The sequence below is a fragment of the Capricornis sumatraensis genome, chromosome 2 (assembly GCF_032405125.1).
Source record: "Capricornis sumatraensis isolate serow.1 chromosome 2, serow.2, whole genome shotgun sequence".
Classification (NCBI taxonomy): Eukaryota; Metazoa; Chordata; class Mammalia; order Artiodactyla; family Bovidae; genus Capricornis; species Capricornis sumatraensis.
This window is the reverse complement of record NC_091070.1, coordinates 80,354,954-80,476,849: the sequence shown is the minus strand read 5'-3', so window position 1 is coordinate 80,476,849 and position 121,896 is coordinate 80,354,954. Positions and strand designations below refer to the sequence as shown.

At 50.0% G+C, this 121,896-nt stretch overlaps 2 protein-coding genes and 1 pseudogene across 4 annotated transcripts; 1 reads left to right on the top strand and 2 right to left on the bottom strand.

Moving 5' to 3' along the window:
* Positions 1-3,084: 3,084 nt before the first annotated feature.
* LOC138097129 (ribosomal protein eL22-like) lies at positions 3,085-12,158 on the bottom strand (annotated as a pseudogene).
* A 10,904-nt stretch (positions 12,159-23,062) lies between these two features.
* CD276 (CD276 molecule) lies at positions 23,063-57,750 on the top strand. 2 transcript variants are annotated; one of them, XM_068964704.1, is made up of 10 exons: positions 23,063-23,117; positions 44,151-44,277; positions 46,189-46,530; positions 46,712-47,026; positions 47,626-47,964; positions 48,146-48,442; positions 52,218-52,347; positions 53,045-53,086; positions 54,457-54,492; positions 56,387-57,750. In XM_068964704.1, exons 2-9 carry the CDS (start codon positions 44,205-44,207, stop codon positions 54,479-54,481), a joined length of 1,563 nt encoding a protein of 520 aa, XP_068820805.1. In that variant the 5' UTR covers positions 23,063-23,117; positions 44,151-44,204; the 3' UTR covers positions 54,482-54,492; positions 56,387-57,750. The 2 variants fall into 2 exon arrangements, with proteins under 2 accessions (XP_068820805.1, XP_068820804.1); XM_068964703.1 differs by having other exon boundaries at positions 52,213-52,347.
* A 24,938-nt stretch (positions 57,751-82,688) lies between these two features.
* Positions 82,689-95,185, bottom strand: INSYN1 (inhibitory synaptic factor 1). 2 transcript variants are annotated; one of them, XM_068965932.1, is made up of 3 exons: positions 94,735-95,185; positions 93,593-94,300; positions 82,689-83,411 (listed from the first exon to the last, which is right to left on the bottom strand). In XM_068965932.1, exons 2-3 carry the CDS (start codon positions 93,746-93,748, stop codon positions 82,689-82,691), a joined length of 879 nt encoding a protein of 292 aa, XP_068822033.1. In that variant the 5' UTR covers positions 93,749-94,300; positions 94,735-95,185. The 2 variants fall into 2 exon arrangements, with proteins under 2 accessions (XP_068822033.1, XP_068822035.1); XM_068965934.1 differs by having other exon boundaries at positions 94,754-95,185.
* Positions 95,186-121,896: the final 26,711 nt, after the last annotated feature.

Sequence of the window (121,896 nt, the reverse complement as noted above, 5' to 3'; positions counted from 1 at the left end):
TTTCCAAATTTGCTGGCATATTAAATGCAGCACTTTCACAGCATCATCTTTCAGGATTTGAAATAGCTCTACTGGAATTCCATCACCTCCACTAGTGATGGTTTTGTAGTGATGCTTTCTAAGGACCACTTGACTTCACATTCCAGGATATCTGGCTCTAGGTGAGTGATCACACCATCATGATTATCTGGGTCATGAAGATCTTTTTGTACAGTTCTTCTGTGTATTCTTGCCACCTCTTCTTAATATCTTCTGGTTCTGTTAGGTCCATACCATTTCTGCCCTTTATTGAGCCCGTCTTTGCATGAAATGTTCTGTTGGTATCTCTAATATTCTTGAAGAGATCTCTAGTCTTTCCCATTCTGTTCTTTTCCTCTATTTCTTTGCATTGATCGCTGAAGAAGGCTTTCTTATCTCTTCTTGCTATTCTTTGGAACTCTGCATTCAGATGCTTATATCTTTCCTTTTCTCCTTTACTTTTTGCTTCTCTTCTTTTCACAGCTATTGGTAAGGCCTCCCCAGACAGCCATTTTGCTTTTTTGCATTTCTTTTCCATGGGGATGGTCTTAATCCCTGTCTCCTGTACAATGTCACGAACCTCATTCCATAGTTCATCAGGCACTCTATCTATCAGATCTAGGCCCTTAAATCTATTTCTCACTTCCACTGTATAATCATAAGGGATTTGATTTAGGTCATACCTGAATGGTCTAGCAGTTTTCCCTACTTTCTTCAATTTAAGTCTGAATTTTGTAATAAGGAGTTCATTATCTGAGCCACAGTCAGCTCCTGGTCTTGTTTTTGTTGACTGTATAGAGGTTCTCCATCTTTGGCTGCAAAGAATATAATCAATCTGATTTCGGTGTTGACCATCTGGTGATGTCCATGTGTAGAGTCTTCTCTTGTGTTGTTGGAAGAGGGTGTTTGCTATGACCAGTGCGTTTTCTTGGCAAAACTCTATTAGTCTTTGCCCTGCTTCAGTCTGCATTCCAAGGCCAAATTTGCCTGTTACTCCAGGTGTTTCTTGACTTCCTACTTTTGCATTCCAGTCCCCTATAATAAAAACGACATCTTTTTTGGGTGTTAGTTCTAAAAGGTCTTGTAGGTCTTCATAGAACCATTCAACTTCAGCTTCTTCAGCGTTACTGGTTGGGGCATAGACTTGGATTACTGTGATATTGAATGGTTTGCCTTGGAAATGAACAGAGATCATTCTGTCGTTTTTGAGACTGCATCCAAGTACTGCATTTTGGACTCTTTTGTTGACCATGATGGCTACTCCATTTCTTCTGAGGGATTCCTGCCTACAGTAGTAGATATAATGGTCATCTGAGTTAAATTCACCCATTCCAGTCCATTTTAGTTTGCTGATTCCTAGAATGTCGAAGTTCACTCTTGCCATCTCTTGTTTGACCACTGCCAATTTGCCTTGATTCATGCACCTGACATTCCAGGAATAATAATAGAATGTATTTTTATGCACCTGGATTTTTTCAGTCAGAATAATATTTTTGAGATTCATCTGTGTTATCACTTGTATCCTTTTTAATGTTTAATAGTGTTTCATAGTATGACTATACCACAATTTGTTTATTCTCTTTTTGATGGGCATCTGGGTTATTTTCAGTTTGGGACTATTAATAAAACTGCTATGAACATTCTTACACTAGATTTTTTGTGGACACAGGCTTTTTTATTTTTCTAGGAGTAGAATTGTTAGTCATAAGGTAATTGTATCCTTAACTTTTTAGGAAACCATCAGTTTTCCAATGTTATTGCTACATTTTAGACTTCCAGCAGCAATGTGTGAGAGACCTAGTTGACCCACATCTTTTACAACATTTAGTATTGTAAACTATTGTAAATCTATTTCATTTCACCTATTATATCAGGTATATATGATTTCCCTTATTGTAGTGGTGCCTAATTGCTTTAATTAGCATTTCCATGATGACTAATGCTTTTGAGCACTTTTAAAATCTAAGTTGACTAGCTGTATTTCCCTATCTTTGGTGAAATGTTTTGAATTTTTTACCCATTAAAAAAAATGTGCTGCTGCTTTTATTTTTATCCTTGTGTTGTAAGAATTTTTTGTACACTGTGGATAAAAAAGCCCTTCATCATATATATGTATTGTGAATATTACTCCCAATTTGGCTTGCTTAGTTTTTCTTTAATTTTTGTTGTCCACCCCCCCAGCTTTTTTTTGAGACTGTCAAGATATTTAAATATTTCATTATACAAAGTTGTACCCAAAATTGTGCTTCATTTTTTCACTATATACTTTAACTTAAGGAAATCTGTAAAATCAGTACATTTCAGAAATCCTGAAAAATTCCAGTAGCTATAAGCTATTTAAATATTGCTTACAGAAAGTATTTAAACAGGGGTGGGGGTGCTACAAAAGTTTACAAAACAAAAGTAGAGTTATAGATGTGGAAAACAGACTTATGGTTACCAGGTGATAAGGGGGAAGGGATAAATTGGGAGGTTGGGACTGATATATACACGCTACTATATATAAAATAGATAAGTAATAAGAACCTGCTATATAGCACAGAGAACACCACTCAATACTCTGTAATGGCCTTTTGGGAAAAGAATCTTTAAAATTAAAAAAAGTGGACATATATATAACTGATTCACTTTGCTGTACATCTGAAGCTAACACAACATTGTAAATCAAATATACTCCAATAAAAATTTTAAAAGTATTAAAGGGGGACTTCCCTGGTGGCCCAGTGGCTGAGACTCCGCCCTCCCAATGCCAGGGGCCGGGGATTGATCCCTGGATGGGGAACTGGATCCCATATGCTGCCGCTATGGGTTTATGTGTCTCAACTAAAGATCCCGCGTGCTGCAACTAAGACCTAGTGCAACTAAATAAATAAATGTTGAAAAAAAAAAAAGTATTAAAGGAAAGCCAGCACCATATAAACAGCATACACTTAAGGAGCTGAATGCTTCACATACAGAGTCATGCTTTTTTATTCACTGATAAACTAAAGGTCCATTTCAAGATGCTTCTCTTGTATGCTTCATTTGTTTTTTTAGCAAGCGAAGTCCTATAAAGGATGGCTTTATCTATTCCTCATAGTCAGACTCAGCTTCATCTTGACTAATCTGGAAGTAACAAAGTTCATAAGTCTCCTTCTCAGATGCAACCACATGAAGCCAGTCACAAAGATTGTTCTTTTTAAGGTATTTCTTGGTAAAGTATTATAAATACCTTTTAGAGAACTGTTTCTGAGAAACAACTGTGATTTTATTCTTGAAGGATTCAATGTGAGTAACATTCCCAAGATCTCTAGTCTTTCCATTCACTTTAACCTTCTATAGAAACCACTCAAAATTTCCAGAGTCAAAAGTTCTATCTTTTGACTCTGTGAGTAAGGTTCAAATTAAATTTCCAGGTTGACTTTCTTGGGCTTCTTGTCTTTCTTCAGTACCATCTTAGAGACTGGCCTCTTGATCTCCCCTTGGCTTTTTTTCCCTAATATTTGTTTTATTTTATTTGGCTGGATCAGGTTTTAGTTGCAGCATGAAGGATCTTCAATCTTCACTGTGGCATGTGGACTCTTAGTTTCAGCATGTGCGACCCAGTTCCCTGTCCAGGGAATCGAACTCAGGCCCCCTGCATTGGGATCGTGGAGTCCTAGTCACTGCACCACCATGGAAGTCCCTTGCCTATTTTCTTGATGGTGCTTTCTGATGAAAAGAAATTTTAAATTTTGATGAAGTCCAATTAATCAATCTTTCATGGTTTATACTTTCTGGATCCTTCCTAAGAATTCTCTGCCTACCCAGAGGTCACAAAAATATTCCCCCAGCACCTCTAGTAGCTTTATTATTTATTATTTTAACTCTTATGTTTCAGCCTATAATCCGACTCAAATTGTTTTGTGTATAGGTTGAGGTCCTTTACTTCTCATATGGATATCCAGTTTTTCTAGCATCATTTATTAAGGATATTTTCCTTTCCCTATTGAATTTGCTTTGTCATTTTAATAAAAAATCATTTGTTTGTATGTATGTGGATCTATATCTGGACTCTCTTATTTGATTCCATTAGTTTATTTGACTGTCCATTCTCCAGTAGCATATTATTTTGGCCACACTTTGGGTTTTTCTTTTTTTCTTTTTTTGTCTGAAAAATGTCATTATTTTGCTTTCATATTTTTAAAAGTTTTTAGTGGGGTATAGTTGATTTACAATGTTGTGTTAGTTTTGGGTGTAGAGCAAAGTGAATCAGTTATACATATACATATATCCATTCATTTTAAGATTCTTTTCCCATATAGGCCATTACAAAGTTTTGAGTAGAGTTCCCTGTGTTATTCAGTAGGATCTCATTAATTATCTATTTTATATATAACAGTGTGTATACATCAATCCCAGTCTCCCAATTTACCCTCCCTGCTTTCATATTTTAAGTACTTTTGTTGGAGATAGAATTACATTTGCAGGTTTTCTTTTTCTTTCAGCACCTTAAGAAAGGTCATTCAATTTCTGCAGCTTCCAAAATTTTGATGCAAAATGATCAAATCTTACTGTTGTTCCTTTGAAAGTACATCAGTTCAGTTCAGTTCATTTCAGTTCAGTTGCTCAGTCATGTATGACTCTTTGCGACCCCATGAATCGCAGCACGCCAGGCCTCCCTATCCATTACCAACTCCCGGAGTTTACTCAAACTTATGTCCATCGAGTCAGTGATGCCATCCAGCCATCTCATCCTCTGTCGGCCCCTTCTCCTCCTGCCCCCAATCCCTCCCAGCATCAGAGTCTTTTCCAATGAGTCAACTCTTCACATGAGGTGGCCAAAGTACTGGAGTTTCAGCTTTAGGATCATTCCTTCCAAAGAAATCCCAGGGCTGATCTCCTTCAGAATGGACTGGTTGGATCTCCTTGGAGTCCAAGGGACTCTCAAGAGTCTTTTCCACACCACAGTTCAAAAGCATCAATTCTTCAGCACTCAGCTTTCTTCACAGTCCAACTCTCACATCCATACATGACCACTGGAAAAACCATAGCCTTGACTAGACGGACCTTAGTCGGCAAACGAATGTCTCTGCTTTTGAATATGCTATCTAGGTTGGTCATAACTTTCCTTCCAAGGAGTAAGCATCTTTTAATTTCATGGCTGCAATCACCATCTGCAGTGATTTTGGAGCCCCAAAAAATAAAGTCTGACACTGTTTCCACTATTTCCTCATCTATTTCCCATGAAGTGATGGGACCAGATGCCATGATCTTCGTTTTCTGAATGTTGAGCTTTAAGCCAACTTTTTCACTCTCCTCTTTCACTTTCATCAAGAGGCTTTTTAGTTCCTCTTCACTTTCTGCCATAAGGGTGGTGTCATCTGCATATCTGAGGTTATTGATATTTCTCCCAGCAATCTTGATTCCAGCTTGTGCTTCCTCCAGCCCAGCATTTCTCATGATGTACTCTGCATATAAGGTAAATATGCAGGGTGACAATATACAGCCTTGATGTATTCCTTTTCCTATTTGGAACCAGTCTGTTGTTCATATCCAGTTCTGTTGCTTCCTGACCTGCATACAGATTTCTCAAGAGGCAGGTCAGGTGGTCTGGTATTCCCATCTCTTTCAGAATTTTCCACAGTTTATTGTGATCCACACAGTCAAAGGCTTTGGCATAGTCAATAAAGCAGAAACAGATGTTTTTCTGGAACTCTCTTGCTTTTTTGATGATCCAGCGGATGTTGGCAATTTGATCTCTGGTTCCTCTGCCTTTTTCTAAAACCAGCTTGAACATCTGGAAGGTCACGGTTCACATATTGCTGAAGCCTGGCTTGGAGAATTTTGAACATTACTTTACTAGCGTGTGAGATGAGTGCATAACGCGTCTTTATTCTCTGGCTTCTTTTTACTTAGCTACGTGTTTACTTAGCTACTTGGCTACTTACTTATTCTCTGGCTACTGGTTACTTACTTTGGTTTTCAGCCATTTGACTAAGTATTTAGGCATTATTTTCTTTGTATCTGTCCTACTTGGGTTTTACCAAGTATCTTGAATCTATACATTAATATCTTTGATCAGTTTTGGAAAGTTCTTGATCTTTCTCTCTTCCAACTTTGCTTCTAACTCATTCTTTCCATCCTCTCTGCTTGGATTCCAGTTTCACTATGTGTAAACCTTTGATTGTGTCTTGCATGTCTCTTCTTTCCATTGTTTTTTCTCTGTGGGCTTCAGTTTGGATAATTCATGTTGACCTTTGGGCTTACCAATTCTGTTTGTTGCTGTTAAATCCATCAGTGAGTTTGTAATTTCAGAAATTATACTTTGCAGCTCCAGAAAAAGTCCATTTGATATTTTTACAGATTACAATTCTCTGCTAAAGTATTCTTTTTAACAATTTTGTCATACTTTCCATTTTCCCCTTCAACATATTTGAAATAGTTCTTGAAAAATGCCTTGTCTGAGGCAATTGAAATACATGCAAAAGTAAACAAATAGAACCTAATCAAACTTACACGCTTTTGTACAACAAAGGAAACCAGAAACAAAATGAAAAGATGATCTACAGACTGGGAGAAAATATTTGCTAATGATGAAACCAATAAATGCTTAATTTCCAAAACATACAAGCAGCTCATACATTTCAATAACAAACAAACAAAAAAAAACAAGCAAAAAATGGGCAGCAACTTCCCTGGTGGTCCAGTGGCTGGGACTCTGTATCCCAATGTCTGGCAAGGTGGTGGCAGCAGTGACCTTCCTCTGGCTGCTAGACCAGGGCAGCCTGGTGGCATGGAGCCTGCCCTGGGGCACCAGGTGCTTCAGTGTGCAGTCCTCACTAGCTGGTGAGGAGGTCACACACACTGGCCAGTTTTATGACCCTAACAACTATAGGCAACTTTCATTTGTAGGTTGTCAGAAAGAAGTAAATGAAAACTCTACCACTGATCTGATACAGAGCAGCCTGTGAGTGAAGTCAGAAGGCAGGTGGTATCTTGTGACAGGAATGAAGGGATCCAAGGCCAGCCACGGTGTATATAAACTTGGACAAAGAAACAAAGGTGGCAACATGTAGCTACTGTGGACTATGGTGCAGACAGCACCATCACTAGGGGGATACACGGGGGTACTTCAGTGCTGGAGTGAATCAGGAGACCCTTAGTGCTGTATGCATTGCCTCACTAGTGTTGAATAAAGGGCATTGTTCTCAAAGAAAAAAATCATAAAAATCTTGTGTAACTGGAAAATATGGGTCAGCTGCGGGTCTTCTTCTATTATCTTGTTTTCTCCTGAGCACATATGATCACTTTTTCCTGACTTTTCACATGCCTTATAATTCTTTATTGTACACTAGAGATCTGCCAGGTGGCACTAGTGGTAAAGAACCCACATGCCAATGCAGAAGACCTAAAAGACGTGGGTTCAGTTCCTGGATGGGGAAGATCCCCTGGAGGAGGGCATGGCAACCCACTCCAGTATTCTTGCCTGAAGAATCCCATGGACAGAAGAGCCTGGTGAGATACGGTCCATACAGTCGCAAAGAGTTGGACAGGACGGGAGCAACTTAGCATGCATGCAGAGATCTTACACATATGAACTAAGACGGAAGAATTTTCCCTGAATAGGTTTTACCCTTTCTGTATATTATGTAGATAAGATATGGTGCCAATCACAACAGTGTGATTAGAAAATAAACTAGATCGAGGTTGGGTTCTAGTTCTTTTTGACTCAGTCTCCCTCTGGTTTGATTGAGAACTAGTCACGTCTTTATTTCCATCGTCATAAGACACCGTGGGGAGTTTGTTTATGCCTTTAAGAGATTTGATTAGCCTCCAAATCAATACAGCTTCAAAATTTGGCAAATATCAAGACTAGCTGTGTGACACAACCACTGCCTTCCTCTAGCAGGACTTTGTCTCCCAAGCACTGTGAATCTGTGGGGAAATTTCACTTTCTTATTCTACACCCTTCCTGCTACACAGTCCCCCCAGCCTCCTGTGTCACTCATTGAAAAGTGAAAATGTTAGTTGCTCAGTCATGTCTGACTCTTTGCGACCCCATGGACTGTAGCCCGCAAGGCTCCTCTGTCCCTGGAGTTCTCCAGGCAAGAATACTGGCATGGATAGCCATTCCCTTCTCCAGGGGATCTTCCTGACCCAGGGATCTAGCCCGGGTCTCCTGCAGCAAATGTTCTGTGAAAAAAGACTGGCTATGCTGCAAAGGTGCATTTCAATCAAAGGCTCCATATTTTTAATTAAGGAAAATAATTTGACATTGTGTCTTAAAATACTTTATCTTGCTTCTTTTTCTGAGACTCCAGTTGAATGCATGTCATCCACTCCCCTTTTGGCATCCATACCTCTTAACTTCTCTGTATCCTCTGTGATATATTTTATGTTGACTTTTGCCATCTGCCTAATCTTGCAACACTCTCGTCTGTTCTTTGGCCAAATACATTCTGCTGGTTACCCCAGTTATTTCCTTCAATGATTACACTTGTCATTCCCAGTATTGCTAGTTCTTTTTTTAATAATTGCTCTTCTTGCTTTATATTTACAATGCTTCTCTTGTGCCTTGAAAGGATATATGTACTGTTCTTCATGTAAATTCTTCTTCTACCCAGTCTGTTCATTTCACTTCTGTGATAGTCATTCCTTTGTTGGTTGTTTTTGGCTCAGAGCTTTTGTCTCCTTGGAAGTGTCAGCTCTCTCAGCCAATAATGTGTACTTTGGAAGGAGGAGTGTGATTAAAGACCAGATTCCTGCTTCGACTCCTCCTTCTGAAGTTATGAGGGGAGCGCCTCAGGGTGCAGAGCCTCTGAGCATCTGTTTCCTGTTTGTCAATGACCAGAGAACCCTGCCTTTCAAAGAACGTGTTTGAACTCTGCCCTAATCACTCCTCTTTCCTAAGAGCTGCCTCTCTGTGTAGTCATTTTTCCCAATCAAGGTGTGGGGGAAGAAGGCGAGACGGTTCAGTGGCTGCCTGCCAGCCTTTGTTTGTTGAATCTGTTTCTCACCCCTGTTGTTGTTTAGGCACTAAGTTGTGTCCAACTCTTTGGAACCCCATTGACTGTAGCCTGCCAGGCTCCTCTGTCCATGGGATTTTCTAGGCAAGAGTACTGGAGTGGGTTGCCATTCTCTTCTCCAGGGGATCTTCCTGACCCAGACATGGAACCTCCATCCCTTGCGTTGGCAGGTGGATTCTTTACCACTGAGCTGCCAGGGAAGCCCATTTCTCACCCTAGCTGGCTCCAAAACTGCCTTTGAGGTTACCTTGCCATTTGCAGCTGGTGTTATATTGGTGTAATATTGGTGTTTTCTGCCCATAGAAGTGGAAAGGCAAATTATTGTGGAGGAGAAAAAATTCACAACTAGAAAGTCTTCCCCTAGATTCTCACATCCATGATATCTGACTTTCTCCACCTCTAATTTGCATATCCACGCAGACTGAGACCTGTCTTGACTTCTATTTCTCCAAGTTTGATTCTGGGATACATCACTCCTCTTTCATTAGACAGTGTCTTCAGGGCTGAATTCGGGGGAGGAAATCCTCAGTTTACTTAATTCAGCATCAAGATGGAAATCTGAAACCTCCTGCTTTCCATTTTCTAGAAATTTCCCAATAGTTTTGGTCTCCCAATGGCTCTTCATCTTATTTTCTATTTCTATTATATTAAAAGTTAATTGTAAATCTGCTCTGTCATTTCAAATGCAAGGCCATATTCTGAAAGTCTTCCTCCTCTTATTTTGAAGGATCTCCTACTTGTTAAGAAGCTGGGGTCTCATCTTCCCTCTCCCTAGCTTTCCCATCTGTAACATGGGAGCAAATGGACTAGGTGGTATTTGCGGGCCTTCCCCTTCTCTTGTGCTATGACTTCAAGGATTACGCCCAGCTATTGTTTGGCTTGTTTCCTTCTTTACACTCCACATTCATTTAGAAATGTGGGTGGGGGCACCGCATTCTCCCTGATCTCACTCTGGTCATGAGAAGTCAAAATGGAGAGCTGAGAAACGAAGGCAGTTTCCTCTTAGAAGAAAAGCATGAACCATCTACAAAAACAATTCCAAAATGAACCACCAGGCTAGATGAACAGAGGACTATCCTGAGAAATGGAAAACTGGTGGCAAGGAGATAATTTAAGGATTTATTATTCCCAAAGCAAAAGCAGACTTCCAAATTACCTTTTATCTTTTTTTCCAAAAGCCCCACTGACAGCCCCCAGGAGCTGCTAATAACTAATGTGAGATCATAACTCCCTAGGAGATAGATGTCTCTGTGTGACCTGTGATGTCAGAAACCAGGGTGGTAACTTGAATGACCTCCAAGTATCTCGCCTGTCAAATACGCAGTGGTGTTCCTTTGTAAGGGCAGAAACCATGAATATTGGGAAGAACTGAAATCCATTCTGGGAAGGTTTGGGGAGTTGGGAAGAGCTCACTGTCTCTTAGATCTAATTTTGACTTGTATTTGGTTATTCAACCTGTAGTCCCATGAGTCCCATACCCAGACTCATGCCCATTAAGACATGAGTCTGACAGTTCAAAAAGTGAGAGGGCTGGGGTGGTGGTGTGGGCTTTGAGGTCCAAGAATGAGGCACAGGCAGGCTTCACTCCTTGCCATCCATGATTTTAGGTATCATAAGGCCACAAACTATTGACCAAGGACCTCAGCTCAACCCTCATATACATATGGGGAAACTGAGGCTAAGAGAGGTCAGGGACTTGCCTGATGTCACAAAGAGAGTCAGTAGCTGACTTAGAACTCAAGGCCTCTTACTCCCATTCAGGAGTCTGATACCTGTACCTAGGTGCCTTAGGTAAGTTCCTGAAGTTTCTAAGACCCCATTGAGTTTGAGGGAGACCCTGAGTCAGGCCTAGAACAAGGGCTAATTAAACATGTATCACTATTACTACATGGATGCTGTGCTGGGCTGCAGGAATCCTCATTCATGACTGAAGAGCTTGTTCCCAACACTCATAGCATTTCTGCAGGAAGATAGCTCTCAGTTGTGTCTTCTTTGGGAATTGTTTTTGCCGAAGAGAGTAACCTGGATCAGGCCATTCCCCCTTCCCAGGAGACCCACATCCAATGGTTGAACAGTGCTTGGGTACAAAAGACCAGCCCTGGCCCTAACACAAGATAATGCTAAAGAGGTCATCCCAGCTTCAGAGTGCCCCTTGGGGCTGGCTGAGGCCATTCTTGAGCCTATATTGTGGCCCAACATCTCTCTCTGCCCAGTTCTTTTCTTCTTCAGGCGTTGAGCACAAAAGCATCCCTAAAGAACTTCCTGGGTGCTAATCTCCATATTAGAGTCTGCTTCCCAGGAATCTGTCCTGCCACACTTGTGTTGAATTACAATCATAATCAAGAAGCCAGATCTTGAGAAGGACTGAGGTCAGGTGGCTTCAGTCATGTCAGGGGAGCAGCTGAAACAAGATGGGTCAGGAGGTAAGGCACAGACTCTGAACCTGGAGATCTGGAGTCCTGCCTCCCCCTCGCAGCCATCTGCCCTGCTGTAATCTTGCCTGCAAACCCCTAAATAGATAAGAGAGGGGAAGAGTATATGTGATTATTGCTGTTCCAAACTTTCATCTTTCGTCCCTGTTTGAAAACCAGACTGGACTTCCTGGTGGCCCAGTGATTAGGAATCTGCCTGCCAATGCAGGGAACATGGGTTCGATCCAGGAAGAGTCCACATGCTGCAGGGAAGCAACTGAGCCCAAGTGTGCCACAACTGTTGAGCTGATGCACCCACAGCTTATGCTCCACAAGAGAAGCCACCACAGTGAGAAGCCCATGCACCACAACAGAGAACAGCCCCCCTCCCTGAAACTAGAGAGAGCCTAGTCAAAGACAGAAACCCCGGGTCAGACTCAGCTTTTACCCTGGAGGATTCTGAGCAGAGGAATGACTTAATTTGCCTGTGTTTAAAAGGATTACTCTGGACCCCTCCCTGACCTCCGCAGCCCCAGTCCGCACTGCTTTCCCCTCTTCTCTCCTCCCACTTCCTCCTCCAGCTCCAAGTATTGAGGAGTATCCTCGTGGACCTAGGGCGGGGGTTGGCGTGGGCGGGGCGGGGTGGGGGTGGAGCGGGGGCGGGGTGAGGGTGGGGGGTGCGTGTGATCTTTCCACGTACCACCAGAAGGGGGCGCAGGGTAGCAAACGCTATGTCAACCATGGAGGGAAAATCTTGGGGTTGAGGGGGGAAGCAGGGAATTTGGAGGCAAACTTTGTTCCTTCTTAGGGCTTCCCTCGAAGCTCTGTTGGTAAAGAATCTGCCTGCAATTCAGGAGACTGGGATTTGATTCCTGGATAGGGAAAATTTCCCTGAAGGAGGAAATGGTAACCCACTCCAGTATTCTCGCCTGGAGAATCCCATGGACAAAGCAACCTGCAGGCTACAGTCCATGGGGTTGCAAGGGTCTGACGCGACTTCACCACCACCACCATTAGCCCCTTCTTGGCTTTGCAGACCATTTGTTTGTGGCAATAGCGTCATTAGTCCTGCCTGCTACAGGGCTAAGGGGGATATTCTCCTGATGCTCTCTGGTGGCTGGCTGCAGGGGAGCCTGAGGTGGATTCTTCTGGAGGAAAAAGAGACAGAGACCCTGAACAGATGACCCACTGTTCCCCCACCCCCGCCACCACATGGCCAGTCCCTGGCAGGGCTGGGAGGTGAGCCTTGGTGTCCTGGCTTCCAGCCTATTGTACTGTCTACACCTCAGTCCTGCCAGCCAGGGTTGAGGCATTTGCTCCAGAGTTCAATTATTCTTTCAGCTACAAGATGTAGGGCGGGTACAGGAGGAGTAGGGGCGAGGAACCTGGAGGTGAATAAGCCTGGGTCCCTGCCCCGAGGGAGCTCTCAAATGCTTTTGGAGATAAAGCATGAGACAAGCAGAGAACACTGTGGGCAAGGCACGTCAGATCCAATCAGGGTTGAAGTTGGCACCTGCATCCTGAGGGCGACTTATGGAAGTAACCCGTCTGTCCACTTTGAGAGAACCTTTTCTGATAGACTTCCTTTCCCTGAGGGGAGGGAGTACTTAGGGTGGAGGGTGTGGAGTGATGGAGAGGAACACATTTTGACAACAATGCTGACCCCATCAGAATGATGAAGGGCTGGTGGGGAAACTTCTAGGGTGAGGGGAGGAACTTGTTGGCTGGTGTCATTCCTCAGAGGTATCACCCCTCTCCCTGAATGGACAGTCCTTGCCGCTGCTAAAGCTCCCTATTGAAAACCTGAGGCTGATCACCATTTGTCTGTGGAGGTGTCGGGTTTCCTCGAAAAGTCTGGTTGTAGAGATTTCTTTAGAAGTTGTGTTTGTGATGATCTCATCTTGGGAAATGAGGAAAGGAGAAGAGATGCCAAATACGTTATTGTGCTGAAAGTCCTGTTTTAAGCAAACAAATGCAAGATTGAATGCATTCGCCACTGCCAGCCACAAACGTGGAAAAAGCAGTTAAGCCAATGAGGAGTAATGCCCCACATTTGATGTGGGAATCTTGGGTGAGGCGGGAGGAAAGCCTGGTTTCCATCAGCGGTGTGAGTGGGGAGGGAGGGGCCCTGTACGAGGACTGAGCCTTGGTCACTGGCTGGAGCTGTTGCAGCTCACATAGTCTGTCTCAGTTGTTTTCCCAGGAGCAGGGACCCAATGGAGACCTAGCACTTCCCAAGACATGGTCCAAGAGTGGTCACTTCCATCACACACTGTATTTCTCCCAAAGAGAGGGCCACTGGGACTGAGAGAAGGCAGGGAGGGAAAGGGGGGCAATGGTGACCCAGAAACTAGGGATGGACATCAAGAACTGGCAGGTTAAGAATGACCCATCAGGGTGACTTTCCTGGTGGTCCAGGGAGTAAGCAGGGAGTTCCATCCACGGTCAGCGAACTAGATCCCACACACCAAAACTAGGAATCTCACATGCCGCATCCAAGATCCCATGTTGCCACAACTACGATCCAGTGCAGTCAAAATAAACAAACGGGACTTCCCTGGGGGTACAATGGATGGGACTCTGCTTGCCAATGCAGGGGACACGTTTCCATTCCTGATCTGGGAAGAGTCCATATGCCACAGAGCAACGAGGCCCACAAGCCACAACTATGGAAGCCCGTGCTCCTAGAGTCTACGCTCTGCAACCGGAGAGGCACCACAGTGGGAAACCCTGTGCACGGCAACCAGAGAGCAGCCCCTGCTCACCGCAACTAGAGAAAGCAACGAAGACCCACCACAACCAAAAATGAAATCAATTTAAAAAATTTTTTAAAGCAAGGACTCATCAAGGAGGATTGGATGAATCACTCTCATCACTGGGGCAGTGACACTTTTCCTTGTGTCCCCACCAGGACTGGGACTATGATAAGATGTCCTGAAGACGCCCAGGCACACTGTTTCAAGCCCAACTAAAACCAAACAGCAATGTTAATACCTACGATTTAACACCTGGATTGAGATAAGGACTACTGGATTTCTAGAGGTTTATCCACCGTCTTCCTTACAAGGATCTCCACTGCTGACTTTGGATGCTGGGCCCTTTGTTCTCTGTGCCTTATTCGTCCAGCTGGAAATCTTCCTCTTCCTCTTCTGTGCTCTCTTCTCTGAATGTCATAGGTCAAACCTAACAGCGGGGCCAGGGTGAGGGCGCCCTATATGAGGCACTTATGATGCAACTTGAAGGAGGTGCTGGCTCTCAGGGTCGTGCAAGGGCTAAGTGATTTGAAGTTATTAGAACAAAACAACTCCCAATGTGATGACAGATTTCCCCTGGCATTATGGTGCAGTTTTTAATGTTCTTGTTTTGTTCTTTAATTCTGGCCCAAACCTCCTGTTGGGAGGACAACCCTGACCCTCCAGCAGCAGGACACAGAATCTGAGATAGATTCCTAGGACTGGGAGCACTGTAAGCCTGGGCTACAGAGAAGGAAGGGGGAGCTGAATGGCTCCACCTAGGACAGATAATGAAGAAGGGATGGTGGGTTGGGTGAAGGCAGATGGTTATACAAGCCTGGTTAGGGTATGTGTGTGTGTGTGTGTGTGTGTGTGTGTGTGTGTGTGCGCGTGTGTGTGTTGGGGGAGAAGTGTTCCTGGATGATCCTCCAGCGAGGATCGGTTCCTCTGTTTTTTTAGGCTGTTCCTGTTACTTTGCTGGCCAGAAGCTTCCAGCTGGAAGTATTTGAATCTAGACACCCGAAAAGTGAAAGTGTTAGTAGCTCAGTTATGTCTGACTCTTTGCGACCCCATGGATTATAGCCCACCAGGTTCCCCAGTCCATGGCATTCTCCAGGCAAGAATACTGGAGTGGGTTGTCATTCCCTTCTCCAGGGGATTTTCCCAACCCAGGGATCTGACCCAGGTCTCCTGCATTGCCAGCAGATTCTTTACTGTCTGAGTCACCAGTGAAGCCCAGGCACCTGAAGTCTACTCTAATACCCAAGTGCCAGAAATAAGAAACTTTCTAGCAGGAACCTGCAGTGTACCATGTTCAGCCCCATACTGGATCTGCTCATTCAGGGAAATGGAGTTGACTTAGTCTGGGCTGGCTGGCCTGCTCCAGATGGCAGCCCTGGGAACCCTAAATGAGTGGGTAGGGCGGGTTGGGAGTTGTGGCCTTTGCCAAGATATCAAGGACTTGAGGCCTGAAAACACAGACAACTCAGGGGGCGATGTGCAACAATCAGCCAGAGTAAGCGAGGCCAATGCCAAGACACTGGTGTCACAGGGACCCTCAGGGAAAAAGTGCTAAATGGGGCCTTAAACCCCCACTTCAAAGCCAGGTTAAGGAATCCAACTGCTGAACTATCTGTCTGAGTATTCAGACAGATGCGGGAGACATCTGTCCTTTGGTATGTCAAAGGAGGCAAAAGGAAGTTGTCTTTGAGTTTCACCATGAACTCAGAATTTCTGTCCTGGGGACACTAATAAGAGGGTCAGAACACCCCCTCCCTTTGCCAAAATGGTGGTCTGATGTTCTTTACAGGTATCCTGGGGAGGACAAGATTATGGAAGGTCACCATTCCTCTGTTATGAGCATGGCCCCACCCATCAGAATAAGACCCAGTTTCTCCCTCGGTCAGTCTCTCCTATCAGGAAGCTTCCATAAGCCTCTTATCCTTATCCGTCAGAGGGCAGACAGAATGAAAACCACAGTCACAGAAAACTAACCAAACTGATCAACTCAGTGAAACTATGAGCCATGCCATGTATGGCCACCCAAGATGGACCAGTCATGGTGAAGAGTTGTGACAAACGTGGTCCCCTGGAGAAGGGTATGGCAAATCACTTCAGTATTCTTGCCTTGAGAACCCCAAGAACAGCATGAAAAGGCAAAAAGATAGGACACTGAAAGATTACCTCCCCAGGTCGGGAGGTGCCCAGTATGCTACGGGACATCAGTGGAGAAATAACCCCAGGAAGAATGAAGAGATGGAGCTAAAGCAAAAATAAAACCCAGTTGTGGATATGACTGCTGATGGAAGTAAAGTCTGATACTCTAAAGAGCAATATTGCATAGGAACATGGAATGTTAGGTCCATGAATCAAGGCAAATTGGAAGTAGTCAAACAAGAGATGGCAAGAGTGAATGTCAACATTTTAGGAATCAGTGATATAAAATGGACTGGAATGGGTGAATTTAACTCAGGTGACCATTATATCTACTACTGTGGGCAAGAATCCCTTAGAAGAAATAGAGTAGCCATCAGAGTAAACAAGAGTCCGAAATGCAGTACTTGGATGCAATCTCAAAAATGACAGAATGATCTCTGTTCGTCTCCAAAGCAAGCCATTCAATATCACAGTAATCCAAGTCTATGCCCTGACCAGTAATGCTGAAGAAGCTGAATTTGAAAGGTTCTATGAAGACCTACAAAACTTTTTAGAACTAATACCCAAAAAAGGTCCTTTTCATTATAGGGGACTGGAATGCAAAAGTAGGAAGTCAAGAGATACCTGGAGTAACAGGTAAATTTGGCCTTGGAGTACAAAACAAAGCAGGTCAAAGGCTAAAAGAGTTTTGCCAAGAGAATGCACTGGTCACAGGAAACACCCTCTTCCAACAACACAAGAGAAGACTCTACGCATGGACACCACCAGATGGTCAATACCGAAATCAGCTTGATTTTATTTGCAGCCAAAGATGGAGAAGCTCTATACAGTCAGCAAAAACAAGACCAGGAACTGACTGTGGCTCAGATCATGAACTCCTTATTGCAAAATTCAGACTGAAATTGAAATAAGTAGGGAAAACCACTGGACCATTCAGGCATGACCTAAATCAAATCCCTTATGATTATACAGTGGAAGTGACAAATAGATTAGATGTGATAGACAGAGTGCCTGAAGAACTATGGACAGAGGTTTCTGACATAGTGCAGGAGGCAGTGATCAAGACCATCTCCAAGAAAAAGAAATGCAAAAAGGCAAAATGGTTGTCTGAGGAGGCCTTACAAACAGATGAGAAAAGAAGAGAAATGAAAGGCAAAGGAGAAAAGGAAAGATATACCCATTTGAATGCAGAGTTCCAAAGAATAGCAAGGAGGGATAAGAAAGCCTTCCTCAGTGATCAATCAAAGAAATAGAGGAAAACAGTACAATGGGAAAGACTAGAGATCTCCTCAAGAAAATTAGAGATACCAAGGGAACATTTCATGCAAAGATGGGCACAGTAAAGGACAGAAACGGTATAACCTAACAAAAGCAGAAGATATTAAGAAGAGGTGGCAAGAATACACAGAACTATACAAAAAAAGATCTTCATGACCCAGATAACCATGATGGTGTGATCACTCACCTACAGCCAGACATCCTGGAATGCGAAGTCAAGTGGGCCTTAGAAAGCATCACTATGAACAAAGCTACTGGAGGTGATGGAATTCCAGTTGACCTATTTCAAATCCTAGAAGATGATGCTGTGAAAGTGCTGCACTCAATATGCCAACAAATTTGGAAAACTCAGCAATGGCCACAGGACTGGAAAAGGTCAGTTTTCATTCCAATCCCTAAGAAAGGCAATGCCAAAGAATGTTCAAACTACCACACAATTGCACTCATCTCACACGCTGTTAAAGTAATGCTCAAAATTCTTCAAGCCAGGCTTCAATAGTACGTGAACCATGAACTTGCAGATGTTCAAGCTGGATTTAGAAAAGGCAGAGAAACCAGAGATCAAATTGCCAACATCTGTTGGATCATTGAAAAAGAAACAGAGTTCCAGAAAAATATCTACTTATGCTTTCTTAACTATATCAAAGCCTTTGACTGTGTGGATCACAACAAACTGTGGAAAATTCTTCAAGAGATGGGAATACCAGATCACCTGACCTGCCTCCTGAGAAATCTGTAGGTCAAGAAGCAACAGTTAGAACTGGACATGGAAAAACAGACTGGTTCCAAATCAAGAAAGGAGTACGTCCAGGCTGTATATTGTCACCCTGCTTATTTAACTTATATACAGAGTACATCATGAGAAATGCTGGGCTGGAAGAAGCACAAGCTGGAATCAAGATTGCCACAGAAATATCAATAACCTCAGATTTGCAGGTGACACCACCTTTGTGGCAGAAAGTGAAGAAGAACTAAAGAGCCTCTTGATGAAAGTGAAAGAGGAGAGTGAAAAAGTTGGCTTAAAGCTCAACATTCAGAAAACTAAGATCATGGCATTCGGTCCCATAACCTCATGGCAAATAGATGGGGAAACAATGGAAACAGTGACAGTTTTATTTTAACTCCAAAATCACTGTAGAAGGTGACTGTAGCCACGGAATTAAAAGGCGCTTGCTCCTTGGAAGAAAAGTTATGAACAACCTAGACAGCATATTAAAAAACAGAGACATTGCTTTACCAACAAAGGTCCGTCTAGTCAAAGCTATGGTTTTTCCAGTAGTCGTGTATGGATGTGAGAGTTGGACTATCAAGAAAGCTGAGGGCCGAAGAAATGATGCTTTTGAACTGTGGTGTTGGAGAAGACTCTTGAGTCCCTTGGACTGCAAGGAGATCCAACCAGTCAATCCTAAAGGAAATCAATCCTGAAAATTCATTGAAAGAACTAATACTGAAGTTGAAACCCCAATACTTTGGCCACCTGATGCAAAGAACTGACTCCTTGGTAAAGACCCTGAAGCTGGGAAAGATTGAAGGCGGGAGGAGAAGGGGACGACAGAGATGAGATGGTTGGATGGCATCACTGACTCGACGGACATGAGTTTGAGTAAACTCCTGGAGGTGGTGATGGACAGGGAGGCCTAGCGTGCTGCAGTCCATAGAGTCGCAAAGAGTCGGACGTGACTGAACTGAACTGACTGACCATTCCTCCCTCATCATTGCTGAGTAAGCAGTGGCAACTCAAGGACCAGGCCAAGGGCTGGAGCAATCTGGGGTCAGGGTGGCTGCTCTGCAATGCCTTCAGGAGCTAGGCTCCTTCTGCCTTTCTCCTGTGCCTCCCTTATTTAGCTTCTGTCTGCATAGTTGCAAAATGGTTGCTTTACTGTTTTGGTTTTGTGTCTGCATTTCAGGCACAGGAGAGAAAGAAGAGTAATTAAAGGCAAAAGGCAAGGTCCATGCCAGCTAAAACTGCTCTTTTCTATTTTGTTAATTGTGGGAAAATATTCATAAAAATTATCTTAGCCACTCTTAAGTGTATAGTTCAGTAGTAAGTACATTCACATTGTTGTGCAGTCAATCTCCAGTCTCAGAACTTCCCTGGTGGCCCTGTGGCTAAGACTCTCCACTCCCAATGCAGGGAGTCAGAGTTTGATCCCTGGTCAGGGAACTAGATCCCATATGCAGCAACTAAGTTCGAATGCTATAACTAAAGATCCTGCATCCTGCGACTAAGACCTGATACAGTCAAATAAATAAATATTTTTTAAAATCTCCAGTCTTTTTTTGTCTTGGAAAACTGAAACTCTGTACCCATTAAACAATAACTCCCCATTTTCCCTTTCCCAGTCTCAACCACCATTCTGCTTTGTTTCTATGAATTGGACCACATTAATACCTCATATAAGCAGACTTATACAATATTTGTCTTTCTGTGCCTGGCCTTTTTCACTTAGCACAATATCCTCAAGGTTCATCCATGTTGTATCATATGTCAGAATTTCTTTCCTTTTTAAGGCTGAATAATATTCCATTATACACATTACCAGGCTCTCCTGGTAGCTCAGCTAGTAAAGAATCCACCTGCAATGCAGGAGACCTTGGTTCAATCCCTGGGTTGGGATGATCCCCTGGATGAAGGGAATGGCTACCCACTCCAGTATTCTGGCCTGGAGAATTCCATGAACAGAGGAGCCTGCCAGGCTACAGTCTATGGGGTCCCAAAGAGTTGAACACAACTCTGTGATTTTCACTTTAGTGTAATTTAGTGAAAGAGCAACTTTCACTAAATACACATTACCACGTTTTATTTATCCATTCATCTATCAAAGGACACTTGCATTGCTTCTACCCTTTGGCTATTATGAATAATGTTGCTATGAACATGGGGATGCAAATATCTCTGAGACTCTAATTTCAATTCTTTATGAATCTATACCCAGAATTAAAACTGTTGGCTTCTATGGTAATTCTATCTTTAGTTTTTTGAGGAACCACCATGCTGTCTTCCATAGTACCAGCCCTTTAACAAAGGGCTTTCCCTGAAGCTCCAACCAGTGAGTTTCACTTCCATCTCATTGGCCATCTTAGATCATGTGACCACCTCTGGCTGCAAGGGAGTCTGAGAAAGTATGTATTTTTAATTCGGCAGAGAACACACATTCCCTGACCTGAGGAGATTCCTGTGTGCTGGGATGGTCCAGGTGTTTATGTCCAGGAGCAAGTGTCTGAGTCACAGCTGAGCCTGTCCTAGAGACACTCCACCTATCTCCTGCCCACAGTGTTTGCCCTTTCTGGGGGAAATCAACACCCTCTTAAGGCACTGCTGCAGGAATGTCAGCTACTACTTGTTTCCGTCCCTCCTGAGCTGTTTTCTCAAGCAACAATTAAAGTCTTCCCACCAACCCCTACCAAGTGTAAACTGCCCTGAGCTGTTCCTTCACTGTCCATCACAGCTAAGTCGTGCCTTCCCTGCCGGACTATAAATCCTCTGGGACAGGACCGGTGTTACCACCTTGGGGCACAAAGCACAGGGCTGACTCCTGGTGGAGGGACACAGAGCGAATTCCTCTAGACCAGCTCTAAGTCCTGCAGCAGGGCTCCCGGATCTCGCAGCTCAGGGGCACCTCTCCATGGGATGCTTCTCCCCTAGATTTTGGGGCCTAATAAGGGCCACTCATCTTGAGAAGAACCATGAAGTCAGGCCCAGGCTATACAGGACCTGACAGGGCAGGGAGCAGCAGGGAAGGGAGGCTGATGACCTTCAAGCACTCTGGACCAGATGGCCTGCCTTGAACCCCCAATCTCTGCCCCATCCCTAGGAGCAATCACACAGACACCAACACAGACACAGCCACTCTCAAACTTACTTTCAGATCACATGTGCACTTAGATGCAGAGTTACACATGTTCACAAATAGACACACCCATGCATCACTCACACACACACACACACACACACACACACAACAATTAAGTTTGAATTCAACATTTAGATTCAAGGAGGGCAAATCTTAGTTTCTCCACTTAATGGTTGGATATCCTTAAGTAAGTTACTTCTCTCCTTGTGCCTTAATTTCCATATTTGTGAACATGAGGATAATATTAATAATAGCATTTACGTCGCTGAGTTGTGGGCTTTCCTGGTGGCTCAGATGGTAAAGATCTACCTGCAATGCTGGAGACCTGGGTTCGATTCCTGGGTTGGGAAGATCCCCTGGAGGAGGGCACGACAACCCACTCCATTATTCTTGCCTGAAGAATCCCATGGACAGAGGAGTCCGGCAGGCTACAGTCCTTGGGGTCACAAAGAGTCGGACATGACTGAGCGACTAAGCATAGCACTGGGTTGTGAAGATGAAATTAGATAATGTGGTAAAGTGCTTAAAACAGTGGCTGACAGAGATGCGTATGTATTCACACACATTTCCTAAGCCCTCTCCCATTTTGTGGCTGCCACTTGGTGGTGGACCTAGCTGTAAAACAACGCAGGGGTTCTTTTCTCTCTCTGAGGCTCAATTTTCCCACCTGTAAAACAGGAATAATATTACCTTCCTGGTCCAGCTGCTTTGAGGATCTAAACAGGCCCAACGTGGAAAACTCCTAGCCTCCTCTCTGGCCCACAGAAGTCTGCTGCACCTTAACTATTACTGTCTGTAACTGATGGAGAACAGGTCAGAGAACAGGTGCAGGGGCGGGATGTGCCAAGGCAAAGGCCTGACCCCCATCGCCCTGCAGGCTGGAGGTCCAAGCCTGATCCAGCCCTATCTCCTCCCAGGCTGGAGTTGAATCCTGGAAAGACAGAGCCTCAGATCAGGGTCAGAGGTGGTCAGAGCTGTTCCATCTTTGGGAGCCTGGGGTGGCCACTAGCCTGGCATGGGTCTGGGGGCAGGGCCAGCCTGGTGGCTGTGGGTGGAAGGAAAAAAGGAAAACCAGCTCAGTGGAAATTACCCTGCGGTTGGCTCAGGCGCCCACGACACACTGTATTTATAGAGAGCTCCCTGCCGCTCTTAATGCCTCACAGTCGAATTAACCCTTTCCAGGCCGCGGTACCAGCCTAGTGCCAGAGGAGAACACTGGACTGGGGAGTCAGCCAGCCAGATCCGAGCTCTGGCTCTGCTGCCAGCGGCCTGGAGCAGGACCCCAGGGGGCCGATGACCGTCCAGCTATCCCCTAGCAGAAAATAAACTCCGGATCTTGGGAGGGTGGGGCACGGTGGGGGGTGGGCGGGGATCAGACTAGCACCCCTTTACCAGCGCGCCCGCGTGGGTCTGGACCCGCGGCAGGGGCGGGTCCCGGCCGGTGCCCTGCCCAGCAGGCGGGCTCCGGCCTCGGCCCTAAACCGCGGCCGCGGGGCCAATCCGGCCTCTGGGGCGCACCCGGGCCGCCTTTCCGGGCCCGCGGCTTCCTCCAGCCCGCCCCGCCCCTCGGACTCCCGAGGCCGCCCCCGGCCCCCATTCGGGCCCGGCCTCGCGGCGGCGGCGGCGGCAACTCGGCAGCGCTCCGCCGCGTCCCCGAGTCCCGGGAGTCGGCGCGGCGCGGTGAGTGCTTGCGTGGCGGGCCCGGCGCTGGTCGGGGCGGCCTTTGTCTGCGGCCGAGCCCGGCCCCGGGCCGTCGGGCCGCGGGCCTGCTGCAGGACGGCTGGAGCGGGCGGTGAGCCCCCGCCCTCGCAGGGCGCCCCCGCCCCAGCCCTCTCCCCCTGTCGGGGCTGGCCGCGGCGCCGGGAGCACGGTGGACCCCGGATCTGGGGCCCGGAGGCGGCTGGGGCTGCCAGAATCCAATCCCGCCCCCAGCCCTGCCTCCCCTTCCCCTGGCCGGTGGGGCCTGAGCACTGTGGGACCTGCCCTCACCCGGGAATCCGCTCGAGGAGGAGGCTGGGCGGGTGATTGTGACCCGGAGGCCCTGGGTGTGCACGGGAACAGAGGCACAGCTGTCACTGTGTTGATGGTTCTGGAAAGCTTCACTATCTGGAAAGCCGCTATCTGGAGCTAGGAGTGAAGGGGCTCTCCCCGGGGCCCTGTACAGGAACACACCGTGACCTGATCACCAGCTCTGAGGAGGGGGAGCTACGAGGGAGAGGAGGGCCAAGGGTTGGATCGGGGAGGGGGGCCCCATTCTGCTTGGCCCAGAGAAATGGAGTGGGCGACTGGAGACTTCCATGGGTAGCAGTGGGCATGCGGGAGACAGATTCAGAGAAGGACAGACAGGGACGGCTGGCCTGGGTGAAGGGGTGAATAGGTGTGTGGGTAGGGGGCAGAGCACAGGGAGCAGGGATGGGGCATTTGGGGCTTGGGAAATCTCAGAGAGATGATGGGTGGGGTGGGATGGAGAGGAGGTGGAAGCCGTGGTGGAGGGAAGGTGGGGACCCAGGGTGGAGGCCCAAGTCCTCTTGCTGCTTAGCTAGCGAATTGGCAGGTTCGGGGGCCTAAGGCAGTGAACTGCCAGGAAAGGGGATTTATTTCTAAGCCAAACCTAGCCTAATGAGAAATGCGTGATGGATGACTCAGATATGGGATCTATCATTGAGGAGAACAGTAAGCAAATAGGAAAGCAAAACCCATTGGAGAGTTGAGAGGGTTTGTTTGACTTAATTGAGAAAAACTACTTAGGTTCAAATTGGATGTAGATAATTATAAATGAGTCTGATTTCATCATTAAATGAAGGCCCTAGGTCTTTTTCTTACATGCCTGTCTTTAGCAATTTGCTTCTATATTAGAAAGTAATGAAGCTGTTCTGTTTTTAAGAGAGTTCTTTATTTAGTTCAGCCTCTTCTGTGACTCCCTCTTGCCTCCCAGAAGTTCCTAGGAAATCTGAGGCTGTGCAGCCTTCTGTAATTTCGAGGTCTGCACACAGGTGGGTGCTTTTGGAGACTGAGGGAAACTGAAGTCTAAACTTGAAATTGAACTCTAAACATGTCCAGTTGGTTGGTCTGATCTGAGTGGCAGAGCTCTGAGGCTGTGGGTATGAGTGGTGGCTTATATTTCCAGCTCTTTTGGAAATGGGAATAATTTGGGTGAGTGTATTTTTCTGATATTTAGAGTTCCTGAGATTAAAATGAATACTTATGTTAATCATTGATCATGGAAATCTTTCTCCCCTGTATTATGCACATCACAGTCTGACCTCTTGATGTCAGTGACATTTTCCTTCATGACTTCAGATCAGCGCTGTGAACATCCATTTTTGCACTAAGGGGACTCTCAGGGGAGTGAGATTTGCATTAAGTGGCTTCAGAGATACTTGTATTGGTCCCATGACTGATCTTGGAGTTCTTTTCTCTCTTCCGTGACATCACTGGTGGTTTCTCCTGCCTGCTCTCAGTGAGCTTTCCAATGTATTCCAGACTCCTGTGTTGCAAGAAATTGGACCATCCAGCTTGTTAGAGATAGGAGTGTTAGTTGCTCAGTTGTGCCTGACTCTTTGCAACCCCATGGACCGCAGCCCACAAGGCTCCTCTGTCCATGGGATTTTCCAGGCAAGGATACTAGAATGGTTTGCCATTTCCTTCTTCAGGGAATCTTCCTCACCCAGAGATCGAAGTGGGGTCTCCTGCACTACAGGCAGATTCTTTACCAACTGAGCTACCAGGGAAGCCCAAGAGATGGGAAGCCTACCTTAAAACAAGACTGAGGATGAGAAGGGGTTTTGGGAATTGAGGACCGATTTTCCTCCCTGTCCTTGGCCCTCTGCACCTCTGCCCGGGCACCTGATGGAAGTAGGTTGACTGGCTGACTGAGATTCTCAGATAGCTGGGTCAGAAGCTGGAATGTCTGTGGAAAGGACAGTTATAGAAGTGTTGTCCCTTCTGTGGAGGCTGTGTCCTTACTCTTTTGAAGTTGATTTTTGAACTGTCCTGTGGGAATTCCTCTATCCTTAAACTTTAACCTGCTCTGGAGTCATCAGTCTTCATTCTTTGGTGTAGGATTTGGGCTTGATACTGAGATGAGCAATATAGTTCAGGATCAGAGACTGAGTATGATCATAGAGCCAGAAGCTGAGATGCCACAGCACTCAGAAAGTACTGTAGACAAGTGTCTGGCCTGTTGCTTGCCACTTCTTGGTTGGGTTTGTGCTATGTGAGGAAAAATGACCCAAGTCCAAGCGGCCCCTGAGATGAACACCACCCAGGGCCTGAGCAGTGGCCCTGAGTCATGGGGTCAGGGGAGGAGGAGGAAGGGCAGGCAGGATGATGTCACTGCCCATGAGCTTATCCTCTGAGTGGGTTGGCCATTTCCACTCCTGTCCATTTCCCACACCCCTAGGGCAGGAATGACAGGGAGGTCCACTGGCAAAAGAGGGAAGGCAAAGTCAGGGCCTAAAAGAGGACAAGAGTGTGGGAACTGGTGATCTTGGAGAAATTTCCTTTGGTCTCGTTGGTCAGAATGGATCACACATCTGTACATATCGCCTGACAGAGGAGGCTCAGTGCAGAGGATCCAGGAGGCCTTCTCCCCATGCCCATGGCAATAATAACAAAAGTAGTCATGATCCTTACCACTGTTGGCGTGCTTTAAACCCTTTCTGTATGTCCTCTTATGTTATCCTTACAGCAGCTCCGTGGGGTAGGCATTGCTTCCCCCCTTTTTATGTAACCCTCGCCTGCCACCCCCAATTCTGCCACCCCTGTGGGATAAGGTTCCAGATAGGAGCAGTGGGTTTTCAGGTTTTGGGGGGTAGGGGTGTGCTGGATGCTTAATAGAAATCATCTCGTTTCATCATCATAGCTGTCCTGTGAGGTAGGGAGTCGTTAGCTCCATTGTACATATGGGTAAACTGAAGCCCAGGAAAGGGAAATCACATGCCCCAAAACATGCAGCTGGCAAATGCTGAGGCTCGGTTGCTGTCTCCTCCAGGAGCTGGCTCTTTCTGCCACTCTGGAGGCACACTCAGCTGGAACCTGGTAAGATGTGCTAAGGGTCCCTAGTAAGATGTGCAAGGCAGAGAGGATTCATCTGCGGAACTGGGGAGATGACAGACCTGACCTGGGTGTCCCAGACTAGTGTACTTGCAGTGCAGTTGGAACCACTGTGACGAGTTCTTACTGTTCCAGAGGCCTGGTCCTCAGCACACTAGTGCCTTTCAGGAGCCCCTCTCAGTTCCGACCAGTGCTTCCGGCCAGCTGTCCCTGTTATCCCTCATTCTCCCAAGAATGGATGCTTCCTCCACACCCCTAATGCCTTTGGGCCTTTGGTCTTCCCAAGACTTAGGGAGGGCATGTTGGAGGGAACTGCTGGGAGTGGGGATTGAGAAACACTTTTTGGGAGAGCCTTGGAGCAGGCCTCTGGGAGGCAGGACTTCCAGGTAACCTAAAGTCACTGTAGGCTCCCCAGAACTGGATCTCTCATGGGAGAGATACTGAAATATGTGGAGGCCTTGTACAAAGGGGTATGTAGCAGCATGGGGGCTGTGTCCTGGAGGAGGAAGGGGGAGAGAACCAACAGGGATGAGCCAGACACAGAGATGGAGCCGAATTGTGATTTGCTGCTTTGGAGTTGGGGTGCTGGCGGAGTCCTAGGTGCAAAGAGGGGCCAGAGAAAGAATAATGTTCCCAGGGATCTGTACATATCGCCTGACAGAGGAGGCTCAGTGCAGAGGATCCAGGAGGCCTTCTCCCCATGCCCATGGCAATAATAACAAAAGTAGTCATGATCCTTACCACTGTTGGCGTGCTTTAAACCCTTTCTGTATGTCCTCTTATGTTATCCTTACAGCAGCTCTGTGGGGTAGGGATTGCTTCCCCTCTTTCAGTGATATGGAATCAGATCTCAAAGAGGTTAAGTCATTTATACTTGATCATATGTCTAGCCAGCCTTCGGAGTCAGAGTTTGAACCTAGGCTTGTCTGCTGTACCGGAGCCTAAGCTGTATGGTGAGGCAGGCAAGAGAGCCTGATGATGGTGTTTAACAGGTGAGGAATTCAAGCCCAGGGGCACCTAGCTGGCTCTTAGTCATCTCTGATGTGACTGATGACTGAGCATGGGCCCCTCGGCAGTCTGAACCCTGTTTCCTAGGCTCAGACGCCCCTTTGTATGGTGGGCATGGAAGTGGCCGCTGGACAGGTCAGCTCCAAGAGGGCTTCCAGCTCTGAGGCTAGGTGGAGCCTGCTACACTCCAGAGGAACCCCTGGAGATCCAGAGAGGCTGGTGCTTAGGTGGAGAGGGGTCTGCAACATTTTTCTGCCAGGGCAAACCTCTTTCAGGGTAGAAACCTGAAGAATGTCAGGGCAGGGAGTGTTTAGGTAGAACACATCTGGAGTAAGTGAGCCCTTCCATGAGTGAAGTCTAGAAAGGTTTCTGGGAGGGATTAAATTTCCAGACACATCTGGGTGGGCACTCAGCAGGATTCAGCAGAGGTTGGGTGAATGCAGATGTGTGTGGCACGGGCCTGCCAGGACATGACCTGGGATCCGCCCTGCAACTTGGTCTTATGTTCTCTCATGCCTTCCTGTCCTCTCTCCACTCTCCTTCTTCAACTCCTTCCTTCTGGCCAGACCTCTTCTGAGCTAAGTGCAGCCGTCACTTTATTCCAAGGTTCCATGTTTCTGATGGGGTGTGTGTGTGTGTGTATGTGTGTAGCCTCTGCTCACACTTCTAGTTCATGCTGCCTTGTCAAGTGGCTGTTGAACTCTGGAAGACGCAAACTCGTTTCGTGGTGGCTCCTTAACCAGAAGAGGGTGTGAGAAGCAGGCCAGCTGTTGTGGCAAAAGTCACCATATTCTTGAACCCACTGAGCCGTCTTCCTTCTCTCTGGTCTCGCCTCCTCCGGGTCTCAGGCCTTGACTTCAGTGTGGAGAGGGTGCCTTGATGGGGATGGTTTGGCTTGGGGAAGCTGGGGGCTCTGCTCTGTCCTGGTTTTCCTCTTCCTTGTTCTTCCTAAATCCATAAAGGAAGCAGATTGCCGATGCCAAGAAAAGCTTGGCCCCACTCTGCTGGGCTGGCGCTGATGACACACTGCTGTTTTGACTCACACAGAAATCACTTTGAGAGGAAGAATTGATTTCTTCTCTTGGGTAGGATCACGGGGATGGGGAGCACTGCCCAGCAGACAGCCTTGAACACCAAAGGCCCAAACTAACTCATTATCAGGAAAAAGGAAGGCCGTCAGGGTTCCTAGGCAACTCTGGAGACCCCCTAAACTCTTTCGCAGGCTCCCACCCTGCTGTGGAACACCTATACTATTAATATTAGGCCAGGTTTTTTTTTAGATAATTTTTCTCAGTGGAGTCGCATAACCATCTTATGAAGGCAGAGTTTAGATTCCTATTTCACACATGAGCCAGCTGAGGCTCAGAGAGGATGTTTTCCCAAAGTCACATGTCTAGGAAGTGGCAGAGTCTGGATTTGAAGTTGTGTCTCCAGTTCCAGAGACATCTTCTAAAATGGCAGGGCTCACTCTGTCCATGAGGCTTCTTGTGCTACAGCAGCCCAGCGTGTGATGGTGGTCATAGCACAGGAAGGGGGCCAGGACCTTCCTTTGAGGGTTAGGGAAATGAAGACCCTGAGAGGCAATGGGGCAGAGCAAGTGAGTGATAGAACCTGGTCTAAAGCCCGCATAAACATACATCTTCGATGTTGCTGTTTTCCTTTTTCATTTGTTAATGAACAAAAGAATTAGATGCTTGTTGTCAAAGCAGCAGAAGTGTATCAAAGTAACTAGAAGGTGGAAGTAGATGCTTACCTTCATTCCCATGCTCCAGGGTTGGGTTTACTATCACGCTTCCAGGCCGTTTTTCTAGACAAACATTCATCCGTGCATCTCTCTATCTATCTAAATACACAGGCATTCATTCATTCATTGAGCAGTGCTTTGAACACTCATTATGTGCCAAACCTTAGCTAAAACTAAGGATCCAATAGGAAAAAGGATCTAATAAATAAAGCAGACATGGTTCCTGCTCAGGGAGGTCTCAGTGTGACACAAGGTAAACAGCAATGCATAACAGGGACATCCATAGAGTGGCAGACCCCCAACCCAGCTTTCCTGCCAAGGTGAACCTCAAGCTGTCATCCAGGAAGAAGGAACTGTGCTTGCAGAGACCCTGTGAGGTAGGGAACAGGGTCTCGTCGTAAGAGCTCTGATGAGGGGCGAATGGGAGGAGGTGAGGCTGGGGAGGTGGACAGGGCTGAACCAGGCAAGACCCTGTAGGCTGATTAGATATTGAAAGTGATGACGTGATGCACTTTTGTTTTCATAGCTGTTTTTCTGGTTGCTGTGTAGAAGTCTGGATGGGCGTATAGAGCTGGGTTGGGGGACAAGAGAGAAAGTGGAGAGACTGGGGAGGAGCCTTTTGTAGTCATGCAGGCAAGAGATGATGGCAGCTTGGCAGACCAGAGAGAGAAGCCGAGGTAGAGGGGAATAGAGAGAGTAAAAATACATTGGGTTGACAAGCTTTTTCTCTAAAGGATCAGAAAGTAAATTGTTTAGGCTTTGTGATTATTGCAACTACTCAGTTCTACTGCTGTGATGGAAAAGTAGTCACAGGTAATGTGTAAATGAATGGAGGGTGGCTGTGTGCTGATGAAACTTGATTTCTGTTCAGTTCAGTTCAGTCGCTCAGTCATGTCTGACTCTTTGCGACCCCATGAATCGCAGCACGCCAGGCCTCCCTGTCCATCACCAACTCCCGGAGCTCACCCAGACTCACGTCCATCGAGTCAGTGATGCCATCCAGCCATCTCATTCTCTGTCGTCCCCTTCTCCTCCTGTCCCCAATCCCTCCTGGCATCAGAGTCTTTTCCAATCAGTCAACTCTTCCCATGAGGTGGCCAAAGTATTGGAGTTTCAGCTTTAGCATCATTCCTTCCAAAGAAATCCCAGGGCTGATCTCCTTCAGAATGGACTGGTTGGATCTCCTTGCAGTCCAAGGGACTCTCAAGCGTCTTCTCCAACACCACAGTTCAAAAGCATCAATTCTTCGGCGCTCATCCTTCACAGTCCAACACTCACATCCATACATGACCACTGGAAAAACCATAGCCTTGACTAGACGGACCTTAGTCGGCAAAGTAATGTCTCTGCTTTTGAATATGCTATCTAGGTTGGTCATAACTTTTCTTCCAAGGAGTAAGTGTCTTTTAATTTCATGGCTGCAATCACCATCTGCAGTGATTTTGGAGCCCAAAAAAATGAAGTCTCACACTGTTTCCACTGTTTCCTCACCTATTTCCCATGAAGTGATGGGACCGGATGCCATGAGCTTAGTTTTCTGAATGTTGAGCTTTAAGCCAACTTTTTCACTCTCCTCTTTCACTTTCATCAAGAGGCTTTTTAGTTCCTCTTCACTTTCTGCCATAAGGGTGGTGTCATCTGCATATCTGAGGTTATTGATATTTCTCCCGGCAATCTTAATTTCAGCTTGTGTTTCTTCCAGTCCAGCGTTTCTCATGATGTACTTTGCATATAAGGTAAATAAGCAGGGTGACAATATACAGTGTTGATGTACTCCTTTTCCTATTTGGAACCAGTCTGTTGTTCCATGTCCAGTTCTAACCGTTGCTTCCTGACCTGCATACAGATTTCTCAAGAGGCAGGTCAGGTGGTCTGGTATTCCCATCTCTTTCAGAATTTTCCACAGTTTATTGTGATCCACACAGTCAAAGGCTTTGGCATAGTCAATAAAGCAGAAATAAATATTTTTCTGGAACTCTCTTGCTTTTTCCATGGTCCAGTGGATGTTGGCAATTTGATCTCTGGCTCTTCTACCTTTTCTAAAACCAGCTTGAACATCACGAAGTTCATGGTTCACATATTGCTGAAGCCTGGCTTGGAGAATTTTGAGCATTACTTTACTAGCATGTGAGATGAGTGCAATTGTGCGGTAGTTTGAGCATTCTTTGGCATTGCCTTTCTTTGATTTACAGACACTGAAATTTGAATTTCATATGATTTTCATGTGTTATGAAGAATTCTTCTTTTAATTTTCTAACCATGTAAAAAGGTAAACCCTGTCTTAACTGGTGAACTGAACAAAAGCAGGTGGTGAGCGGAATTGGGGGTGAGGCTATAGTCTGCAGATCCCTGAGATATATTTGGGTGTTGGGGATGGCTGTTCTTGGTGATGAACTATAAGGATAAGAGAAATCAGGGTTCTGACTTGATCAGAGGTGGTGGAGGATGATGCCTTTACGAAGTGGGAAGGGCTGGGGAGGAACAAGTTTGGGAGAGGAATCAAGAGATTGAAGAGGGACGTGCTAAGAGAGATGTGCCTGTGAATCTTTGGAACAGAGATGTTTAGGAGACAGTTGGGCTTAAGTTTGGAGCTCGGATGAGAGGTGTGGACTTGGAGAAGTAAATTTGGAAGTTATCAGCATATAAATGATATTTAAAGCCACAGGAGTGGATGAAATCATCTAGGAAAAAAAATAGTAGAGAGAATTAAGGGGAGGGTCTAGGAGCAAGCCCCTGGGGGTTCAGTGCCAGAGATGGAAGGACCTGCACTGAAAAATATAGGAGATAGAGAGAGAGGTAGGTGACTAGATCTGGGACCATGGGGCCATGCATTAACACAGAAATTAGGTCACATAACTCCCAATATATAATATACTTTATTCAGTGACCCACATGGACTTATTTCCATGTTAGTACAAGTTCTTTTGAAAGGCTGTATGCTATTCCTTTATACAGATGTGCCATAATTAATGTACCCATTCCCAATTGTTTTCCATTTTTGCTGCTGATGTGTTTGAGAATGGAACTAGTGTTTCTGTAAACCAGTCCATACTGACTAGCCCCATACTGGGGCAAATCTTCTGCTGCTTTTTTTGTATTGTCTAAAAGCTAAGAATGATTGGCCAAAAAAATCATGTGATTCCTGAAAATTGTATTCGATTCAATTCCGAGTGTCCATAAATACACTTCTATTGGAACACAGCTCGCTCATTCATTTATATACTGTCCCTGGCTGCTTTCCTGGGGTAAAGGCAGAGCTGAGCCATTCGGACAGATATGGGAAGGCCTGCACAGCCTCAAATGTTCACTGTCTGGACCATCACAGAAGAAATCTACTGACCCCTGCCTGACTCGATTCTACATCCAGAACCAGCAGTAGGTCCACACACAGTCGGAGCAGGGTATTTTGAGCATCTCCAGGAGGACACAATCTAGCAAAAAAAAAAAAACTCTCTGATGCCTGAAATTCTACCATTAGCTCTTATTTTGAGTAAACCATTGCCCTTTTAAAATGTCATCCTTTAAAATTCAAACACCCTCAGCAAGGTTAACATTACATATGGATCAATTAATCAAAGGTTGGCCCACCTATGGCAACAATGTTACTTCTCTACTCAAAACCCTTTCTCATCATGTACAAAATCCAAACGTGACCTCCTGTTCTAGCCCTGACCACCGGGGAGCGTCAGGTCAGTGTTCAGGGTTCACTTTAGCGGGTTGTCGTGTCTCTAAGGTACCACCAGGTGGTCCTCACTGTATCTTAAAACAGTACTCTGTACTAAACTGTAGTGATTTCTATGCATTTCCCTACTGGAACTCAGGCTCCTGGAGCCAGACATAACTTAGTCCTCTCTCTGCCCCCAGTGCCTGCCTACCAGGCACTCCATGAATAGTTCAGTGAATCACTAAATACACACACCAATGTATAGTCAAGGACTCCTTCAGTTATAGATAGTAGAAACCTAGCTCAAACTGGCTTAAGAGGAAAAAAAGATTACTCATGTATCTGGGCAGTATAGGTGTGCAGCTTGCTTCAGGCCTAGGGACTTACATGTTGTGTTCAGGGCTCTGTATCCCTCCTGTGTTCACCTTTGCCTCTGTGTATTTGTTTGGATCAATTCTTTAGATTGTTGCTAGTTGACAGAGTCATTGCCAACAGCCCCAGACCACATCCTCCTTAGCAACCTCAGCAAGAAAGAGTGCTTTCTGAGAGTACCAGCAGCAAAGCCCTGGGAATTCTCTGATTGGGTGTGGCTTGGCTCACAGGCTCATTTCCAAGCCTGTCACTGAGTGGGGGCAGGGCAGGGGTTCTCCAAGAAGCCAGATCTGGTCCCCAGCTGAGGCCTGAGGCTGGGAGTCAGCCCTACCAGTACCATATGGAGTGGGTTCCCCGCAGGAAATTGGAGCCCTGTTATCAGAATGATCCAGCCTAGAATGAGAGAGGGGCACTCTAGAATAAAGGATGTGGAGCAAAATGTCTAGTGAAGGCAGAGAAGGTCTGCCCAGCATCTATTTTTCTTCTGTATCAAGGAAAGGAAGAGAAGCTGTTAGGAAGGAACCAGAGTTCAGGCCAGGAGGGGAGATGATAATCTGCTTTAATGGGTTTGTCTTCTGACTCCTGAGATTGCCTGTCCTGGTGCTGAGTGAACCTGGAGATGAGATCTCAGAGAAGCTATCAGGGATATTTCAGGGCAACTGGGAAAGACAGCAGAGATTGGATGGAGGTGGGGAAGGTGTGGGTTGCAGCATTTCACAGTTTCCTACTGTGTACAGAATCAATCCAGGACCCCTAACTGACCATAAAGAAGGCTGAGCACCCAAGAATTGATGCTTTTGAACTGTGGTGTTGGAGAAGACTCTTGAGAGTCCTTTGGATTGCAAGGAGATCAAACCAGTCAATCCTAAAGAAAATCAAGCCTGAATATTCATTGGAAGCACTGATGCTAATCCAATACTTTGGCCACCTGATATGAAGAGCTGACTCATTAGAAAAGACCCTGTTGCTGGAAAAGATTGAGGGCAGGAGGAGAAAGGGATGACAGAGGATGAGATGGTTGGATTTTGCAATCATTTAAGCTTCCAAAATGGTTTCCCGGCCCACTCACTGGTCTTTTCCCCCTCTTCCTTCCTTCAGAGATTGAGGGCAGGAGAAGAAGAGGGTGACAGAGGATGAGATGGTTGGATGGCATCATCAATTCAATGGAGATGAGTTTGAGCAAACTCTGGAACATAGTGAAGGGCAGGGAAGCCTGGGGTGCTGTAGTCCATGACTGAACAACAACCGACCCCTAGCCACCTCCCTTGCCTCATCTCTTGACAGCCTCTCCTCAGAGTCCCATCTTCCCAGAGTCTACGGGGGGTGCCTGCTCTTCCATGACTTTGCTGGTGCTGCCTCCTTCCCCAGATAGCTGGAATGTTTCCTCCTTTATGAGGTCTCAACTAAGCCTCCCCATTCCTCCATGAACTGCTTGGCCCTCCATTCCCCTAATACCTGCTATAAACCTGCATCTGTTTGTTGTATAAATGGATAGGCGACTGCTCAAAGACCTGCTGCTGCTGCTGCTGCTGCTGCTGCAAGTCACTTCAGTCGTGTCCAACTCTGTGTGACCCCATAGACGGCAGCCCACCAGGCTCCTCTGTCCCTGGGATTCTCCAGGCAAGAACACTGGAGTGGGTTGCCATTCCCTTCTCCAATGCATGAAAGTGAAAAGTGAAAGTGAAGTCTCTCAGTCGTGTTCAACTCTTAGCGACCCCATGGATTGCAGCCTACCAGGCTCCTCCATCCATGGGAGTTTCCAGGCAAGAGGACTGGAGTGGGTCGCCAGTGCCTTCTCTGACTCAAAGACCTACGACGGGCAAATAACCAGATTTATGGGGAATAAAGTAGATTACAGGAAGAACAGATTGGTGACTTAATCTTGACAAAACCCTGGAACTAATAATCAATTGAGCACTTGAGGAAGAGTCCACCTTCTTCAATTGAGACTTTTTTTTTCTGGTTTTTCTCCATGTGATTGGTCCCCCACCAGAAGCCGTGGTACTTTGGGGGTGAGATAAATGGGAAGCTGGGTGAGCGGCAGCACAAGTAGGAAGACTTGGGACCCCAAAACCTTGAATAGTGGACAGACATCCAGGGGCAGACCCTAGTGTTACAGGGCTCTCCTGATTCTGTCCTCTCCCAGAGGACCTTGATGACACAAAAAATAAGGTAAGGAGAAGAGGGTAACCTTTTTAGGTAACACCCATTTGTTCTTTTCTTCATCCACCAAAAAATTACTGAGCACCCCTGTGTACCAGGTACTGTCAAAACAGTAATTCAAAAGATCATGGCATGGTCACAAAACACTGTGTCTGCACTTAACACCACCAAACTGTACACTTAAAAATTAATAAAATGGGAATTCTCTGTAGGTCCAGTGGTTAGGACTATACGCTTTCACTCCTAAGGTCCCAGGTTCAATCCCTGGTTGGGGAACTAATCCTATGAGTTGAGGGGTGTGGCAAAATTTTTAAAAAATGACAAAATGGTAAACTTAATGTTATGTGTATTTTGCCATAATTAAAAAAAAAAAGATCATGGCAGTTGGATACTTAGCTTAACTGGATGAAATATAATAGTAACAAATGAAACATCCTATAAATCTCCACCCCTTCCCTAAATCTTTCAGAGGAGGATGGGAGAGACATGGACCCACAGTAATGTGAGCAAATGACTCTGGTCACTGGCCACAGATTTGACAGTCTGTTGTTTTGGGTTAGTGGCTGGCTGCCCAATATGACTTCTACCAGGGGGAGGAAGACCCAAGACTTGCAGGGCTGATATAAGGGAGGGGGCAGACATGTTCTCTGTGGTCCAAGGGGTCAAATGAGGAATTATGTAGGCTGACAGATTTTATCTCAATAAAAGGTAGAGCTTTACATCAATGAGAGCTGCCCAAAAGGTGGTGGACTTCTTGGGAGGTAGTGGGTACCCATCTCCGGGGGGAAGTTGTGGGAGTGGCCAGATAAAGCTTCCCTGTTCTGTTCTTAACTTCTGCAGCTTTTTCAGAATTTGTTCAGGGGGCCTCTTCTCATTCCATTATCTACTCAGTGATTCCCAACTCTGGCTTCCAAGAGTAGCTCCCACATCCTGTTAAGAGCTCTAGCTCTGTGTGTCTAGAAATCTATCATACATTTTCTCATGGATGATCCATCCATGGCTCAAGCCCAGTTGGAATTCTTCTCCCCCATCATTCCCAGGTCTCTCCATCTTCTGTGTGTGACACACACGCTCCTTGGTTGAAACCTTCAGTACATCCTTGGCTCTTTCACCCCCTACCATACGTACAATCACCACGACAAGTCATGACTACCCTTGAAATATCTCCTAAGCTGGGTCTGGGTATCATTACATGAATCTAATGAGAGAGTGTTCAGTTCACATTTTGAAACACCTATTTTAGATGTGGTTTCCTTTTGCTGTTCTGAGCAGTAGCAATTTTCATGGGGTGGGAAGCGGGAGAAGAGAAGGCGGGAGAGGAAGGAAGGGATGGGTCCCTAAATTAGTCACTTTAGATGCTGTGAGAAAGACCCAAAATAACGGTGTCGCTAGAAGAGATGCTTATTCTCAGCCGTGGGACAATCCGGGTATGTCCAGGGCTGATGCTGCAGCCCCCCAGGGGCCTTCTGTCTTGCTGCTCTGCAGTCCCCAGGGTGTTGCCTTTGGCAGCATGGTCCTCGATGGCTCACCACATCTGTGTTCTAGACAGTGGGAAGAGGGAGGAGAAGAGAGCAGGCATGCGCCTCTTTAAAGGCACGACCCAGAAGTTATACATCAGTTCCTCCTACATCCTATTAGCCAGAAAATGGTCACATGGCCATTCCCTGCTGCAAGGCAGGCTGGTATCTGTAGTCTTTAGCTAAGTGGCTCTGTGCCTAACAAAATATTAATATTCCACAGAAGAGGAGGAAAGTAGATGTAAGGGGAACACTAGTGGTTTCTGCCACAGTCATTTTATACATTTCAGTGTGACCTACATGGCAGCTAACTGGCTAGACCTTAAGGATATAGTACGTGAAGGCTTAACATACTAAAGAAGTTCCATCAGCATCCAATAAAGCTCTTCTTTCAGGCTTTCCTGGTAGCTCAGACTGTAAAGAAACTGCCTACAATGCAGGATACCCAGGTTTGATCCCTGGGTCAGGAAGATCCCCTGGAGAAGGGAATGACAACCCATTCTACTATTCTTGCCTGGAGAATTCCATGAACAGAGGAACCTGGTGGGCTATAGTCCATGGGGTGCCAAAGAGTTGGATATGACTGAGGGACTTTCACTTTTTTTCAAAGCCCTTTTTTCATAGATGGCAACACTGATCTCAGAGAGGGGAAGTCACCTATAAAGATTGCCCAGCAAAGTGCCAAGACTGGAACTAGAACCAAACTTTGGGCTCACTATTTACTATTTCAAAGAGATCTGGCTGACAGGCAGGAAAGCAGTGCCAGGAGGCCAGGACTCTTGGGGCTAGGGAGAGACCACCTTTCCTAGCCTGTCTACCTGGGGACAGGCTAGGACAGGCCAAATTCAGACTTAAATTGAAGAAAGTAGGGAAAACCACTAGACCATTCAGGTGTGACCTAAATCAAATCCCTAATGATTATGCAGTAAAAGTGAGAAATAAGATTTAATGGACTAGATCTGATAGACAGTACCTGATGAACTATGGACAGAGATTCATGACACTGTACAGGAGACAGGAAGCAAGACCATCCCCAAGAAAAAGAAATGCAAAAAAGCAAAATGGCTGTCTGAGGAGGCCTTATAAATAGCTGTGAAAAGAAGAGAAGCAAAAAGCAAAGGAGAAAAGGAAAGATATACCCATTTGAATGCAGAGTTCCAAAGGATAGCAAAGAAAGAAAAGAAAGCCTTTCTCAGTGATGTGCAAAGAAATAGAGGATGTGCAAAGAAATAGAGGATAACAATAGAATGAGAAAGACTAGAGGTCTCTTCAAGAAAATTAGAGATACCAAGGGAACATTTACCAATGCAAACATGGGCTCAAAAAGGACGAAATGGTATGGACCTAACAGAAGAAGATATCGTGGTAAGAATACACAGAAATATACAAAAAAGAGAAGGCAATGGCAACCCACTCCAGTAATCTTGCCTGGAGAATCCCAGGGACGGCGGAGCCTGGTGGGCTGCCGGCTGTGGGGTCGCACAGAGTCGAACACGACTGATGTGACTTAGCAGCAGCAGCATACAAAAAAGATCTTCATGACCCAGATAATCATGATGGTGTGATCACTCACCTAGGGCCAGACATCCTGGAATGTGAAGTCAAGTGGGCCTTAGGAAGCATCACTATGAACAAAGCTAGTGGAGGTGATGGAATTCCAGTTGAGCTATTTCAAATCCTAAAAGATGATGCTGTGAAAGTGCTGCACTCAATATGCCAACAAATTTGGAAAACTCAGCAGTGGCCACAGGACTGGAAAAGGCCAGTTTTCATTCCAATCCCTAAGAAAGGCAATGCCAAAGAATGCTCAACCTACCACACTATTGCACTCATCTCACTCGCTAGTAAAATAATGCTCAGAATTCTCCAAGCCAGGCTTCAACAATACGTGAACTGTAAACTTGTAGATATTCAAGCTGGATTTAGAAAAGACAGAGGAACCAGAGATCAAATTGCCAACATCCTCTAGATCATCGAAAAAGCAAGAGAGTTCCAGAAAAACATCTATTTCTGGTTTATTAATTATGCCAAAGCCTTTGTGTGGATCACAATAAACTCTGGAAAATTTTGAAAGAGATGGGAATACCAGATCACCTGACCTGCCTCCTGAGAAATCTGTATGCAGGTCAGGAAGCAACAGTTAGAACTGGACATGGAACAACAGACTGGTTCCAAACAGGAAAAGGAGTATGTCAAGTCGGTTTATTGTCACCCTGCTTATTTACCTTATATGCAGAGTACATCATGAGAAACGCTGGGCTGGAAGAAGCACAAGCTAGAATCAAGATTGCTGGGAGAAATATCAATAACCTCAGATATGCAGATGACACCACCCGCATGGCAGAAAGTGAAGAAGAACTAAAGAGCCTCTCGATGAAGTGAGAGTGAAAAAGTTGTCTTAAAGCTCAACATTCAGAAAACAAAGATCATGGCATCCGGTCCCATCACTTCATGGCAAATAGGTGAAGAAACAGTGGAAACAGTGGCAGACTTTATTTTTTGGGGTTCCCAAATCACTGCAGATGGTGATTGCAGCCATGAAATTAAAAGACACTTACTCCTTGGAAGAAAAGTTATGACCAACCTAGATAGAATATTAAAAAGCAGAGACATTACTTTGCCAAGAAAGATCCGTCTAGTCAAAGCTATGGAATTTCCAGTAGTCATGTATGGATGTTAGAGATGGACTAACATCCATACACGTTAGTATGGAGGAAAGCCTGAGAACCGAAGAATTGATGCTTTTGAACTGTGGTGTTGGAGAAGACTCTTGAGAGTCCCTTGGACTGCAAGGAGATCCAACCAGTCCACTCTGAAGGAGCTCAGCCCTGGGATTTCTTTTGAAGGAATGATGCTGAAGCTGAAACTCCAGGACTTTGGCCCCTGATGCTGGGAACGATTGAAGGCGGGAGGAGTAGGGGATGATGAGATGGTTGGATGACATCACTGACTCAAAGGACATGAGTTTGAGTAAAGTCTGGGAGTTGGTGATGCACAGGGAGGCCTGGTGTGCTGCAGTCCACGGAGTCTCAAAGAATCGGACATGACTGAGCAACTGAACTGAATTACCTGTGAAGCTGCTCATCACTTGTCAGGACTCACCCTTAGGGTTATCATGTGCCTCCAAATAGCTCTCAATTAACTTAAATAGTACTCTGTACTGAACTGCAGTAATTTCTATGCATTTAATTCAGGTTCCTTGAGGACAGACACAGCTTAGTCCTCTCTCTGTCCCCAGTGCCTGCCTACCAGGCACTCAGTGAATAGTTCAGCGAATAACTAAACACAGGAATATATATTCAAGGTGGGTCCCAGGTGGCTCAGTGGTAAAGGATCTGCCTGCCAAACAGAAGATATGCGTTCGACCCCTGGGTTGGGAAGGTCCCCTGGAGAAGGAAATGGCCACCCACTCTAGTATTCTTGACTGGAGAATCCCATGGACAGAGGAGCCTGGCCGGCTATAGTATGTAGGGTCACAAAGAGTTGGACACGGCTTAGTGGCTAAACAATGACAAGAACAACCTTCAGTTGCAGGTAAGAGAAATTTAGCTCAAACTAGCTTGAGGGAAAAAAAAAAAAAAGATTGGCATAAGTATCTGGGCAATCTAGGTATACAGCTTGCTTCAGGCAGAGCTGAATCCAGGGACTTAACTGCTGTTTTCAAAAGCTATGCTTCTATCCAGTGCTGGTTAGCAAAGATTGACACTAGTTCTGTGACTTGATCCTTCTTGCCTTCTGGGGCACATGTTGTCCAAGCAGCCCCTGCAGGGATTGGGGAAAGGCAGGAGGGTTAAGAGAAAATGGGGTGCTGCTGGTGGTCATGGTAGGGGCAAGGCATTCCCCTCAGACATCCCCAGATCCAGGGCATCATGGTATAGGGCCCACCTCAGCCCTTGATTTTTGGTTTTGGCTTTATGGAGGTCATCTCTGGGGAGGTTTCTTGTGGCTCCACCTCTTCTGGGGTTGGATGCCCTTACTGTACCTCAGGCCTCGGGTGGCCCTGGCCCCTCCCTCCTGCTTCTCTGTGAAAGCCAAGGCAGCCTGTGCTCTTTCCTGCCAGGGCCCCTTGGAATTCCCACATTTGGCTGGGACGGGGCTAGATGAGGATGGAGGAAGTGGAGGAGGGAAGACCGGCTGGTGACTCAGCGGGAGGGGTGGCACATGCTGACTCCAGGGCCATCCTGCCTAGGGGTGAGAATTCCCCTTTGTAGAAAAGGTGGGCAGGGCGGTGTGAATGCAGCTGGAGGCCTGTGCGTCTCCATGACGCTCTGTGTGCTGGGCAGCCGGTCTGTCCCAGTGGTCACAGGTCATGCTTCTGTTGCCTAGCAATAACCTCTCTGAGATGTGTTCTCCTCTCCTGCCCTCAGCTCTAGGAGCCCAGCTATCGGGGAGGGAACCTTTCCCCGTCCTCGGTTCTGGGCTCAGGGAATGCCTGAGACAGGAACTTCCCTGAGTCCAGAGTCTAGGAAAGGAGTTGAAGGGAGCAAATCTGGAAAGATTGAAGGCAGGAGGAGAAGGGGAGGACAGAGGATGAGATGGTTGGCTGGCATCACCGACTCGATGTGACAGGGAAGCCTGGTGTGCTGTAGTCCATGGAGTCACAAAGAGTCGGACATGACTGAGAGACTGAACTGATGACCAGCCTCCCTACCCCCCAGAATCCTCACCTTCCCTCAGGAGGGAAGGACAGCTCGGCCCTTGGGGAACCTGATTAGATCGGGAGACCGCCCCACATTCAGGGAGGTGGCAGCCAGTCCAAGCAACCCTGGCAAGTAAACCCAGCAGCAGCAGCAGGAATTAGCTTGATGAATGGAGGAAACAGTCATCAGAAAAGGCTTGAGAGCCAGGCAGAGTGGTGTGCGTTTATTCCGGTGGTAAATGGGGAACCCTGGGAGGGCCTTGTAGAGGAAAGATGTGAGCAGATTCCTGCATCAGGTCCTAAGAGGAGAGACGCAGAGTGTGGGGTGGGCAGGGGCGGAGTGGAGAGTCACGGGAGGATCACAGGAGTGCTGGCTTCCAAGGTCAGGATGGGAGATGGTAGGCATGGGCAGCAGTGGCAAGAGTGAGGGAGATCCAGGAAGGACAGGCCTTGGTTCTGTCTTGGGGTAAAGGAGAGCTCCTTAATCCTTAGTCTCCGTGATTCCTTCAGCAGACGGGCAGGCATGGCCGGCCACTGCCTGCCAGCATTTCCCTTTGGTCTGTGGTGGCCCTTGTAGGCATGATGTGGTGCCTGCCAAGGGTGCCTTTATGAATGGACCTTGAAGGCTGCTGACTCAGCAGGCGGAAAGGCTTTGAGGCCGCCAGGTTTGGACCGGAACTGTCTCGGAAGGAAGTGGCTGCTCAGGGCTTCCCCACTGTGGACAGCTGGGAGGTGGTAGTGGGGGGAGCGCAGGATGCACCCGGCTTGGCTAAAGGACTCCTTCAGCTCAGCTGCTGGGTGTACGGGACGGGGGAGAGGCGGGAGGGATGGGACTGAAACTGACGCTCATGACTCGCCATTCGCTCCCTGGAAGGGCAGAGAGGTGCGGCAGGAGGTGGAGAATACAAACCTTTCTCAACTTTGTGCAAAATATGAAGTCCTCTCACTTATCTGGGCTTTAATTTTTTTTGTTTTTCCTCTTGCAAAATGGGACCAAGTCAGGCAGCCTGGCTCCCTGGGTGGTCTGAGGAATGTGAAACCTTTTCTATTTTTGTCAAATTGTATTGAATAGCATAAAGCGACCCTGTTGACACATGGCTTGGTCAGGATGTGACAGTCAGCAGCTGTGAGACCTGGGGAAAAGGCAGATAGCAATGGGGGTGGGGTGGGAGGAAGCCAGAGACTGGGAGTAGGGCTGGACCCGCGAGGTTGCAGAAATACCCCACTCAATCCTGATTCCAGTCTGCGGGCGGGGGCCAGTCTCAGGACAGGCCACTTCCGCTTCCCACTGGTCTTGGGCACTCAGTATATGCATGTTAAACTAGCCCAAGTCCTTTCTCTTGACCCCACACTCATTCACCGGGTCGCCTTCAGAAGTCTCACCAAGAAGTTCCTGCACAAATACCTTTCACTGCATACAGCCTACACTAGACCCTTCCCTGCTCTCTGTCCCCACGAATGCTGCACCTGCGCCCTAGGCTCAGACCACGGCCACCCCGACTGCTCCCTCCCTCGCTGCCCTGTCCTCCAGGCTGTCGCTTTCCCCCAGACCTGCTTTGTCTCTTCTGTCCAGCTCTTCCCATTTATCCTGCAGATGCTGTCAGTGTAATCTTTATGAAGCACAGCTCTGACCATACCCATTCTTTTATTCCAGAACCTTCAGTGGCTCCCAGCTGCCTTCAGGATAAGCTTCTGACCTCTCGTCATGTTGTTCAGTCGCTAAGTTGTGTCCAACTCTTTGCGACCCTGTGGACTATAGCATGCCAGGCTTTCTTGTCTTTCACTATCTTCTGGAGTTTGCTCAAACTCACGTCCATTGAGTCAGTGATGCCATCCAACCATCTCATCCTCTGTCGCCCCCTTCTCCTCCTGCCCTCAATCTTTCCCAGTGTCAGGGTCTTTTCCAATGAGTCAGCTGTTCACATCAGGCGGCCAAAGTATTGGAGTTTGAGCATCAGTCCTTCCAATGAATATTTAGGACTAACTTCCTTTGGGATTGACTGGTTTGATCTCCTTGCAGTCCACGGGACTCTCAAGAGTCTTCTCCAGCACCATAATTCAAAAGCATCAATTCTTCGGTGCTCAGCCTTCTTTATAGTCCAACTCTCACATCTGTACATGACTACTAGAAAAACCATAGCTTTGACTATGCTTTGTCAGCAAAATAATGTCTTGGCTAATCTCTAAGCCTTGTTCTCCTCTACCAGCTGAGCCAAACTGATCTGTGTACCTACTTGCGTTGCCCTGAGCGGGCCAGGCTTGACTATTCTTGGCCTTGCCCCTCCTATCTTTTGTTTGCACATCAATATCTTAGAAGGGGTGGATCCTATCTGCCTGCTGCCCTGCCTCCCCTGATCCAGCCTCCCCAGTGACTCAATTTCCTCCTGCCAGCATCTCTCAAAATATCCCTCAGCCAGGAGCCTTGTAGGGTGTGGGAAGGAGGACCTCCCAGTGGGCTGTTGCAGCCTCCACCAGGCTGGTCCAGGGGAGATGAGGTGAGAGAGAGGGCTTGGTAAGGACCTTTTGAGACAGAAGCTTCACTTCCTCACAGGCAGAGGCAGCCTTCCATCACGGAGAGCCCAGTGGCCAGCTGCCTCGCGAGAAGATGCTGTGTGGACCGGGCAGCACGGGTGTGAGTGTGGCCCCCGCCCTGGGAGTGCTGTGGTTCTGCCTCACAGGTGAGGGGAGCAGTTTGGGGCCTTGAGGGGCCTTGGGGCCTTGAGGTGCATTGGGGCCTTGAGGTGCACTGGGGCCTTAAGGTGCCTTGGGGCCTTGAGGGGCCTTGGGGCCTTGAGGTGCATTGGGGCCTTGAGGTGCCTTGGGGCCTTGAGGGGCCTTGGGGCCTTGGGGCCTTGGGGCCTCTCTGTCTGGCAGGGCTGGGAAGGTTTTGGCTAACTGCCTCTGAATCTCCTCTGTGCCCTGTCCACCTCATTCCTACCTTGGGATCCACCTTACTTGACATTTCTTAGCCTCTGTTTTCTCTTCTGTAAAATGGTAATGTGAGCTCTAAATGCGATAAGGCTGTTTCCCAACCACACGTGTGCTCCCTCCCGAGGGCCTTTGCACACACTGTTGCATCTGCCTAAAACTTTCTGCCCCCACACATCTGCATGACTCAATCCCATATTTCATTCAAGCCATTGCTCAAATGTCACCTCGCCCAGGCTACTGGGTATAGAATAACACCTCTTCCCTCCCTTTCGCTGGCCTTACTTTATGCTTCTTCCCAACACTAATCTCCACCTGACATATTATATGTTTACTTGCTTATTCCCTGCTCTGCTCAAGGAGCAGAATGTATCCCCGGGGCCAGGATTAATGCCAGCCACATAGCAGGTGCTCAATAACCATCCTGAATAAAGGATATAAGTCTTCCCACACAGTTCTTGGCACAGAGTTGGCTTTCAATAATGGCACCTACTTTAATGACAACACCATCATATTTCAAATCTTAATCTGCTCAGAGGGAGACGTCCTCCTCCAAGGCGGAAGACAAAGCCGAATGTCTGGTGCCATCTGGTGGTCAAAAGAAGGAAGCACCACTTTACCCGGTGGTACATTGATTTCTCTAGAGAAATTGCTTTGGGTGACTCCTCAGGTTTCATCCCCCAAATGCCCCCATACGTGGCTGGGTCAGGTACACATGAGTGCTGTATTCAGCTAGCTTTGTTTCAAGACTGGTCTTCACACTTCTGAGTGTGCCTGCTTTGCTGGTGCCCAGAGCACACACTTAACGTAACCATTGCCCAAGAATGGCAGTGCCAGGCTAGGGGGCACATATCACTAAAAGAAAAGCTGTCAGGAACCCCTACCTAACTTCCCAGGGCTCTAAAAGAAGAGCTGGACTGGAGGCAGAGGTGACTGGGTGGGAAGCTGCAGAGTAAACCCACAGGAAAGAGGTCAGGGTGGGAACAGGGCAACCTGCCCTAGGGGGCTTTTCTCTGACTATATCAGACTCTTTTTTCATTCCCTTTCAATCTCAGCTTAATATCTCTTTATGGAGAATGTGGTTCACCCGATATTTAAATGCATGGGTAATCTTTCTTTCTTGCATAAAACTAATCATGTTTGTTGAGGAAAAGAAAAAGCACTTGTGATTCTTTCTCATCCAGAGAAAACCACTAATGACATTTTGATGCATATTATTGTTTAGATTTTCTTTTCACAATTTATAAAAATAGAGTATACTTGGGAAATGCAGCCAGCACAGACAGGTGTGATGCACCTGCCAGATTTTTTTTAAAACGGCTTCTTTACTTTCTATCCATTGGCTTCTTCTTCCTTCATACTCCTAATCACATGCTACCAAGAATTTGTGTGCCAGTTTGTCTCATCTCCCACTAAAATTTAAGCTCTTCAGAGCTGTGACCCTGGTGTTCTCTGTGGCATTCCTAACTCTTACCCTTGGCATAGTATGTACTTACTATATTCATGTTGGCTGAACTAGAACCACGAGTAATAAACTCTCCTCAGCCCTTAAAAAAGGAGTGGACAGGGCCTGAAGTTAACTTGGAAGAGGAGGGGAACTAGAGAGGTCACAAGTGTCTCACCCTCTTCTCACCGTTCCACCTCACCAACTCCACCCTCAGGGGCCGCGGTGGAAGTCCAGGTTCCGGAAGACCCCGTGGTGGCCCTCGTGGGCACCGACGCCACCCTGCGCTGCTCCTTCTCGACCGAGCCCGGCTTCAGCCTGGCACAGCTCAACCTCATCTGGCAGCTGACAGACACCAAACAGCTGGTGCACAGCTTCGCCGAGGGCAGAGACCAGGGCAGCGCCTATGCCAACCGCACAGCGCTCTTCCCAGACCTGCTGGCTCAGGGCAACGCGTCCCTGAGGCTACAGCGCGTGCGCGTGGCTGATGAGGGCAGCTTCACCTGCTTCGTGAGCATCCGGGACTTCGGCAGCGCCGCGGTCAGCCTGCAGGTGGCAGGTGAGAGGCGCGAAAGGGGGCGCCCTCCCCTTGGCACGCCCCTCCTACTTCCCGCAGCCCTTTACCCACTTGCCCCAGTGCTGACCCTTGTCCTCACAGCCCCGGGCGCTCTTTCCCTCCACTGTGTCCCACTGCCCTTGCCTTACCTGACCTCTGCCCTCTACCCTCTGCTCCCCTCCAGCCCCCTACTCAAAACCCAGCATGACCCTGGAGCCCAACAAGGACCTGAGGCCTGGGGACACAGTGACCATCACGTGCTCCAGCTACCAGGGCTACCCCAAAGCCGAAGTGTTGTGGCAGGATGGGCAGGGTGCGCCCTTGACCGGCAACGTGACCACGTCGCAGATGGCCAACGAACAGGGCTTGTTCGACGTGCACAGCGTTCTGAGGGTGGTGCTGGGCGCTAATGGTACCTACAGCTGCCTGGTGCGCAACCCCGTGCTGCAGCAGGACGCTCATGGCTCGGTCACCATCACGCCCCATAGAAACCCCACAGGTTTTTCTTTTGTTTTCTTAAATGTCCCTTGGGGTGGGGGACAGGGGCGGGGAGTTGGTCCAATCTCCAGCGGTCATGGTATCTGAATCTAGCTCCTTACCTTCAGTCTCCCAGAACAGTGAGACGCCTAATAATAATAAGAGAAATGAAACAGGTTGCATACAGGGAGAGCTTACTGTGGCAGGAGGTGAGGGTGATGGTCACAGGTCCTCTCAGCTCTCTAGGCCTCCTGACTCCAGGGCTCTGGAAACCTGTGGAAAGAGTGGAGAAGCATTCAGATCTCAGAAGAGAGTCGGAAGATAGGAGAGGGAAATGGGTCCTGGCGGAGAGGGGAGTTTTGCTAGGGCTGCAGGCTGCCCCAGGCCAGGTCCCCCAGCAAGATGGACCTTGTCAGGCCAAGGCCAAGCTGCTGTGATTCTTGTCAGACGATTAGGGACACGTCTGGAAGTGTTGAGACTCAATCTGTTTTTAGGTCTGGGGAGAAATGGGACGATGGCATGGGACTTGGGCATCGATGGAGGAGATACGGGAGGCAGTGTGGTGGTAGCCGAGTGTCCCTACCCCTCCTCACTGCCGTGCCGCTCCAACCTCGCCCTCAGGTGCAGTGGAAGTCCAGGTTCCGGAAGACCCCGTGGTGGCCCTCGTGGGCACCGACGCCACCCTGCGCTGCTCCTTCTCGACCGAGCCCGGCTTCAGCCTGGCACAGCTCAACCTCATCTGGCAGCTGACAGACACCAAACAGCTGGTGCACAGCTTCGCCGAGGGCAGAGACCAGGGCAGCGCCTATGCCAACCGCACAGCGCTCTTCCCAGACCTGCTGGCTCAGGGCAACGCGTCCCTGAGGCTACAGCGCGTGCGCGTGGCTGATGAGGGCAGCTTCACCTGCTTCGTGAGCATCCGGGACTTCGGCAGCGCCGCGGTCAGCCTGCAGGTGGCAGGTGAGAGGCGCGAAAGGGGGCGCCCTCCCCTTGGCACGCCCCTCCTACTTCCCGCAGCCCTTTACCCACTTGCCCCAGTGCTGACCCTTGTCCTCACAGCCCCGGGCGCTCTTTCCCTCCACTGTGTCCCACTGCCCTTGCCTTACCTGACCTCTGCCCTCTACCCTCTGCTCCCCTCCAGCCCCCTACTCAAAACCCAGCATGACCCTGGAGCCCAACAAGGACCTAAGGCCTGGGGACACGGTGACCATCACGTGCTCCAGCTACCGGGGCTACCCCGAGGCCGAAGTGTTGTGGCAGGATGGGCAGGGTGCGCCCTTGACCGGCAACGTGACCACGTCGCAGATGGCCAACGAACAGGGCTTGTTCGACGTGCACAGCGTTCTGAGGGTGGTGCTGGGCGCTAATGGTACCTACAGCTGCCTGGTGCGCAACCCCGTGCTGCAGCAGGACGCTCACGGCTCGGTCACCATCACAGGTAGGGGCCGACGAGCAGCAGGTGAAGGATAGAAGGAACTATGGCTTTTTACCTAGACTCTGAGTCAGAATTCAGATAGGCTTTGGTGGTCAGGAAACCTAACCAAAAAATTTTTTTTCTTACATTTCACGTGTCTCAAATTCTCCCCCAAGCAGTCCTTAAGGGACTTGCTATATTGCGCAATAAGAATCATTTGTAGTATCTGCCCTCCTAAGATAGTATCTTAGTTGGTACCTGGGGACTGAATACCTGCCTGGAATCTGGAGGCGTTCCAGGAGGGAATTCTGGAGCAGCCACAAGGCATAGCTCTGTCTGGAGTGCTTTCCTACGGGAACCTCTCCAAGTGCTGAGAAGGTGTTGCTACGTCACCATCTGCTGCTGGGCACCATCTGACTGTGAGCCCCTGCGAGACAGCTGGGCTGTCTCCAGGTGGTCAGACCCCTCACCCCGTCATTGTCAGTTCTCCTGATGGAATTAAATTGGACCCAGCCAGCCTTTGGACTTCCCTGGTACCTCAACTGGTAAAGAATCCACCTGCAAGGCAGGAGACCTGGGTTCGATTCCTGGGTTGAGAAGATCCCTTGGAGGAGGGCATGACAACCCACTCCAGTATTCCCTCCTGGAGAATCCCCATGAACAGAGGTGCCTGGCAGGCTACAGTCCCTGGGGCTGCCTCTAACCACAGCATACAGCACAGGCAGCCTTTGGAATGGCTGGGCTCTCTCTGCTGCCCCCATGTGGTCAAACACCAGATCAATGCTGCCCCTTTGGCAATTCCCTCAGTCTCTACAGTTTTGGGCTCCTAGCCCACACTTCCCTTCCTTTAGTGCCCGCTTCAGTGTGTACCCCTTGTGCCTGGAGGTGTGAAGAGGGCTCAGACCCACACTCAGGCCAGGGGGAGGCAGTCTTCATCCTTATTTGGATCTCATTCTGGCTCCTCTGTACCTCCCCTTGGGACAGCTAACCTTTCCTAGGGACCTCCCTGCATTCTCTGGGATCAGGACAGCAGGTTCTGTCCATCCAGTTCTCCTATTTCTTTCCCATGACTTCCACCTGACCTGCGGCCCTCAGAAGACCTGATCCCCCTGATAACCAGTTTCTGTGCAAGTCTCAGGTTTCACTGACTCACTCCTGTCTTCCTGCACCCCATCTGCATGGACCTTGAGTGGCCTTCACTTCTGCAAGTGTCCATCACATTTGCCTTCTAGGAATTGAGGCTCATTCCTCCTCCTTCTCTTTCACGGTTTTTCTTCTGGCAAGGCTTTGTTCCCTTTGCCCACCCCCTTCCCAAGAATGACTTCACCCTCTTTCTGGAGACCCCTAGGCCTATACTTTCTGTGGGGTAGTTACTGCTCTGGGCTGTTGGATGTCCCATGGGGTCTCCCTGACCTTTTAGATACATCAGCATATGGTCTGATGTAGCCACAGCAGAGAATCAGAAATATTAGCTACAGTAGGATTGACAGAGAATGTGAAGTTTTCAGAGGAGCGGGGAGTGATCAGAATGGGCTGCAGTTTCAGGAGAAGTCTCTAGGGACAGGTGGGGCTGAGGGGACCTTGAAGAATTGGTGATCTTCATGATAATTTGCACACTGAACTGAATTGGCTATTCGCCACCCTGTATAGAAAGGGCTTGTGAGTGTGCGATTATACTCGTATACCTGAAGATGCAGGTCTGAAACCCCACTCTGTCCATGACTGGCAGAATGAGGACAAGCCTGACAAGTGCTGCGGGCACCAACACCAGCCTAGGGGTGGGCACAGTGGGAGCCCCTCCGCCTGGGTGTTTCTGTGGCTCTGCTCCTTGCTTTTCTGCAGGAGCCCCACCCTGGGATCCCCAGGGGTTTCTTCCAGGTGCTTCCTGGTACTGTGCTCCTTTCCTGCTGCTGCTCAGTGGGGACATTTCTCCACCTGAGAGAAAAATATTAAAAATTGTAGTAGCTGGCATTTAAAGTGCCTTCATTTCACAGATGAGGAAGCTGAAGGCCAGAGAGGAGAGAGAACTTTCCCTAGGCCACAGCCTAGCACAGTGGCTCTGACTCTGGAGTTAGCCACCTCTCTGAAAACTGGATACATGATAAATGCAGTCATTTGCATGTCAGTTTTGAGGGCTTGTGGCCCCGCTGCACTCATCCATGGGGGTCTGTGGACCTTGGCTCCAGCATCCTGCAGTGAGCAGATGAACCAGAATCCAACTTTTAGCCTCTCAGCCTAATTTCCTCTCCTCCCCACCACCCAGCCTCCTGTTTTTCTGAGAGCAGGTCTGCCCTACTTTGGAGCCCTTGGCCTGTATTTCGCTTCGGGCAGCTTTGTGCCTTGGAAAACGTTCTGGGACTCAGACTTTGAGTCCTCCAGCCTGGTCCCTCTGCACCTGCTGGAGGTTAGTTGCATGTGCTGTATGTGGAGGGGACTTTGTGGAGCAAGCCCTGGATATGGAGTCTGAAGATGCAGGTCTGAGCCCCGCTCTGTCCTTGGCTGGTGGGATGAAGGCAAGTCAGACCTGTGCTCCAGGTACCAACACCAGCCCAGGGCTGGACAGGGCAGGAGCCCCACCTGCTGGGTGTTTCTGTGGTCTGCTCCATGCTTTCCTGCAGGAGCCTCCCCCGCTTTGGATTCCCAGGGGTCCCTTCCATGTGCTTCATGGACTGGCTGGCCTGTCCTCTTGTGTCAGCTGCTGTCTTTCTCTTCTGCTCCTGTTCCCCAGGGTGATGGGTCCCTTTGCTGCTGATATCCAGAGCAGCAGTGTAACCGGCTATGCCTGTTGGAAGTGACCCTGGCCCCATATCCGTGTTAAGGGTTCCACTGCCCGAGGGTTGAAGGCACTGCTCTCTGCTCTGATGGCATCTTCCGCAGGAGCTTTCGTTAGATTTGCTGTGGATCCTGGGGCTGGGCTGGAGGATAGTGCACTCGGCACAGCTGCGGGTCCTTACCCAGCCGAGGGCAGCTCAGCTCCTTCCCTCTGCCCTGAGACAGCCAACAGGAGGGCCCTCAGCGTTTCACACCACTATTCCCCTGGCAAGTCTCCTTCTCAGGGATAAACCTGTACTCAGGTGCCCTCTGTGTCCACCCTCATCTTTCTGCGGGAATCTGCAGCACACATTTTCTGTCAAAGGCTGGATGTATATGTATTTTAGGTTTTGTGGGCCACATACCATCTCTGTTGCTGCTGCTGCTGTCTTTCCTTTTTTTGGTAACCCTTTACAAATGTAAAACTATTATTAGCTCTTGGGTTGTACAAAAACAGGCCACAGGCCAGATTTGGCCCATGGACTGTGGTTTGCCAACTCCTGGTCTGTAAGATGGAGACTATCACCAGGTGGGGCTGGGGGAGAAAGGGGGCTTCCTGAGGAGGAATCATACGGAAGAGGAGAGTGAGGGAGCACTTTTCTGGTAGAGGAAACCGACAGCAGTGGTGCAGGGGCTGGGAGCAGTCAGTCATCTCTACAGAGAATGGAATTGCAAAGAGGCCTGAAGCACTATTTTCATGTCGGTAGGGAGCCATAGAAGGTTCCTGAGCATCGTGGGCCACAGATTCTTCAACCCTCCCAGGCTGAGGCCTGCCCATGGCAATCCCAGCTGTGTCAGGCTTTGGAGGGTTTGTGGATGTGGGGGGAAGGGGCACGGATCTTATGTAAGCTCAGTTCATGGTGTGGGGGCCCCATGAGGGTAGGAGCCCCCTGTTCACAGTCTGGTGTCAGGGGGGTTGTCCTCAGGGCCACTGGGGGTCAGGCATGTCAGTCTCTCCCCGTTCTCCCCACCTCCCCTCCCAGGACAGCCCATGACGTTCCCCGCCGAGGCCCTGTGGGTGACCGTGGGGCTCTCCATCTGCCTTGTTGCACTGCTGGTGGCCCTGGCCTTCGTGTGCTGGAGGAAGATCAAACAGAGCTGCGAGGAGGAGAACGCAGGTAAGTGAGAGAGGGGGTGTGCACGTGTCTCCGGGGATGTTGGTGTGCCCATGACATCAACAGGAGTGTCACTTTCCCGTGACAGAATGAATGTGTGTGCAAATGCAGCTACATCGTGTGTGTACGTTTGTGATCTGGAGGCTGAACAGACCTCGTGTGTTTAAACAAGTGAGAGCCTGCCCATGAGTGTGCAGAAATGCAGGGTGGATGTGAGTGTGACTAGGAGCGAGTGGTGGATGTGTAACAAAGGGATGAGTGTGTCTGTGTGTGACTGTGAGAGCGTAAGTCACATGAGTGTGTCTGTGAGTGAGAGCACGTGGAAACCGAGCCCCGCAGGCGTGACTGCTTTGTGGGTTTGTGTGTCACCGTGAGAGGATGCGTCACCCTTAGAGTGGACAGTGTCTGAAGCAGCTGCTGTTTGCTGGGGTCAGTGTGGGTGACTTGGTGATTGGCAGGTGGTAGGTTGACATTGATAGGTAGGTGGTTTGACCCCGGTAGGGAAGTCGACTCTGGTGAGTGGTGGGTGGGTGAGTGAGTGGATAGTCCTTGGCCAGGTGAGTGGTGGCCTCCTGCCTGGGCTCCCTCTCGTCCTGCCACAGGCCAGGCCTGCTCAGCCCCATCCACCTGCCTCCTGCACTCCCAGGAGCAGAAGGTCAGTGATGAAGGTGGGTAGGGCTGAGGAAGTTTCTGTTCCTAGGAGCCGAGGACCACGATGGGGATGGAGAAGGGTCCAAGACGGGTAAGTCTGAACCCAGAGGGACACTGTTGGCTGAGGACAGATGCAGGGACAGGGGCGGGGACCCAAGGGTCTGGAGGGGCCCCATTTACTTGAAGGTTTGAATGAAATGTGTCCTGTGGCTGAGCCTCCCAGCCTAGGTGAGTCTGGTCTTTGCTCAGCAGTAGACCTGGAGGCAGGTCTCCCAGCTGCTGCTTTGTTTCTCCTGTCAACCTTTACCACCTACCAGGGCCACTCCACCCTTGAAGGACCTGGCTCGGCAAGCAGGGCAGGCTGGATTCCAGCCCCAGCTCATATAAGCTGAGTGGCCTTGAGCAAGTCACTTCGCCTCTCTGGGCCTCAGTTTCCCCCTAGCTGCTCCTTCCATGGGTGGTGTGAGTTAAATTAAATGAGATCATGTATATTAAGGGCCTGTTTTGTGCCGGGGTCCTGCAAGGGCTCCGTGGTTTTCAGTCCTGTTACTAGCACTGTGTTCTCAGCCTGACACAGTTCCACTCTGCTAAGAGGCTGAAGGACTTTGGTCAGCATTTTGTTCCTCTGGGCTTCAGTTTCCCATCTGTAAAAACTGGCCTCCTGGCCTTCCCTGATGGCACCAGAGGGCCGTTTTGAACCTCTCTTGAGTGACTTTGCGAAGGGCCTGGCACTGTGGGGACACAAGCCTGGAGCCTGGAGAGGAGGCGCCAAGGCCCTGGTGCCCCGCGGCCAATGGAGGCCTCACTGCCTTCCCTCCCCAGGGCCCATGTGTTGGGGGAGCAGGTTCTTGCTGAGCCCTCTGTGATGGTGCCAGTTGACACAGGTTACCTCCCAACCCCTGAAGAAGGAGGGGCAGAAGATTGACCTCTGGGGACTGTTGTAAACTGTGCCAATTCATTCTCTGCCTTTGGTGTCCGGGCGTGGCAGGTGTAGACACAGCCTGGGATCAGGCCTCATTTTTCTTGTTCAGAGGCAGGTGCAGTTGGCAGAAGGGAGGGAGTAGGGAGAAGAGGGGTGCTTAGAGACATGCTTAGTCTCAGTTCTGCAAGATCCTGGGCCTCGCTGGCGACACCTGCAGCCTCTCTTAGCGCCTCTCTTAACCCTATTTGTAGAGCAGGCTCAGGGTACTCTTACATCCCTCACTCACAGGAGGGCTGGGAAGTTGTTCCCATTATAGAGGTACAAAAAACTGAGGCCTGGGGGAGGAGTGACAAGTCACAGCGCAGAATGGGAACTTGGGGGAGCAGCTGAGACCCTTTTCCAGTGCTGTGATGTTTCCCTCACCCTCTCAACTTCTCCCTCCTGCCTCCTCCTCCCAGTCCTTCTTCTAGACTTTACTTCTTCCTTACCACCACTTTCCACAGTTCCCCCTTCACTGTGTACTCCTTCCTTTTTTGCAGCCCTGAGGCCCCTGAAACACTCTGAAAACAAAGAAGGTAAAGACATGTGGTGTTTGTGCATCTGTGTATGTGTGTGCCCTTGTATGTAGGAGGCTAGGGGCTGGTCATTGGTGATGGGGTTGCTGCTGCCCCGAGGCTCCCTCCCTCAGAAGAACAGCCTCGACTCCTCCCTGTTGAAATGGCAGCAGGCGGAGAAATCAAGGTCCCCATTGCTCTTCAGTTCAGTTCAGTTGCTCAGTCGTGTCCAACTCTTTGTGACCCCATGAATCGCACCATGCCAGGCCTCCCTGTCCATCACCAACTCCTGGAGTTCACTCAGACTCAAGTCCATTGAGTCAGTGATGCCATCCAGCCATCTCATCCTCTGTCATCCCCTTCTCCTCCTGCCCCCAATCCCTCCCAGCATCAGGGTCTTTTCCAATGAGTCAACTCTTCCCATGAGGTGGCCAAAATACTGAAGTTTCAGCTTTAGCATCATTCCTTCCAAAGAAATCCCAGGGCTGATCTCCTTTAGAATGGACTGGTTGGATCTCCTTGCAGTCCAAGGGACTCTCAAGAGTCTTTTCCAACACCACAGTTCAAAAGCATCATTTCTTCGGCACTCAGCCTTCTTCACAGTCCAACTCTCACATCCACACATGACCACAGGAAAAACCATAGCCTTGACTAGACGGACCTTAGTTGGCAAAGTAATGTCTCTGCTTTTGAATATGCTAACTTTTCTTCCAAGGAGTAAGTGTCTTTTAATTTCATGGCTGCAATCACCATCTGCAGTGATTTTAGAGCCCCCCAAAATAAAGTCTGACACTGTTTCCAGTGTTTCCCCATCTATTTCCCATGAAGTGATAGGTAACAGGATGCAAATATGATAGAGGCTTAACCCGGACAGGAGTCGAGATTGTCTTACGGCCACTGGTACCCTGGAACCAGCTTCCTCCTACCTGGCTTCTGCCTTCTTCTACTCACAGCTTCCATTGCCGGGTCCAGGTGGCTGTGCCAGCTGCCACACCCCCTCCAGAACACGAGGGAAAGAGGAGAGGGAGGGGACATTTTTTTCTAGGGCTTGACTAGAAATAGCTCCTGTCACTCCTGTTTATATCCATTTGTCAGAACCTAGTCACATGACTGCAACTCAAGTGAGGCTAGGAAATGGGGTTTTCAGCTGGACAGGCACGCTCCTGGTACCTAGTCAGTGGTTAATAATTGTTAGTGATGGTTATTGGTCAGATTACCATAACATCAGCAGTTACATTAGGAAGTAGTTGGTTGGAGGTTAGTTTAGTTTGAGATTCTTCTTTATTAAAAGTGACCAGGTGCTACACCTCTCTGTGTGTATTTGTTTGTAAACATATGTATATCTCTCTGTGTGTCTGTGTATTTTGAACAACCTATTTCTTGATGCAGACTTATCACTAAATATGAGTGGCTTCCACTTAGAAGGTCAAAAGTTTGGGGACCTTAATTTTTGGCCAAAGGTTATGGAGCCTTAAGTAACTTTCAGGTTGCCTTGTTGTCCCTGTCAGGAAATAAACTCTCCATTCAGATCACAGCGGAGAGCGAGGCCATGGGTGTGAATGTATGGAGTGGAGAAGATGAAATGGGACAGACAGGGTGGGGGGCAGCATGGGGAAGGGAAGAGTGTGCCAGACCAAGGGAAGGGAAGGGTGCAAGGTGGCTGGACCCAGGGGGATTGAGAGACTGGGCAGTCTCCTCCAGGCACCCTCATAGTCAGTCTGATGCCCAGCTGCTGTACTTGTTTGTCTGAGCCTTGAGGGCAGTGAGTGCTTCGTGTGGGGGTTGCCAGTCACACTGCCGGCCCCCTCACACATACTCCCCCCACCCCCGAGTGTGTGCCCACATCCCTGGGGTTCTGGCACACTCCCGCGTTTAATGCTCCCCCCTCTTTCTTCCTTCCCGTCATGAAATGCAGATGATGGACCAGAAATAGTCTGACCATGAGGCTCAGGGGGCTGCTGCCCCTGCCGTGGGGCTCCCACCTCTGGCTGCACTGGAGTCTCAGTGTGAGCTCTGGGCTGGGGGCTTCCCTGCCTCCAACAGATGGCGTCCACTCTGGCGGATCTACTCATTCTGCAAAGGACACGATACACAGACCACCCTGCAGCCTTACTTCTCTGATGGACACAATTCCCAAGTCATCCTGCTGCCTTATTTCTCCAGTGACACGACAGCTAAATCACCTCGCTGCTTTATTCCTTACGGACGCAATGCACAATGCACAGACCTCCCTGCCGCCGTATTTCCCCAACGGATATGCGACACGGACCATCTGGCTGCCATTTTCCCCCAAAGATGTGGTACAGAGTCTCCCCTCGCCTTGTCTCCGGTGGTCCAGATACACGCGCTATCACTTCTCAGCCTCCTCCCCCATCTGTCCGTAACTCTGTCTCCTCAGCCGAGGCCATTGCAGCCTTGGTATTTCCTCCAGACTAGAGGCGTCGCCTCGGGCTCTGGCCCCAGCGTCAGCCTCTTCCCTCCTCCACTTAAGTGGATACAGGGCCCCTCCCCCAGGCATGCAAACAAGCAGGTGCACGTGCTGGAACACGTGAGGACCTCCCCCGGCCCTGCCTATTCCTGGCGCCCTGGGCTGTGCCCTGTGAGCCCCACCCTCCACCCGCCCTCCCCGTGGGAAGTACGTGCTGGTCACACCAGGTCTCTGGGCGGCTGCGTGGGCCCCCTTGTGATCTGCTGCTGTCCCTCTGCTTTTCCTTTCATTGATCCAAGTAACGTTCACTGAGCATCTCTGGGCGTCAGCACTGTGTTAGGTACTGGGGACCCTGCGCGAGAAGACAAGCCCCTCCCTAAGGAGCGCGCCCTTCAGCCGAGAAACCGTGAGGCAAGAGGGACTCGTGAGGGGCTCCTGCCTTGCTTCCTGCTGAACCCCTCTTCTGGACCACAGCTCCCAGGATACCTCACTCCCATTCCACCCCGAATCCTTGCCCAGAAACCTGGAAAGAGAGACAGAGCCTCTAGCCACAACTGGAGCATCTGATGGTTTCCAAAGTGTCTTTCCAGGCATGCACAGCAGGCAGCCTGGACCCGACAGACCCGGGGAGCTGAGAGCTGCAGCGCAGGGGAAGCCTGAGGGCAGGGACAGCCCCTCCCCCGCCATGGTGCTATTCAGAGCTGGGCAGACAATTTCTGGCATGTCTCCAGCCAGTCCCCAGTCTCCAGTGGAGTAAACTTCTGAGGACCTGATGTCCTCCTGTTGACATCCCTCCCTTCACCAGGAATGAAAGATGTGGGGGTTTCTAATTTAAATGTGGGACTCTGAGAAATTTTGTTACCCAGGGGTGCATTTTGGGAAAAATAAATGCCTTTGTAGAAAGCTTTTTCTCTGTAAATTGTGTGGCAGCAGGGTTCGACTGGAAGAATTTCCTCCTGGACATTTGAGGCCCGGGGTGCCTGGATTTCCTTACTCTCACCATCCTTAAGTCCCTGGGTTTCCATGGCCCCTTTTCTAACTTCAGTTACCCACTTGGTAAGGATGCTGGCTGTCCAGAAAGCCAGGCCCTTTGGTCACTGTATGGGGCTCCACCCACTCCTAGAAGTGTCACCTAATATGTTTATCTCAGAAGATTCAGACTCTAGGCTTGTTTAAGGCCTAATGCCCCCATTTCATGGATGGGGAAACTGAGACCCAAGAAGAAGCTAACACAGAAAAGGAACTCTACATGCTCTTTTTGGTTGACACACTGGAATGGGCATCGGGCCTGAGTCAGAGATCCAGGTCTAAGACCTCATTTAGCACTGCCCTGTGATCCTGAGCTGGGCATTTAACTTCTCTGGGCTTTAGATTTTTTATTTTTTTGGCCACACTGTGCAGCATACAGGATCTTAATTTCTCAATTAGGGATTGAACCTTTGCCCCCTGGATTTGGAATCTTAACCATTAGACCACCAGGGAAGTCCCAGGGCCTTAGTTTTCTTATATGGAAAACAGGCCTGAGATTTTTCACCACCTTCCAGTTTCAAAGACTAAGAAGAGGAGGTGAACATGGCAAGCAAACTATTTCCAGAGAACCAGGTTCAAGGATGTGGGAGCCTGCAGAGTGCATTGGGCTCCTTTACCCTTGGGGGCCAGGGTCTCAGAACTGGCCCGCCAGTCAGTCCCCAAACTCTCCAGGCCCTAGGGCAGCAGGAAGAGCTCGGGCTGGGGGTCAGGACGCTTGTTTTTTAATTTTTTTTCTTGTCTTCCTTTTTGACTTTTGTCCCTGGCTCTGCTACTGACCTGTGACTAAGTCCTTCATCCCTCTGAACCTTCATTTCCTTATCTGTTAAGAAGGGGTGAAGGGACTTCCCTGGTGGTCCAGTGGTTAAGATGCTGTGCTTTGAATGTAGGGGTCATGGGTTCAAACCCTGGTCAAGGAACTAAAATCCCACATGCCACGTGGCCAAATAAAAATTTTAAAAACAGCAAAATATTTTTAAAAAGAAGGGGTGATGAGTGCCCTTTGGAAAGGTATGTGGAATTCTTTCCAAAGGGTGCTTCTTCTAAAGTCAATGGCCCTAGGAGTGAGTCCAGTCACCTTACTAGAAGGCCCCTTCACTGGTGCTGTGGGTAGGTTTTAGATTCAAAAACCTTTGGCCGAGGCTCTGTCTTTTGCCCCTTGTCTCCCCCTGCACCCTTGCACGTGACCTCACCTCACCAGGCATCAACCACACCAGTACAGTAGGGACAATAGTAGTTCATGTTTCGCAGGATTGTTGTGAGGGCTGGACAATGTAGGAAGAAGACACTACAAACTATAAAGTGCTGGGCACATGTGATGGCTTATCTTCCCCTCCCTGCAGTCGGGTTGCACACACTGGCTCCCTCGGCGATTTTGTAGATGGAGCACAGTGACCCAGGGCAAGTGGGTGCTTTTTCTTTCGGAGAGGGCTGGGAGATGGCCCAAACACGACCCTGTATCAGATGCTTGAGGGAGGGACCCAGCAGGTGTGGGACTTCTCTAGGGGCTGCAGGGTGAGGAAGGTGGCCATTCACTGCCCACTCCCCCCCAGTAGCTGGTGCCCCCAGAGAGCAGTATTTTTAGCTGCTCTTCCTGGGCAAAACTCCAACTCCTGCATTTTAATGGAGAAATAATTCTCACAGTGCGACAAGCTGTAGCCTGCAGGTGTCACATCCATATTAAAGAGGGGACAGAGCAGGGTTCATTTTCCTGGCTTGAGGTGTGACCGGAATTCACCTCCAGGACCATTTGTAACCAAGGCTGTGAAGACCCATTAGTAGCTCTGACCGTTCAGGAGGAGGAGCCTGGGTGTCGGGGTTCAAACAGAATGGCTGGCGGGCCCAAGTCACCCTGACTTTCTCTCCCTGCTCTCTTCCTCTTTAGAGCGCTCTCTCAGAAGCATGGACAGGGCCTTCCATGGTGTCTGTTCAGGCAGAGGCACTTGACCTGGCTCATCCCAGGAGGTGGTTACCTAGTGGGATGCTGGTACGTGTGGGCCAAGAACAGTTGTTGAGTCACTAGGTCATATCTAACTCTTCGCCACTGCATGGAGTCACCCACCAGGCTGCTCCTTTGTCCAAGAAATTTCCCAGGCAGGGATGCTGGAGTGGGTTGCCATTTCCTTCTCCAGGGAATCTTCCCAATGAGCAGAGACCCTGGCAGATTATTTTTTATTAGTAGTAAAAAATTTTTTTGGCCACACGGCATGTGGAATCTTAGTTCCCCGACCAGGACTTGAACCTGCACCCCTGCAGCGGAAGCACAGAGTCTTAATTACTGAACTGTTAGGGAAGTCCCAGATCCTGCACATTCTGAGCGGGGCAAGAGCCAAAGATCTGAATGCAAGTCTTAAGCTGAGACATGAAGCCAAAGATAGCCCTGAATAGCCCCAAACCCAGGCCTCCAAGTGCAGGACACTCAGATGACCCAGAGCGGAGCCGCCATGAAGTGAGCGGCCGGAACGTGGAGGAGGTATGAGGGACAGAGGATTCAAACACCACAAATGCAAATAATACAGAAATGTAGAAACTGGTTGTCTTCATCTCCAATCCCCTCACTCAGGGCAAAGTACTACAAACAGTTTGCTATCTTTCCAGACTTTTCCCCAGGCTTACTCATTTATAAAAATGAAATCACAAGTTCTGTTCTACACCTTTTTTTCCTGTTTTATTTACCATTTTCTCAGGTCAGTTCTCTTTACTTTTTATGTTAAGGTGTCTCATACACCTAGTGTGTAAAAAGGATGCTAGTCCTCAGTGTATGGCTTTGTGAATTTTTAAAGAAGTGTTTACATCACCATGTAAATATCACCCAGATCAAGATATAGAACATTTTCAGGATCCAGAAAGTTCCCTCCTGACCCTGCCTAGTCAATGGCCCCACCCAGAGAGACTGCTCTGGCTGTTTTCACCATCGATTCCTTTTGCTTGTTCTTGAACTTAATGTAAATGGATCCTACCTTATATACTATTTTGTGTCTAGCTTTTTGCAGAGACCTCCTTCCTTCTTTCTAAATGGCTACATAGTATCTCCTAGCACTGCTGTTCTAGAATAGACTTTGGCAGGTTCTACAGTTTGGAGACAAATACTGCAGCCTTGTGTGCCAGTTGCTACAGTATGGAGCCTCATACTAATCACTGGCCTATAGGCCTGTAGATATTAAATGTTGGTAGAGTTGCCACTTGTTTGGGCTGCCTTTACAGCTAGTCCTCATGGCAGGAAGAACGTGCTAGTGAAGAGCACTTAGGGCCACTGGCAAAACAATTCTAGACAGGGCAGCAAGGGTGCCAGGAATTGCCACCCCAGCCAGGCACCCAGACTCACAGTGGAGCTTGACCCAGCAGCAGATGAGGCCTGCGGACCTCTTTTCCTCCCCCACCTACCCTGCACTGCCTTACCCCTCAACACCTGACTTGCGGGGGCCCCGCCTCAATTCCCCAGGAGCTAGAGGTCTTCATGGTTCTAGGATCCCAGTCTTAGAGGTGAGCGTGTCTGCCTCTTGATGGATGGGTGGGCCTTGGGCTGAAAGGTGCATCCTGCATGCACACCTGACCACAATGGATGGCCACATTCATCAGCATCTCACTTATATGCAGGCGTCTCAGGGCACATTCAATTTTCTGCACTTGTTTCTGAGGGTGTTTGTGACCTGCCACTTGGCTCTACCAGCTTCAGGTAATTACGGTGACACTATCTCAGCACTAATGAGGTGGTGCCTGTTAGAGCACAGGGAACGCTGGCCTCACGGGGCACACACATCCCAGCCCTCAGAAGCAGAGGGTCTGTGACCTTTGTCCCCAGCCTTTCCGCAGCACCTGAGCAGTAAAATCGCCCCCTCCCCTCAAGCTCCCTCAGCTGATATGATTTCCTCACCCCCACTGCCCTCCTCTGGACCTGTTTCCTCATTGTCCCTTCTGGATGGAGGCCCATGGATCAAAATGTTTCAGCCCCTAATAGATAATCCTGGGCACCACGCTCCTGCTCCACATCACAGCAGTCCACTGGTTCTTAACCCTGGCTGCACCTTAGAGTCACTTAAGGAAGTTTTAATAATAGCAGTTCCTCGGGCCCCATCCCTAGAAGTTTTGATGCAGCTAGATGAGATCACTGCTAAATAGCTGATGTGTGTATCCCAGGGGCTTGAGCCTACCTTACAAGTTAATGCAAAACAGGATTCAGAGAGACAGCCCAGAGCAGAGGCTTCTGAGACCAGGGGCAAGAGACAAGCCAGCTGTTCTCAGTGAGACTGAATCAGACCAAAGAGTGTTTGTTTTCTCACTAAGGGAAGAACAGAAAATACAGGTGCAAGGAAGGTTAAGGGGAGGGATGTTTAGTGTGGAGAAGAAGAGGGCCTGTTCCTTCTGTTGTGGGGCCCAGAGGAGAGCAGGAACTCTAAGTTCCCACTCTTGGTCAGACCAGGCACCCAGGCTCTGGGGAAGTGAGAAAAGAGGGGGCTCCAGGGATGACCGTGCAGCCCCCTTCAGCCTGAGGACAGGAGACAGGGGGCTCCCTCCTTTTCCTCCGACTGCCTCCCCTTCTCCCTCTCTTTCCCTTGTTGCCCCCAGGCCTCCAGATGTGCACAGTCATGCGGCTGGTTCTGGTTCCCTCCCTCCCTCCAGTACCACGAAGGGAAGGACCATCTGTCCTGCTCACTGCAGCCCAGCAGGCTGTGCGCGTGTGCCAGGCTCAAGAAAGCAGCCTTCACACTCTTCCTGCTTCCTTTCCTCCCTGCCTCAAACTTGCTTCTGCCCCAGGATATTCTGTGGCCTATCTGTTCTGCAGACCTGCTGCAGCCAAAGTGGCCAGAGGATAGCATCTTTCCTCTACCACTGCCTTCCACCACCCCCCTGAGTGCTCCCTGGCCTCTAGCCCACCCTCGGTCTCAAAGCTTAGCTATCTGGAGTCTACCTGTCTGGTCCCATAATTCAGGCTGTCAGGCTCCTGGGGTGCTAGTCTGCACCCTGTCTCCTTCCCTTCCTGCCTCTTGTGTTTCAGTGTGCATGCTCAGTCTTTCAGTCATGTCCAAACTCTTTGCAACCCCACGGACTGTAACCTGCCAGGCTCCTCTGTCCATGGGATTCTCCAGGCAAGAGTACTAGAGTGGGTTGCCATTTCCTACTTCCGGGGATCTTTCCAACCCAGGGATCGAACTCATGTATCCTAAGGCTCCTGCATTGGCAGGTGATTTCTCTACCGCTGCGCAACCTGGGAACCCCCCTTGTGTTTCAATATCCTCTCTGAAACAGTGCCTGCAGAATGTGACCCTCACTCTCAGGGCACTGGGGAAGGGACCAGCATGCATCTCTGCTGGCCACTGAGCTGACATTTCGCCTTATTTGCTACGATAACTTGTTGCTAATGAATGAACACGCTACTCCTTATTTCTATAGCTTTCCTAACGGCTTGAAGTTTATATGCTCACTGGTGGGCACATCAGCAAACGTTCTGAGAACCTGAAGCTGGCCAAGTTGCAGAGGGAGCTTAGCCTCCATGGTTGACCACGCCAAGGGCTTGTGACACAGGAAGCATGGCCAGGGTGCTGGTTTCCTTGGTCTCTCCATCCAGACTGCCCTTCTGAGTGTCCACCCACCTAATGCAGCCGGGAGGATAGGGGTCAGCCCTGCAAAAGAATGTGGGCTTCCCTGGTGGTTCGGCAGTAAAAGAATCCGCCTGCCAATGCAGGAGACTTGGGTTCAATTCCTGGATCAGGAAGATCCCGTGGAGAAGGAAATGGCAACCCACTCCAGTATTCTTGCCTGGGGAATCTCATGAACAGAAGGAGCCTGGTGGGCTCCAGTCCATGGGGTCAAAAAGAGTCATGACTCAACACCACCACCACCGCAAGAGAAGGTGCGCCAGGGACTCCAGACGTGGGACATTTGTGGAGTGGGCTCGTTAGTGCTGGAAGAGGAGTCCATTTTGCTCTGTCTGGAGGATGGGTGATGAGGGAGAAGGGGCCACGGATGATTGACGGGGTGGGGGGAGTTGGATGGGCCATATTCAGTCCTGTTTATAAGCCTTTGCTCAAGCTCGTGCCTCGCTGAATCTGCCCCCTCTTTTCTCTGCCTGTGTAAATCCTACGCACTCCCTGCTGTGAATCCCCTGGATCCCTGACTGCACCTCAAATGTTTCACAGCCATAATAAAGCCCTGGCTCCTTTGCTGCTCTCTGGAAGTTCATCTCCTTCTCCCCAGAGCAGTTCTGGATTTGCCTCGCCCAGCCTGGAGTGCAGAGCAGCCCCTGTCCTCCACTAAGTACCCAAACCACATTCATCCAGTCTCTGAATGAAATTCACACTGAGGCTAAAGTTGACTTCTGCACTATGCCCAGAAAAAAAAAAAAAAAAAAAAAGGATTTCCCAGCAAAGGAATAATGTAAATGAGGCTGTCAAAGGGTGACTAACCTATTTAAAGGAATAATCTATTTTAAAAATCTCTTAGAAGCCCCTATTTACCCAGAAACAATTGATATGGTAATTGCAAGTCTTTCTACTTTTTATTTACCATGGAAGGTTCCCTGAGCTCCATTCACCCACCCCCACATTCTATGTGGGGAATGCTACCTTCTAACCCTTGGCGTGCTGGCTACTCTGTGTCCTTGCAGGTCACTTCTGCAAAATGGGGTCAAGAACAGTCCCCCCCCTTCTCTGGTTAACTGAGGATGAAGAGAGATTGCCCAAAGGACTGAGGTTTCAAGGGGCACCTCACCTGCACTTAAACTGAGTGAATGGATAGGTCTAAACAGATGGCCTCAGGCGCAGCCTGCACAAACAAGAGAGATTTGACCTGAGACCAACAGAGAGGGGATAGGCAATCAGACAGGGTGTGGCGGGGGTGGAGGGATGGAGGAGGATGGAGGTGGCGGCGGGGAGGATTGCTCTTGTCTCAGTTGAAGATGGCAGAAGAGGAGCTCCAGGCTCGAGGGGAGGCAGCCATGGCCCCCAGGGAACCAGCATTGCAGATCAATATAGTCCCTTGGCCTGCAGATCGAATCTGCTTTCTCGGGGTTTAATTGACTTGTTGGCTTTGGCTTGGGGAAGAGAAAGAGGCTCTTTCCCAAGGGGAGGAGCTGTATCAGAGGCAGTCGTGGTGTCTCCAGCCCTGCCCCACCCCCACGGAGAGAAGAAGGGAAAGAAGACACCATTCTTACCACCTCTTCAGGATCCTGGGCTGGGCTCTCCCTGCCCAGTGGAGTGGGGCAAGACAAGGCTGAGATGCCTGGGCTGAGGGGCTCCTGGGGTTGGTTGTTTGGCCCTGTGCACCTGCTCTGGCTCTGCTGCCCCTAGTCTGATGTGGTCCTGGATGGCTATGTGCTTGGGGAGAGGGGAGTAAATGAGGCAGTGGGGAGGGGAGAGGAGAGTGAAGAAGGACAGCAGCCACAAATCTGGGTACATCAGCCTGCCCGCAAAGGGACTTCCCAGCTCTTTCCCCTGTACCACTGGGTCAGAAAGTGAAAGTGGAAGTCACTCACTCTTGTCTGACTCTTTGTGACCTAGGCAATTCTCCAGGCCAGAATACTGGAGTGTGTAGCCTTTCCCTTCTCCAGGGGATCTTCCCAACCGGGGGATCAAACCCAGGTCTCCCGCATTGCAGGTGGATTCTTTACCAACTGAGCCACAAGGGAAGCCTGAGTCAGAGGAGGGGAGCAATTGTCCAGTAGCTGGGAACAGCACTCAGAGGAGGACCTAGGAGGCCCCTGCACCAGCTCAGCGCTGGGTCCGCAGGACTCTGCTATATTACCTCCTGGGGTTGGTTCCATCTGAGGCCAGGTACATGGCTTCAGAGTAGCTGCCTCCCCAGGGTGGGGGAGGGCAACCCAACAAAGTGGGCTTCTCCGCTTTGCAGCCCCCACAGGGCCAGGCCCTCCGAGGGAGTAGATGCTTCATTGGTGGTGGCAGCAGAGGCAGCTGAGACCTTACGAGGAATCTCTTCTCTCAGTCTCCACGGCCTCTTCTCTCTTCCTGTGGTGTTCCTAATAAACACCTTTGAAATATTTATGAAGGCAACTTCAGTGAAGAAACACAACATTACTTTAAAATTATTTTCTTCTTCTAATAGGTAGCTTTGGCATGAGTGCTGATTGCCAAGTTCCTAAGGGCAGAGCCAGCAGGGCGAAGCCCCCGGGTAGGCACTTGGGACTCTCCTAAATGAGCTTAGCAGTGGTGGTCCCTTCACACTCTTGAGGGGGCCAGGCTGGGTGGCAGGTGAGCATTTAGGATGGTTTGACAGAGCTCGGGGACTGGACTCCAGAGGAAGGGGTTGACTGATTGAGGCTCTGGAAGAACTGCTAGGAGAAGAGCCCGAAACTGGAAGTTTCTGTGGAACCATGGACAGCACCTCCAAGCTTTGCTCCTGAGAGGCTGAGGAAACCCAGGGGCTGGGAGCTAGAACTCCGGGGTCCACACCCCACTTTGTTGATAAGAAGGTCTTTGCTCTAGAAGGAAGTGGTAGATGCCAGGGAATAGGTGGGGAGGGGCCTGAGATGCCTCGACCTCTTAAGAGTTGGTGGCTGAGATAAGCAACTACCCAGCAGCGCTGGGAAGAAATGCTATGATAGCAATATCTTGTGTGCACAGGATGGAGCAGCACTCAGAATCTGCAGCAGGACCCAGATTTATCTGTCTGGACTTTGAAAGTCCAAGGAATCCCCACCTTCCCTCCTTCTGCGCAGACCCCTGCTTTGCCCTCTCATGTCAGCTAGGATAGAACTTTGTCCAGCCTCCTCCTGGAGCAGGTAGAGGGGAAATGGATGCTCCTTTCCATGCCCCTGCCCCTCCCCAGGCTGCAAGGAAAACCCCTGTCTATATCTATCTGGAATGCAGATGGAGGGAGGCCCTGATGGCAAAATCCGGGGAGGAGGATTCTATCCTCATCCAGCTGATCCCCAGAAAAGTCTCTTTCTAACAAGAACTGTTTTCATCACCATTGCCTAAAGCCTGGAGCTGTTCTAATTACGTGTCAGGCTGGAATCTGACAGGAAGCATTTTAATTATTAATTTGAAGTGTGCCGAGCATCGGGATGGAGGAGGGCTGGATCCTTCAGCTCACTCATGCCCAGCCCTGTCTGCTGGGACCTCATTAGTGACACCCCAGGCCTCCCAGGCCTCCTCCTCATCCGGAGCCTCTTTCCTGCCATGGTGCAGGATCTGCGTCTCCCACTCCTCTGTCTTCCCTAACCCCCTACTTTGCACGCACTTTCTTGTTTTCCTTATTTCCCTGAACCCTTCCATAGAGTCTACTGTTCCCCCTGTATAGACAGGAAAGACTGAGGCCTGGGGAGGGCATGGGGTCTGTGTGATGCCACAGCACACGATAGCCACGGGCTGAATGGAACCTCTGTATTTTCTAGTTTGGGCTTTTAAGTTCTTGCCTGCCAGTGGAGGTGGCCTTTTGCCAGGCTCTCTTTCCCTATTGTCCCATCTTCGGATGCATGTCATCTAAGGTGGCATGAAGAGTCGTCTTTGACTGAGCGATTGAACTGAACTGAACTGATGCATCTGACACTTGTTTCCTTGCTCCACTGATACCCAGGCACGGGCATGCCCTTCTGGGTACTGGGCCAGACTGCTGGTAGGGGCAGGGCCTCCCATAGCCCCAGGGCATCACCTGGCCTGTTCCCTTTTCTGCCTTGTCAAGGGAAATGCAGCTTCTGCTCATTGGTTGCTTTCTAGATTTGACCCTCCACATTTTCCTGAGGATCAGGGCCTGTCCTTTCTGTCATGTGCCATTGTTTCTGCATTTCTGGATTAAGGGCCATGAAGCCCCAGACTGGACAGCAACCCTGGACCGGAGGAATGTACTGTTTCATGTGTATCCACATGCCGACTTCCTTCTGTATCTGAAAATACCCTTCTTTTTTTTTTTTTTTTTTTGAGTCCCAGGAGTTTTGTAAGGTTGAGATAGCATTCCTATCCCAGTCTTCCCTTCTTGTGTTGCTAGCTGCCCAGACAGCATGGCCCCACGCTGGCTAATCCCAGTCCTTCTCAGGTCACGCCTGCCTCGGCCCACATCCAAGGCTTAATGTTTATGAAGTTGATCTCAGCTGATGGCCTTTGGTTCATTTGCAGACTTCCTTTTCATTTGATCCCATGGAGGGGTCATGGTCTACTAGGGAGATTTGATTTAGGAGGACGTGTGGGGTCTAGAGTAGAAAGAAGGAACTTTGGAGGAATTGGGGAAGTCTTCCCAAAGATAAACAGAGACTTGAAGAATAATTGGTATTTTAGTCATGGTTGGGTGAAGGAAACAGAAGCTACTGTATTTTGAGCAGAAAAGGATTGAACACAGGGTACTTGCTGGGTGTTTCCAAATCACTGGAAGAGCTGAAGGAGGAGGTGTAAGGTTGGGTCTCCAGAAATGACTTCTCAGAATACTATAGAACTGACCAGCCAGGAGCCTGCTACCTTGACCACTTTAGAAAGGCATTATGGTAGGCTGAATAATGCCTCCTGCTCCCCTTAGTATCCCCATACTAATTTCTAGAACCTTTGAATACTACCTTATAATGGTAAAGGAGACTTTGCAGATCTCATCAAAGTGGGTATAAAGGGAACATATCTAAACATAATAAAAGCCATTTACAACAAACCCACAACCAACATGATACTCAACAGTGAAAACCTGAAAGCCTTCCTATTAAATTCAGGAACAAGACAAGGATGCCCACCCTCACCACTTCTATTCCACATAGTACTGGAAGTCCTAGCCAGAGCAATCAGACAACATAAAAAAAAAATAAAAGGTATCCAAATCAGAAGGAAGAGGTTAAACTGTCACTGTTTATGGATGACATAATACTCTATACAGAAAACAAGTCTGCACACAAAACTATTAGAATAAATGAATTCAGCAAGGCAGCAGGATATAAAGTTGATATACAGAAATCTTTTGCATTTCTTTACACTAATAATGAAATACTGTAAAGAGAAAGAAAGGAAACAATTTCATTTAAAATTGCATTAAAAATACCTAGGAATAAACTTAAACAAGGAGGTAAAAGACCTATATTTTGAAAACTATTAAACATTGATAAGAGAAACTGAACATGACTCAAAGAAATGGAAAGATATCCATTAGTTCTTGGATTTGAAGAGTTAATATTTGTTCAGGTGGCCATACTGCCCAAAGCAATTTACCAATTTAATGCAATCCCTATCAAAATACCCATGACATTTTTTAGAGAACTAGAACAAATATCCCTAAAATATATACTGGAAATCACAAAAGGCCCAGAATTGCCAAAGCAGTCCTGAAGAAAAGAGAACAAAGTTAGAGGAATAACCCTTCTAGACTTCAGACTACACTACAAAGCAACAGTAATTATAACAGCATGGTTTTGGCACAAAGTCAGACATACGGTTCAATGGAACAGAATAGAGAGCCCAGAAATAAACACATGCATCTATGGTCAATTAATCTATGAAAGGAGGCAAGAATATACAATGGAGAGAAGGGAATGTCTTCAACAAGCGGTGATGGGAAAGCTGGACAGCCTCATGTAAATCAACGAAAGTAAAACACTCCCTCACAGCATATACCAAAATAAACTCAAAATGGTTTAAAGACCTAAATATAAGCCATAAAAAGAATGAAAGATTGCAATTTGCAGTAACCTGGATGGGCCTAGAGAATATCATACTTAGTGAAGTAAAGCAGAGAAAGACAAATGATATATCACATCATTTATATGTGAAATCTAAAAGTAATATAAGTGACAGTGAATCTATATACCGGAGAAGGCAATGGCACCCCACTCCAGTACTCTTGTCTGGAAAATCATATAGACGGAGGAGCCTGGAAGGCTGCAGTCCATGGGGTCGCTAAGAGTCGGACATGACTGAGCGACTTCACTTTTTACTTTCATGCACTGGAGAAGGAAATGGCAACCCACTCCAGTGTTCTTGCCTGGAGAACCCCAGGGACGGGGGAGCCTGATGGGCTGCCGTCTATGGGGTTGCACAGAGTTGGACACGACTGAAGCGACTTAGCAGCAGCAGCAGAATCTATATACAAAACAGAAACAGACTCACAGACATAGGAAACAAATTTATGGTTACCAAAGTGGAGAGGGAAGAAGGGAGGGACAGATTAGGAGTATGGGATTAATAAACACAAACAACTATGCATGAAATAGATAACTGCAACAAAGACTCAGTGTACACAGCACAGGGAACTATATTCGCTATCTTGTAATACCCTATAATTAAAAACAATCTGGAAAAAAAACCCTGAATCACTGTGCTGTACACCTGAAGCTAATGATATAATAAATCAACTATTTCCCCTTCTCCAGGGGATCTTCCCAACCCAAGGATCGAACCGGGGTCTCCTGCATTGCAGGCAGAGTCTTTACCAACTGAGCTATCAGGGAAGACCATAAATCAACTACACTTCACTTAAAAAAAAAAGTCTTGAGATGAGGAGATTATCCTTGATTATCCAGGTGGTCCCAACATAACCACTAGGGAGGTTATATTAATATAAGAGGGAGGCAGGAGAGCAGAGTCAGAAAAAAAGAAAGAAAGGGAAAGAAATGGGATGACAGAAGTACGAGCCGGTTTGCGTGTGGAGGAAGGGGCCGTGACCTAAGGAATGCAGGTACCCTATAGACACTGGAAAAGGCAAGGAAACGGATTCTCCACTAGAGCATCGGGTGGAACACAGGCCTGCTGACCTTGACTTTTTTTTCCAGTGCGTTTTTGGACTTCTGACTTCCAGTCTTAAGAAAGCAAAGCTGTGTTGTTTAATGTCTCTTAATCCATGGCACTTGGTTATGGCAGCAAAAAGCACATGGGCGTAGGGAGGGATTGCTGGGAGCACTGGGCTCAGGACCTTGCTGCCGTAGCCGGGCCAGGGAGCCAGGATGGTGCTGCCGCCTCCCCTTACCCTGAGTCGGAAGACTCAACCCTGAAATGCGGCTGCATTTCCACGACCAGGCTTGCCGGCCCCAGACAGTCCAAAGCAGCCACAGAGAACCTCCAGACCCGCCAAGGTGCCTCTAATTGCTGTACCCCCCCACGCTCACACACAGCTTCTGCTGTAAGGGGGCCAAGGAGGCATCCTTTTCAGTTTTCCAATCACAGCAGCCTAACAAGACCACTAGGAAGAGGTAGGAATGGAAGGCCAAGTGTTAACCAGACACAAACACAACAGGGAATAATGAATGATTCCCTGTGGCTCAGCTGGTAAAGAATCCGCCTGCAGCGTGGGAGACCTGGGTTCAATCCCTGCCTTGGGAAGATCCCCTGGAGAAGGGAAAGGCTACCCACTCTAGTATGGACAGGACTGAGCAACTTTCACTTTCACTTTCAAAATGAGTCACATGCAGGACTTCCCTGGCAATCTGGTGGTTAAGACTCAGTGCTTCCAATGCAGGGCAGGGGGGTGCGGTGGGGGGCAGATTTAATCCCAGGGTGGGGAACTAAGATCCCGCATGCTGCGCCATGCAGCGAAGAAATGTATAAATAAAAGTGGGTCATATGCGTGAAAATCTATCGGTGGGCACGCCCTGAAAGACACCCCAGCCCTTGCATGGGTGCCATGTCCGTCCTCTGTTCTCTGACAAGGCTAAGCTATTTCCCTCTCCTCCCAAGTCAGCAAGTGATAAAGCAGGGATCCAACCCAGCTTTGCTCAGTTCTAGAGCTGGAGCTTCTAGGCCTTACACAATACCGAGGGGAAGCAAGGTCAGTCCCACCATGGGAAACTGCTGTGAGAACTCAGAGGCAAGAGGGAAGCAGGCACTTCAGACACTTTGAGCAGCTCATCTGCCTTGAACATAAGCTGCATGGAGGGAGTGGCAAGGAGGACAGGGACCGACAGACACCAAGCTAGGAAGGTCTTAAATGTCCTGCTTTGTTTTTGCTGTTGGTGGATTTTTTTTGGGGGGGGGCAGGGGTGGGGGTTCATGAGGCATGTGAGATCTTAGTTTCCCAACCAGGGATGGAACCAGTGCCCCCTCCAGTGGAAATGGGGAGTCTTAACCATTGGACTGCCAGGGAATTCCCTTAAATGTCCTTTGTGATCCTAGAGGCCATTAGAGAACCACTGAAGTTTTCTTTCTTTCTTTCTTTCATAGGAGGTTTTAAGGCAGGAGAGTGACAAGTTGTTTTGCATTTTGTATGTGAAGGATGGTTTAAATAAGACATCAGGAAGCTGAGTCAGGGGAGCAAACTCTGCCTCAACACTAGTCACACACAGAGCCCCTCACTTGCTTCTCCCTGAGCTCTAATTCTTAATGTAGACTGAGCCTGTCCAGCCGCTGAACCCTTATCTCATCCAGCCATCCTAGGAAGGCCACTGATCACAGGGGCAATCAGGTGAGAGTGATTCACTCATCACAGCCGTTCTCTATCACTGAGTCTGCAGCCCAGAGCTCACATCTTTAAAAAGCAGAGGAGTGTCAGCTTCCTCTTGAAGGATGACTGAACAATGCTTGCCTTGCACCTGTGAACAGAGGAGCACCAGGAGGGGTAGAGGGCAGGGAGGAGAGGAAATTGTCCTAGAACATTAAGCTCTCCTTTCCATAATGAAGAGCACTCTCATTACAACCTGGAGCTTCCTGGCAACCAGATGGGGGTGATGGAGCACGTAATAATAACCTGGAGCTGGGTGTGCTCTGCTGGCCTCCAGGCGAGCGCTCTGACTCCAGGCCCTCGCCCAGCCACATCCCAGCAGGGTTTTAGTTAGGAGAGGAATAAAGAGACCTGGAAAGCAAGGCTAGCCAAGTCCATCCCTCATGATATCCACTGCGCTTTCAGAATGTACAAACCTGATGGGGGAAAGGCACTTGACTAAGCAAAAATTCACTTAACTGCTATCTTACAACGTCCCATCTGACACTTGAATGACAGCAATTACCTGGTAAATGAATGGTCTCTGTGACTGGCACTCCAGTGGGTTGTTGATGGAATAGCTAGAAGGGCTATTTGATTTGAAGATTCGTTTATTAAAAAGAATGAATTCATCCCTTGGTCTTGCAATGATGCCTCTAAATTAAAAAACTAAGAAAGCAAAACAAAACTGAGTGGATGTGTCAGTGCTTCAAGCATGTGGGCCCCTTGAAGAAGAGCAGAGTCAGGCAACGTGCCCTGCTTGCCCTTTTGTTCCTCCAAGACCCAGAATGACACTCCCTTCTAGGAAGACTTTGGGACTATGCCCCACCACCACCACCACCACCACCACCCGCCCCCACCGCCCCACGCTGTGAATCTGGAGAGGAGTTTATGTCCTGAGGGCAAAGGAGAGCTACTGAGAGTCTGAGCAAGGGGCATGTTCATTCAACATATATTCACTGGGGACCTGGAGACAGAGTGAAGTCGGAAAGAGAAACACCTGCAGCTTTCTAGACATGCTCTCAGCCTCTGAACTGAGCACAGGAAAGCCAGAGGCAAGGGCCTGGATGGGGCCTTTCTTTGAGGGACACAGGACCCCAAGGGAGACCCAGATGCTGAGTGGGCAAGACTAGACTCCACATCTAGGGGGCTACCTGAATGGCCTTTCCTCTTGTCTACAGCAGGCCTGGAGTGAAATCTATCCTGAGAGGGCAGCACCTCATTCTCAGGCACCAGGGACACTGCAAAGTGCCCCGCCCATGAAGGCGGTGTTTGACTGAGCCCCCTGGGCCTTGCCGGGCTGGCCTCTTGCCTCATGTGCCTGTTCTCTTCTAAGGACCTCCTGCCCTCTCCCTTTGGTAACCCTGGGATGACAGGCTGCCCTCAACCATCCTCACCCCAAACTCTGGGCTCATCACTTCTGAGACTTCTCTTGTTGATTTTCTTGAGTTTAACTCTCTGCACTTGCCCTGGGTCTACTTGCCCTGGGTCTCTGGGGCAAATGTGCCACCCCTAACAATGTCCCGGAAGGGAGTGGTCAGCCTTGGAGGCAAAGAGTTCTGCCCCCTCTCTGTTCTCCGGGGTCCCCAGTGAACTCTTTTCCTTCCCCACCTCTCCAAAGTAGATGTAACTGTCACTACCTCCTCTGGGAAACCCTCCACAGTCTACTACTTGACTCATGGAAAATTCTCCAACCCTACAGAGATCTCCTGGAAAGGCCCTACCACTGGCCACGTTGAAACGATGCAAAAGTCAGGGCCTCCACGCCTCTTGCCACACTTCCTCTACAGGCTGTGACTTGGAGCGAACCTTGCCCTGTCCTGCTTTCTTGGGGGTGAGGCTGGGTCAGGTAGAGTGAAGGGCAGGTGAGCTGGTGTCTGCGGTCATTTTAAGATGGTGGTGGCAGCAGCAGCAGTGGCAAGGGAAGGACGCCCTGCTGGGTCTGCACCGCTGACTGTTGTCCGCTGTAGGGAGCGCGCACCTTCTGCAGGGCTGGGGAGGGAGCAGCTTGAGCAGGGGACTGAGAGCCGCAGGCAGGTGTGTGAGCTTGAGCGTTCCTGGCAGGGAGTCAGATCTGATCAGGCACCATGCCTAGGTGTGGACAGCAATGGGCCTGAGGTCACCCACCTTGGTCTCCTTGGCTGACATGACTGCAGACAGCAGAGTGGGAGAGCTGGGTGGCAACAGCAGCTTTGCCAACTTCTGGAGTCAGTGTTCAGGGCAGGCAGGTGGGCACAGTCAGGATCTTGGCTTCAGGATCTTGGCTAACTCACCTGTAGTGGGGCCAATGAGGTTCTTGCATCCCGACCCCCACCCCAGAGAGGAAAGAAAGGTTCAGGGAGAATGTGTTCAGGAGGGGTGTTTAATCTACTTGTGAGATACAATGGGACTTTAGCATATCTGTTTTACGTTATTGTGGTTTTTCAGTCACTAAGTCATGTCCAACTCTTTGAGACCCTATGAACTGCAGCACGCCAGGCTTCCCTGTCCTTCACTGTCTCTCAGAGTTTGCTCAAACTCATGTCCATTGAGTCGGTGATACCATCCAACTCTCATCCTCTGTCACCCCCTTCTTTCCCTGCCCTCAGTCTTTCCCAGCATCGGGAGAAGATGAGTCGACTCTTTCCGTCAGATGGTCAAAGTATCAGAGCTTCAGCTTCAGCATCAGTCCTTCCAATGAATATTCAGAGTTGATTTCCTTTAGGACTGACTGGTTTGATCTCCTTGCTGCCCAAGGGACTCTCAAGAGTCTTCTCTAACACCACAGCTCAAAAGCATCAATTCTTTGGCACTCAGACTTCTTCATGGTCCAACTCTCACATTAGTACATGACTACTGGAAAAACCATAGCTTTGACTATATGGACCTTTGTTGGCAAAGTGATGTATATGCTTTTTAATACTATGCCTAGCTTTGTCATGCTTTCCTTCCAAGAAGCAAGCATCTTTTAATTTCATGGCTGCAGTCACCGTCCACAGTAATTTTGGAGCCCAAGAAAATAAAATCTGTCATTGTTTCCACTTTTTCCCCATCTATTTGCCATGAAGTGATGGGACCAGATGCCATGATCTTAGTTTTTTGAACATTAAATTTTAAGTCAGCTTTTTTTACTATTTTACTTACCGTTGTGCTAATCATGTGATGTTCTCACCAATTCATCACAGTGGGTCCCTATCATGATAGTCTCTCCTAGATAACACATTATCTCGCTCCCTGATTTCTCTTCTCCCAGTCTCAGACTAGGCAGGGAAATGGTGCCTAGTGCCTCCCTCCTGCAGTCAAGAGGATGCAGTGGCTCTGAGGGGGGTCGTGGGACTCTCAATCCCCTTGCTGCATGTGTTCTCATCTTTTCTATTGTGAGCCAGCGTGCACATGCACACTCTGCTTCAGCAAGGCCTTTCTCTGCTGTCCCCTGATGACCACGCCACTCATCTTTGTAAAGTTTCACCTGACCACCTTACCTGCCTCTTGAGAAATCTGTATGCAGGTCAATAGCAACAGTTAGAACTGGACATGGAACAACAGACTGGTTCCAAATCAGAAAAGCAGTGCGTCAAGGCTGTATATCGTCACCCTGCTTATTTAACTTATATGCAGAGTACATCATGAGAAATGCCGCTCTGGATAAACACAAGCTGGAATCAAGATTGCTGGGAGAAATATCAATAACCTGAGATATGCAGATGACACCATCCTTATGGCAGAAAGTGAAGAAGAACTAAAGAGCCTCTTGATGAAAGTGAAAGAGGAGAGTGGAAAAGTTGGCTTAAAACTCAACATTCAGAAAACTAAGATCATGGCATGCAGTCCCATCACTTCAAATAAATGGGGAAACAGTGAGAGATTTACTCTTTTGGGCTTCAAAATCACTGCAGATGGTGACTGCAGCCATGAAATTAAAAGATGCTTGCTCCTTGGAAGAAAAGTTATGACCAACCTAGACAGCATATTAAAAAGCAGAGACATTACTTTGCCAACAAAGGTCCATCTAGTCAAAGCTATGGTTTTTCCAGTAGTCAGGTATGGATGTAAAAATTGGACTATAAAGAAAGCTGAGCACTGAAGAACTGGTGCTTTTGAACTGAGGTATTGGAGGAGACTATTGAGAGTCCTTTGGACTGCAAGGAGATTCAACCAGTCAATCCTAAAGGAAATCAGTCCTGAATATTTATCGGAAGGACTGACACTGAAGCTGAAACTCCAATACTTTGGCCATGTGATGGGAAGAACTGACTCACTGGAAAAGAGCTTGATGCTAGGAAAAATTGAAGGCGGGAGGAGAAGGGGACAACAAAGGTTGGATGGCATCACCGACTTGATGGACATGAGTTTAAGTAAGCTCCGGGAGGTGGTGATGGACAGGGAAGCCTGGTGTGCTGCAGTCCATGGGGTTGCAAAGAGTCAGACACAACTGAGCGACTGAACTGAACTGAACCTGCCCCAGAAGTCTCTCATTCCCACTTCCAAATGACCAAGTTCTACTCCATTGCAGATGAATTCCATTTCAAATCCTCCTCCACCCAGAAGCCTTTCCTAGATACTCTGGCCCCTAACTAATGCCAGTTCAGCCCATAGCAGAAAGGGGCTGGACATTTCCTGGGCTGAGGGCAGCCTAGTCTTCCTGACTCTGCTGGAGACATGAGAAGGAGAAGAGGACATTTTGGACCTGGGGCTGTTTTCCGTTGGTCCCTAGTCCAGGCCCCAGACCAACAGGGAACCAAGAATATGTTCTAGAAGTCTTGCTCCCAGAGGCTTAAAGACTGAGTTGAAGAAAGTAGGACCTGATCCTTGGTGAGCACTGGTTAGTTTTGCCCAGGGAAATCCATACTTTGACAACATTTCTATTTGCAGAGGTTCCAGTTATCCTGAAGCTGGGAGTGTGGGGAGCGTGGGGAAGTCTAGATCCAGATCCTATTACTGCATTTAGGAGCTGGCTGTTTGGGAATGAATACTACACCTCTCTGGGTCTCAGTTTTCTCATTTGTAAAATGCCAATTGTCTCAGTTACTTGGAGGGTTGCTATAAAGTAGGTAATTTATGTAAAGTGACTAATGCATCAGATAATAGGTATCCCATAAATAGTAGATCTTACATAGTGTCAATAATTACAGCAATGGTAAATCCCCAGCTCCACCAACTTCCTACTGTGCATCTTCAAACAAATTCCTTGTTTGTTCATCAGCTCCCTCACCTGTAAAATAAAGATTATGGTCCATCCATTTATTCAATAAATAATTATTGAGTAACTTCTTATGTGCCAGGCACAACTAGATCTGTCATTTAGTATGCGTTAAGACATGCAGCACAATGCCCAGCATATACTACGTGGTAAGTAAATGTCAGTTTTCCTCTGCAAGCTGCAGCTGGAGGGTGGGATATCGGTGTGGGGGCCAGCGGGAGAGGGGAGATCGAAACATAGAAGGGAAACTCAGGAGGGGCACAGGCAGAAGGCTGTGCCTGCCTTGAACCCGCAGCTTCCTCTTTGCCCTTCAGGTGACAGGGCCTAAGGAAGGGGGGATGGGCACGGGATGGTGCTGGGTCTCTGAATATTTGGCCCCACTTTCCGTCCCTTGGTTTCACCAGACCACTTCTGTAGACCAGATCATCTATCCCTTGCCTGGAAAACAGTGTCTGATTCTCAGACATGCGGGTACTGCAATGTGCCTGCCGCATGAAAGTGGCATCAGATGGAGGACCCCTGCCCCCACAAGGACAGAGCTGTCTCTTCACTAAGCTGGTCTCCTGCCTCATGCTCCAGGCTCCTTTCCCAGGGATCACAGGCTGGACCCACGGCCTATGGGCTTCTCAGCACTGAAACCCCACACTCTTCCATTTTGACTTCGCCCAGCCCTCATCAGACCAGACCCTCACAGAGAGTTGTATGTGTGTGTGAGGACCAGTAATATGAGACCTGGCATGGAGGAAGTCTGAAATAAAAGCTGATTGCATAAATGCACAGCAAATCCTCTCTGCTAATGGTGCTCATTCATTCATTCAACAAACATTTATTGAACCCATAATCCATTGGGTGCCAGGCTCTGTGTCGAGGGCTGTGACATTCAGGTTAACAGTAGCCAAGTTCTCCAAAGACTGAATGGAATTCACAAGCTTCCTGTCCCAACGGTCTCACACCCACCTGGCTCTAAAAGCCCCAGGCCCCTCCCTCACTCCCAGAGACCAGAGCGCTGGCTCCACCAAGGATTTTGACTGCAGTAGATGTTTTAGCGCCGAGTCACTGACTTTGGGGTCGAATCCTGGTGCCATAACCCACGCTGGGCCCTTAGGAAAATTATTTAACTTCTCAGAGCCTCACTTTCCTTATCTGGCAAACAGGCATAAGTAAAAACGCTTATCTCATATTTGCCGTGAAGATTTAACAAAACACAATACTTAGAGCAACACTCAGTGCACAATGCATGCTCAATGAATGTGAACTATTATCACGACTCTACGCTGTTTTGCGAGGGTCTGCCCCTCTCTGCCTCCTCCACAGCACGGGTCAGCACAAGTCCAAGCACACAGGAGGTGGTCAGTGGGATCAGATCTCTTGCTAACAGGGAGATCTGATGGGACATTCTGGGTAAGGAAACCCAGAAACTAGCAAAGGGACTTTCCTGGTGGCCTATTGGCTAAGACTCCCCACTCAAAATACAGGAAGCCAGGGTTGAATCCCTGGTCAGGGAACTAGATCCCACATGCTGCAACTAAAGATCCCACGTGGGCTTCCCTGGTGGCTCAGCGGTAAAGAATCCGCCTACAATGCAGGAGACACAGGAGATGGCTGGTTCGATCTCTGGGTCGGGAAGATCCCCTGGAGATCTTCCAAAATGGCAACCAGTACTCTTGCCTGGAGAATCCCACGGACAGAGGAGCCTGGTAGGCTGAAGTCCGTGGGATCACAATGAGTCAGAAGCAACTGAGCACACACATGTTGCCACAGACCTGGCACAGACAAATAAAAAATAAATAAATAAATAAAATAAAAAAGAAACCAGCAAAGGCTTGGAAGTGGGGAAGAACAGGGAGGGACTGTGCCCGGAGGAGCATGACGGTTGAGGGGGAGGTCTTAGGGGTGCTGTGACTGCTCAAGGACGGGGAGCTTACTACTCTGAAGCAGCAAGATCTGTGGCTCAACAACTCTGGCTGTTATAGCTCTTTCCCTAAGTGTCCACGTTCTCCATTTCAAGTCATAAGAAAGTCATGGGGATCCCACGCCACTGGCAGCAAGGTCCAGACTGGAGGTGGCATAGTTATGAAGGAAGTTAAGTCATTTGGAGGGTCTTCTAGAACAAATACCCATCCCCCCCACCTTTTCTAGGACACCCTCATGCTGCTGCTGCTAAGTCGCTTCAGTCATGTCCAACTCTGCGCGACCCCATAGACGGCAGCCCACCAGGCTCCGCTGTCCCTGGGATTTTCCAGGCAAGAACACTGGAGTGGGTTGCCATTTCCTTCTCCAAAGCATGAAAGTGGAAAGTGAAAAGTGAAAGTGAAGTCGCTCAGTCGTGTCAGACTCTTCGCGACCCCATGGACTGCAGCCCACGAGGCTCCTCCATCCATGGGATTTTCCAGGCAAGAGTACTGGAGTGGGGTGCCATCGCCTTCTCTGGACACCCTCATACCTCTGCCCTATTTGAGGCAAGTAGCCAGGTGGGGGACCAAGGAACAGGTCTGGCTAACTGAGGGCTGTTAACAGGGACCACATGCAATCACAGAAAGCCAGAGTGAGGGTGGGGAAGGGGCTCCCAGGCAAGGTCAATGCCTTCCCAGGGACTCTCTCAGAGACCCCTGGCTCTGGGTCTCAGTTTCTTCCTTGGAGAAATGAGTACTATCGTGTAGGTTTCTTTTCCTTGACTTGTAAAGACGAGAGACTGTAAGTCTGAAACCAATCTTGCCACTGGAGAGGAAAATCAAGTGTTAGAGGTAGCACTGGATGTCTTTCTTCAGAGCTATGTGTGTCCATACCTGGGGTGAGGCGGGGCTGCTCTGGATTGCCCCCTCCTCACTGTCAGGGCAGAACCCAGCTGGCCTTGGGCGCTTGGCATTCATCCTGTGAACCAGGGTTCCATCACTGATCAGCCCCAACTGCCTGAGCATTTCCTGGGTCTGATAAATGAGTTTAGACCCCAGGTTCTCAGGCCTGGGCCAGGAAGAGCTAGCCACCACCCACCCTGCTCCAACCCCCTCTGTCTGGATTGCCACTCTGGAGGCTGCACCTAGACTAGATCCTTAGGGCTCTGACCTTAACCCTGGGCCTGAAGGGAGATTCCCATACTGCAAAGCAGGCAGCCTAGGCCTGGCCCATCTCATCCTGATAGCATCCTCAGCACCTGTTCCACCCTGGCCTGCACAATCTCTATCTTCCCCATTGCTGGGACTGCACAAGCGCAGTAGGTGCTGCTAGGTTGCTCATCAGGCCCTTCTGGCCCCCTACAAGAGACACCTCCTGACAGGTGGGTTGTGAATCTGTCTTATTAAAATGTGCAGGAGGGAGGTCCCCAAGGAGGGGTGTCCTTACCCCCTGCTCTGAACAAGGGGCAGTGAATCAAGGTACTGTGGGGGACAAAGTGAAGCAGTGACCCGGGGATAGCTCCCAGTCGATGGAAGTGGCTTCTCTGCCCACTCCACTCAGGGCTCCCCACCTGGAAACCACTGGAATCTGGGTGGGGGTTGCACTGACCACAGTGCATGTCCTATACCCTGGCATTTACCAAGTGCTTTCACATCCCGCATCTCATCAAAGCCCCATAGCCCCCGATGAGGTAGGTGAGGACTATCAGACCTATTTTATAGATGAGGTGGATAGGCTCAGAGAGGCAAATGGATTTGCTCAAGGTCACACTGCTGCTAGATGACAGAGCCGGGTATCACCTACATGCTGATGGTGGGGAGGGTGGCACAGGCTCTGTGACTTTGGGCCAGTTACTTAACCTCTGTGAACCTCAGTCTTCTCATGTGAAAAATGAGGATAGTGATAGTTCCTACCTTGTCAGATTGCTGCTGCTGCTGCTAAGTCACTTCAGTCGTGTCTGACCCTGTAGATGGCAACCCCATAGATGGCAGCCCACCAGGCTGCCCCGTCCCTGGGATTCTCCAGGCAAGAACACTGGAGTGGGTTGCCATTTCCTTCTCCAAAGCACGAAAGCAAAAAGTGAAAGTGAAGTCACTCTTCGAGACCCCATGGACTGCAGCCTTCCAGGCTCCTCTGCCCGTGGGATTTTCCAGGCAAGAGTACTGGCGTGGGGTGCCATTGCCTTCTCCCCTTGTCAGATTACTGTGAAGATTAAATGAAATAATGCTATAAAATGACCTCAGCATAGTCGTGGCCTGGGGGCCTGCTCCATAAATGTGAGCAATGATTGTGATTATTATCCCAAGAGTACTCAGATGCTGTCCCTGGGTAGGCTGCACCCCAGCTAAAGCCCTGTTACCTCCAGGCTCCCACCTTGTCTCTGTTGGTGTCGCACAAGACCTGCTAAGCTGGGCTCAGGGTCCCGGTGTGGAGAAGCAGGGACAGAGGAGGGAGTCAGGATTCCACTCCAAGCTGCCTGCCTGGGGCAGGGGGCCGGGAGTCTGTCTCTGGCTCTGGTTCACAGCCCCACGGAGGTGGCTGCCCGCTTTCTCACATGGACCTCAGGTCTGCTCAGGGCCAAGCAGGGACTGGCTGAGGCTCTCCTTGAGTCTTTCATCTCTAAAGGTCAAAGCTGCGCCTGGGAGCTGAAAGGATTGGGAGTGGTCCAGGTTCTTGAAACAGACCTCTGCCCAGCCCAGCCTGGCCCTCCAGGGTCTGCAGGTTTCTGAGCACGGAGGCCCTATCATGCTAGTGTCTTTTTCCTTCTCTGTGTGCTGGGCGACCCCGAGATGGGAGAAGGGGCGGGATTGGATGTACCCGGGTAAGTTTGCCTTTGGGAAGGAGAAGCAGAAGTCAACCTTAGAGTAAAAGGCATAAAAGGCACGGGTGTGTGAGTGACCAGGCCCAGCTGGAGTGACGCCATCCCCAGACCCTCAGTCCTGCAGTCTCTTCCGAATCACCGACCACGAGCCCTGGCCTCAGGCCTGCGGCTTGGGAGCTCGCCTCTTGCTCACGAACCCTCTTCAGGGCAAGGCCCAGACTGGTAGCCAGCCTCCACCACCGTGCTCTGTAGGTGGGGGTGTGGGGGTCCCAGGTCAGACTTCCCCTTCCTCATTTCTACATATTTGGACACCCTCTTCAGGGGTCCTGCCATGAGAAGGAAGGGAGGGTGGTTCTGGCCATGCTTCCTGGGAACTAAGAGGTAAGCAGGCATCTCATGTCTAAGATGAGCTCTGTGAAAGCCTTGGGGCCTGTGGGATGGATCCTTAGCATTTTAAAATTTTATTATGACTGCGTTTGTTTAAATATATATATATTTATAGCTCTATGTGCCCACCGCCCCCCAGCCCCTCCCCAGCCTTAGTTTTTCCCCTTGGCTTTCTGTCTGGTGGCCGTGTAGGGCAGCACCGTCTGCGTGCTCTTGTCCGACACCGTTTGGGTACTGCTATTCCTCGTGACCCTGCGGGTCTGCTCAGGGACCGAGGTGGGGCCTGAGCGGCGTCCAGTCAGTGGAGAGCGCCTGGGCTTGTAGGGAGCTGAGGAGGGCTTGAGGGGGCCAGCAGGGGCCTCTGTGTGGGGAGGCTCCGGGGACAGGCCCCCCTCCTCCTCTGCGGCCTCCTCCTCGCCGTCGCCCTCCTCGTCATCACAGCACAGAGCGTGGTAGAGCACTTTGTCGCTGAACCGCACCCTTTCCCGTGTCCCCGGGGTCCGCTGGGGCGGCTGGCCCTTCACAGGGCCGGCGCTGAAGGCCTCCTCACTGGAGGAGTCCGGGGTCTCCACCCGGGGCCCGTTGGGGATGGGCAGGCCACCGTTCATGAGCCGGTAGTCCGGGCCGGCCCCCGGCCGGGTCGACTCGGGGCCGTCCACGGAGTCTGAGGGGGTGGAGATGTCCAGGAAGGAGCAGAACTCCCAGCTGTCCGAGAGGATGTCGGCCGTCATGAAGTCCAGGTGGCCCAGGTCAAAGGGGCCGCCCACGCCTGCCTTGTCGCTGCTGGAGGTGCTGCTCACAGTGGCTGTGGTCCAGTCATCTGGCTCCAGTTCAAAGTCGAAGTCCGAGGTTAGTTTATCGATCTGGCTCACCACCTGGCCGGGCAAGGGGAGAGGAGTGAGGGGCCAGCATCACCAAGGTGCGAGTGTGCCCTGTCCCACCTTTGGCTAATGACCCTACAGGACACGGGTGGACTTGAGTTCACAGGTTTGTTCCCCCTGTTGAGGGCCAAAGCTGGACCAGGGTGAGCACAGCTGGTTCGGGCCATCCGCCTGTTTTCCACCCCTTAGTGCCTCTGGCAGAGGGAAGGTGCCTTCCAGCCCTGCACCCCATCCATTCACACACAACCCCTCCTGCCCCAAAGCCAGCTGCTGTTCTGGGGGGCAGCCCTATTTCTCAGAGTTGGATCTTCCTTTGATTGGGGACCATTTGAAACAGGGCTGAGAGACTCCAGCAAGTCCATTCAGTGGTGGGATGAGCAGCTCACCCACCCTTGGAGAGGAAATTAGATGTGAGAAGCACAAACAGACTCTGCCCAGGCCTTCTGAAACATCCTGGACCGGCCTCTGCAGCAGGTCAGAAACTGGCCCCCATGGGTCTCTACCACCCCGCCCCTACATAGATAGCCCTAGAGCCTCCTCTCTCCTCCCTTTCCCCACTGCTTGATGAGTGGAGATCAATCCTGGCTTGTAGGGGAAGGAATAAAGCAAGCATTATTTGGTAAGCAGTAAGAAAACCATCCATCCTGGGCCCAGAGCTGCTTGTTAAATGCACTCGGGCTGCAGAGGTCAGTGCACCCGCCTGGCCCTGCTCCGTACAGGTGGCCCTGCCTCAGGATGACCCCTCGCCGAGGCCGGGTCAGCACAGACACCAGCGATGAAGACAGTGAAGGAGGAAGGGAGACCCAGGCAGAGACACAGGGAGAAGACAGAGCAAGGCGGGGAGAGGAGATGCAGGCCAGAATCCAAACCAGCAAAACAACAACAGAAGCAAAGCGGGAGGACCGGAGACCCAGGGACAAAGACAGACGCAGTGAGTCATCAGGCCCCGGGGGCAGCTCCCGGCCCTCTCAGAGCTCTCTCCCTGGGGCCGGAGCGGTCAGTCAGTCCATTAACTAAGGAAGTCCCTCATTCAACAAACCTTTACTGAAGTCAACTGCTGTCCAGGGATATGCTAGGGGTTCGGCAAGGAGTGGGGTTGGTGAGTGCTCCAAAGTACAAGAGGAAAGCCAGGGTGAAGATGGCTGGCCAGGAACCCGGCTCGGTGAGGTTTCTGCCTCATCGGGAGCCAGAGACCTGCTCAGTCATTTTCCCCCTCTGGGTCTCAGTTTCTCAATCTGTGAACAGGGAGTTGGGTGGCTTATCTATCTCCAAGTTTCCTTCCATCTTTAAGGTTCTAGGACTCTGTGCTTAGAGGACTTGAGACACTCTTTGGGGGAGTCAGTGCCTAGGGATGCCCACTTCCCACAGCCCCAGACTAGGGGTGAAAGGAACTCTTGGCAGAGGCCTATGGAAGAGATGGGGGCATAAAGACCCCCAAGTTCGTGATTTGGACATCAAATGCTCTATGTGTCTTTGAGTAACTCACATAACCTCTCCAGACTTCAGCTTCAGTCACACCAAGGGGGTATGAAAATGCCGGCCCTGCCAGCCTCACTAGAGCTTCCTGGGGAGCAGTGAGAGGCCACTGCTCCCAATGCCCTAGGGCTCTCTGGGGGCACTGGTGATAGAAGTGACATCATCTCCCAGCTCTGAGCACCTACTACGTGTCAGGCTTTCCACCCACGAGATCATCACGGCCTGGATTTATAGATGACGGGCCCAAGCGACCAGTCACTAGGGACCTGAGATTCCTACCCCCACTAGCCCTGCAACACTGCACACGGCTGAAGTGCTGCCATGATTTCTGGGCCTGGACAGCCAATGAGTATAAACTCCATCCTCCAGTCTGGTCACCCCTTCTTATGCCCTCCACTGCCCAGAATGACTCCTATACCTCAGAGAAGCTTGCATCCCCCTGAAACCTTTGTGTAAACCAAGCCCCATCTGAGAGCTAGTGGGAGCCCTGGCCTCAAGTAGGGGCTCTCAAACCCAAAGGTAGGGGCTCTCAAACCCAAATGCACAGAAGTAGGGGATGTATATATACACATAACTGATTCATTTTGTCATGCAGCAGAAAATGACACAACCTTGTAAGGCAATTATACTCTAATGAAAACAGACAAAAAAAACCCAGACGTGCATCAGCCAACTCCCAGTGTTCCATGCAGGAGGTCCTGGTGGGGCTCGAGAGTTGCATATCTGACAAGCTTCGAGATGGTTCACCTGCTGCTGGTGGTGCAGGAACAGACTTGGAGGACTACTGGCCTGGTGGACTGGATTTCCCAGGTGGCACAGTGGTAAAGAACCCGCCTGCCAGTGCAGGAGTGGCAGAAGATGCCTGGTTCGATCCTTGGGTTAGGAAGATCCCCTGGAGTAGGAAATGGCAACTCACTCGAGCATTCTAGCCCGGAGAATCCCATGGACAGAGGAGCCTGGTGGGCTACAGTCCATGGGCTCCCAAAGAGTTGGATACAGCTGAACATGCATGCAATAGGCCTAGCAGACTGGGGATTTAAGCTGGTGAAAAATAGCAGTCCAGGCACTGCCACCCTCAGGAAAGGCCCTGTGCCTCTGGGACAGCCGCACCCTCTAATTAGATTCCCTGATCAAGCACTGCTGCTGAGAGTGCTGCTACCTGAGGGTATGAGGATGACGGTAGGAATCTGGAGTCAAATGACTCGGCTGTGAGCTCACAGGGTTGGCTGAGGCCAGGCCGGGCCCCGAAGTTGGGTTTCTAATCCCCTGTGAGGAAGATGCAGGGTCCACAGAGCAAGAGCCCTAGAACCCTCAGATCAAGGCCCTCTCCCTGCCCAAGAAGCCCTTGCCAGCCTCCTGCTCAGGAGGTCTTCAGGTTGCGGCCCTTCCCCCTTCTCTTTCAGAATGCCCTTCTCTGCTTCCATTCTGGGAGAGTGGAGGGAAGGAAAGGAAGGAGGGCTGGGCTCAAGTCCCAAGCCTGCCTCATCTTGGCCAAGAGGTTTGAGAGGCAAGTGATTTCCTTCTCCATATCCCATTTGCTCCCCTGTAAAATAGGATGACATGCCTCTATTCACCAGATATTAGAGATGCAATAGATAGGAATGTGCTTTAAACTGCAGAGTCCGCACAGACACTTAAGAACCTGGACTCTGAAGCCAGACGTAGGGTCCAGCCTCACCACTTACAGGCTGTGTGACCTTAGCTCAGTTACTCAGCTTCTCTGGGCCTAAATGTCTTCATCCAAGGAGAATTCTAGTAGTATCTACTTGTTAAGGCTCTGGTAAGGAGTTAATGACTTGATGCACAGAGAGCACATAAAACAACATAGACCCCCAATATCCCTGTGTACCTGTGGGTGCTAACATATGGCCAGGGCCCTGGCATCAGGTCCAAGAGCAAACGCGAGTCAGCTCTTTACCAAAGGAATGCCACTGTAACAGGGACATTTCCAGTGCCTGTGGCAGAATAATGGGATAGTATTAGACCTTTCAAACTGCAGCACACGGGTGGCACCTATGTTCCCTCAAGTAAAGCTGTCCACAGACAGTATAGGAGAAGAGATACTACAGGTCAAATAGTTGAGCCTCGCAGGCAACTCTTGGTCTGCTCCACTGGGTGAGACATGTCACACTCATCAGATGAATGACATAAGCGTGGGTCAGAAGGGAGTGACACGCCATGGGGACCCAGATGGTATGCAGGGCCCGGGTCAGTTCACAACCCCTGCTGCCCATCCCCGGTGCCTCATTTCACGGAGCCAGTGTGGAAGGCAGGAATGGGGGCAGGTCCCAGGCTAACTGCCTCTCTGCTTTGGCTGTCTTGAAATCTATGATTTCTCTCTGAGATTTAATAATCATTTTGCCTACATGTAATTTGGGATTGTCTTGGAGTGCAGGGAAATAATTATATACACAGAAGGAAAGAAAGGGGAAGAGAAAGAATGGAGAGAGAAGTAGAAATCACAGACCCACAGACCCTTGAAGCCAAGAGGGCCTGGAGCCACCATTGAGACCACCTTTCTCATTGTGCTTGCTGATGAGAAACTGAGAGACCCAGAGACCAGGAGTTGAGCTGAGGCTGGAAGTGGAGGGGAGTTCAGAACAGGAATCACCTGCTCTATGTGAGGCAAGAGGAAACACTAGATAGGAAGGGCAGGGTTAAGGGCTGCGACAAAACCTGCTGGGTCCCAAACCCTGTCCCTAAGGGTGTCCACAATCCACGTTCTGATCATAGCCTCAGCTACCCGCCTGAACACGGCACCCATCCAGTCTCCCCACTGACAGTGGCTTCCAGTCCAGCTCCCTTTCCATCCAAGGACCTTCCTAGTCAGCCAGCAGGACTACATCGCCCACTTGCTTCCAGCTCTTCCTGGCTCCCCAAACTCCTGAGCCTCCCAAACACAGTCCAACACCAAATCTGACCACAGGTTCTGTTTTCTCCAGCAAGCAGCCTCCAACCCTGCCAGGCCCACTGGCCTGACTCACTCCACAGAGCTCACTTGTGCCGCAGCCTCCAACCCTGCAGGGCCTACCGGCCCGACTCACTCCACAGAGCTCACTTGTGCCTCTGTGCCTCACCTGGCATGTCTCCCTTCTTTCCTACTCATTCCCTCTCGCTTCCATAAGGAAGTCTTCCCTGATCCCCAGCTGAAGACAGGTTCCCTGTGAAAGGATCTCAAAGCACCCCGCACCTCTCCTGATTTTCCAATAGTTCTTGCTGCCACCATTTTATGTGTACATGTGATTGACGTCTGTGACCTCACTAGACAGGAAGCCCCATGAAAGGCAGGACTAGATCTGTCTTGCCCACCACTGCAGCCCCAGTTTAGTACAGGGATTGGCACATTCTTTACAGACACAGCTTTTGACTAGTGCATGAGTTCAGAGAGAGGACTTAATAAAAACCACCTGGGGCTTCTTTTACGAGAAAAATTTCCAGTCTTAGAAATCCCAACATTGCCTGCCCTAGCCTGCCTCCACCCCTGGTTGAGACCCCTCTCCAAGGAAAGCATGAATGTGTTCCCTAAGGCCCCAGGTTGAGGACCCAGGGAGCCCTGGGGCCCGTTTATCCCCTCCCTGCTCACCTCTGGTCCCTTCAACTCTCTTGACAAGCTGCTACTCCTTCCCACCCTCCCAGCTCCCTGGGCAGCTGGTTACATAACTGGGGATTCTGCATTATTTATGATCACTGATTATTTTTTAATTCTTGATTATGTTACTTATTGTCTTCCTGGGGGGCTGTGGAGTTGGGGAAAAGGGGTGGAGAGTGAGTTGACCGTGATACATGATTCTCAACCTGCAATTTGGCCTAACTGGCTAAGGAGCTTCGTGAATCCGTCCGGAGGAGGAGAGCTCGAAGGGAAAAGGGAGGAAAGGAAGGTGAGACCAAAAAAATAATAAGAAAAAATCCACACAATTCTTGCTGAGCTGCGGGTGATGGAACTGACCCACTTTGGCACAGCTCTGTGGTCCCCAGCCTCTCCTGCTCCAGCTGCCTCCTGGCTGGGCCACATTTATCTCATGCCCGCACAGCCCTTGTCTTCCCTGCCACCTCATATGCAGCGCCTTGCCCAGGGGACTGCACAATCATCAGCGGGCTTGTTCCCCTTGAACACTGGATGGGGGATCCTCCACCACCGCTGGCTGTGCAGGGTTTGTGCCCACCCCTCCATCCTCCTGAGGTGTTTGGGCCAAAGCGGGCAACTGTGCCCTTAAGCTACGTCCTACCCAAGAGTCAGTGATGATGTGAGAGACACTAGTGACCAACACAATAACCACCCTTGAACCCCGATATGCCGAGTGACATCTTGGGGAGGGGGGATCTGAGGAGAAGGAGGAGGCCAGGGACCTGTTCAAGGTAAGCTCAGCACCCAGGAGGCCAAAGGCAAGGCCCTTACCCCTGGCCTCGGGGTTCCCAGTCGGCAAGGGATCAGGGAGAGCAGGGGCTTCCCTGGTGGCTCAGCTGGTAAAGAATCCACCTGCAAAGCTGGAGACCTGGGTTTGATCCCTGGGTTGGGAAGATCCCCTGGAGGAGGGCATGGCAACCCACTCCAGTAGTCTGGCCTGGAAAGCCCCATGGACAGAGGAGCCTGGTGGGCTACAGTCCACAGGGTCGCAGAGTTGGACACAACTGAGTGACTAAGCACAGCAACCTGGAGAGCAGTGGGGAGGCAGACTCCCACCCAGAAAGACAGCCAGGAGATTCCTGGAGAGCAGGCGGGGTTCTCCCTGAGAACACAATCCACATTCCATAACATGGTCTGCAGGGCTCTGTGTAACCTGACTCCCTGCTCCCTCTCTGACCTGTCTTTCTGCTTTTCTCCTTCTAGTTCACTCCACTTCAGCTGCACTGCCTTCCTTGCTAATCTTGAAAATACCAAGCACATTTCTTCCCCAGGACCTTTGCACAGGCTGTTCCCACTGCCCGGAAAGCTCATCCCCTAGATACCACCCTCACTTCCTTAGGTTCTCAGTTCAACAGCCATCTTATTGGAAACCCTCTTCCTATCCCCATCACTATCACTTTCTATCCCCTTTCCCTGCTGCACAAGGGTGGGACTGCCCACTGTCAGAGGTAATAAAGGTGCCAGCCAGGAGGTCAGGGTCCTGACTTTGACCTCTCTGATGACAGCTAAGAAGCGATGTGATTCTAAAAGCCATACATGGAATAGGGAGCAGGCCAGTGCTTGAATATTTCATTAGTAATATCTAACAAATACGGAGTAAGTTTTGTGCCCATCGTTCTGGTAAGTACTTTATATATAATACACATTTAATTCTCATCACAATCCTGAGTCTGAGGAGTGGGATGGGGAGTATAAAATTCACTATCCTTATTTACATGGAAAATGGAAGCACAGCAAGGTAAAGTAACTCTCCCAAGCTTACACAGCTGGGTAGGGGGCAGAGTTGGATCTGAACCAGAGACGCGTGGCTGCAGAGCTCATGATCTTGGCCCTGAGGCTGTGCTCTATCTCTAAAGTAAGATCCATTGAATTTTGAGGAGCTTAGAGAACCTGCTGGGACTGGCCTGGCACGCTGGAGTTTTGGGGAACCTAGGGGAGCTGAGGGCTAATTAATGATTGACCATCACATCTCTCTGCAGCACAATTTTAGCTTTCGTCTCACTCAGTCCATTAAACTACTCTTCCCATTCATGGGACAGAACTTGTTCCTCGTCACCTGGGAGGCCAATGGGAGAGCTGCAGAAGGGGTTTGGCAGGGTAGGGGAGGTATAGTATGGGAAACTCCAAACCCTTTAGGGAAATGAGTAGGTGTTGGCCCCCTTTCATATGTGCGTGCTAAGTCACTTCAATCATGTACCCTGATGAAGTGCTAAGATAACACTGAGGTGCAAATGATCACCATCCCCATCTCAGAGATGAGCAAACTGAGGCTCAGGGGCCTGGGGAGGGAGGGCTTTAGTGTCCCTCGTCTTTCGATGAACTTCAGGCTGTATGCTCAAAATGGGGAGGAGAGTCTGCCATGAAGGGTGGTGTCCGGGGCTGGGGAAGAGAGCAGCAGAGAGAGGATGACAGAGGGGGATACAACTGAGCCCTTTCTGTCTGCTGGCCTTGCTCCTTAGTCCAGCATCTCCTGCCACTCCCAGCAGTCTTGCTTGTGAATCTTGTCTTCACATCTAAGTACTTTCCCCCTCTGACATGAGAACCCCATTGGTGTGAGCTCTGAGCTGGTACTGCCTGGGGAGTAGGGTGTGATAAGGTGAGGAAGCCAGTGTCTGCCACTGTTTTGACCTTGGCCCCACCCACACCCCCAAGGGAAAATGCCACACCAAGCTACCAAGGAGAGGCTGACAGATCATGGGTTCCAGGGAGCTGGGGGACTGCAACACTTTACTCCAAACCCGTCCGAACCCAGTAACCCCATTCCTGACAAATCCCACTTTATAGGAAGTCGGTTATGGCATCTCTTCCTCTGTCTGGGCCTCTCAGAGCCTTGCCTGCCTTCTACTTCCTCTGCCCATCACCCCATGTCCAGACCCTGCCTGGGGGATGGGGGAGCTCTGAGGCTTGGCCCCTCTCCCAGCTGGGTGCCATTGGCAGCGGGCAGGCAATGGCATACGGGGTAGACTCTGGTTGCCATAGCAACCTGCCAAAGTCTTGGGTGGAGGCACATGGCCTACAGGGTGTATGGGGGGTGGGGACTCATCTCTCCCCATCCTAGCTCAGGCCTCTGGGCTGCAAAGCCTGGGAATCTGGCGCTCTGCTGTTTGAGACATGGGAGCAGGTGAGTGTGTGTGCTGGTAAGGAACACCTAAAAGATCCGCAAATGAACTGTCGCACTTCTAAGCTCCCTGCCTCATCCCTAAAAGGTACACCTCAGAGCATCACAGCATGAGCATAAGGTGCCCCCTCTAGAAGGCCCCTGTCAAAATGCAAAGACAATCATTAGTCCACCTGCTGAAGCCCCAGCATAAGCATCAGAAACTTGAGTTCTAGGCTTAGTTCTGCCACTGGTAGGCTATGTGACCTTACACAAGCCCCTGTCCCTCTCTGGCTTCAGTTTCTTCAACAGCAAACAAACAGGGCTAGTCTGGATGACCTGTGAGATGCCTTCAAACTGTGGATGGCTACGTAGCAGGGGAAGATGAAGTTAGGTGCCTGGAAGATGCTCAGTTAGGAGGAGGCTCTATGCATGTCAAAGCTGCCTCCCGGCTTCGAGTCAATCCTGGCTCTTTCTCAGCAGGCTTGCTGGGGCATAGGTCCCATGCTCCTCCTGCCGAGGACTGAGGCTTTGGATAGTTCCCATGACCCTGATGGGGCCACAGAGCTTCTGAAAGCTGGTGGGGGGACGAGTCAAAGTGGGAACTGCAGTCCTCTGGACCACTGAGGTTGGGAGAGCAGGGGTTGCTCAGGGACACCTGGTCTTTGATCTCCAGACATTCCTCAAAGATGTTTGGCTTAGGCTGCGGCCAGCCCAGTCTGTGGGAAGAAGCACCACCACTGCTCTCTGTCTGCAGCAATAGCCATTCCTACCTCTTGAGAAAGGATGCTCCATTAGGCTCACCCTGGGTAGAGGGGCTGCCCTGCCCAACCTCTGCTTCTGTTCCAGCATCTCTACAATCCCCTCTGCTCTGAACATGACTCCCTTCAAACACCCTCTGCTCCTAGGTTCTCAGGCCAGGCTGGAATGCCACTTTGCCAGTTGGGAGTGGGTCCGCCACCATCATCTCCTCTTCCAAACCCTCTGAGAACCCCCATCTTCCCCACACAGCTGGCTGGGGAGAGCTCAAGCCCATAACTCCAGTTCTGTCACTCTCCCTGCCATCTCTGCAGGGACCCTGGTTACAAGGAGTTGAAATTTGCCTAAAGCCCACCTGGCTGATGTAATGGCACCCAGTGGGCAAATTCAGGCCAGCGGCTCAGAACGCTGGTCATGCATTTCAGGCTCGAACACAGCCCAGGGGGCAGGGCTGAGGACATGTGAATCTCGTTACCCTGGCGATGTGGGAAGCTGTAATTAAACTGGCTCCGCTTAGAGAGGCAGAGAGGGATACACATACCAGGATCTCTTGGTGACTTTTCTGCCTTGGCGGAAAAAAAAAAAAACATTCGAAACCATGGGACAGGAATGCGTCCTTCAGAGGAGCTCCCTGCCCCTGCCAACATACACAAGAACGATGATATCCACTAGCAGCCCCTAGACCCATTTCGGGGCACAGAAGGCAAAGCCGGCTTTCTTTTTTCCAGGTTCAGGGTTTTAAGTATCTGTGTGATCTCCAGGGAATGCTCAGAGCTGTGACTTGAGTGGTAGGAACTGTCTCAGTAAAGCCACCCACGCTCTCCCAGTGCCCTCTATAAGCCAGTCAGCGTCTGGGAGGCAGATGGTGGGGTCAAAGGTCAGCTTGGGTCCCAGAAGACTGTCTTCTACTAAGAGGCTGTGGTGGGATTCCGTCTTTTATTGGCCACCATGGCAGCTTTGAGCCATGGGCCCACACACACATGCTGCCTAAGCAGTCCCTGGATCAAGGAGGCCCCTCCAGCCCTGGGGTACAGTGACATCTTTAGCAAAGCAGATGTGGGGAAAGGAGAACAAGAAGGAAGTGCCAAGCAGAGGGACACAGGTGCATACAGCTTTGCTCGTGCATGTGTGTGCACGCGCACACACACACACACGTGAGTATGTTTTGGTGCCAGGCCCAGGATACCTGGCCTAGGGGCTGCCCAGCCCCTCACTCACCTCCCTTAGTTCCTTGGCCACCTCCTTAAGCTCTCGCAGGATGTCCTCCAGCTGCCCGATGACCATCTTCATGCGCTGTCGAATCCGCTCCCGCTCGCCACCACTGCTGGGGTCGTCACTGGGCTGCCCGAGGTCCGGGGTGCCCCGAATGTTCATCCTTCACCACGTGGCCGCAGGCCTGCCCATGCTCCCCCCAGCCAAGCACACTCTGCGTCTGCCTCCACGGAGCCCCCCTCAGCCAGGCAGAGCTCCACATCTTAACGGCCCCCCAGCCCACCCTGGCCCTGGGCGGCCCTCACCCAGCCCCAGCCCCCTGCCACCACCCCGCTTCTCCACCTCTGGGTGGAGAATGGGACACCCAGAGGGAGACAGTCTGGCAGAGGGGGGTCAAGGTGAGGACACAGGAGGGCAGGGGGAGGGGCCGTGGGTCTCAGGAGTGGTTTCCAGAACTTGAAGTGCCTGTGGGTATGCTGAGCTGGACACAGAGGCAGGGGGATGACTCTGCAGGGACTAAGGGTGAGAGGTGCCCTTGGGATGGACAGAAGGCAGCAGTAATCCCCTCACAACTCCTAGGCAATTGCAAAGGCCGAGGTGTCAAGATGCAACAGACACCTGCAGAGGGATGGTGGCCAGGGCCTTCCAGATGTGAAGGGGGCTCCAGATGTGGGTGGCTCTGGGAAGGGAGCCGGATTGGAGGAGGGCAGCCCCCTGCAGAGAGAGCGAGCCTGGCGTCAGCCTTCCCAGGCTGCAGCACCAGCCGGCAATGCAATGCCGCTGCCTCCCTCCTCACCCCGGCCTGCACCCTTCCTCGCTGGGGACTGGAGTTTTTTTGTTTGCTTGCTTGTTTTTTCCTTTGTGGGGAGGCATGGTGGAGGCAGACGCTCTAGAGCTCAGCCCCTCCTCTAGAGGGGAAAGAGGGAGCCCCTGCTTTAAAAGCAGAAGTCCTCAGCCTGCCATGGGGCAGGCACCCTGCCCTGGCTCCCGCCACCCCCACCCAGGCCTGGTCCCGCTGCTTCACTGGAGGGCCCCTCCAGGCTTCCCCGCTCGCTCCTAGCGCCCCGGGGGTGCTCTTGTTCCCAGCTGGACCTTCCCTTCCCCAGCCCCGCCTTCCGTCAGAACCCCCACTCCGCTCTCGGACTCACCAAGGGTAGGGGCACCGACCTTCCTTCCCAGCAGCGTCGGGGGCCAAGTCCCAAGACGAGGTTGGGGGCCCCCAAGGCTCCCTAGGGCGGGCTTCTCTCTCTGGACCCTTCGGCCCCTGGCCTCAAGGAGGTCCTCAGAGCCGCCACCGGAGACATCAGGGCGGTGGGAGGGGGCGGGGCCTCCACGCTCCAAGGAAGGGGGCAGGAAAAATCTCCGTCAACCCCCGCCGGGCTCCGGTGGGGGGGAATGAGCAAGGTTCCAGCGGGTCCGGGGCTCCGAGGCCACAGGTGACTCGGGCACAGGGCCACCGAGGCGACGCCGGGCCGGTCCCAGCGCGCGAGCCAAAGTCGGAGGGATCGGAGGGCGCCGGGATCCCCTCAGCCCACGCCCGGTATTCCCCGGGCTCGGCACCGTCCGGGATCCGCTCTGTCCAGTCCAGATCGGCCGGCTCCGGGCTCCTCCGTGGTCTCTGCCCTGCCGAGAGTGAGCTGGCACCCGTGGGCGCCCGGGACACGCTCAGTCCGGACCCAGAACGACCGCGCTCCGGCACCTGCGGCGTCCGGAGCGGCCGCGAGGGTCCGCTCAGCCCAGCCCCGCGGTCCTCCCGGGGCGACAACGCTCTCGCGGCTCAGTCCGCGGTCGGAACGGTCCGGAATCGCCGGGTCCCGGGGTGGGGGGGGGTAGGCGGCGGTGTTGGCCGTGGGGACCCGGTCTCCTCCGGGCCGGGCCGAGAGCGCGCGGGGCAGGGAACCCGGCCGGGCTGGGTCTGGCGGCCCGGGCGCGGGCGGGAGGGGCGCCGGGCGGAGGGGAGGAGGCGAGAAGAGCGAGAGCAGGAAGCGAGGCGAGGGGAGCCGAGAGGAGGGGGCGCGCGGCGAGCCTGGCGGGCCGGGGCGCACGGGGCTTGCAGCCTGCGCTCCGCCGCCTCCCGCCCGCTGGCTCTCGGCTCGCCGCCTGGCCAGCCCCCGGGCGCCGGGTTTGCCGGTGGGGCTACCGGGCGCCGGGTCTGGCTGGGCCTCCCTCGGCCGCCTCGCCCCGCCCTGCCCCGCCGGGCTCCGCGGGCCTGGGCCCGCTCCCCGAGCGCCGCGCCGCCCGCGCCCCGGCCGCCCCCGGCCCGCCCCGCCGCCCCCCGCCGGACTGGCCGCCCGGGCGGGCGCTGGCTCCCTCAAAGGCCGCCCGGCTGGCTCGGCTCCGCTCGCCTCGGCGCTGTAAGGGAAGGGGCCGGCCCGGCGCGCCGGGAGGGAGCTTTTAAAGCGACACACACGCCTCCCAGCGCCGAGCACCGAGCGCGCGAGCCGGGGGGTTTCGCCACCCGGGGGACGAGGAAACGTCCAGGGCAGACGGGGCTGGAGGCGGACTCTCCCGAGCGCACTCCTGTTGACCTCGGGGTGCGGAGGGGCAGCGGGCTAGGGGCCCTACTCAGTTCCTACCTTTCCGTAAGCCCCCATTACCCCTGCCCCCACTGCGGTGCGCTCCAGGCTTCCCTTTCGGCCAAATTTCCCGCATCAGACCTTCCTCCTTCTCCCTGTCATAGCTCAAACTACTCCCAGACATGGCCTTAAATCAGATTAATTAAGAAAATGCAATACCGACGACATTTGCTGAGCACCTACTGTATGCCGCCAGGCCGTGTCTGGGCTGCATGGGGCTGGAGTTGGAGATTCCGCAGATGGAGGAAAGAGATACATTAGACACAGGTCATTTTGTTCAGTTCCTTATCCATTCAGTCAACATTTATTCAGCACCTTCTCTGTACCAGACCCCACGCTAGACTCTGGGGTCACAGGAAGGAAAAGCGGCATTTCAGAAAGCTCACAGCTTGTGGGGGCATTCCCGAGTAAACTCACAGGTGGTAAATGCAGAGCAAAGGCAAGTTCTAGAAGCGATGATAAGGGGGGGGTGGGAGCAACCCAGCCCAGCGGCTGGCAGGCTGTCCCTGAGGCAACCCCTGAGCTGAATCTCAAAGGAGAAGTAGGAGTTACCCAGGTGACTGTCAGTGTGAAGGAGGTGGGGGTGAGCCTTCCAGGCAGGAAGGAGGGTAAGAGCAGAGGCTCAAAAGCAGAAGTGAGGGGAGGCGGAGTTTGAACCAACTGTGGCCGTTTAGAGATTTTGACAGCTCTGTGGAAAGTGGATTAGAGGAGGACCAGATCCTGAGAAACTCAGTCAGAGGCCATAGTTTGTAGCTTGGATTTTATACTGAGGTAGAGTGGAGACTCATTGGAAAAGTCCCTGATGCTGGGAAGGATTGAGGGCAGAAGGAGTAGAGGATGTCAGAGGACGAGATGGCTGGATGGCATCACCAGTGCAGTGGACATGAACTTGGGCAAACTTCAGGAGATGGTGAGGGACAGGTAGGCCTGGCGTGCTGCAGTCCATGGGGTCGCAAAGAGTCACACGTGACTGGGAGACTGAACAGCAACAAAGTGGGAAGCTGTGGTCTTAGTGAGGAACCTGGTCCTGCTCACCTCTCAGGAGATCCCTCCAGGGCTTTGTGGATGGTGGATCTGAGAGGGAGGCCCCTGACAGGAGACCAGCAGTTAGGAGGCTGAGAGAGGAGGGGCTCTACACGGCAGTAGGGGTGGAGAGGACTCTTAGCCTGAACCGCCAGAGAAATCCTGTTTGTTGTTGGGTTTTTTGTTTTTTTTTTGGTGGGGAGGTGGGAGGAAGCAGATTGTCAGGCATTGAGGGCTGAGTGGGCGGTGAGAAATAGGAGTTAGTAAATATAGGTGACATTGTCAAAAGCTCAGATGACAGGGGAGTAGAGGTCTTGAACTAGAGGCAGATGAGGGGTCAAAGGAGGTAGAGCTGGGTGGTGGTTTGAGGCTGGCCCACAGGGGGCTTGAATTCCAGGGACAGTGATGCATTGTGAGTACTAATGGTTTCCCTTGTTCTCCTAGTTCTCTCAGAGGTGTGTTCAGAGGGGTCCCTTGGAGGCACTGGGTCCTCCAGAAGCTGTGGAAGTGTGAATCCAGCTGCCTGGGGTAGGGGAAATGTTCTCCTGGGAAGGTGGGTCCAGAGGGCTCACAAATCACTTTGTTTAAAGATTGTGGTAAAATGCACATACCGTAAAATGTACCGTCTCCATCTCTAAGTGTACAGTTCAGCGGCATGAAGTGCACTCACACTGTTGTCCAGTCATCACCACCATCCCTCTCCAGAGCTCTCTTCATCTCACAAAACCGAAACCAAAAGTCTGTACCCAGCAACTAACTCCATCCCCCTCCCCCCAGCCCCTGGCACCTACTACTATTCTGTTGTTTGTCTCTCTGAGTTTGACCGCTTTAGATACCTCATGTAAGTGGAATTGTACAGCCCCACCAGTCACTTTCATGAAAGCTATGATGCAAAGGGATAGCCAGAGTAAAAAATGGGCTGAGCCTGAGGAAATACAGTGAGTTTCTTATCTGGGGTCCATGGAACCATCTGCCCACATCACGGATGGGGCAGGTGTACTTGAACTTGGGTGTGTAAGGAGACAGTGAACTCAGTTTGAAGGGATAGGATGCAACTACGTAATAGCTAATTGATGTTGGGTCACACTGTAGCCTGGAGGAGGGCATGGCCACCTACTCCGGTATTCTACGCTGGAGAATCCCATGGACAGAGGAGTCTGGTGGGCCACAGTCTATTGGGTCGCAAAGAGTCGGACACGACTGAAGCAACTGAGCACGCACGCGCGCATTAGTAGAAGTGTGGTGTTTGGGAGAAGGAAGGTGACATTTCTTGTCCTCCGTGTGGGTTAAACTATGTCTAGGACCCGGATTCACTGGGTATGTCCACAGGAGGGCAACCAGGATGCAGAATGTATGTGTGGGGAATGGGGAGAAGAAGAGTTCTAGTTCTCCGTGAAGAAGAGTTAGGCTGGTCAGGGAAGGCTGGAGGAGTCTCAGGAGCAGGGGGCTTTGGGTGTAAATCTTCAAAGGACTGCCACAGGGAGAGGTGATGCTCAGGTTCACCTTCCCTAGTATTTGGAGACTGACCCATCCTCTCTTCCCCTCAGCCTCCCTGGCCATCTGCCCAGATATCCCATCCTTCAGATCTCTGCTTAGATCTACCCCCACCCCCACCTCCAGACAGCCTTCCCTAGTCCTTCAGTCAATAGGGAGAAGCAGAAGTACTCTTTTGGCCCTTTACCAAATGTTTCCCAGGGTATTCACTTAATGTGCTAGCTGTGTGACCTTTGGAGAGTCACTTAACCTCTCTGAAGAGGGATAAGGAGCCCATAAACATTTTTTTTTTCCCCCGTTTTGGCTGTCTTGCCAAAAGTAGGGGGCAGGGGAAGGGTCATTTTCTACTGTCTCTTTGACTCAGAAAAATAGAGATGATAATAGTACCTACGTTTCAGGGTCATTGTGAGCACATGGAAGCACTTGGCCCAATGCCTGGGACCTAGTAGGCACTCCATAGATTGTAGCTGCTCTCAGCTCTTATTAATGGCTTTGTGTCCCTAAGCCTATTTCCTTGTGAGGCTGTGAACTCCCAGACACTGTCTGCCCTTGTCTTTCATATGAACCAGTGGAATGGAATGGAGTTGACAGCTAGTGACTTTTACTTTGGCCTGTTTTCCATCATCCCACTTCAGATATCCCTTTCTTTTGGGAAATTCCTCCCTGTTGCCACATAGTCCTGGTGAGATGTCTGTTAAAGTGCCCACTATTCCCACCCATCCCCAGCCCATTGCCAGCAGGTAGGTGTGTGATCCAGACTCCACCAATCATAGAACTTTATTTTCCAGCACCAGTAATTGGTTCAAGGAGTGGGCACATTCCCAAACAGGGCCAATCAGACTCTTTCCCTGGGATTGATATGTAGATACCAGGAGGAGGAAGCTTTCTTTCTCCTGAGGCACAAGGTTGGATGCTATAGTCCCAGGGCTGTGAACAAGTCATCTTTCCCACTAAATGTAGGATCCAAGCAATGCAACGGAGGGAAGGGGAGTTTAGAGAGCATGCTGGTAGCATTGCTGAGGGTCCCAACTTGGGCTCTCACGGCCTTGGTTCTTGCAGTCCTTTCAGACCTGTCTCCGTCTAAAAGAGCCAATATGCTCCTTTATTGTTCCAGCTCATTTTGTTGGGTTCTAGTCTCATGAAACCAATAGGAACTTGACAAACTCAGGGAATACTAAACGGATAGATGATTGACTAAATGACTGGATTCCCAGTTGAGATGGGATGTCCAAAGTTCCTGAAGCTAGAGAGTTGGGAGCTGCTGCCCTGAGGCTATGGAAGGGAGGGAGGGTGTTTGGAACAACACAGAATCAGGCAGGCTTGGATTTGTGACCCAGCTTTGCCATTCACCAGCTATGTGATCTTAAGCAAGTTATTGCCCTCTCTGGACCTGAAGTTCCTTATCTGTGAAGTAGACAAAATGATAGTGACTGCACAGGATTGCCTTGAGGATGGAATGAGAAAAGGAACAAAAAGCAACAAACTTAGTGCCCAAAGTGAGGGCAGGGGAGACAGGACCTAGAAAACGAGTAGCTGTTTTTGTTAGCCTGAAATCCATTGTGGTGGATTGTGCAGGAAGATCCCCTGGAGTAGGAAATGGCAATCCACTCCAGTATTCTTGCCTGGGAAATCCCATGGACAGAGGAGCCTGGCGGGCTATAGCCCATGGGGTTGCAATGAGTCGGATTTGACTGAGCAAACGGAGCACGAATGCATGAGATTGGCATGCAGATCAGGAGGGAATGAGGCTTCAATCTGCAAACTGGATTCTCAGAAGGAGTGAGTCTTGGCACCAGGGAGGCTGTGACAGGGCCAGAGTGAGTGTGTTCAGGCGGTGAGAGAGAGGAATGGAGTAGCCAGCACTTAGGCAGTGGAGTTGGAAGGATCTGGCCCGTCAGCTAGCTTTTCCACCGTCCGTGTGACTCACTAAATCTTCCAAGCCTCAGTTTCCCTGCTCTGGAAATCCCTTTCTGAGAGTCATCCTGAGGACTAAATAAAGCAGTCCGTGTAACATATTCAGCACAGGGCTTAATAGTGTTCAATGATGTAGATTATTTTTTACAAGTCTTTATTGAATTTGTTACAATATATATACATTTTTTATATTTTGGTTTCTTTGGGCATGAGGCCTGTGGGATTTAGTTCCCCTACCAGGGATCAAACCTGCACCCCCTGCGCTGGAAGGCGAAGTCTTAACCACCTGAACACCAGGGAAGTCCCAAGCTATTATTATGAATACTTATGGCTTCGGGAAATTTTTTGAACATAAAGGTGGGGTGAGTGGCTAACTCTACAGACAAACTTTTCATGTAGAATGTCCCCAAGTCAAGGAGAGTCTGTATCTGAGTCTCCCAGGAAAGGCCATTTCAACTAGGTGTCCTATGTCCTTCTATGACTGGACGGTGGTGGGGCTCACGTTGGGGAAGCAATGTCTGGGGATTTCTGTCTTGGTCCTGCCCACTGTAAGCTCCTCAGCTCAGGCAAGGTTCTCAAAAGAGTTTTCTACACCGGCTACTTCCTGTTCCTCACTCCTCACCACCCTCAAACCTTGTAACCTGGTTGAGTCGGCACTGCATGGCTGAAATTACCCTCACAAAGCAAGACTCTGATCTTGCTAAGATTAGTGAACACTTTTCCTCTGCTTGCTAAGGCGATGGCTTTGTGGTGCTCAGCCCTGCTGAGGCTCATCCTACTTCCAGGCACCCTCTCCTCTGTGGCATCACATCTCATTTCTCGTGATTCTCTTCCTGCCTCTCTGAGGCTTGCTTCTCATGCGGCTCAGTGTCTCCTCCCTCTGGTCCCTTAAGTGTGGGTGATCTGTGGGCTCCTCGGGCTCTTTTCTCACTCCATTCACCTTCCCCAAGGGAGCTCTTTCAAATCCCCAACAGTTCTTGCCTTTCAGTTTGCTATTTCCAGACAAGACCTTTCAAAACCTTCAGACCATGTTGCCACCTGCCTACTGGACATCTCCATGAGGGAGTCCTGCATGCACCTCAAACTCAATGTGCTTACATCAGAACCTATTGTTTCTCCACCCAAATGTGTCCCCTTTTATCTTCCCCATCTCAGAGAATGACACAACCCTCTATGCAAGCCAGAGAGTTGAGATCACCTGGGACTCTGACTCTCCCACTGAGTCCTGTGGATTCTACCCTCTTGACCTCATGTAGACAGGTTTCTTTGTCTCTCTACTGATGACCAGGCCCTTTCTGGCACCCACGGTCAACTAATGGATCTGCCAACCCTTAGACTTCCGCTGCAGAGTTCACTGTTGATGGTATCAGCTTTCAGATCTACCTGCTCATGACCCTCCGTGGATCCCCCATCCCTGCAAGGCAAGTCCAATCCCCTCAGTTTTGCATTCTTGCCCTCGTCTGTCTCTCCAAGCTCCTGCCTCTCACCTCTTGCTCCTGATGTCTTTGCCAGGCTGAGCGACTTGCAGCTCCTGCCTTACTACCTTCTTCTACTTCCTGTCCTCTTTGCCTGGAATGCTCCCCTTCTCACCCTTCTCCTCCAGGCCAACTGCCAGACCCTCCTGAAAAATCCTTTAGTGTGTGAGGTCACTCCTCTTCGCCACCATAGAGTCCCCACTCAAGTGCAAGTTCAGCACCTGCCACATCATGTTGTCACCGTGAGCCTGACTCTCTCCCATCAGACCACGAGCCGCTGGGGAGCAGACACCTTCACACCCTCAAAGTCCAGCAGAGTCTTCTATAGTCAGTTCTCAAGGTATGTTTTTTTAAATTTAAATCTCAAAAGTACTTAGTTGTTTTATCTTTTTATTAAACAAAATATTAATATTTTAAGGTGACCTGAGATGGGAAAAGCTGGAGAGAAGGGGTACGGCACATAGTTCAGGAGTCGCCCCAACACACAACCTGAGCCTTCACTCCCCTCCGATGAACCTCTAACACTCAGTATTGCTTTCCTCAAGAAAGGCCTGTAAGTCAAACCCCGATGTTTGACTTAGACCAATCACATATCCTCCCCGTGCCTCTGCTTCCTCTTCTAAAAATGGGATGTTGGAGTATTCCAGGAAGATGATATTTTGCAGAGTACTTTCACACGAAGAATCCTCAATCAGTCTGCCAACAGCATGGGGGAACGGTGGCATTAGCAGCCCTCCTGCCTCCTGGGATCTCTTGTTGCTGTTGTCGTTCAGTCACTTAATCGTGTCTGACTCTTTGCGACCCCATGGACTGCAATCCAGGCTTCCCTGCCCTTCACTGTCTCCAGGCGTTTGCGCAAGGTCATGTCCACTGAGTCAATGATGCCATCCCACCATCTCATCCTCTGTCACTCCCCTCTCTTCCTGCCCTCAGTCTTTCACAGCATCAGGCTCTTTTCCAATGAGTTGACTCTTCACATCAGGTGGGGGTTCTTACGCTGGCCTTTATCCTTTACTGTCCACCCTCTGGTCAGATCGCTCTCTTTCCCTGCCTCCCTCCCTCCTCCCCTCCCTCTCCCTCTCTCTTCCTCTCTCTCCCGCTTCCTTTACATTAGTATTTGAACCTGCTCTCTAAACTCGAAAATCTTAAAAGCAAGATCCCACTTCCTTCTCCATGTGCTGTCCATCTTTCTGCTTTCTGTAAGCAGGGTGGCCCCAAGAGCCGTTCCCATTCCCGCCTCTCCTCCTGCAGCGCTCACTCATTCTCCCTCCCTTTGCAGTCAGGGGTCCGTCTCCACTGTTCCCCTAACAAAACTTTAAATGCTGAGGTCGCCAGTGACCTCCAAGATGCTCAGTCCACAATCCTGATCTCACTTGCCCTCCCACTGCATTTGGTTCAGTCACAACCTATTCTGTCAGCCACCCTGTTCCCTGGGCTGCAGGGACACTGTCTTCCTGGGTCTCTGCTGGCTTCATTCTCACCACTGTCCCTCAGCTTGCTTTGACTGCTTTCCCCCATGCCCGTCTTCGAATGCTGGAGTTGCTCAGTGCTCAGTTCTGTGTCCTTTTCATTCTCACCCCTCTCTCTTCCTGCTCTCTTGTATGCTCCTTTGTGGTTGCTGTTACTGCCCGTAAGGCTCCCATTCTGAATAAGCATCTCCAGCCCGATTCTAAGTTCCAGACTTGCAGAGCCTCCTGACTTCTGGGCCATTAGTTGGTCATCAAATTCAAAACCAAGCTCAGGATATTTCCTAAACAGTTCTTCCCCGTGTGTCCACTGTCTCAGCTGCTCTTATAGAAACTCTGGGAATATTCCTTCATACCTTCTCCTCCCTCTCCACGTTGAGCCCACCTTTGCCCATTCTGCCTCTTGGGTGTTTTCTATCTGGATGTTCTCTGCTGCTACCCTCCTTGTCTGAAGCACCGTCATCTTTCCATCAGACAATGAAATCCACCTTCCACCATGTGCTGCTCTCTGGTCCTCTAAAGTATTCGCTGCACAGCAGCTGGAAGGATCTTTTAAAACTTTGAGTCTGGCATATCATTCTCCTGCTTGAAATCCCTCACGTATTTCACATTGTCCCAAAGTCCAAATTCTCCCCACATTGGCCAGCCCCTGGATGGTCTGACTTATACTTCTCAGCTGCCCTCTCTCCTCACCTCTCCTCTGCCCTTCAGTTATACAGACCTCCTTTCAGTGCCTCTGGACTTGCACATGTGCTGTTTATGTTCCCTGTGCCCCAGAGGTATTAGCCTTTCTTCACCCAGCTTACTCCTGCTCACCCTTAAGGCCCTTCCCAGAACCTTCCTTCAAACTAGCCCATGCCCCCTGTTTTTTTTAAATTATGTCATACCTGCATTCCCTACTAGAATGTAAATCCCTGTTATTGACTATAATATAAGTGCTCAGCAAATACTGACAACTGAGGAAGTTCAGGGTGGCTAAGCAACATGCTTAAGGCCAAACAGCTTATCAGTAGTCTCATCTTAAACCCTTTTAAACTAGTTTTGGTGCCTCTGCCAGGGGACCCAACACACACACACACACACACACACACACACACACACACACACACACACACACACACACATTACATTTATCAGAGCAGCAGATGACACATTATCCTAGCTGTTTGGGCAATGGCCCCTCTCCCTGCTAAGCCTCTGAGGCAGAGGCCATGCTATCTTACGTGTTCCTATACCCCTGCTTCTTGCTCAGCATCTGACATTTGGCTGGGTTGGAGTACTGTGTACCCTTGTTGGTTTGACTCTCTGTTGATGAGTTCCCCAGATTCTTTTCTAGCTCTGCCTTTCTGCCAAGAACTAGTTTCATTCTTTAGCTCAGCTATGGATTGAGCCTCCTTTTTATTTTCATCCTAAATTGAAGAATAAAAGTTTAAAAGAAATTTTACTAAAAAAAAAAAAGAATAAATGAGCCAATAATTGAGGGAAGCACAAAAATAAATAAGACAAAAAGTATAAAATACAAGAGCCTGGAAATAGTTGAGGCAGAGGTTTGGCCCCATAGAGTCTGTGGACTGAGCTATCCCAGATAGCCCCACACAATTCTCCCTTTGGGGCCTTGGGTCAATTCTTCACCCACCCACATCCCCTCCCTGGTCTGGACTCAAGCCTGGTTAAGAGGTTGCTTTCCTGAGCAGACTCAGACTGTGTATCCACACTCTGGCTGATAAATTCGGGAAAACACCTCTAAGGGAATTGGGAGCCCAACAACGACAGGAAACAAAGACCCAGACCGTTAGAAGTGGACCGTGGGGTTCCATGTTCATCCCACAGACCCAGATGATGACCGTGCTGGCTGAGCCATTCTGCAATTTCTCCCAGAGAGCCAGGCAACCTTGACTCGGCCGCTGACCCCATTCTGGATGTGCAAGGAGAGGAGCAGGGGCTTGGTGCCAGGCTGCTGGGGTGTGAGGGCTATGGGGGAAAAGCTGAGGCTGAACCCGGAGGAAGGGCGGGGCCAACCAGGCTGGGGCAGGACAGGACAGCAGCTTCTTGTCAAACACACAATTTAATTCTAAGGCTGTATTCCTTGTGCCCGGGAGATTTTCAGTTTGCAATAGTGTCATTTACAGATGGATCTGCAGTGGCAAATTACAAGTTTGTAAGCAACAGCTTCTCTGACGCCTCAAAGGAAAAAAAAATGCCTTAGCCCTGTGCAAATTATAAATTCATAACTAACAGTGTTATCCAACTGAATGCAAAACAAATTCATTACCAGCTACATTATTCCATTGAATACCAAGTGAATAAACTGCACAGGGTTTTGTGAGGATCAGGGATGTGTCAGGACATGAGGACAGAACGGCCTCTCCTCACTTTCTTGTTTGTGTGCTCACAGGTCCACCTCACGCTAACCCTCAGTGTAGGTGGAAGTGGATGAATGTACACTATTTGGACAGAAAGGAGGCTGGAGATTATCATGGTGGTGGTGGTGTACCACCCTACTAATGTGTGTTTGCGTCTTTTGTGTGGTTGTTAGAACTGCTGTGGTGTTATCTTAAGATATTAAGATACTGGGGTTCCCTGGTGGCTCAGATGATAAAGAATCTGCTTGCAATGCAGGAAACCTGGGTTTGATCCCTGGGTCAGGAAGATCCCCTGGAGAAGGGAATGGCAACCCACTCCAGTATTTTTTCCTGGAGAACTCCATGGACAGAGGAGCCTGACGGGGGTACTGTTCATGCGATCACAAAGAGCTGGACACAACTGAGCGACTAACACTATCCTAAAATACTATCTTGTGAAAGTTCATACGTCTAAGTCCTTGTGAATGTCAGGACATCCCCCCAAAGCAGAGATCATTCCTATTGTTAACCCTGTAGGAAATGAAGGTCCTCTAAGCAGAGACCAGAATGAGAACACAGGTCTAAAGCACTGGAGTGGGGCTTCCCTGTGTCTCCCCAGGGAGAGAATCTTGGGACCAAGACTCAAGGTGCTGAGACATCTAGATGGGTGCTCCCAAGTGGGGGTTCTCAAGACCATGCTCACAGTGTGAAGGAAACTTGGGGTCTCTGGTGGGCGGGCATAGGCTGTGCTTTTTAACCTGGGTTAGCTAGTTTCATCTGACTCTGTGGTGTATTCCCAATGGGTGGTTTCTGAAACTCCCCTTTTTTTTAACTGTAGAAAAGCAGAAAATGCAAATAAAACTAAAAACTACATATACCACTCATAATTTACTTTGGGAAGTAAATTACCCACACAAAAGCTGCATACACACACTAGCAGAGTGCTACACGGCCACCACTATCATCACTATAATCACTTTGGGGCAGGTCAGACCTGATCCACCTTTTGCAGACTCGGCCCCTTCTCCAATTCTATTCAGAAACTCTGAGCATTTAGAAGACTTGACTAAATACTCAGTGTTGGGGAGAAAAAGAAATGGCCCATACTCCAGACCAAAGGCAACGGGCAGGGTCTAGCTCTTAAAGCCTTCCTCCACTCCCCCGCATCACAGGGAGTTTCCTGGCATGAGCCCACCAACTTGGCTTTTCTCCTTCAGGCTGGCTTCCCTGCTTCTCTCTCTTCCTCCCGAATCAAGGCACCTTTCTGTCACCTTCTTCAGGAGCAAAAGGAATTCCTCTCCTTGTCTCACACTGAGCAGGTTGCTGTCATCACTGGTCAGAACAGTTCCCCCAAGTATTTTTTCCAAACAGTTTCCTGTCTAAGAATAATTTTGGTGCCAGCTTTTAAGATAAAATATTTTCACCTTGTTTCATGAACACATTTATATTTTTAGGAATGAGGGTTATTCTACAAATGCTGGTGTGAAACCTGCTTGTGTTCATTAACGATACAGAGTCAGCATACTTTTATGTCGACAGATATATCTACATTTTCTGTTTTAGTGGCTTCATATTAGTCTATATGGTTTCTTTAAACCATCTCTTCTTCTGCTTTGCATTTAGGCTGTTTCCAATTTTTGCTATTATAACACCCACACATCATCCATGCACATTTATCTACTTATTTTCTTAGGATAGATTCTTAGAAGTAAAATTTCTGAAAATGCACTTTCCAAAGGCTTTTTCATATTGTTAAACTACTTTTCAGAAAGTTTGTGCCAATTTATACTCTTCATCAGCAGCTTGTATTATTGTCCTACTTACTATAAATGAAATAGTTTGTTTCAGTTATGCCCTGAAGTATTACAGAAAGGGCCCCTGTGAACGCTTTGGTGGCAACAGTGGCAACGGGTGAGAGGTTCCTCAAAGGATAAAGACTCTCCCAGGGAGCAAGAATGGGGTTATGGGATCCAGCTGCCCCTCCCTATATGGATTCTTCCAAGGCCTCCACTGAAGGATTTGACATTGATTGACTGATGTTTTTTTGAAGACTGACATCGTTTCCCTTCAAATGGTGGTGACAGTGATGAGTGCAGTGGTAGTGATGGCAACGATGGGTGGTCACGTGGCCAGGTCAGGGTGGTGACAGATAACAGTGGTGATGATGGTGAGCACCATGGTGATGATGGAGACGGGGGTGGTGGTGTTGACAGTGGGATGGCGGGGGCAGTGGAAACAGTTGGTGGTGGTGATGATTTAGGATGATGCTGAGAACGGCGATGGTGGCAATGCTGGTGAGGACAGTATTGATGAAGGAGATGGTGATGCTGGCAATGACAGTGGGGCAGTGGTGGGGTGATGAGGTGTGATGATGGCACTGAGAGGCAGCGTGGATGACAGAAGGGGCAGTGGTGGTGGTCTGGTAGTGCTGAGAGTGGGTGTTGGTGCTGAAGTGAGCCCAGTGGTGCTGGTGGTGGCGAGGGCCGTGATGGTGGGGTATTGGACAAGTTTTTGATGATAGTACTGGGTGCTATGGAAATATGAAGGTGAAAATGGTGTAAGTGATGATGAGGAATGTAACATAGGATTAAATGGGTACGAAGAGAGAGACAGATTAGCTTTAGGATGAGAAAAAAATGTGAATAAAAGAAGCAACATGAATCTAGTGCCTAGAATGGCAGGGAGGCCCACTGCAGGGCCAGAGAGCAAATCAGCGGCCGTGGGTGCTGCCAAGGGTCTTGAGAGTGGCCGGAGGATTGTGGACTCCAGGACAGCAGCCCAGAGAGATGTTTTTGAATCCTGAGAGGAAGATGGGCAGGAGCTGAGGAGCAGACAGGACAGAGTGTGCCTGCAGAGGAGAGTGTGAGGAGCTGAGGGGTCAGCCCCACTCCTGGCCTCGAAGGCGAGCAGCTGGCAGAGTAGGCTCTCCCCAGTGCAAGCAGTCATCTGAGGGCCACTGGCAGCGTGGAGGAAGACGGTGTGAAGGGTGTGTGACACGTGATCCAACCTCAGAACCCACGGACCCCGACCCTCTCTGGCCCTGTGTCAGCCCCAACTGGCAATCCCACTCTCGCCTTGATAGAGAGAAGGGCCCAGAACAGTGGTCCAGAACTCTGGCTCCCTCTCTATTCCCCAGCAGCAGTTCCTCAAGCCTGCTAGACGAGCATTTACTCAGTAGCACTGCCTGCGAAGAGCCCTTTCTCACTTCTCCTGGTGTAGCATGAAGCCCGCTGGGCACGTGCTCAAGTCTGCTGGATTCTCTCTTCCCTGGTAAGGGAAAAAGTGAAAAACTTCAGGGAGGCAGAAGACTTATGTCTGAGCAGCAAGCACCCCATCCCTGAGGATGGGGCTAGGTCTCCCCTCCTACCCTCCGTCATCTTCTTCACTACTGCACAAAAGCCACCGGAACCCAGTGGGCACTCACTGTGGGAGAGGGAGATTTTTTCTCCCTATTTAATGATGCTGGTGACCTCACAAGATTTCCATGGTGACAAGACCAAGGAACCAGGGGGACTTGGTGAATTAGGACAAATGAACCCACCCCCAAGTCATCTCCGGGACTTGGATGGGAGGGGCCTGGATATAATGCATGAGTTTATAGAAGTGGGAAGGAAGGGGTTTGGGACACGCAGTTCTTCAGTAAGCTCCATCACGTCCAACTCTTTGCAACCCCATGGATTGCAGCACACCAGGTTTCCCTATCCATACCAGGTTTCCCTACCATCTCCCAGGGCTTGCTCAAACTCATGTCTATTAAGTCAGTGATGCCATCCAACCATCTCATCCTCTGTCATCCCCTTCCCCTGCCTTCAATCTTTTCCAGCATCAGGGTCTTTTCCAATGTGTTGGCTCTTGGCCAAAGTATTGGAGCTTCAGCTTTAGCATCAGTCCTTCTAATGAATATTTAGGGTTGATTTCCTTCAGGATTGACTGGTTTGATCTCCTTGCTGTCCAAGGGACTTTGAAGAGTTTTTTCCAGCACCGCAATTCAAAAGCATCCGTTCTTCGGTCCTCAGCCTTTTTTATTGTCCAGCTCTCACATCTATACATGACTACTGGAATAACCATATCTTTGACTAGATGAACCTTTGTAGGCAAAGTAATGTCTCTACTTTTTAATATGCTATCTAGGTTTGTCATTGCTTTTCTTCTAAGGAGCAATCACTGGCTCCTTAGAAGATTCATGGCTGCAATCACTGTCCACATTTATTTTGGAGTCCAAGAAAATAAAGGGGCACAAAGATTCTTTTTCAGGCTCTTTTTGGACCCTGAAAAAGAAATCTGTGCTCCTCTTTCCTTTCTGTGTTGCAACCCTTGTCCTGCCTGAAATGCTCCCTTCACTGAAGGGCATGGTGCTGAGTGTGGCCCCTCACAGGGAGACCTAAACGGTCACAGAGCACCCACAGGGAGATGTTCTGATCCTAAGGGTAGGAAACTCCTAACCCTAGGCACCAAGGCAGGTGAGGAGACGGAGGTAGGTGGGCAATAGAACAGAGGGGTGAGTTTGCAAGGAGAAGATTATCGTCTGGTGAGGAATCAGGGCCTTATCTGCCTTGTAAAGCTTGGTGTTCTAAGGATCAGCCAGGGGCCAGCGCCTGAGAACATGGGCTGTGGAATCCATGTGACCAGGGTTTCAATCCAGGTGTAAATAACACCTGTGCCCTATGGTTGCAGATTTCATGGGATACGTAGGTAAGGCATGTGGAGTTCCCTTGTGGCTCAGATGGCAGAGAGTCTACGTGCAATGCAGGAGACCCAGGTTTGATCCCTGGGTTGGGAAGACACCCTGGAGAAGGGAATGGCTACCCACTCAACTATTCTTGCCTAGAGAATTCTAGGGACAGGCTACAGTCCTTGGGGTCGCAAAGAGTCGGACATGACTGAACAATTAACACTTTCACGTTCACTTTCATGGGTAAAGCCTGTAGTGAGTGCTCGAAAAGTGTTTATTTCCTCACTCCTGCCCTTCCCTCCCCCACACCACGGGGCCACCACAGCTTCCTGAAGGGATCTGAAGCACCACACTGCCCCTCATTAATTTCCTGCTTTCAGGCACTGAATAATTTGATCCTCACATCCTTGGTGACTTAAAGACCACTGTACATTGTCCCAGTGCCTAAAATCCTCCCAGGGAAGCACCACTGCTTTGCACCAAACCTCTTTTTACATAGTAATAACGTCTCACTGGGGATGTAACTGTTCCATCTCTGGGCAAGGGCAGTAGTGCTGGGAGGTGGGAGCAGTGATTCTTTTTTAGTGCAGGTAGAGCCTACGCGTGAAGACAGAAGAGAAAGGGGGTGAGGGCAGAAAAGTAAGGGGTAGGAACAAGAGTTTGTTACCCTGAAATGCTGCCAGCTGTCATGCCACTGGCTGAGGGGTTACCCTCATGGCGAGTGATGCAAAACTCATTATTCAGAGATTATTCAGCATCTGAGAGAAGCCACATATGCATATCATGACATACTCATCCCATGGAAAAGGAGGAGAAATCAACAAGTTTTACCTTCTGAAGATGGTCCCTGGGAGCAAAGTAGCCAGTCCCCTCGCACCAACAGTCCTGGTTGGTGGCTGCCTCCAGGTGAATCATGCCACCCCAGGCCAGGCAGTGCCACGAGGCTGGGAGTCTGGATGCAGAGAGCTGGGAGTGAACCCCCGACATTGGAGTGGAGCTTGGACATTGGCTGGGTCTCTCTGTTTGCCACAGACAGGTTTTCCTGAGAACTATGCTTTAATGAATTCAGAGGAGCAATTTGCAATCAGCCCATCAAATGTTCAGAAATACTCTTTAAGCTAGAATCTCACTTGCTGGGAGTCTGTACCCTGTAGTGGCTGAAAATTCTCCATCAGGAGCTGCACCTTCCTACTCCATATCCAGTGCATCCTGGAGCCACCAGTGGGCAGGTCCTGCCCCCAAGAGAGTCCAGGTTCACTGAGCCACTGGGAACTGCCAGGTCTCATTGTCCAAGGGCTGCTGAAAACCAGGCCCAAGGACTGGGCAGCTCTCAGCTCAAGCCTAACTGTTGCTTTCCCTCCTCCTCCTTCCCCGGCCTCTCCAGCTCCACCCTGTGTGCCCCCTTCCCTTCCACCCCACCAGGGCCCTTTGAGTACCCTTGGGCTGCTTCCTCACTCCATTTTCTTAGGACATGGGAAATTACAAAAGAACCTGTGTTGGGGACTTTTCTTTTACATTTTCTAACTGGATTTTGCTAGCTGTATTTATTTTGATTCCGGCCATCTTACTGACCTCTCTCATAGTCTCTTATTAGTTTTTCAGTTTATTCTCTTGAGTTTTCTGGATAAACAATCATATCATGAACAAATAATGATAGCAATTTCCCCTCCTTCCTAAACCTTATGCTTTTTATTTTTAAAGTACTATTCTGTTGGCTAGAACTTCCAGAACAATATAAACTAATTGTGATAATAACAGGCATTCTTGTCCCACTCTGACTTAAATATGAATACCTCTTGCTGGTATTTTATTGCTAAGAATCATGTTGACTGTTGGTTGCAGATGAATATTTTTTATTATGTCAAGGAGATGTTCTTTTATTTTTATTATAAGGCTTTTCATCAGAACGGATGCTCAGTTTTATCAAATGCATTTTCGGTGTCTATTAACATTGTCACATAACTTATCCCCTTCTGGCAATTGACATGATTAATTATGTGGACTGATTTTCTGATATATAATCATCTTTGCCCCCTTGTATTTCTAACTTAGTCATTTGTAGAATGGGGAGGAGATCCACTGCCTGAAAGAAATCTGGTTGAATAGCAGATCTGTGCTGTGAATCCTCCTACAGTGCAAGAGATGCAGATGCCAGTTCAATCCCTGGCTCAGGAAGATCCCTTGGAGGAGGGCATGGCAACCCACTCCAGTCTTCTTGCCTGGAGAATACCATGGACAGAGGAGCCCAGCGGGCCACAGTCCACGGGGTCACAAAGAGTCGGACACGACTAAAGCGACTGAGCATGCGTGCCCTGAATCCCATGGCTGTGAGCCTGCTCAGGCTTTGGTCCCCCACACCGGTCATCAGTCAGACCAGATGACTCCTTTCAGCGGCTCCTCACTGCCTTCAGCTGAAAACCAAGGTCTCTAGGTACATTGCTCAGGCCTTTTCCAATTAGCCTCTGTCCCTCTCCTACCACCCCTCCATAACCCCGCCTTCTCCCCGCTAATCACATGGAAATCCTGGCAGATGGCAAACCCATGTGCCCTTCTGGGCCTCTGGGCCTTCTCACATGTTGTTCCCTTGCCTGAAGTGCCCTTCCCATCTTCCTTCCAGTTCCTCCAGGGAGCCGCCCTGCCCTAGAGGGCTGGGTTAGGAGCCCCGCCCCCAGTGCCACAGTCCTCAGCTCACTGGCTCTTTGGGCCTCACCAGGTTGGGCTTCCCTGGTGGCTCAGAGGTTAAAGCATCTGCCTGGAATGTGGGAGACCCCGGTTCGATCCCTGGGTCCCGAAGATCCCCTGGAGAAGGAAATGGCAACCCACTTCAGTACTCTTGCCTGGAGAATCCCATGGAGGGAGGAGCCTACTAGGCTACAGTCCACGGGGTCACGAAGAGTCAGACACGACTGAGCGACTTCACTTTCTTTCAGGTGGAAGGTATTTTCTCTGTGCATCACTACCTCCAGCAGCTCCAGGAATCCAAAGACCCGCCTGCTCCACCCAGGGTCCCACTTCCCAGACCCGAGCCCCACTACATGTTACTCCATCAGCCCTTGAGTGAGCACACCTGGGAACACACTCAATATGCTCACACTCAGGAATGCACACCACTTGAGCCCCCCAACCCCACCTGTGAGTCGCAGGGCTATCCCGGCTCTGAAAGCAGTGAACAATGAGAGGCCCTGGTTGCCAGCCTCACAGGCGGCAGCAGCTCCCTGGAGCCTCTTTAGAAAATGCAGTCAGCCTTGTTTCCTCCTCATAAACAACAACTTAGCGGAGCATCAGGGCCCCAGGGGAAAGTGCCCCCACCCAAAACTGCTGCTGTTGGAGATGCAGGCGGGGGAAGCCAAGTGGGCCCAGGAGGACCCAGGTGACTGGGGATAGACGGGCGGGAGGGCCTTTGATGGGCTGTGCCCCCCTGGGTTTCCTCGCAGCCTAGATGCTGGCAGATAATCTGCAAAAGTGCTGCCTCTATCTCTCCACTGGGCCTCAGGCTCGTCCTCCTGGGGTCTCCTCTGTCCATTCTGCAGAGCAGGGGTCCCCAGCCTCCAGTATCTAATGCCGGATGATCTGAGGTGGAGCTGATGTAATAATAATAGAAAGGAAATGCACACTAAATGTAATGCTCTGGAATCATCCGGAAACCATCCCTCACCTTGGTCCACGGAAAACTGTCTTCCATGAAATCAGTCCCTGGTGCCAAAAAGGTTGAGGCCCGCTGCTCTGGAGGATTCATTTTCAACTCTCCTCCTTCCCTCAGTCACCAGGTGGCCAGCTGGAGCTTTTATCCCTTGGGACAAACTGATATCAAATGGAGAACTGCTTGGCTACTAAGCCCCTGGTGGGGCAGGGGCAGCCCAGACCTGACTCCTCTCTTGCACCCAACTTCCTCCAACCCCTCTCCCCAGCAATCCTGAGTTATACAACAGAGTCCTGGACAAGAATCTGATGAAAAGTCAGGTGACATGGCTTAAAGCATGTCAGGTCCAGTGGTGGCTGACTGGGTTCCAATTCCAACTCCACCCTTTGCTAGCTGTGTGATCTTGGGCATGTTGCTTAATCTCTCTGGGCCTCAGTTTCTTCATCTGAGGCACAGAGTGCCCACCTCCAGGGCTATGGTGTAGATTAAATGAAATGAAAGTGACTGACACATGGTACTTGCTCCATTAATGTTGGCTGATATTATATTCAGTTGGTCAAAAAGTCTGTTCAGGTTTTTGTAAGATGTTCCAGGAATTCCCAAATAAAAGTTTTTGGTCAACTCAATATATTACAGGTCAGAGCAGGCTGGGGTGTAGCTGTGACCTCATAAGCTGAGACCTCACTCACTGGTGGATAGAGAAACTAGGTCCCAGAGAGGCATTAGATGTTAGGTTGCTGAAGCCCCTCTCAGCCTGGACTTGTGTCTGTTGAGGAGCTCTCTGCAAGGAATATTGGGTTTCCCAGGTGGCTCACTGGCAAAGAATTCACCTTGCCAGTGCAGAAGATGCAGATTCGATGTCTGGTCGGGAAGATCTGGACAACCAGAGTCCAGTATTCTTGCCTGGGAAATCCCATGAAAGAGGAGCCTGGTGGACTAAAGTCCATGGGGTTACAAGGAATCGGACATGGCTGAGCGCCCACACTTGCTGCAAGGAGTAATGATTTCAGGTACAAAGACCTTGATGCCTGCAGTCTTGCGTCTCAGCCTCGGTGCTGTGAACATCCTGTTCATGTTCGACTTTGTGCGACCCCATGGACTGTAGCCCGCCAGGTTCCTCTGTCTGTGGGACTCTCCATCAAGCATACTGGAGTGGGTGGCCATGCCCTCCTCCAGGGGATCTTCCCAACCCAGGGCTTGAACCCACGTCTCCCGCATTGCAGGCGGATTCTTTACCATCCAAGCCACCAGGGAAGCCCACATGAACATCCTGGCAGGCTCTTAATTATATAAAAAAATCGACAAATTTATTTACATTGTGCTTACTGAGTGCCCAGTAGAATGATGAGCCCTTTATGTCTATTAACTTTATATATATGATACCAATATTATTATTAACTTTTTAATTTTTCCAACCAACATGAGGTAGTACTATTATTAACCCCATTTCATAGGTGAGGGAGCTGACACTTCATGACTTGCCCAAGGTCACGGCTAGCAAGCAGGAAGGCTAACTTTCTGCCAGCAGGGCTGTCATGGGCGAGGAGACTTTGGGCTCCAAGGTGGACTCATTGAGAGTACCTGGAATGTCTTCCCCTACAGCTGAAGCTGGACTGGTGGAGGCATTCCTGGCCAACTTGGCTGCCTGTGACTGGGTTCAGTCAGAGCCTCAGCATTGACTTACAGATGTCCATCACTGGACACCACATCTCGGGCCACAGCAGGTATTTCCCTGGAGAGAGGACAGTGGCAACTTGGAACAGGAGAGCTCTTTATTATTCAGAATAACCACACTATTTAATTTACTATTAATAACAGCTCTTGAGTCAACGTTCTCTTGAAGAGACTTGAGAACTGAAAGGATGGCCCTTCTCTTTCGCCCCTTCCTCCCTCCCTCCCTCCCTCAGAAAACTGCAGATGCCATCACGAATGAATGAGTTGTTTGGGGGGTTAAAGTAGGAGGATTCAGGGCCCCTACGGAACCCAGTCACCCTTCCTCCCTGCACAGCCTTGCTCTGTTTTTCCTCTGTGGGTCCCCGGAGGCCCCTCACGCCTCGTGCTGTCAGACCCCTGAGTATGGATGGCATCATCCTCCTAGGCTGAAACAGAGGGCAGAGGCTGGGGGCTATGTCCCAGCTGGAGCCAAACCAATGCTGGGCTCCGCAATCCTGACCCCTTTGTCCTGAGGGCAGGAGTGAGTTTGTGGGGTCTGTAGCTGCGACCCCTTGGGGCCCCCTCCTCTGCCCTCTTTGTTCCGTGGGGGGCACACAGTGTAAGGAGTAGTAATCCAGAGGAACAGAGCCAGAGAGGAGTCCTGAACCCTTGCCAGGGGCCTACTTGGCTTGGAGTTCAGAAGACTCTGGGGATCTGAGAACTGCCTTCAAAGAACAGGAGGGATTCGGTTTCTCACCCACAATCTTTAGCAAGGCCCTTCTCTGCCAGGCCCTGGGAACGTGTGGCCCAGTCTCTATGGAGCTGCCAGAGCGGCAGAGGTGGTGGACGGGAACATAACTCACACCACAGTAAGGCTTCAGGGGCAGAACCATCAGGTCCAGATGGAAGCTGTAGGAGGCGAGGGCTTGATTTGTCTGAATCAAAGCTAGGTGGGTTGATTTCCTGGTTCCCAGAGGTGATGGTGCAAAGACTTTCCTCCTGAGTTGAGTTTGGCCCTTGGGTGTTTATTCAAGATCGTGCACAGGCTCCTGGGCACCCATCATCCCTGACTCTGCTGCCCATATTTGAGCCCCTGTGTGATCTCAAGTGTGTCAAGTGGCCCCCTGGGGTTGACCTCCCAGAAGGCTTGTTCTCCCTTTCTTCTAACTGACCGACTTGCCCAGAGCGGGAGGAGCAGGGCTATCCCTACGGGCTGTGGGATGGAGGACTCAGGTCTGCATGGCAGCATCCTGTCTCCCACCCCCATCCCAGGGAGATAGTCGATAGCCTCCTCTCCTCTTCCCGTCCACCCCTCCACTTGGGCTGAGTCCTAGACTCCCTTAGGGGATTGCAGAGTGCTTTTTAACAGACACTGCCGTGGGGTAGTTTCAGACCAGTTGTCATGACATTTGCACTTTCTTAATCTGCTAGCGCCTGATTCCACATACCTGCACACACACACACTCCTGAAAACACACCCTCACACGCGTGCCAGCTCTCATTGTGAGGGCCACACTCTTTATTCAAGGAGCAGTTTCGGGTGTCTGAATGGAGGCTTGAAGACTCCGTCTTTGCAGTTAGCATGCTACAGCAGTATTATTAGCCTCTGATAGGCAGGTCTGCCTTTGCCAGAGACTATAAATATGTGGGGCCAATGACTCAGCAAATCTGTTGCTATTTTTCTTGCAGGTCCGTGTGGATCTGTGTCTGTGTACACCATGGCCCCATCTCCCAGCAGCTCCCATGGCTTGTATCCATGGAAACGCAGTCCTCCCCACTCTAGCACTCTGGCTGATAAACACTGGGAGTCTCCCCAGCCCCCCACCCACCTTGGAGGAAAAGCATGGACCACAAGGGCTCCCACTGAGCAGGAGGATGCCATTGACAGAGGAGGCGCTACTTTCTCAGTTGCTTTCAAAGTCAAGGCAAGGCCAAGTGTCCAGGCCCTTCCCCTGCTGGTCTGTGGTCAAGGCTTTGTTGTCTGTTCAAGGCGAGTGGCCTGGTGGGAAGACCCCTTACTGAGACCTGGGCCCTCATGGGAGTGGGGTGGCAGGATGGTTCCTGAGAGCTGTGGGTAGCATGGCAAGGGCCGCAGGGAGGAGCTGCTGTCCTTGGCAGTGGGGAGCACCAGCCTATGGAAGAGCGGGGAAGGGGCAGTGATGCTGACACCAGGGAAAGAGGTCAAATTTGATGTAAAACCTGGGGGACTTGTCTCATGACCTTGACCCTCTCAAAAGAAGTTGTGGGTCAGAGGAAAGAATGTGGGCTTTGGAATTCTGCCCCTCCCCCTCCCTCCTTTCCTTTCACAAAGATCCACATTTGCTCACTCTGTGCCAGGCCTTGTGCTGAGATGAATCAGAACCAGACCCTTCTCCTTGCCGTCTCACGGTCTTGGGGGAGAAGACAGATTCAGCATCAGGTCATTGAGCTGAGGGGTCCTGAGTGTCAGGTTGGAGAGGCGGGGCACAGGAGGATGGGCAGAGCTACCCCCGCTCACCCCTGGGGCCAGGAGAGACTTCCTTTGGGAGCTGCAGCTTGCGGTGATACCAGGAGGATGAGGCCGGGCAGGGGAGGTGCTGGCAGGAAGCAGAGAGGACATTCTCTGCAGATGGGCACCCCTGGCCAGTGGGTTGCCGAGACTCACACATGGAGCTCTGACTGTAACTCCTATTAGAAGCCTCCCTTTGAGAAAGCGACCTAAGCTCTCTGGCCCCTAAAATGGGAAACCGCAACACCTACCTGATTTGTGCTGGACGAGAATTAAAGAAAGCACCTGGCCCCAATCTAGTGAACGCTGATTGTACTAACTAGATACCAGAACAATCCATGGGCCAGTTAACTTTCTTCCTTTCAGGGTCTGTTTCCTGGTGTCAGATGAAGATGCTGGGCTAGATAATGTCCAGAGACCCAACAGCTCTGATTTTCCCTGTCCTCTCTTTCCCCGTTTTCCAAAAAGGGAGAACAAAGTTGCCACCAGATCTCAGAAGCAAAAGAAAGGGTCATGGACTCATTCAATGGACATCGATAGGGACCTCCCTGGTGGTCCGATGGTTAAGAATCCACTGTCCAATGCACGGGACTTAGGTTCGATCCCTGGTCAGGGAACTGAGACCCTACATGCCATGGGGCAGCTAAGCCAGCATGTTGCAACTGTAGAACCCAGGTGTCCTGGAGCCCCGAGCATTGCAACTAGAGAAAAGGCCATGACCTGCAACGGAGGCTCCTACATGATGCAACTGAGACCCAACACAGCCGAAAATAGGGAAGTAAACAAATACTTTTTTAAAAAGGACATGGACAGTTACTGAATAAGCACAGCTTGTGTCTCCTCTTGCTTAGGGAAAGCAGGGCTAGGCTGATGTCACAGCGGCCACTCCTGTGGGCTCCAAGGGAGCAGGAGCCCCACCCTTTCCCTCAGAACATCCAGCGTGACTGAAGGACCCCAGGGACCCGCAGCTGCAGGGCAGCAAAGTCAGTCCCAACCTTCCCCCTCTGTTGCTCACCCCACATATCTGTCTTTTCTCTGTGGGGAAACAGGAGGACTGGAGGTCTAGAACCTAAGTTCTAAGGACTGTCCTGTCCACTTCTGGCCTCCAGACCCCGTAGGTCCTATTCTTTAAGCCCCAGGGAGGCTGCGGAGCCGAGATGCTTAATTTGTTGTCCTGGAGCAAAGTCACACTGACCCTGGGAGGTAAATACTATCATTCTCCCCATTTCACAGAGAAGGATACTGCAGCCCAGAGGATTTTGGGACTGGCCCAAGGTGCCCCAGGTGTGGGTGGCAGAGCTGGGGTATCAATTCAGGTCAGCGGCACTCCAGGGCCCGGCTCTCTTGCTGCTCTGCACTCCGCCCTCAGGAACTCCGGTGAACCTCCTCAAATCCTTCGGGAAGCAGAGAAGATATAAATAGCATGTGGGATTGGGGAGTGAAAACAGCAAGTTGCAGAACCATACACACAGGATGATTGCAGCTGTGTGCAAAACAGCCTCAGAATGACATGTGCCGATGTGTATACATGTATATGAGAGGAAATGCACAGAAGTAGGCCTGGGAGGAGACCTCTGCTGCTTCTTGAACCATGTTCATCTCTGGGTAGGGGAGGGGAGATGGGGCACGGGGGCTTGTTCCTTCATCATCCAATATATTTCTGAATTGGTTCAGCTTCTTATTAGAAGTAGACAGTGTCTTATATACAGTGTCTCTGTGTACTGCTTGTGCAGTGAAAACATGGTACACGGGAGGAATGCTCCTGCTCTGGTGACCCATCTCCTCATGCCAGGAGTGGTGTGGTGTGAGGATTGGGGCAGGGGGTGACCTGCCAGGGAGGCTGTGGTTAGTAGGCATGAGCCTGATAGCCCAGATGGGCTAGTTCATGGGAACTTTTCAAACAGACATGGCAGCACAGGGGATTTCCTGTGCTTCATCTGTCTTTCAACAAATTGGAGAGCTGCCCCACCCCCCATTTATAGACAGGACCCTGAAGTTCAGAGTCAGCTTAGTCCAAGTTCAGAGAGCTCCATGGCTGTGAGTTGGTTGGTTAGCAAGGCTCAGAAAATTATGAGCTTTGTCTTCAGACAGACCTGGCTTAGACTTTACACAGTTTGTCCTAGAGTCTCTGAGCCTCAGCTTTCCTGTCTGTATAATGGGATTGATACACCTACCTGGAAGAGTTTTTGTGAGTTGAATGAGATCAAGTTTGCTAAGTGGCTGTCACCCGATGGGCTCTCTTCGTGGTAGTTCCCCAGCTCTCTTCTCTCTTTCTTTGTCAAAGGGAAATGCTGTACTGGTCTCAGCATGGCACAGAGAAGACCCAGGTCTTGATCTGGATCCTGGTTTGTCCATGTAGAAACAACTGTCATACACTGAACATGTCCTGGTTGTCCCAGACCATGCCAAGGGCTGTACATACAGCTCCTTTAATCCTAAGCCCACTCTCTACCTCTGAGATAGACATAATTTACAGATGTGGGAATTGAGGTATCAAGGTTAGGCTGGCCTCGTACAATGAACTTGGAAAGAATTCCCTCTTCTATTATTCAGAAGATTTTGCATAATAAGGTTTATTTGTTTTTTTTTTTAACATTAGGTAGAATTCACCAGGAAAATCATCTGGGCTTAGGGTTTTCTCTGTAAGAAGAGGTTTTGAAGACAAATTCATTGTCTTTAACAATTTTAGAAGCATTTCTATTTTCTATTTCTTTTCATATTAGTTTTAAGAAATGTCCTTCTCCTTAAGAAGATAACAACAATTCCTTCCGGGCAGGATTTTGGGGCATATTGACTGAGTTACTTACTCCCTGTGTATAGTAACTGAGCAGCATGCCCACCTAGGCCTGGAACACATTAGGGTTCCTGACATTGCACTTGGGCATCCTGTTGTCTACCACTCCCTCCGTTAGAGCCTCAGAGGACCAGGATGGGGGCCAGTGCCTCCCCATTGGATGTGGGACCTGAAATCTTCTAAAATGCCAGAGAGACTTGAATGAGGGCAGGAAGGCTCTGAGAGACTGGCACTTGAGGCTGGAGGGGCTGTCCAAGGCCTTGGACCAACCCCACCCCCCACCCCAGGGAGCCAGGGGAAGCAGAGCCCCCAGGACCTCCACATCCATGGGCCCAGCAGCTCTGGTTTGGAAGTGCTGAGTGCCTGATGGTGCTCAGGTACTCAGGTAATACATATAGGAAGAGAGAGAGGCAGCCAGGAGATGGGGGAGGGGTGCAGAAGGTTTTTGGTCCAGAGGAGTGAGAGGTGAGTTTCAAGGCCTTCCCTGTCCAGTAAGCTTTCAGGGCCAGATGGTTACAACCACAAACCCCTGCCTCTGCCTCCTCCCTGATCCCTAACTTCTAAATCTGAATCCTAGAGGAGTGATTATAATTGCAGGCCTTGCAAGATACCCCATGACCACCCCTCCAGCTCCAGAACCTAGGCAAGGTGGGGCCCTGCAACATATCACCCTTGACAGTTTGCCCTCCACTCTCCTTCCCCACTGAACTGCAGGGCTGAGTGGGGATGGGGCAGAATACTCAGAATGAGAACAGACTTTGCTCTCTCGGCTC

What these genes read in the sequence shown, in the direction of transcription:
- CD276 (XM_068964703.1), top strand. Translation starts at nt 44,205, where the DNA reads ATGCTGTGTGGACCGGGCAGCACGGGTGTGAGTGTGGCCCCCGCCCTG. An exon ending in GCTGTGGTTCTGCCTCACAG is followed by an intron (nt 44,278 to 46,188) that starts GTGAGGGGAGCA and finishes CTCCACCCTCAG; the next exon opens with GGGCCGCGGTGGAAGTCCAG. An exon ending in TGGAGAAGGGTCCAAGACGG is followed by an intron (nt 53,087 to 54,456) that starts GTAAGTCTGAAC and finishes CCTTTTTTGCAG; the next exon opens with CCCTGAGGCCCCTGAAACAC.
- INSYN1 (XM_068965932.1), bottom strand. Translation starts at nt 93,748, where the DNA reads ATGAACATTCGGGGCACCCCGGACCTCGGGCAGCCCAGTGACGACCCC. An exon ending in TGGCCAAGGAACTAAGGGAG is followed by an intron (nt 83,412 to 93,592) that starts GTGAGTGAGGGG and finishes TTGCCCGGCCAG; the next exon opens with GTGGTGAGCCAGATCGATAA.